Here is a 136492-nt window from a genome sequence, read left to right as displayed (position 1 = left end):
TGGTATGAATATGAAAAGATCCTATCGTGGTCTTCTGAATCTCTAACTTATGGCTTGTTACGAATATGGCATCACATTTTGCACGCATGGGTGTAATGATGTGCAATAGTGTTGTGTTGTTTTATACTCTCATTCACTCATTCCTGCTGTAAAAGATTCTAACCTGTTGTGTTCATAAATATAGGCCTCAGATGTTCTTGGGGAAGTAGCTTGCTTTGTTGATTTTATGAACACTTCTGACCTCTGTATGCCATATGCTGAAATTAAATTTTCTGTGCTCTGTACTGTTTTAAAACTATTTCAGGTGGCAATCTTTTGCGTTATGTGTAGCACATTCCATTCTTCTACATTTTTCTGGCAACAGTATCGAAGTTTTCTTTTGTCCTTGTATAATTCATTAATTCTATTATGCTTGTATACTTCTAACTTATAAACCTAAACTGATGTTCACATTGATTTCAGATGCAAAGTATGATCAAGCACTATTTTGAACTTGAAGAGTAGACTGGATCTTTCACACTGATTTTCTCTTCGCTGTAATGTGAAATAGAAGATCATTGCACTAACCAGTCACATTCGCCTTAAGTTGAATATGGAAAGTAATGTGCAGTAGCAATCTCGTATGTCCATCTATGACTACTCAAATTCTAGTCCCTACTCTGAACTTTCATGTATTAGTATTTACCTGCTAGCTTCAAATTTCTGCAAGCTACTAGCTTTATTATCATCAGTAATCTATCATTCTGGGCAAACCATCATATTTTTTTCTTAGATGTACAAATAATTTCTGCATTATTTTGTATACGGAAATATGTAAGATCAGTATAACCATTGTAAGTGTTTCCATTCTCCAACCATGTTGTTCCCTCTAGACTAATAAAAGGTAGATTTTCAAGAGAGATATGCATATCTCCCTCTCTTGCAATGTTATCTCTTTGTACAGGGAAAAACATATATTATTTGGGAGCAATAGCTAAAATGAAGTTAAAATTTTATTTCCACCTGATACTCTTTGAGTAACATCATCTTGCTGATAGCAAGTCGAATGGTCTGGCATAGTTTACATTCAGTATACTAGGCTGGTCTGTGACTCTGTGTTAACTCTGGTACTACACAGGTGCAGGCTGTAACAAGGGAGCACTGAATGCTCCACTAATAAGTCCCCAGGGACCATTGGAGGTGCTATCTGACCCCATGCTGGAAGTAGCTGGCCCACTATTCAAGACAAGGTATAAAGCCACTTCCCAGTCCAGCACCAAGCCACCAATACTACATAAATGCGCACTGTTCTTTTGCTGTATTTTGTTTGGTTGTTACCTTCTCTTCAGGCCCAATCTAGAGGATGCTAGCGTGGAATATGTGCGCAATGGATCACGGTCGAAAATTATCTTTATATTGCAAACGATCAGGTCTAGCCCAGATCTGAGATAACTTGTTATTTTTTCTAAATGAAAATTACTGATCCGTGGTGGAATTCAATTAGGATCTTGGCCATCTGGTTCAATACAGTTGTGTTGAAATGCTCATGTTGTCATCTGACATAAGATTGTGATTGCCCTCTATCGCGTTGGTGAACTTTGTTTTCTCTTCACTTTATAAATCCCATGTTTTTCAATTGCGGAAAGAAGCCTCCGGTTTGCATTCTACAAGAACCAAGAAGGGTGGTAACTTGTTGAGGTCAAACAGAATATTTAGGATGGTTTGACACATTACGTAGCATTAATTGTCAAAATGCTATTCTATTAACTAAAGGGCTATTGGATGTGGAAAGACTGAGAGTATAGATAAATTGCCTGAAATAGGTAGAATAACTTTATGAAAAAAGTATTGGATGTGGAGACTTGAGAGACTGGTATATCCGTCCACTCATTTTCAAAGATGATCTTTTGGTTTATCAGTCCTCTTATTTTCAAAGATAATTGTTCCATTAGTTATCTCTTCATATCTTAGGAGATATATTTGGTTTGTTCCTGCAATTACTACTGTTTTCCAGCACATAAACCTTAGTTATGTTTAAATGTTTAATAATTGTGATGGAAGGAGAAAGACAACTAATTGCATTGAGAAGGAGGCCTGAAGATCCAAATATAGACAAGCTCTAACAGGTTTGCAGCTTACTCCCAAGTTCAGCTTACTACTTGTAGCTTCACATGTGTGTATAAACTACTTGCATTAAATTGTCATCATGGAAGACTACCACTATTAAACTGGAAAGGTATGATATGCCATTCAGATAAAGCTCCCAATTAATTAGCAGCTTATTCTTTTCCGAGAGCTGAAACAGTATTTGGAGTTATGGATGGGCTGGTTTTTATTAAACACTGGAGTAGAAGGAATATGACAATGATACCTAGAGTATATTTATGACATTAAAACTAATGTTTGCTAGAATTCAAGCATCATGCTGATTTAGCTTTAAAGGATGGCCTAAAAGGGGAACTTCTTCTCTGTTTGCCTGGTTGTGCTTAAGAGAATATGCATGGGCCAAGTGCCCAACCCTTATAAATATTGCCAGGTGAAATTGTTCACCATGCCTGCCTCTTGTTTGCACTCTTTCCTTAAAGACTGTTGTAGTTGGCCACATCAAACATTTAATCACAGATTCAAATCCTATATCATTCCTTGAAGGAACAAATATAACGCGCGCACACACACAAGGCCTTATTAATACCCATACTAATGTGAAAAGGTGCAGTGAAGTGCTTGATTTCCCCAAAAGTCTAGGACTGAGACATGGGGCATAAGCCATAATGTAACGCTGCCAGTACGTCCTCTCTCTAGGGCATACTATAATAACTGCTTGCACTCAGATGTCAATACCACTCTGCTTTAAGGCCTGATGTTTACATAATTAGTACATCATAAAACTTTGGAATCGGCACTTATACTTCAACAAGCACAATAATACAAGGCCGAGTCCCACATGTCAATGTCAATGGGCATTATTAGTATAATTTGTATGACTTGGAAACAGTGCTTGCATTCATTCATCAGGTTGCTTAAATGACAAGCACTTTTAATCAAAGTTCATTTTAAAAACATATGGTGCTAAGCTTACATGATGTTAGTTTTTTTTTTTTGGGTCCTTTTTTCCATGTTTGCTACAATCCTTTTGTGTACAGTTTCATTTTGGCACAAGCAAGCTAGAGGATTCTGTCTATATACAAAGTAAGAGAAACTTGTAAGTAAATATTAAGATTAATACGGTTCCTATTTGTGGGGTCCACAACGGCCATGTTAGGCAGGGAAGGTAGCCACATCTGCTGTAGTCCATCATAACGAAAGAAAGATGTTCACCAATGATATGGAGATACTTGTCATGTGTTATATCCACGGATTCTCCGATGGAAAGGAAGATGCTATGAAGAAAACAAACGCTAGTTTCACTTTCTCGATTAATAATTGTGCTACATCATAGACTACTTCAATTCTTGAAAGAAAGAAACTTATCCAGTGGAGCAAGTTGGTTGCTCCTGAAGATTGGATATCACCATCATTATGGTGTAATTCTGCGGTTGGTTAGAGATTTCTCTTTCTAAAAGTTTGTCATGCCTAGTGTATCACAGACTTAAGCAAATGCTCATCTGGAATTTTCCCTTGATGCTTGGAAAAATAATGGGACCAACTACTTTAAGTTTGCCTGTAATAAACCGGAAAAATAGAGAAAACAAAGTAACATTAGTACATGCCAGCCAATTTAAGGAGATGAAATTGTTTAATTTAGGTTGTTTTAAATTAACATTTCTAAGTTTTAGACAATTGAAGGAGGCAAGATTGTGTATAAATAGGTTGCTTTATATAGTAGACAGTTCTGGACCCTAGGAGTACATAGATTGTGTTCTTTGGTATTCATAGGTAGGTTTGAGAGAATTGAATTCATAGAACACGTTTTCAGCCCTCAATGTGGATATCCATCGAAACCTTGAGAGTGGTCTGTCTAAATTATTCAAATTATTTGAAGTACACTACCGCTAATTATTTCTCTTTTTTCTCTTCGAAAATGTCCTTATCAATCATACATGTACCAGAGCAAAATTTTAACTCGGGAAAAGGAAATTGCTTAACAGAGATAATTATGATATTGAAGTGTGGTTGACAAATATATGAAAAATTGAAAAGAAGAAAGTGATGCATATAGGTATTTTAACCATTAAAACTTTCCTTAAAAGGGGGCACTCACTTTCTTTATCATAAACAGTTGCTTATTTTCCTTGCACTGTACCATGTACGTGAATACGTTCTTTCTCATGTGCATGAGTTACTCTGATTGTTTTTTTTATATATATCAAAGAGTACGCTGATTGTTACATTTGTCAAAAGAAACACTCTGCTTTTTTTTCCTTTGTGTACCTTTTTTATATATTACATGTATGCATGCTGAGTCTGCTGTATGGGCTACAGGTAGCTCAGCTGGTCATGCAAACTACTAGCTGAGTCGATTGTATATCTAGCCAATCCTCTGGATTATTACTGAATACTGATTAATGGGTACTGACGTCAATTAGCTAGTATTTACATTCCTTGCTCGGGTTCTTCCAGGCTCCAGCAGCTCACCCATCAGTTTGCACTTCCGATTTTCTCTGCAGAATGCAATTTTCTGATGCATAGATGCATAGTCAATGATGTTGCTCATGTCCGTTATATTGGCTTGTGTTTTTCGACAGGGATGTTGGAAAGAGTTCTGCATAAATCGAAGGAAAGGAGTGGCCCTTACTGAGCAGGAATAAAGGAAAGGGTACAGTGAAAAACTTATAGCAAAACACCGGCAATCACTTCTCAGCGCATACCTAAACAGGTATGCAAGTCAATTGGTTACCTTTTTTAGATGCCTTGGTAATAGTATTTCTTTGCTTACTATATTTTCTTGGATTTCAGCATCAGTTTCTCCTTAAAGTTGTGGTACTGTTGACAGAAAACACGAGGCCTGGGAGATCTGCTTAACTCCAGTGCAGGTCCAAAGCTCGCCTTCGAATGTATGAGCGTGCCAGTTGATTTGATCCTGTAATCAACAAGAAATAGAAGCAAAGAAACCGCATTTAAATCTATAAATGATAGCCGATTGGCTAGGTGCCGATGACATATCATTTATCTTTGAGCCGATGTCATATATACATTGATCGGCAATCATTAATAAATAAGAAGGGACTAAATCTACTCGATCGGCTGCAGATATTGACAATATATAATCTTTGTATCGATATATACTTAAATCAAGTGATTGGAATAGATCGGTCGCCATGCCGAGACAATATAAATCACTTAAATCGAAATATATATTAATAATGAGACTATATACATTCATAGCATAGCCGATCAAATAGATCTAGCCTGTATTGGCTAATACTCCGATACCACTCTATATTAAGATATTAAAGCAAGTAGAATATACTAGACAAAAGTCTAATATACTTAAATGCAGCAAGATCTTAACGTAAAGGGCAGATTTAACATGTCAATCAAGCATATAGGATAAAAAGTAGTTAAATCAGGTAAGATCGGCTGAAACTTCGACACTACCCTAATCGGCAACCAGAGTACATGCTAGAGATTGATATTCTAAGCACGACTTAAGAGATCAAACTCGGTTGATGCAGCATTAAGTATGAAAAGAAGAACAATATCTAGACAATCAAGCCGCTGGAAGTTTCATAGAGTGGTAGATATCTTATATAATCTAGGTCAACGTCGCTATTTAACCAAATCGGCTGCCTTCTGTTAACAGATGTTAGCCGATTGTAGGTTAGTTGACGATATTGTCGAAGATTATGTAAGATATATAATAACTTGACGAATTACATAGATAAGATTAGAGTATCATAAAGATGGAAGCACTAATCCCGAGAACATAATTCATCATAACAAGTTTTACCTCTTGTTGAAGATCGAAACCGATGCAGCTCAACCCGAAAGCAAGAACTCGTCGAAATAAAATTAAAGCAAAAAGGTGGCGATGCGCCGAGATTGTATTGAGCGTGTGTGTTAAAAGTTACATAGGGCTCGAGTCTATTTATACCCGAAAATTACAAGATATGTCCATAACGGACACGACAACTATCTCTAACAAACTCTAAGATACCATAAGTCTTTGTGGCAGACTTTTGCCCAAGTATATCTCTAAGGAAATTACATAAAACACCCTAATTAATAGACACAATTGCCTTCTCAGGACTCTATCCATGTGCGGTAATCACCTTGAAGCACCTCAATTCAACCCGATGTCATACATCAAGTCGCATTGTCGGAATCGGCTGCATCGGCTTGCCTAGCCCGACTCAGACCCAGCCGATCCTAATCGTAGCCGATCTGGACTCCAACCGATTCCTGCTCTGTTTCCGAACTCGATCTCCGCCTCCGACTTTGCTTCGATCTAATCTTCTTTCCCGATGCCGATATTACCAAATCTGGTTGTTAACAGGTACAGCAAAAGAATTCAGTATAGAAGGTTTCCTGATTCTTGTCAAAGGTAGTCCTATAAGGTTATAGACAGCTCAGCCATATCTGCGCATGTGGCCTCCAGCTTTCATATGGCTTGTTGAGTTTTATCCAAACCGTCGTAATGAGATTTGATGGCTCCTAAGACCTTATTAGTTATTGTATACTTGAAAGTCATCTCACCTAAAATTTCAATTTTTTCCCCTTTTCATTTCAGAAAAGGAGGCGATGGCTCTAGCATTAAAAAAAAAAGGAAATACGCCCATGTTAGGACCTGAACCAAAGTTAGGTAGGTAGGGTGCAGCCATTGTTTTTAGAGAAAAATCCCTGAATTTTCTCTTGTTTTTACTGTGACAAACTGACTGTAACATCCACATCCTTTCACTTCAGCTTGACAATTTGATGGAGTACATACTACTATCCCAATTATGATCACAAGAATGCCAAGAACCACTCCTACTAGACATATGCTGTGTTTAGTTCACGTCAAAATTGGAAGTTTGGTTGAAATTGTAACGATGTGACGGAAAAGTTGAAAGTTTATGTGTGTAGGAAAATTTTGATATGATGAAAAAGTTGGAAGTTTGAAGAAATATTTTGGAACTAAACACGGCGATACCAACCCATCGTAGTTGGGTAGCTAGCAGTTGACTCCTCATAAATGAATATCTGAAATACACACACCAAAGTCACACTCATACTATTTTTTTTTCTCTTCTTCCCATTTTGTTTGTTCTGCAGGGAAGATTAGAAGAAAGCCTAAAACAAAGACCTCCCTCCTCCTCCGGTTCGACGGGCGTGGCGTAGCTGTACCCGGCCCCGCCAATGTAAATGTGCGCTTGTCTTGTTCTTCAGCTTGGGTCAGGAGGACCTCATGGCCATGGGGGCCATTGCTTGCAACGCATGCCCCGAGACTGATGCAATGTTGTGACAGGGAGCGTGGCAGGCAGCGTCCGTCCACGAGATGAGATGATGGGGGATCGAAGCAGAAGCAGAGGAGCAGCATGCAGTAGTTTTTCTGGCTGGCTGATCTTGCAACAAATTGGTAAGCACTTTCGGCTGGGCTGAGGTTCTAGATGGTGTGGTGTACTGGTTCTAGTACCACCACTACCACACCTCTGCTCAACCGCAAAGCTCTTTGGATTGTATTGCCAACAAAATTTGCCACCCAAAAAGCAGCTTTTCTGCAGATGGTACTACTAGCTCGTTGCTGACTTGGAGTGTAGGGTGCTGTGCATGTATGCAGATGCATGTCGTGCTCCATGGGGAAGAAGACGGGGTTGGTTCTTGGTTCTTGTTGCACGGCAGGCAGCGGCAGATTGAGGTGAGCTGGTGAGGTGACCATCGTCGTAAGGGTAAGGCTTCCCAAATGCTAAGCTAAAAGTTCATTTGATACAGTATTCAAGTACTCTGTACCACATGAATTTGCCTTGGTGTCAATTGTGGATGTGCAAATTTGCTAAACAACAAATTGACGTGTTCAGTCTTGTAATAATACCAGTACTCACTTTCTAGTTTCTACTTCAATTCAATTCCTTGCATTTATGATAGTAGTCCAGAAAGTGAGGCATCATTCAGCCATTGATCATGAGAGATGGCCGTTTTGACCTCTTCTAACCAGTTACTCGTATTAATGAATTACAGTTACAGGTCTTACGCACTGGAAGTCTCATTGTTCAACTTCAACCTCCATTTCAGAAGCCAGTCAATGCCCCAGTCTCCTGAATCCTTAACTGCATAGCTATTACTACTACACTTTGAGCGAGTCAGGAGGAGGAGGACGAAATGCACACACATACTCCATATGGGGAATGAATTACTCCACAACACCTCGCAATCAGATCGATCATATTCAACAGATGAAAAACCGAGGAAATTAAATGAGAGTGAATAATGGTCAATGCACTGGCTGCTAGTGAATCGTGATCGATCAATCGATGGACTGACGGAGTCATCAGTTCATCACGTATGCATGCTCCGTGCAGATTGACCTGCATATCTGTTACGAGATTGGCAGGCAAATTAAGGCAGCAGCAGCAGCAACCATATATGGATCAGAACTTGACCATGTCGCCCTATAGCCAGCTACTATAGTAGTACTCTAGTATAGGAACAGTAGACATGTACATGTAATTCTACGTGATCTTCCTATATATCGATCTTTATGTTAATGAACCACTGTCAGGCTTGCTGGTGCACGGAAAGAGAATAGTGCTGTAGCCAAGCCAACGGCGCCGGTGCCGTGGACTCGTGGAGCCTGGGTGACGAAGAGCTTTTTTTTTTGCCGGCTAATTTTTAAGGGCATTTTTTGGTGATTGACAATGGTGACATTAGCGGCGAAGCCTTATCAGGGTTGGGAGTAGTATATGATAAATTACAGGGAACCAGCTCCCAGACTACACGGACTGTCATAGTCCGGGAGCTGTGTCTTAGTCCGGGAGCTGTTCTATCGGGTGTACAATTTGTCGTATACTACTCCCAATCCCAAAATTTTAGTTCTTAAATGCTGCTCTCCACAAGTCGCAAGCACCTCTTGTGCCATGTTTAGTTCCAAATTTATTCTTACTTTCAACTTTTTCATCACATCAAAGGCTGTGTTTAGTTCACACCAAAATTAGAAGTTTGGTTGAAATTAGAACAATATGACGGAAAAGTTGAAAATTTGTGTGTGTAGGAAAGTTTTGATGTGATGGAAAAGTTGGAAGTTTGAAAAATTATTTTGAAACTAAACACGACCTTTCCTACACACACAAACTTCTAACTTTTCTATCACATCGTTCCAATTTCAACCAAACTTCCAATTTTGGTGTGAACTAAACACAGCCTTGCTCCCAATCGCCAAGTTGGCACGCACCTGGAGAGTTTTCACACGGGAGTACAAAAAGAGCGATTTTGTTTGGAAGTTTCATATGTGGTCCACCTTTTTTGAGTTTAAATTAGATTCTCTCTTATAGGTGAAAATATTTTCATCCCTTAAATCCTATTAAAGAAGGGGATTTATTTTTAACCGTCTATCGGTAATGCTCAGATGATGTATTTAGGATCGACGAACGACATGATGGGTCGTCCGCTTGTTTGCTTTACAAGAATATACGTTGAGGTGAAATGAAGTGGAACGACTTGGTTTTATTTAGTCTATTGGTATCATAATTCAGACAATTGTAACCATGGTTTTGTTTGGGCTCTTTAAAAATTATATATATAATCAGTTACCAATAGATGCGAAAAAAAGAGAGTTGATGGGAAGTACGGGCTGTTTTGGATTAAAGCCAAAACATGACCTACTAATAGCTTGTTATCTTGAATACATAGTAGATAAGGTTGTTTTGGTTTAAAGACAAATCATTAGTATCGCCAATATTCAATTTGGTAGTTTCTATATTCTAATAAAAAATTTTGGTTTTTAATTGGTATATCAAACCAAATGCAATTTTATCTTACCAAAAATCTATCGTAACAGAACGTATTTAAGTTTTGACACTACCGATAGTTTGAGAGTTTTGTAAACCTAACAGACCCTACTAGTAGAAGACGTATTTAAATTTTGACATTACCGATAGTTTGAGAGTTTTGTAAACCTAACAGGCCCTACTAGTAGAACACGACGACGGATCTCTTAGAACGAAAACAGTGGCATGAAGGGCGCCGATCGATCCATCCATCGATTCGATATATGAGTATATATTGCCAGGTCGTCGTCACCCCCTGACAGGTGGGCCCCACAGGCGCGTGAGACACATCCGCGGCGCGTGGGGTGGGCCTGCACGGCGGCGGTGGGTGGCGGCATTGGGCCGGCGATGCGAGGGAGGCATGAACGTAGTAAATGCGGCCCCCTCCCTTCTCTCTTCCATCTTCTCTCTCGTCTCTGCTGGAGCTGGAGTGGTGGTGGTGTCCACCTCACGCGGTGTTGCTCAGAGACCATTCAATGGAGAGAGAGAGAGGGACGCCATGGAAAGCGCGGCTGATGAGCTCGATCTCCAGCTCATCTCATGTGTGACGCATGGGCATGGCAATGGCTGGCATGGATGGAGTCGACGTACGTTACGTACGTACTCCCGTCTCCAACCATCCATCCACCGTTCCGTCCATACCATCGACGATCGATGATCGATCCGTTCACTTCTGTCTACTGGAGGAGTACTACTACATGTACTCCCTCCATTTTCATCCTTCTTTTCGCATAGATTCGTCTCATTGTTGGTTCATTAGTCTTAGCTAAAATTTATATTTAAATTGTAATCTTATGTAAACTTTGTATATTTTTCTATGTTAGTAATTTATTTTCTAGCAATTGCTTTTAAGTCACTAATAATATACTTCATCCATCCCAAATATAAAAAATTTTGGTTGGATTGAACACATCCTAATAATACGAATTTGGACAAAGAGCTTGTACAGATTTATAGTACTATGATGTTACCAAAACTTCTTATATTTTAGGACGGAGGAAGTGGATATAAAAGATTTATTTATAAATTATTGGTTGCTAGTTCATGATTTTCATGGTTTATCAGCCGTAGATCATACGATTAGAGTATATTGGTAGCGACAAAAAAAGAGAGGAAAATCGAAGCATCTCTCTGCTGACATGAGATCAGCTCCACGCTCCTCCAACATTTGTGGTATATACGTGTGCTGCGTGCATCACTAACAAAGGAACAACGCGCCCTTTAAACAAAAACAGTAATTTTCAGGTGTCCTTTTAACGAATAAAATGTACTGATTCTATGAAAATCCTGTAAAATCTATATGTTCAAAAGTAAACTTGGGATCGATCAAGTCATCACTAGCCCCCTCATCATCTCGATACCTGGAAGGAAGTAACAGAGAAATATTGGAATTATTATGGTACGCGTGCAGTTTAGGCCAACACTGAATTAACTTAAGACTGTACACATAAACTATTGAACTTTTAACTAGTACTACAGAACAGAGAACAGAGAACACGAATAACCAGTATGTATATGATGGTCGGACTATATGTTAAAGAAACAAGCAGCCGAATTAAGCATTCATCCATGTTTGTTTGTGTTTAGTTCAGCGCAAAGTTTGGATTTTGGTTGAAATTGGAGATGATGTGACTGAAAAGTTACGTGTGTATGACATATTGATGTGATGGAAAAGGACTGAAGTTTGGATCCAAACTTTGGATCTAAACACAGCCTCTGTACAAAAGTTGAGGTTTTTTTTACGCACATGTTTAATTTTGGCTACTACTCCTACGTAAGATGGATCGGAAACCGTATGCAAAAGGAGACAAACGAGTCCAGGTTGGCAACACACCTAAAAGATCATAAGTGACAACACGCTAAAGGGAAAAATATTAATGGTTTGCTGACCTTGGTAGGTGTATATTATTATGTGTTTGATCATGCATTATTATTATGGTTTCTGTTTCATAAATGGTGGCATGTTCGATTGACTTTGCTGGTGTGTTAACTTTGACACTCTCTAAAGTCCAAATATGTTTTCTGGCCGGGGTGCCTGTTGCCTATTTATTTCATTAATATGGGGTCCTGTATAGTACTGAACCACTGATGATGAGCCAGAGACAGCCAGTGCTAAGCTAGCTCAAGAAAAGCAACCTTGTTTTTTTGGGACAGCTAGCACGTACTGTTGGGTTGCAAATTGAAAAAAAAAATGCTTCTGCCATATAATTTACAATGTGAAATTAATTTTAGACAGTTTGTAATTACACAGTTATAACTATATATTAATTTGTTATAAGAAGCTTTATTTTTTGGAGACCCCTGTTATAATTACTTTGACCCTGTTATATGAACAAGATGTGTATACTCCCATGTACCACTTAATATGGAACCATCTCATGTAGTCACGCTATATATATCCAGGAAACAATTGATGGTAATTAATTAATCCTATCTTAAATTTGTAGAAGTCGTATCTCGTCAACATCAAATAATCCGAAAGGCAGGGACAGCTAATTTGGGATCAATATGTGCTATCTTATGCACTACCATGTGTTAACATCTATCTGTGGACTAAATTAATTACATGAACAAATACTGGATCCTAAATTAAGAGGTTAGTTTCTTTTTCTCGTAATAAATATGGTCACCCACTGGAACAGTGATGTTCCTAATTTGAGTCAGAAAATATATAGAACAGCTTCATGTTGACCTAGTTAAATCATATATATATATATATATATATATATATATCTTGAATTAAATTATAATCACACAATGAATAACTTATAAAAAACAACATATTTTTTCTTAATTGCCCATAGAGGCTAACCAGTAATCTAATTAAGCACACCAGTTCTTTAATTTTACACTATGGCCGCTACTCTATGGCGCTCTGATTTCATAGTCTTGTTGGCTTGTTGCCCGAAAAAAAAAAGGATTTTGAATGTTAGTTTTAAGTTAACTTTGAGATTTTTCCTATCTTAACGTTCAGCCTTGCCTATTAAAACGTCAACAATTTTTTCCTATCCTAATTCGCGCGTACGCGCGACTTCTCCAAGTCGCGAGCGTGCCACGTGGCGGGTCCTCCTACGACCGAGCCTGCGCGCTTCTTTTTTCTTTTTTATTTCCTTTTTTTGGGTAGGCACAACTGTCGTGTTTCTTTCTTGTTTTTTCTTCTTCTTTTTTTGCCGTTAACTACCACACACGTCTAAGAGTAGGAGTCAATATTTGAAAAAATTAAAGTCAAGATTTAGAAACTTTTAACTCAGATTTGGAAACTTTTAAGTCAAGATTTAAAAACTTTCAACTCGATTTGAAAACGTTCAACTCGGATTTGAAAACTTTCAACTCGAACTTGAAAACTTTCAACTAAAGATTTGAAACTTTCAGTTCAAATTTAAAAAAATCAAGTCAAGATTTGAAAACTTAACTAAGGTTTGAAAACTTTTAGCTCAAATTTAAAAGCTTTCACCTCAAAATTCAAAATATTTGATAAAATTTGAAAACTTTCATCTCAAAATTCAAAACATTCAACTTAAATTTTAGAAACTTTTCAACTCAAATTCAAAACTCTCAACTGATATTGAAGGTGAAGGATTGAATTTATAAAATATCAAAAAAAAAATCATTCGCGTGTGTGGAAAAGAAAGAAGCGATTAAAAAAATCTGGAAAAAAGAAGCGATTTAAAAAAGGAAACAAAAAAGTGACGTTAAAATAGGAGATCTTAAAAAAAAAGAAACGCGTAGGGATGCAGCTGGTGCGCGTGCCGGCTCCTTTCCCTTGCGCGCACGCGCGCGCTAGCATCCCCCATAAGTTTAACCCATAAATTATATTTGCTTCGTTCGTTTCTCAATGGCTTGTTAGCCATAGGTCAATCAATCAGAGTCTAGAAAAAGAGGTAATTTTTGCTATTGTTGAGAAGATATTAGGAGATACTATTTTTTTAGTGTGAAATTTGATATCTCTAGATACTAGCTATCTCGGTATAAAAATTACTTTAAATGTAAAATTTAGATGCCTCAATATATATACTTTCTTAAGAACCGTAAAATTTCTCATAGAAAAAAGCAATGAAGACAGACATGACTCTCATTAGTAGTGTTTTTTTTTGCCTAATCCACTATATAGTGTACCATTATCCATTAATTTCTTTTATCTTTTACAACTTTGATTTTGAGGGATTTGCATACTGTTTTGAAAGGTTGATTGTGGTTATTTCTCACTTGATTAGATGCATGAGTTTTTAAAATAATTTAATTTCAAGTAGATACAATACTCATGTATAGATGATATAATTGTGTATTATTCCCTCCATCCTACGTATTTTTAGTGTTTAAAATTTGTTAGCATTTCTTGAGTATTATTTTCCTAACCCACCTAATTAACCACTGAAATTATTTCTCACTAGTTTGCATCGCTGGGCATGATATTTCTTATTAAGGATGTGTTTAGTTCACATCAAAATTGGAAGTTTGGTTGAAATTGAAACGATGTGACGGAAAAATTGAAAATTTAGGTGTGTAGGAAAGTTTTGATGTGTTGGAAAAGTTGGAAGTTTGAAGAATTATTTTGGAACTAAACACGGCATAAAGTGAACTCTCAGGAGGCCGGGGCATCGTGAAGTAAAAAAGAAACGTTGGATATCAGAGAAGGGGCTCTCATATTGAAATTTTGTTAAGAGGGGTGAGTTTCGAATCGGGATCGGCGAGCCCATACTTTAAGAGGATATCTTGAAATAATTTCACCATAACCTTAATTTACGCTAAAATCCCTAAACATATTTATATTCGTGGACATGGCGAGTACATGCCACGTTTCTTCTGCTAGTAATTTTTCACATAATTTTTTTTTCTCAGCAAGAAAGGCTGGCTATATACTCCAGTGCAGAAAGAGCGAAAGACTACACCAAACAAGCATGAGGCGTGTGGAGGCATGAAAACAGTACGTACGCAGGGCACAGCAGTGAGAACATCGATCTCTTCACCCTGCATGGTGTCTCCTTAAAATCTGATCGATCGACTCCCAAAAATATAAGTAAAATACTCGAGTCAAAATGCATCAGTTTGCATGCATAGTGAAACAGCAGCAAGCTGGTCTTCCACAGGATACTTTTTGACCCATTCCTCCTATACATATGCATGTAATTAATCACAAAGTTGCAAAAAATACAATACTATGATTGTGTATTTGTGTGTACTATATAACAAATAAATTAACCTAGTAGTAACTGATCAGTATCGATCGAGAGTCAACAAAATATATGTAGACTACGACGATACGTGTGTGCCTTCCTGTTTTCTTTTGTTCTTATCTTTGGGCCGCACTATACGCTGCATCTATACTAAACAGTAGTGAAAAATCTACCTCTCCACCACTCAATTATTACGCCGGTTTATAATAATTCGTTGTATAAATTACGGGGCAACAGTGAATTATTCATGCGCTCTTGCGTGTAGGATTGCCAAACAACTGTTTCATGGTCAGATAAATGAAAAAAAAAAGCGACAAATTGGTAACAATAAGGAATGTTAATTAATTATGACATGTATTACTTTCATTAAAAATATAATAGTTTCTGACTATACATGTATCTCGGAGGTACATAACCAAAAATTCTTAGAGGAAGTATAAAAAAAAATGTTTTCTTGTTATTGGCTACGAGGTCTCCCAAAAATCCAATGTTGTACAAATACTATATTACATGTCAATTTGAAATTGTGTTAATAAGTAAAAAAGGACACTCTAATTTCTCCATATCCTCAATTGAGGAAATATAAGAACAAAATTTGGATAAAAAAATGTTTCTTGGAGGAAGTATAAAAAATGTTTTATTGTTCTTGGCTATGAGGTCTCCCAAAAATCCAGTGTTGTACAAACACTATATTACATGTCAATTTGACATTGTGTTAATAAATAATAAGTCAAAAAAGGACACTCTAATTTCTCCATATCCTCAATTGAGGAAATATAAAAACAAAAATTGGAATTGAAAGTTGAAACCATGCACCACTAGTCTCTCTCTCTCTCTCTCTCTCTCCTTCCATCTCTTTCTCTCCCCTAGCAATTACACTACGCCTTCTCCATAAATGCGATTGCACCCTCTCAACACTCCGCGGCAATAACTCCTTCGCCCCCCTCTCCACATTCTCTTCCACCTGTGTTCCCCTTTTCTTCTCCTCTTCTTCTTCCTCTCCTCCTCCTCCTGATCAAGAAGATCTCACCTTGATCTCTTGCCGTGTGATCTCTAGCTCTCGCTAGCCCTCTGTACCTTGCAGTTTGTTGTTTGCACCCGGTGAAACATCTTCTTTTGTGCAGGTAGGAGAGACAGCAAAGCAGAGATAAGAGTTCTATATTTGCATGTAGTTCTTGTCTTGGATCTCACTGGCTGGCTGTCTCCTCTCTGCAGCAAGGTTCGTTGGGCTAGCTTGTGTGCTAGATCTGTTTCTACTTGCGTTTGCGTTGCTTGGCAAGCAAGATATATATATCTATATCTATCTATCTATCATTCTATCTCCCTACATATTTAGAGCTAGCACTTTGTGTGTTCTTTGGGTTTGGGACACACTCATATACGCGTGTTCATGAGTGGAAATGGAAGGAGCTGCAAGGGCAAGAATTAGGGTTTGAGATATAGGAGTATAATGATGATCCCGGCGAGGCATATGCCGTCGATGATCGGCCGGAACGGCGCAGCGTACGGATCCTCATCGGCACTGTCACTCAGCCAGGTAAAGAATTTCTTTTGTCAGGAATTTGAGCTGAAAAGAAATTAATTTCAAGGGGTGGCCTGCTTTCCTTTTATTTTCTTGAAAAATCCAAAGACTTTTGAGCGTTTTGCTGTGCTAGATTTTTACCTTTTGCGTCTTCTTTCTCTTTCTTGTGTTTGATTAATTTGAGGTGTTACTACTTGAGATGAAAAGCTAGAAGAGGGGAAAAAAAGCAATACATTCAGTTCTGAAGTTTCTGAAGATAATTAGTCACACTTTCTTGGAAAATGAGAAGTTTCAGGGTTGTGGAGAGAGAGAGAAGGGGGCTATATAGAGGGGAGAGAAAGAGGTTATCTCCAGTACTTAGTGGTTGCTGTTCACACATATTAGGTCATAAGATTCAGAGTACATGAGAGCCTCCCTTTCTTTAAGACTGGCCTACTCCTCTCCCTACTCCTATATAAGGGGAGCAGATGAACAGGTCAGCTGATAGATAGATAGATAGGACTATGGAGAGGAGGGAGATTTTCCAAGTAGCTGATCTTGCACACATATTGAGAGGGAAACCTGTAGATCATCTTCAACAGGTTTGTTGTTGCTTGCTTCCTTGTTCTTCCAAGCTTTTTGGGTCTTTGTGTTGTGGCACTCTTGAAGAAGAAACATATCGATCTAGCTACCCTTTCTTTCTTATTCCTCTTTGCAAGCTTGCTTTCACATCTTCTGCATATACCAAAGGGAATCAAAAAAGGAGAAAAGTTTCTTCACTTAGCTTGTCTCCTCATCCCTTCCTGATTTAAAGCAATCTTCCATTTTATCCCCAAATTTTTTTCTGTGTTTTTATGAAGTATGAACACACCAGATTTTTCCTTGCAGAAATGAGAAAGTTATCAATATGGGTTGTTTTTGTTCATGCATACAATTTTTTCTTCTATCTTTTCCACAAAACTTTGAACTTCTCCACTTTGTCTAGTATCTATTTAATGCATATGCCATGTATGAAACGCACGGAATAAATAGGTACTACTACTGTAAAGGCGTAATCTGTGGTACCAAATTGGTAGCTAAGTTTTGCTCTTTATGTAGCACACGCATACTAATCCTCAATTAATTCGATCTGCTCCAAAATTCGCAGCCAAACTTGCTGGATAATCACCAGTTCCAGCAAGCGTTCCAGCATCAGCAGCAGCAGCATCATCTCCTTGACCAGATCCCGGCGACGACGGCGGAGAGCGGCGACAACATGATCCGCAGCCGTGCGTCCGACCCTCTCGGCGGCGACGAGTTCGAGAGCAAGTCCGGCAGCGAGAACGTCGACCGCGTCTCCGTCGACGACCAGGACCCCAACCAGCGGCCGCGCAAGAAGCGCTACCACCGCCACACCCAGCATCAGATCCAGGAGATGGAAGCGTAATAACACTCAACTCCTAGCTATTTACTTAATTAATTATGTGTTCTTGATTCCATATAGTATATACTTTGTTTGATTGTCCTAGAAATGTGACAGATATTTGAGTTCAGTTCAGTTTTGCCCCAGCTAGCTTGTTCTTGGAATGTTATTCATGGGTGTTCTAATTCAGAAAATTACGCATGAAATGCTGTGTTAGTCTACTGAAATTAATGTGAGGAGATGAGTACAAATGGAACAGCTGGTTAATTATACTGTAATTAATTTCCCATGGACTGATGTAAGCTTGCGTAGAAGTCAAATTGATTTCTCTTGCCCGTCCATTTCCCCTGGACGAACTGCATAAAGTTGACTCGTTGATCAAAACCGTTTTTGTTCTTTTGCACTCTCCCCCAAACAAAACGGAAGACGAAGCATTCAAGAACGTAGTACGAATTTTGCGTTCACACGTTCAACCGAACTTCAAAAATTTCCCCTTATAATTTATTTTCCTGGATGCATTAATTCGTACGTACTATTAATTTATTGATGACTCATAAAATTAAATTAATCTCGGTTCATCTGTTCTAAATCTATCTGATCTGATCAGATTCTTCAAGGAATGTCCACACCCAGATGATAAGCAGCGCAAGGAGCTGAGCCGGGAGCTCGGCCTGGAGCCTCTCCAAGTGAAGTTCTGGTTCCAGAACAAGCGCACCCAAATGAAGGTGAAAAAACCTAATTAATCACCCAAATAGTTGTTGATTCTGCTCATCATTTTCACCTTTCTTTCACCTGTGTTCGTAGCAGTACAATTCTTTTTTTTTAGGAAACACATGTACGTGTAATTAATCAGGACGTTGCAACCTGCAAGCGAGTGCAAATGCAACGGATTCTTTGGATTTCTGGTTGAGAAAATTTCGGCCGGAAAGAAGGCGAGCTTGCGAGATAGAGAGAAGAGAGAGAGCGTCGTCTTCTTCTTCCTCCTCGTCGTCGTCACAACCACTTCATTTAAGCCTCTGACCTAGCTCCTGCAGGACGCATTCATGGCGTATTACTATAACTGGACAAGGCTTGCCCACGCACCCCCATGTCCGCTTCTGCATTGCACACTGCCAAATGTGGCAGTTGCAGGCCTACGCCTCCGTCCGTCCTCCATAGTCAAACCCTTCCCCTACCTTGCTGACCTAGCTGCATACGTGTACAGTGATTGGAATTAACAGTTTGCACGAACGAACACACTGTCATAGTGTCATCGTCAATCCGTTGCAAAGATTTTTGAAGTTTTTAGCTTGAAATTTGAGTAAAAATGGTGTGTGATTTGATGTGTTGGGGAGAGTGCAGAACCAGCATGAGAGGCACGAGAACTCGCAGCTGCGGTCGGATAACGAGAAGCTCCGGGCCGAGAACATGCGGTACAAGGAGGCCCTGAGCAGCGCCTCCTGCCCCAACTGCGGCGGCCCCGCCGCCCTCGGCGAGATGTCCTTCGACGAGCACCACCTCCGCATCGAGAACGCCCGCCTCCGCGAAGAGGTAGTTTTCACCATATCTGAACAATCGATCGATCATGGCGACACCGCCATTGCATGGATCGTCGCACGCTGATCGTGTCGTTGTGCTTGTCAGATCGATAGGATATCGGCGATCGCGGCGAAGTACGTGGGGAAGCCGATGGTGCCGTTCCCGGTGCTGTCGAACCCGATGGCGGCGGCGGCGTCGCGGGCGCCGCTGGACCTCCCCGTGGCGCCGTACGGCGTGCCGGGCGACATGTTCGGCGGCGGTGGCGCCGGGGAGCTGCTGCGCGGGGTGCAGTCGGAGGTCGACAAGCCGATGATCGTGGAGCTCGCCGTGGCGGCGATGGAGGAGTTGGTCCGCATGGCGCAGCTGGACGAGCCGCTCTGGAGCGTCGCGCCGCCGCTCGACGCCGCGGCGGCGGCGATGGAGACGCTCAGCGAGGAGGAGTACGCGCGCATGTTCCCCCGAGGGCTCGGCCCCAAGCAGTACGGGCTCAGGTCGGAGGCGTCCCGCGACAGCGCCGTCGTCATCATGACGCACGCCAACCTCGTCGAGATCCTCATGGACGCGGTAAGCTCTTGGTTAATTTTGTGTCAGTCAGTGCGCTATTCTTGTCTGAATGTTTTTTAGTTTGGTGATTTTTATGATCCTATTTGATTGTTGGGGTCTGAATTTCGTTCAAATTTTGAGTGAATTGCGCAGAATCAGTACGCGGCAGTGTTCTCGAACATCGTGTCGAGGGCCGTCACGCTGGAGGTGCTGTCCACCGGCGTCGCGGGGAACTACAACGGTGCATTGCAAGTGGTATGTGTTCATGCTTGTCTTAAAAATTTTGTCTCCTTTCTGAATCTTCTGTCATATTCAGTAGTACCAAAGAATTCGAAGTGTGTACATGTTGGTCACTGAAATGGGACAAAATTGTGTTTGTTTTGGCCGTTTTCTCTGCAGATGTCAGTGGAGTTTCAGGTGCCATCGCCACTGGTGCCAACGAGAGAGAGCTACTTCGTGAGATACTGCAAGCAGAACGCAGACGGGACATGGGCCGTCGTCGACGTCTCGCTGGACAGCCTCCGCCCTAGCCCCGTCCTCAAATGTCGCCGCCGGCCGTCAGGCTGCCTCATCCAAGAAATGCCCAATGGCTACTCCAAGGTGACCATCATCAGCTCATCATCATCATCATCACAAATCAAATCTGAAATTCTGAATTCAAGATATATTGCTGTTCAGAAATCATGGAAAACTGATTAAATTGTTGTATGATCAGGTGACGTGGGTGGAGCATGTGGAGGTGGACGACAGGTCGGTGCACAACATCTACAAGCTGCTGGTGAACTCCGGGCTGGCGTTCGGCGCGCGGCGGTGGGTCGGCACGCTGGACCGCCAGTGCGAGCGCCTAGCTAGCGTCATGGCCAGCAACATCCCCACCAGCGACATCGGCGGTAAGTAATTGATCGAGCATGCAGCGAATTTCACCCTTTAATTTGATCCAAAACGAAATTAAAATTCAGATATGTTCAATCACTAAACCACGCAGTGGATTTAATTGTGTTTGTTGAATGAATGAATATAATTGCAGTGATTACGAGTTCGGAGGGGAGGAAGAGCATGCTGAAGCTGGCGGAGAGGATGGTGGTGAGCTTCTGCGGCGGCGTGACGGCGTCGGTGGCGCACCAGTGGACGACGCTGTCCGGCAGCGGCGCCGAAGACGTCCGCGTCATGACGAGGAAGAGCGTCGACGACCCCGGGAGGCCCCCCGGCATCGTCCTCAACGCCGCCACCTCCTTCTGGCTCCCCGTCCCTCCCAAGCGCGTCTTCGACTTCCTCCGCGACGAATCCTCTCGCAGTGAGGTACTCCCTCTGTTTTATATCATAAGTCGCTTTTACATAAAAAAAATAAGTCGCTTTGTTTTTTATTCTATCTAAGTTAGATGAATTTTGCAAAAATAAAACATAGTAGCCTTTTAATACAAAGCAAACACATTTTATCACAATATATTCAATATTAAATTTAATGAAACTAATTTAATGTTTTATATACTATTAGTTTTTTTAAAATTTTATTTAACTTAATAAAGTTTGACTAGAAAAGAAGTCAATACGACTTATAATATTAAACGGATAGAATACCTATAAATCCATGATAAGGTTAACAAGAATACAATTACAAACTCTTAGTTCGCGAAAAAAATTACAAAATCTTAAACTTTGAAAATAAATTTATTTTCAGTGGGACATCCTCTCCAATGGCGGTATCGTTCAAGAAATGGCCCACATCGCCAATGGCCGGGATCAGGGCAACTGCGTCTCACTTCTTCGCGTCAACGTAAGCAGCAATTCATCCAAGATCAAAACGCAAGATATATACGAGCATGCGATAATGCGCGATGTATTGATCGATCCCGTTTCATGTACAAATATATATTGCAGAGCTCGAACTCGAACCAGAGCAACATGCTGATCCTGCAGGAGAGCTGCACGGACGCGTCGGGGTCGTACGTCATCTACGCGCCGGTGGACGTGGTGGCGATGAACGTCGTGCTCAACGGCGGCGACCCGGACTACGTCGCGCTGCTGCCGTCGGGCTTCGCCATCCTGCCCGATGGGCCGGCGCACGAAGGTGGCGACGGCGGCGTCGGCGTCGGCTCCGGCGGGTCGCTGCTGACGGTGGCGTTCCAGATATTGGTGGACTCCGTCCCGACGGCGAAGCTCTCGCTGGGGTCGGTGGCGACGGTGAACAGCCTCATCGCCTGCACGGTGGAGCGCATCAAGGCGGCCGTCTCCGGCGAGAGCAATCCGCAGTAGCTTCGTCCTTGAATCAAACAAAAGCTTCTTGTGCTTTCAATTTCAGGTACAAATGCACCAAATTACTTAAGAACTCTTGCGAGATTAATTGCATCAGTTAATGAGAGGTATATCTGTAAAATTTCTGATGAGTTTGATCATGTTTATGTGCAGGAGCAGCAAAATTTTGGAGCTTTCATCAGTGGGAAGTCAAGAACGCACCTCAGACTGTCCTTGCCATGTGGTGCCCATATATAGTTTGGATTATTTTTCGCTAGTTTTTCCGCAAATTCGGGAAATTTCAAAAAAATGTGTCACCACTACGCAAGGGCGGTTGGTTCGGGTATTGACTTCCTCTTCATGTTCGCCTCTCGGATGCTGCTACCTTATGAATTTAGGGTTCTTCTGGAGTACAAAAAAAACCCCTTAATTTGATCTGTAATTTCTGTTGTTCAGACTTCCCAGTACCTAGCTAGCTAGTAGGAGTTGCAGAATAGAGATCTGTGTCCTTGTCTTATACTTTTAGTTCTCTTCAGTGTTTGATCAGTGCTGTTTCAATCCAAAATTGTGTGTGCTGTGCTTGTTATTAGTTCTTCCTTGCTGCTTCAATGAAGGCGATGTTAATTTCAGTTTCCAGCAGTTGCAGAGTTGTGTAAGATGACTTGCATTTCATTGCCTTCAACAGTATTCTATCAGAATTGTCGCATATCCCCCAAAAAACAGCACAATCAATTTAATACTCCTTGATAAAATTTATGCTACTCTTATTATTTACATCACAGGTCATGTACAACGGTGTTTATTAGTGGTCTCTCTCTATTACCATGCAAGTAAATTTGGTGATATGGAGGAAAGAGAAAGGAGTATGATTGTTATGCATGACAACGGCTCAGAGTCGACTCTTAGCATTTACTAGAGCAAATTTTGTTGCATGGTGGTGAAAGAAAGGAAATAAAAGTAAGAAAAAATATTTTGATACATTAATGATTAGAGACCATATTGTCTCTAACTGTTGTAGGATGCTAGTCTCTAAATAACGTAGAGCTCATATCCGACTCTACCTTTGTACATGCCCTGATTACAATCCCTACATGGAAATACTCGAGTGCTTCTGCCATAACCTTCACCCCATGAACAAACATTTCAGTTCCCAGAAACTATACGGTCTCATCCAAAGCAACTTAGCTCGCCTTTAGACTGAATAATGAACTGGATAAACTCATAAGAGACGCCACTTGGATCTTCATGATTCATGACATTACCACCAAAAGCCTCGGCAGTCAGCACAGATGGTGTCCGCGAGGGAATCATTGTACGAATCCATTGCACTCATGAAAGTACATCATTCCATGGGGACGAGATCGTCAAACGAAAAATCATGGATCGGTGCACCTGCAAAACAAGTTGAGTTCTGGAGTAACTCGTGTGTTCATTTTACAAAAGGCTTATTAACGGAAACACATTTTAATAGTTTTCTCAGGATGGCATTTTTCAAAACAACTTGATTCTTAAATATATCACTTACATATGGAGTTTGTTCCTAGCAAACATGTTTGTGCGGTAACAAACATGAAAGGATGCTTACTCCACATTTAACAATATAAGTTTGCTAAAAGAGTTTTTTACCTTTTTGTTCAGCTAACAGGTAGAACGGAATGTGAGCTACCATCTTTGTTCCTCCTTCACTCCAGTTGACAATACCAGGACCATTTCCTTGTGCGGTGGATGGTCCCAGTACAGATAAACAAATGGCCGGTTCATTCAATAGACCTAAATAGTCACAAGCACGTTGCCACACTCTCCTGTCCGAGGTTCGGGAACGAGCGACCTGTACGAAAGTAAGTTACAAGCTCAAACGATGAAAATGAGTGGTGACAGTAATATATCAAACCTTAATATTCCTCAAACTGGAAGGATTAGGGCCTACCTTGGCCAATGATACACGTGCTCTTGGAAGCAACTCATTATGGAACGTTGCTAGCTTTGCTATGGCAGTCACCACAAAGCAGAGGAGCCTAGCTTGAGATGATTTTCTAGAAGATGCACCCATAGGATCAAATCCTGTGTCCTGACTTAATCCCAAACGACTTCACATCAAGAGATAAGAGGCCAGTCAAAAGAGATGCCATGCAAGTTTAGAAAAAAAAGACTGGTTTAACAGGGCCCACCTGGTAGCCAGATTTTCATATAACAGCAACTCCAAATTTTCAAACAGTTCACGAGCTACATCTTTGCGATTTTTTCCTCCAGCTCCATGCTCACCAATGGCCCAACACAAATGCAATGCTAATTCAGTCTGTGTAAATAAATCACATTCGATCAGAAAACTCAGTTGATGTGGAGAAGAGTATTAATCATTTAAGATAATCAGAACTAGGATAAGAGAGCAGGTGAAAATTAGCAATTTGGTGAACTTATAAAATCAAAATGTACTTAAAACATATACTTGCCTTTGCAGGATTATCATGAGCCTCCCCAAGTCTGTCTGTAATGGGCTTCTGTAGAATGGTTTGAAATTATAGTGCAAAATTTTTAGTGGAACCAGAAAAAGGAGATATTTACTTTGTTGCTTAAATATGCTACAACATTCACTCTCAGAAAAAGAAATGCTACAAACATGGTATATTGGTTCAGAGAATTGACATGTATATGCATGTCTAGTTATATGTATACCCAGTACCTTTAGCAGTGCAATGATGTCAGGGGAGCGCTGGAATGCAGCCAATATGAAATCTGAAAGTCTTTTCCTCACCTACAGCAATTTTATTGCAAGGAACTTGTTTGAAGGGTGATATAGAATTGTGGAAATAACCAAACATAAATCCCCATACGAACATATACCATCCTTTTGTACTGAAGGTACATATGATGTGAAGAAAAATCGAAAACATGATTTACTTCTTCCATTTTGTTCGTTAGACACTCCAATGTAATGTATATGTTCCACAAATTTCAACTTTTAGGATAGCTTTAGCAATTAACAATTTTACTTCAAAAAAAAACTATATAAGCCGTATATCTAAATAGATGGGTGTATCATCAATTGTTTTCTTGAGGAATTGATTCTTAATTGCTCACTAAAATTTAGTTTCCTATGCAAGTAAGCACTTCGGTTCAATCATCAAGTAAGCACTTCAATGATCTTACCGTAGTACTGTAGTTACTACTCATCAGTATTAGACGCAGTATTAGACGCAATGGGAAAAGGACACCCACTTGCCTACCTCGAAGGAGTATACTTTGTCAGGGAACATTGCTGCATATCTTGACATAACTACAGGAATCAGAGCGCATAGGAGTGCTGAAGCGACAAATAGTAGAGGGTCAAATCAACAATATGTTGGTCATCACTCATCAGCATGTATAGCAATTAACAAAGATAGGCAACATACAGTCGTTAACGTCCCGCAATGCTGTAGCAAAATATAATGTAAGAAAACGAGGTGCCATTTTCAGTGACTGTTTCAATCTGTCCGATTGTGGGCTATTAACTGCTGCCTGTAAGGTTGAAGATATCGTAGGAGATGTCCAATGTTTTGCCTGAGGAAAACATCAGAAAATGAGAAGACTAGATCAAGGCATTCACTGAAGAACAGGGAACACATACTTCAAGGAACTACTTACAGCAATACCATCATTCTCATCTTTTAGAAGATCAAGGAACATCGGGTCAGCAAGGTCTAGAGGACCACTATCATCCGAACCTGCATTGCCAATGGCATCTTCTATAGCAGAACCAGTGTATGCTTCATCCATTAGTGCAAGTAGCATCTGTACGATAGAAAAAGATTAGCAAGCTTATTAGTTTTGATAGGTGACATTTCATTTACAGCTTTTAGGTCAAATCATTACGGAAATCAACCTCAGGAGCAGCACTCTTCTGTATAGTAGCTATACTACTACCGATGAGAGTTCCAGAACTTCTTTCCACCTTTTCCAATGCTACCACTAACACTGTTTTGTTCCATGAGTAAGCAATAGAACAAATGACACCAATTAGTAAAAAAAGTATAATAGTACAGGATAAGCATCCTCAGTAGCAGCATGTTATACACATTACATGCATCTCGCATGTTGGAAGAGATGTGCCCCAGATGTCAGCAGTCAGCACATGCAACAGTTTAATAACACTATCATAATAAACTTGGCTAATTAGCTTCTAAAATCATGAAGTTTACAGCCTTGCACAATCTAAAGAAGCTAGAGGAAAATTCTGGAAGTCTGGAATCAGAAGGCTTACTTGGAAGATCCATAAGGGACAGGAAGAGAGGAAGAAAAGATCCTGCTGACATCATTAACGGAAGCACTTCTGAGAACTTCCTCTCCAATCTAAAACAAAGGAAACCCAAGTTAGATAGGTCAAATCATTGCTGGAAAGAGGTAAAATGAACTTCTTCATATTTACACAGTAAAATATCAGCAAATATGTGAGGAGTTCATGAGCAATTAAGATGGCATACCTCTCACCATTTGATGCAATTAGCTTCAGCAACAATGGAAAAAACTGCACATAGACAGCATCACGAAAGCATTGCCAAATATTAACATCATTAAATAGTAATTTGGAAAGAGAACAAAACAGAAAAGTCAAAAAAGAAAGGAGGAAATTGGATTGAGATCTTTTCAAGAAGTATGCTTGATTCATTGGCCCTTGCCAGTAGAAGCCTAGAGCTACATTTATGCAAAAAAAATTCTAACTGACAATATAAAGAATGGTAGTTGACATAAGATGTAGATATTTTGATAATTCTAGTGCTGTATAACATTATATGGTATGGCACCTGTGGAATTAATGTGGGAAAAGAGCTCAGGATCTTTGTCTTATTTGCTATCAGGAATTCAAGTGTACGTTCTGCGACAATAGGATCAGCGAACTCCCTATCATCAAGAAAGAATAGCCAAGTGATTGAGGGTAAGCAGGAAAATAAAAATAAACAATCGCATACCCAATACATCAAGAAAAATTATTACCTACTTAGGCAAGTGCGGAAGAAGGTCCTCAAGCTACCATCAGCATCATGCAGGACTGCCTCCCCAAAGTCCAGGAAGAACTGCAGAATGGTCTGGGTAGGGAGCAGTAATACAGTATGTATTATTAGACAGGTTTTTCTTCAAATATATGATGACTAAAAATGTGTGTACATTACTAATCAAATCTAAATGATTCTATTCACCAACAATTGTCCAGAGAGAATGATTATATGGGGTCAAATGGGGATCATAAGGTTAACCATTAACATTAGAGCAAGCTCGCCCCTAAAGATGCAAACATTTCACAAAACTACCAAAACATTGCAACGATATCGTCCTCCAACCTAACATGTAAGAACAACAACCATTTGCAGCCAAGATGGGGGAAAAACTTCACATCAGTGAATCGAAGCACAGCTTACGAGTAGCAGCACGCCGCTGGAGGCCACGGATTGGGTCGGCGCGGCGGCGCAGCGCTGGAACAGCTTGCTCATCACAGGGAACGCCCGGGCCACCATCTCGTCGCTGGCCCCCTTGGCCTCCTTGCACATCTCGCACACCCTCCTCACCTTCACGCCGCAAAGCCCACACGAGTCAACAAGCCAAAACGTGAGCACATCCCACCCCCCCTGATTCGAAGACCATGGAAGGGGCCAGGGTTGCAGAGAGATGCGCTTACGGATTCGAGGAGATTGGGGTCGGAGGCGGGGTCGGCGGCCGCGGCGGAGTCCCTGGATGCGGCGGAGAGGGAGCGGAGGTGGAAGTCGTAGCTGCCATCGCCGGCGGCGAGCTCCGGCGAAGCCATGGCCGTCGCCTCCGACGAACGAGTGAGTTTACAGATGGGGACGTATGATGGGCCTCAGCCGAATTAGAGCCCATTAAACTAGGCCCACGTTGCAATCTGGGCCGTTGGATAACATGTACGAAATGTAACTCCTATTTAATCTGAGTCGGTCTCACTGCTGATTTTTCACCTTTTGGTCCTTTAAAAAAACTTATTATTCACGCAGTGAGAGGTGTCTGAATAAGTTTAGAAAAACTTTTGGTCTTTTAGAAAAACTTAAGGCCATTTTGGTTTGAAGCTAAAATATGTGCTATCAAATTGTTTGGTACTTTGAATAGTATATTTTGGGCCTGTTCACTTTGATGCCATTTTCAACCTTACCAAGTTTTGGTAAAGTTGCCAAAAAAATGGCTACATTTAGTTTGCTGCTAAATTTTGGTAACTATATAAGAAATCATGCCAAAATTTTGGCAAGATATTAAAATTTTAGCAACTATACCAAAATTTTAGCATTGCCAAAATTTGGTAAGATTTTTTTTTTTTGGCATCAAAGTGAACAGGCCCTTTGTTAGTGTTTGATTTGCTATCAAAATATACCAATAGCACAAAAAGGTTTTGACACTATCAAAACTTAACTAGATTTTGGTAGTACCAATATTTTTAGTATGGTAGGAAACCAAACATACCCTTATTCTCTTTTTGGTCCTTAAAAAAACTTTTTCATCTTTAAAAAACTTTTTGAGATCTATTTATAAAATATTTTTTCTAAAAGGATCAAAAATGTGAAAAATTCAGCAGGGAGAGGTGTCTCTCCCTCCCACAGTCCCACTCCCACCTCCCCTCATTGCCTCGCCGCCGCTCGCCGTCGTTATCCACCGGACAACGAGCATCCCCTGACGAGCGCAGAACCGAGCTCCGGCGCCGCCGATCTCGGATGCCAACGCGGGCTGCAGGTAGGTGATTTTCTTTTTGTTCCCTAATCAGTTTTTTTTTCGATTTAATTATTTATTCGTTTTCCATGTTGATATTTTTCGCCTTCTTTTTTTTTTTTTCCAGTTTTGCCTCTCCCGATTGCTCCGTTCTCGAGTCGGTTTCCGATTCGAACGCAGGATGCCTGTAATTAACCGCTAATTCCTTCAAATTCTGAACTCGGGGGGCAAAAGAAGAAGAGAATCAAACAGAGTGCCCCTGGATTTTGATTCTCAACACAGGCATTTTTTTTTGTTTTTTTGCCGGTGGAGTATATGAACGGCAAGCGGAAGCGATCGGGTGGAAGCATGGAGACTCGTGCCATCAAGTGCAGGACGATGCAGCTTCTCCATGAACTTCAAACAAGTATGCTTCCCCGTCCTCAAGTCTTTGATCTAATTCCTATGCAGAGATTGTTGATTCCACTGTTTCTAGGGTTCATTTCATATGTCTGAAGAAGAAAAATCTGTTCCTTTTTTTTCCTGGGTGAGACGCCTTTTTAATGGAGGGGCGGCGGTTGAAAAAAAGAACAACTCTTTTTTTTAAATAACCTGGTTGGTTCTTCACCTAAACTACAGTTTTTTTTAAGGTGCTATCTAAACAGAAGGCAATTGTTCACTCTCGTCTGGTCTAAGCTCAAATCTTAGCCTTTATTTTGGTTTGTTCAAATTAGCAGTTCTTGTCTGAATTACATTAACAAATTCAGTCTCTAATAGTTGGTTTTTATCTCCAGACGAATTGGGCGCATCTGCAAAAATAATTGACGCACCACCGCGACGAGGTGATATTTCTACTGGCATAATGCGAGAACTCCCGCTCGATAAACTTCCAGAGGTATGGATTGCTAAGAATGTTTTGATTACTATCGTTGAAACTGCTATGTCTTTGTGTGCTTGGATCGTAGGATTTATTTTTCCTCGAGGTATTGATTGTAGGAATTTGGTGGTGAGCACATATTTAAACAACAAATCAACAATGTTTGGGCAAACTATCTACCACTCAATGATCCAGAATTATCATTGTTACAACCTTTACAGTACTACTAGCAGAACAAACTGCATTTCTTTGCACCACACATCCTTTTATCCGGTTGATTTAAACTAGTCATCGTCTTATCTGAGTTGGGTGAACTATTACTGATCTTCCTGTGCAGCCATGTGGTGTGCTCATGTTGATTCATTAATACTCACTAGGATATCATAATGAAAAGGAGAAAAAAATGTTTATGCCACTACCCAATAGTAGAGATTAGTGAATGCACACTTTTCATATGTACCATAATTTTTGCAACCTCTCATATTTGGCACTAACAAGTGCATGGCTTTTTGGGGCAAATTCACACATGGTAATGGATAAGAGATTGTAAAAGTTAGTTGTGTATGTGAGAAGTGTGTCCAAGTTATTGACATACACAAAAATTATTTGTTTGATTAAATACAATTTCTTTGTCTCGCTTGTTCTTGGCACACTTATGGATTCTCCTTTTGATCATAACAATGCAATTTAAGGAGCACTAGGTGTCCACCTAGCTGGTATGGTTAGGTGCAGTGATTCAAAGGGCCCTAGTTGTAGCATATAGCACAAAATGATCACAATAATGCCCGATGTTGATAGTGGATTCTAGTACTCTTTATATAAAATCACCAGAGTTGGTGTGGCAATTAACCATTTGGTTCGTATTTAGTAGTGGCCACTATCCACTAGTACAGTTTAAATATAGATACTAAGCAGCTGGTTCTTCTGTTTGTTCCAAGTTTGGTTAAATGTCCTGATGAGTGTCGATTTTGTATCTCAAACATGTTTTTTTCCAGGACATCTTGCATCGTGTATATTCTCTTATGCCATTGAAAGATGCTGTTCGTGCTGCTTGTGTGTCACATGGATTTCTACGTTGCTGGAGACGCTATCCAATCCTTATATTAAATAACAAAACAATAGGTTTGATTATGAGAAAACTCAGTTTGGATGACATGGAAAGCTATGCTGTTAGTAAAATCGACCATATTATTAAGAGCCATTCTGGCATTGGGGTGAAAGTGCTTAAACTTCAACTGTTTGCCTGTCCGAACATAAGTGCAGCTGTTCTTGACAAATGGTTTGTAACCGTTATCAAACCTGGGATCGAAGAACTCTCCTTGGAGATGTCTTCATTGAAAAAACGGACAGTATACAACTTCCCATGTTCCGTTCTGTCCAATAAGGCAGGGGGAGGGACAATTCGGTCACTTTTCCTGTCCTCTTGTGCTTTTCATCCTACGGTGACTCTTGGTTGCAACAGAAGCTTGACAAGCTTGCATCTATGTAAAGTCGATATTTGTGGGGAGGAGTTAGGGCAGTTCCTTTCCAATTCATTCTCTTTGGAGCGATTGGTAATTTCTGATTGCAGTGATATAATCAAGTTTAAGGTACCTTGCCTGATGCAACAGCTCAAGTACCTCGAGGTTACAAAATGTCAAATGCTACAAGTGATAGAGATAGATGCTCCAAAACTCTCCACGTTTATCTATGGGGATGTTGGAGTAAAAATCTCTCTTGGAGATCCACTGCAGGTCAAGGACATACGTCTGATGGGTTACAATGAAGCCGACATTGTCTGTTATGCTCGTACCAAGCTTCCATCCATTTTGCCAAATATTGAATCACTTATCGTGTCATCTCCTAATGAGGTATGCATTATTGTTTTCTTTGTGCCATCCAGTTGCTTTATAACTACAATTAATTACATGCTGGTGATATGCATGTCATACGTGCACATGAAACAAACACGATTAATTCCTGAGTGCATGTCATACGTGCACATGAAACAAACACGATTAATTCCTGAGACATCTCTTCTTCTTTTCTTTCAGATGACCAGTATGCCAGTGGTGCCCAGCAAGTTCCTCCACCTCAAGTTCTTGGAGATTTATCTTAAAGAATTATTTGCCTCACTTCCCAGCTATGATTTCTTTTCTCTGGTTTCTTTCTTGGATGCTTCCCCTGCCTTGGAAACTTTCATCTTGCACGTATGTCACTTTCTCAATGTTGCGTACCGCAAATCATAAAAGTTCTGTTAATGCTTGCAGTTTGGGCCTCTGGGGGCTTCCTCTTAGCAAATTTGGCAGGATAATTAATTCGGTATAGTTTGTTGTAGATATTTTTAATATAGTTTCTCACAATATTAGAAATAGTTTAGTACTTAAATACGCACTAGTAAGACAATCAAATAGAGAACATCTGTGGTGCTTCACAAGCCAACAGCAGCAATTCAGTTTGGGCTTTTCTCATGATAAAATATTTTAAGCTTCTATAATCACTATTAGTGGCTGTACTTGATGAGGAGTACGTGACCAAGTTTTAATGAGCAACTACTACTATTCCTATGCAGGTAGAGCAGCGGTTCGAAAGGCATGATTCGATTCTTTATGGAGAACCTACGGATTTGAGGCGAATTCTGCACGACGGACATGCCAACCTCCAGAATGTGACGATCACCGGCTTCAATTCTTCAAAGAGCATGATTGAGCTAACAACTCACGTTCTTGAGAATGCACCATCGCTCAAGTGCATTACGCTGGATACAGCCAACTTCTCTGGCAAGAACCATTTGGCCATGGGCGAATGCTATCCTATGATGAGAGGAGGGATCTTGGAAGCACGAAGAGCTTTCGAGGCAGCCAGAAGACACATCGCGGGGAAAATACCCTCCTTTGTCGAGTATAAGTTTCTGGAACCCTGCAGGCATTGTCATTTTGGGTACTGACACAGTACATCTCAAGAAGTCCAGATAGCGTTTCTTCAGAGGAGAAATTCAAATGTAGAAATCTATATTGACGCTCAATCCTTTTTGCTTGTTCGCAAAAAAGAAAAATCGAATGTAGAAATGTAAAAATGCACAGCAGTACAGCACAACCAAGTAAAGAACAAGTATGGTATTTTGGGGACATTCTTGCATTCAGATGCCAAGAGCAATATTTTTGTGCCAAAATTGTTTTTAGTTTAGTGTCAAAAGCAGTAGCTTTATCTGGTTTTATTAGTATAACATAAAACAAATGAAATTAGTGACTAAAGGTTATACAGATTACAGGGTACCCGCCATGGCTGGTTGCAAGCTTCGGCAAAGCCATGGCCATCGCATCGCTGAGTTCGCCTCTAATTCTAACGAGTGGTTTACTGGGCCGAATAAAGAGCCCATTGAAAAACTAGGCCCACATTGCATTCTGGTTATATCATAGATTTTAAATAGAATTTTTTTGCACAAAACTTATTGTATAACGGTTTAGAAAATGTGCTATTGGAAATTGGAAAAAATGAGAAATTTGTAGTTTGAAAGTAAAGTTTAGAACTCAGCCAATAGTATTCAAAGTTATTTTGGTGTCGATAATCGAAACGCTCTTTCATTTTATTTATCCGACTACTTCCATCCCAAAATATTACAGAGGGAATCCATTATATGTCACTGAGTGTATCACATGTTTATGATTTACCACTGACTTTTTCACGTTTTACAATATGCCATTGACTTTTGGTCTTTTACTTAACTTTTATGATTTACCATCGTCGTCCAATTAGTTCTCGTTAGTACTATACAATTTTGTCCAAATAACCAAAATACCCCTAAGACAAAAGCTTTCAAAATTTCGACAAAAACTTTCAAAATTCAGATTTTAAGTTTTTGGCTAAATTTGGGATCCTGACAATCTTATGTTTATAATATGACATCTCAGATTTTTTTTGTCCAAATTTTAGAAATTTTTGTCTTAGGGATATTTTGGTCATTTGGATAAATTTGTATAGTAATAACGGAGGCTAACCGAATGGCGATGGTAAATCGCAGAAGTTGAAAAAATGTCGATGGCGTATCGTAGAACGTGATATAAAGTCATTGGCAAATCATTGATAAATTGATTCTCTCGATATTATAAGTTTATACTCCTTCTGTCATACTACTTCTGTTTTTTAATAGATGACGCCGTTGACTTTTTCTCACATGTTTGACCATTTGTCTTATTTAAAAAATTTACGGAGGCTAGCATATGTCTAGATTTATAGTAACATACTCCCTCCGTTCTATAAAAAACGAACCTAGCATATGTCTAGATTTATTTATAGTACTAGATATGTCACATCAGATGCTAGTTTGGTTTTTTATAAGATGGAGGGAGCAGAATGAATCACCTCCATCGAACTGTAAACAATCAGAGGAGTCAGGTGTCCCCACCATCTTCCTTCATCATCCCCCTTCCCATCGCCTCCGTTCTCCACTCCACTGCGGCGGACTGCGCCGCATGTAGCGCCGGGGAGCTCCACAGTCCAGGCCGGCCCGCGCCCGCGCCCTCTCGAGTTCCCACACGAGATCCGCCGCCGCCGATCTCGGCTGCCGCCGGCGAGTTTTTTTTTTGGGGGGGTGGGGGGAATTTCTGCGAGTGCGATTCTCGATTGCTCTATCTCGGTGCGCAGGGGAATCCTTCAAATTCTGAACTCGGGAGGCGAAAAAGAAGAAAAAACAGCACGAGCGCCTCCGCGTGGATTTTCATTCTCAGCAATACAAGAGGCGGCTGGATTCGCCGCCGTTTGAGGTAATCTCGCGCGCCGGCGACGGCCGGATCGCCTTTCTTCCTGGCTGGCGTCTGGAGTATATAGACTGCAAGGGGGAATCGGAGCCATGGAGACCCGTGCCACCAAGTGCAGGACGATGCAGCTCCTCCGTGAGCTTCAAACAAGTATATGCTTCCCCCGTCCCCTCAGCTTTCGATCCACCTTTCTATACAGAGATCGTCGTTGGATTCTACCGCTATCGTGTATTGCATACTTTTAGAAGAAAAACTGCTCTTAGGCTCCTTTTTAATAACCTGGTTGGTTCTTCAGCTAGCTTATAATAATGTCCGTTTTCTCAATCTAGAGAAGGGAATTGTTAACTCTTGTCTGGTCTAGTGCTCAAATCTTCACCTTATTTTGGTTTATGCAAATTAGTGGTTCTTGTCTGTAAGCCTTGAATTGCATTAGCAAATTCAGTCTATAATTTGTTGTTTCTATCTCTATCTCTAGACAAATTGGACACATCTTCAAAGATATTTGACGCTCAGCGGCAGCAAGATGATATTTATGCAGGCATAATGCCAGAATTCCCGCTTGATAAACTTCCAGAGGTATGGATTGCTAATAATGTCATAGTCTGTTAACTACTACAGTATAATTGAAACTGCTATGTTTTGGTGTGCTTGGATTGTAAGATTTTTTTTTCTCGAGGGATAGATTGTAGGAATTGGTGTTAAACAACAATGTTTTAGCAAACTATCTCACTGAGGTTTCAGAATGTTGTGCATAAATTGAATTCGAATGTACTGTTACTTTTTAATGTTTGGCTTTCTCTGCACATTGTCTACTACTCCATGCTCCAAAATTATCATTGTTGTGGTCTTTTCAAAACTACTAGGAGAACAATTAATTATTACCAGATTACTTCTGTAGCATTAGCTAATTTGTTATCTCCCGATATGAGCTTTACCTATCATGAAGATGACCTGTGATGCTAATTTTTTTGTGGATTGCTCACATATAAGGACTAAGGTGTACTGTGTGTTATGAAGTTTGGTTAAATGTCCCAATGAGAAAAATGCATATCCACTTATATAAGTCTTTTGGTACCGCATATAGGGAAATTTAAGAAAAAGCACTTGACCTGTTGGCCACTGTCCACTAGTAACAATTTAAGTATATTTTACTAAGCAGCTGGTCCTTCTGTTTGTTCTAAGTGAAGTGTGCAACTGTGCATTGCTAGTACTCTCTGAATGTTGAATTATCCAAACATGTTTTTTTTCCAGGATATCTTGCATCATGTATATTTTCTAATGCCATTGAAAGATGCCGCTCGTGCTGCTTGTGTGTCGCATGGATTTCTACGTTGCTGGAGACGCTATCCAATCCTTGTATTAAATAGCAAAACAATAGGTTTGGCTAAGAGAAAACTTAGTTTGTATGCGGAAGATGTGCCATTGTATGAGCCAGCGCTTAAAGTGGATGACATGGAAAGCTATGCCATCAGTAAAATTGACCATATTATTAATAACCACTCTTGCATTGGGGTCAAAGTGTTTAAACTTCAACTGTTTGCCTGTCCGAACATAGATGCAGCTGTTCTTGACAAATGGTTTGTACATGTTATCAAAGCTGGGATCAAAGAACTCTCCTTGGAGATGTCTTTATGCAAAAAAAGGACAGAATACAACTTCCCATGTTCCATTCTATCAAGTAAGGCAGGCGGAGGGACAATTCAGTCACTTTTCCTCTCCTCTTGTTCTTTTCATCCTACAGTGGCTCTAGGTTGCAACATAAGCTTGACAAGCTTACATTTATATGAAGTTCATATTTCTGGGGAGGAGATAGGGCAGTTCCTTTCCAATTCATTCGCTTTGGAGAGATTGGTAATTTCTGATTGCAATGACATAATCCAGTTTAAGGTACCTTGCCTGATGCAGCAGCTCAAGTACCTCCAGGTGACAAAATGTGAAATGCTAGAGGTGATATCAATAGATGCTCCCAAACTCTCCTCTTTTATCTATGGGGATGTCGGAATACAAATCTCTCTTGGAGATCCACTGCAAGTCAAAGACATACGTCTGATGGGTTACAATCAACCCAACACAGTCTGTTATGCTCGTACTGAGCTTCCATCCATTATGCCAAATGTTGAATCACTTATTGTGTCATCTACTGATGAGGTATGCATTATTGTTTTCTATGCACTATCCAGTTGCTTTGTAACTACAATTAATTACAGGCTGGTCATATGCATGTCATAGGTGCACATGAAACATATGATTAATCCTAAGTCATCTCTTCTTTTCTTTCAGATGATCAGTACACCAATGGTGCCCATCAAGTTCCTCCACCTCAAGTTATTGGAAATTTATCTTGCTGAATTACTGGCTTTTCCTCCCAACTATGATTTCTTTTCTCTGGTTTCTTTCTTGGATGGTTCCCCAGCCTTGGAGACTTTCATCTTGCATGTATGTCACTTTGGCATAAAAATTCAGTTGATGCTTGTAGTTTGGGGACTTCTGCAAATTTGGCAGGATAAATTGGTTTAGTTTGCTGTAGTTATTCTTCATATGGTTTCTCTCAACAGATTATAGATAGTGGCTGAATCAGCAGTTTAGCACTTAAATACGCACTAAGGCAACCAATTAGAAAAGCCGTGGTGCTTCATGGGTATTATTGCACTAGAATCCAACAGCACCAATTCAGTGTGGGCTTATCATGATAAATTGTTTTAAGCTTATATATTCATCACTAGTGATCGCGCTTGCTGAGGAGGATATGACCAAGGTTTAATGAGCAACTATTATCCTTTGCAGGTAAAGCAGCGATGTGAAAGGCGTGATTCGATTCTTGATGGAGAACATACGAATTTGAGGCAAATTCTGCACCCCAGACATGCCAACCTCCAGAATGTGACAATCACTGGCTTTAACTCTACAAAGAGCATGATTGAGCTAACAAGTCACATTCTTGAGAATGCACCATCGCTTAAGTGCATTACGCTGGATACAGCCAACTTCTATGATAAGAACCTTTTGACGATGGGTGAATGCTTGCCTATGAGGAAAGGAGGAATCTTGGAAGCACGGAAAGCTTTTGATGCAGCCAAAAGATACATCGCGGGGAAAGTACCATCACATGTTGAGTATAAGTTTCTGGAACCCTGCAGGAAATGTCATATTGGGTATTGAAACAAAATGGTAGATCTCAAGATACCGTCTTTTTGGGAAGGAGAAACTGTGAGATAAAATTGGTTGTGTAGCAGTATATCGCCGAAATTTAGTGATTTCGCTACTTTCTGTGAAAAGGATGTGTTTTAGTGCCAAGACAAGTAATTTAACTTTATCTAGTTTGTAATTATAAATGTATAATATAACATAAATTTGTGGCCTGAGTTGTATGGAGTATAAATGTTTAATATAACAGAAACCCGCACTTGTTTCAGTTGTTTGGTTCATGTATAAGTTTACCATGTCATTGCTAAACGCTCCATTACTGCCGCCTGCCACAGTTTATTAGCATTGTGTCACAAGCCAGACTTTTACCTACTGTCACTTGAGTGCATTACACTGGATACAGCCAAATTTTATGGTGGGTACCTTCTGAAAATTGGCAAATGTCTGCGTATGAGCAAAGAAGCTCTCATAGAAGCCCATAAAGCTCATGAGGCTGTTAGAAGATGCATTGAGGAAGAGGCCCCCTCATTCGTTAAGTTGAAGGTTCAGGAGCCCTGCAGGGAATGTAATTCTTATTACTGACATTCTTGACTGTGAAAGCTCCAAGTTGAATCAATAGTCCACATATGATTATCATCTTGGCTCTGTTTTCAGCTTTCCTTTTGGTAGGTGTTGTTGCTGTTAGTCAGGTTTTTTCCTTGCTGTACTGGGGATGAAGTATATGTCAAGCTGGTTTCTCCAACGGTTAAGTAGTATGTAAAGACAAAAAAGCAGGGCCATTTGGCCTTTTCTTCTTAAGAAAATGATTATCACGTAGATGCTATCTGTACAAGTGTAGACGGAGGCTGGGAATCTGGGATCGCGATTATTGTTAACAGTCCAAATTTCTAAAGCCTAAATAATGCAAAACTACCTCCAACAATGAAATGAGACTGTTAAGTTATGCTGGAATCAGATCAGATAGTCAATGAGACTGCTAAGTTTTGAAGACAAGGATGATTATTTCAAGAGGTAGTTAATCAACGTTTGGAACCTTTTTATTCATATATGAAGCACAAGCAACTAATAATGTTTAGTTACATTCAAGAGCTGATTCAGATATTACTTTATTACAGAAAAGAATACTTAGACCGGCTGACAGGTAATTTTTCCCATTATCGAAAGAACATAAAGAATACTTGTACATGTTTGAATGCAGTGAAAATGGGTGCTCAACTGAGAAGTCATTATACTCTGTTCTACTTTTCGAGAGAAAAATCTTGGAAAACTATTACAAAAGGAAATGTGAGAAGAAGAATGGCAAGAAGCAAAACAAGAACCCATGGTTCATCTGAGACTGATCACTTCAGTGTACAGGAATCATGCCACGGATTCTTAAGGATAGCTTCGACTTCAGTATGAACTCGACATGAATCTAACTGGCGTTAGAAACTTCCCATGACTTCAAGCCAGATGGGTAGCACTGCTCTCTATTGATGAGAACTTGCTTGCACTTATCCATGTTATGTCTTCTTCTGCCAAAGTGGACAACAAAAATGTAAGTACTTCTCAACAGAGCAAATACTTTGCAGTAGCTACTAAAGTTTGAAAGAACTAGAACAAGCTGTACAACACTCACCATATAAAGGGAAGGAGCTGGCTTTGTTTGGATGTTCATTGCAATAATTCCAGTCATTTGATGTTAATTGAACTAAAACAATCTTATCTGAAGGAGCCTTTTGTTCCCTGCATAAGGGATGAACAGAATGCACATCAAGTCATTGACGATACCACAAGCAAGGGATTTTGGGGTGCAGAGGTTGCAAACAAGACTTTAAGTTCATAGGGAACAGGGAACTCACTACATATTATGCAACATGTGGCCCAAAAATTACATCTGGCATTGGCACATTAGCGCCTGGAACAGATTAAGCTGCATCCCCTGGACAGTACCGATTTCATGTAGTTGGTGTCAATAGCAGAAGATTTACCTGAACCAATACACCTTTTGTCAGCCCATATGAGGATTCCATGTAGTTAGGCAGCATGTAAATATTCAGAAGAGGTGGACATAACAAAAATCTAACCAGTTTATCACGGAAAGCAATAAGAAAAATTACATAACAGCACGACTTGGTATGAAGAATAAAAAAACAATGCCCTTCAAACATTATCGATTTAAATGTTTAGAAAACAGAGATGTTCTGAAGCCTTAAGATCAACAAAGTTGGATAGGGAAAGAAAAATATTTCCCAATGGTAATTTCCAATACTAGATTGAAGGAAAGAACATGGCATACTTAACAAGGTAGTTTCCATGAATAGCACAAAGAAGTGACACATGAGAATCAAATGGTAATCTATTTGTAGCTCAAACACGAAATATAAGTTCTCCTGCAAACTTGTACTGGTGTGCTGTGGAGTGTTCAGGTCAGTTGAATAACTAAGCAGTAACATGGAAGCATTCACATCCTTTAAAGTGCAAATCGTGTTCAGGAGTCAAGACAGAAAAATAGTTTAAAACATTTTGAGATTACAAAAGCTATACCTTCAAGCATATTACTACTGCATTGTTGGTTCCAAAAGCTGGCCATATATTGATACATATCAAGCAATCCAACAATCATAGTTATGAATCTGAAAGTTAAAAAACCATGCATATGTTCATATTACTACTTTTTCGCGAGTAGAACATAAAACAGCTAAAAACGTACCTCTCATACGTGTTCCATATAATATTAACCTGAGATCTGAAGGGACTCCACAATGAACTAATAGGATGTAATGGCTGTTCTTGTCAATGTTCTGTACACCAGTAAATTTCATTAAGCAACAATAACTATAGGGAAGAATGAAGAATGCTGCTACACCTTGTATGTGTCAGAAATATAGCACTGGAGCAAGAAACTGCAAACCTTAATCCAAGTAGCAAAACACTGAACACTCATTGTTTTCCACAGTTGTTATGCCATGACTAGCCAAACAATACTAATTCCTCATGAGTAACAACCTGCCGAACAAACCCCAAAACAATAGTGTGTGATCTCAATGAGAAGTTACTATGAAATGACAATAACTGCAAATCAAATTAGTATTTGCAAATTTTGAGAAAAAAAATGTCAAATAATGATTTAGGATACCTGTTTGGAAGTTCGCTGCAACAATTCCCGGTAATAAAGTGCAAACAGTCTAATCTAAGGCGCATTTGGTTCACTGCATAAATGGATGAACAAAATGAGGAGCAAGTCATTGAGGATACCACAAGGGAAGAGATTTGTAGCTTCCAGAGGCTGCAACCAAGACATCAAGGTCCTAGGATATTCAGAACTGATTTTACAACCTGTGGTCCAAAAATTACGTCTACCATTGACACATTAGCACTTGGAACAGATAAAGTTGCAGCCACCAGAAAGTACCATTTTCATGTCTTTGTCAGTAGAAGATTGCCTGAACCAATCTGATATACAGAACTAAGTGTCATTGTAATATAAAATTTGACATTAATTTCCAACAATATGCGTCTGATTGTAGGGGAAGAAGACTAATAGTAGTGAGGCACTTACAGAGTTACAGTTCTGTCACTAGTTAAGCGAGATTGTAAGTGTGAAGTTGAGCAGCACGTTAAATACTGGGCATCCTGATTTAGTGGGCATAACAAAAATTGAATTACTTTGACATGGAAATCAGTGAGAAGACAATTAAGTAACCACACAACTCAATAAGAAGAAGCCGACAGACCGGAATTACATTAATTCAACTGCACTTCAAGGGTGTGCTAGGCACACCCGTTTTTCCTCTCTTCTTTTGACCTTTGTGTCGTTCTCTTGTCTTGCCATTGTACAGTTCGTTCCCTTGTTTGTAGTATTCATCCAGTGATAAGAGACTGGAATCTTTCAAAAAAAAAAGATAAAAATTACACAATTTTACTTCAAATATCAGTACTTTACATGTTCAGAAAATGGACATGTTCTGAAGCTTTAATATAAAACAGCATGGACTAAAGGAGGAAAGCATTTTCCAGTGGTGTTTACTAAATCGACAATTGAGGAAGCAAAATGGCATACTTAACAATTCCCAGGAATGGTATAAATTAGTGATACAGGTGGATCAAAAGTAGTATATTTATAGCTGGAACATGAAAAATAAATGCTCCTGAGATCTGTTCTGCTGTGCTGGAATGTCTGGTTAGCTAAATACCTACGCAGTAACACAGAAGCATACCCATCTTTTGAAATGCAAATGTTCAGGACTGCATACCATTTGAGAACACTTTGAGATTATGTGAACTAAAACCTTTAAGCATGTACTACCAGTCTGCCACACTGTTGGTTTCCAAAGCTGTGCCGCTGCCGCATCTATCTAGCAATCCAATAATCATAGTTCTGAATCTGAAAGTTTGGAACCATACATCAGTTCATATTACTACTTTTTCACAAGTAGAACATAAAAAACGTTATACAACTACTATTTCATAAGAATATGTTGAGCATAATACTAGCCTAAGTCTAAAGGGACTCCATGATGCACTGATATGATTTGATTGGGAATTCTTGTGAAGCTCCTGTACGCCATTAAATTTGTTGAGAAATGGTAACTAATAAATTAAATGTTGCTAGAACACCTTATTTTAGTAGTAAACATAGCACTGGAGTGAAAACAATATCAGTTGCAAAGCATTGAAATTTACCATTTTCCACAGTTATTATGCCGTGATGATATTTTGATCCATAATATATGCCAGTCCAACTAGCTAAACACCACTGGGTCTTCAGGAGTGATGACCAAAATATACAACCGAAGTATTAAGAATCCTACTGGACTCACATAAAAACACCTGCAAAACAAACACCCAAAATAATGTTGAGTAACCTGATTGCAACATAACTCTAAAATGGCATTAACCATGGATTAAATAAGTATTTGAATCTTATGAGAAAAAATCTTCAAAATGATTTAAGTTACCTGTTCCCATTAATTTCACTACTAAAGAGTAAAAATTGGAAAGTGGTCATCATAGTGCATCTGTCTATAGTTACATCACAAGTGAATTTACATGATTATGCAACTAACCATAAACATTTTTTTCAGATAACAGAAATGGTTTACATCAACTGACCATAACCATTCCCTAAATACACTGCTGGTATTGAAAAACCATGCAACCCTTAAGCATAAGATTAAGATATATTCGTTTTTAATCAAAGACAAATGTACAAAAAGAACAGGTAATTCATGACAGGTAATTCGGCCGACCCGGCAAATTCATGACAGGTAATGATACCTATATGGAATCTCTCTTTCTTCAGTCAGGATTTTAAAAATGTTTGCAGGGCAGGCATGCATATGGTACATTAGGAGTAAAGTTCCATTCAACATTTACTTACATGATCAATGTACAGGTAGAGGAAACCATATGAGATCCACATGCTGGGGACCGGTGCATGGATGGATTGTGGAGTTCTACAAGGCTACAGGAATGCACGACAGATTGCAAAAAAACAAACATTTAATCAGATTGTGTAGTAAGTACTGGAGTACATCAAAACACCAACAGATGATGCGATGGGACTTATTAGGTATGGGCAACAGGGAAGCACATTTGTTACCTTTACCACTCTAGTATGATTTTTGGGATGGTTCCTGTTAGCTTCCTGCACCGCTGTTTGAGCTTCTCGTTGCCGCAGTCTCTGACATCTAGTTCTTGCAGTGACCGGATGGATGGACAGTACTCGATCCCTGCAGGGAGGTACTCGATCTCTGGCATCTAGTTCTTGCAGTGCTCGGATGGATGAACAGCACTCGATCTCTGACATCTAGTACTCGATCCCTAATATCTTGAGGTTGGTAAGTCTATGTAGTCCCGCAGGGAGGCACTGCAGCTTGCTGCATTTCCGAAATTGGAGGTCCTGGAGGGAGGTGAGGAGCTGAAGGGCCTCCTCTTGCTCCTTTGTGAAGCCCTCCACCTCATTGTTCCATCTAAGGACTAGCATGGTGAGGGAGGAAGAGAGGAGCATGCAGATGGGCTTCACGAGGAAAGTCATCCGTTTCAAGCTTCTGCAGCTTGGAGGAACACTGAAGAGGAGGAAGCTGCTGCTCTTGTCTGTCCTGCAGCCCCCCGAGTTTGGGATCCAAACCAGCTGGATTTTTCATAATTTGTTTCTTTTGAAAAACTTATTTCACAAATAGTCTCTCACCAATGGGATGGTGCAGGGAGGATTGGAAAGGGCAGCCTGGGTAATAGATGACATAATTATTTAGATGACATAATTATTTAGAGTCAACAGCGAGCTATGTTATTGTCCATGCTCTAACTCTAAGACCGACAAAGTTCAGACTTTAGCAATTTGCACAAAGATCAGTAAACTCACTCGGGCACGGTAAACAAGGAAAGCATCCAACGACGTAGCCGCAGCAGCGAACGAGTTTGCATTCTTTTCTCCGAGAATACCAAGCCTGGACGGTTTTGCCTCCCACACCGCGTCGCCCTTTCTGAACGGTAATATTGAGGAAAGTCATCATCAATGTTAGCCGTTCATATCAGAACGAACAGTAAACAGTAACCAAATCCTTATCGCTATGACGCTATCGTTGATACCGATCCAAATTTCGGTGGTCTAAACAGACATTACATGATAAATTGAGGTCCCTTGTGCAGAAGTAATTCCAACCGTTGCTCTTCCTAACCAATCTGGACCACCTAAGATTAATCGAACGGCCAGCTGAGCCCGAGGCTTAGTTCTCCGCTCGGCCCACGGCCCACCCGTTGATGGACTGCGTCGCTGACTCGCAGTCGCAGGCCCACTCGTCGCCGTGGGCGCAAAAACTACTGCTTCGACCTCCTAATCCTAAGCATCCGCCGCCGCCGCCGGAGGCGCTCGCCGGAGATTCGCCCTCGTGCTGACCACCCATGACGCTGCTCTTCCATAGGTCGCATAGATGCTAGTACTTCTTTTGTTCCGTCCCTTTGCTTCTTTTTTTTTTTTGTTGGGCTGACGCTGACAACGATCCGATCCTGCAGTGCTTGGCTGCTTTGCTACATGGATGGATTTGGATTGTGTGAAGGGAATGGGGATCCATGGCTACGCGCCTACGCGTTTCAGAGATGACACGAGCAGAGCCAACACTAAAAGTTTCGAGATTTCGAGAGGAGGCAGTAGAAGCTTGATTTCTGTGGATCAAAGTTGACAGCACGCACCTGATTCTGAACACTTGAGGGTTTGCTTCAGAAATCAGAATTTGCAGATGAAGGGGCATTTGCTTCGTAGCGGTGAAGGACGGGAACCTGAAGATAGATCACCGGGAGGGAGGTAGCAAACTAGTAGCAATCAAACGACTAGCGTACAGCCCACAGCCCACTGCAATTCAATTTCTGTCAGGCACAGACAAACAACTAGTGTAGTGTTACTTCCATCCAAGGGCAAGTCCAAAGTCCAAAATACATGAGAATTACAATGAAAGTGCATGGACTGAAAATGGGTGTTAACAATTAACAAGAGTGGTTCTGCTCTGTTGTAACATCATCAGTAGGAAAACTAGCTCTAACGGCGAAGTTATGAAGAGAATCAGTCAATCAGCAGCGTGCATTTTAAGGCACGTATCAGCCCACCTGACATACCATTTAGGCATTTACAACGAGAAAGTGATGCAGTAAATGGCATATCACTTTAGTGTACAGGAAGCATATGCCATGGATTCTTAAGGGTAGCTTCAACTTCAGAATGATTTCGACATGCCATGGAATTGTTGCTTGACTTCAAGCCAGATGTGAGCAGCATTGTTTTGTTCAGGATGAAAATTTTTTTTTGGGAATACGCAAAGAGCGCATTTTTTCCATTAAGAGAAATAAAAGTTATTTACATTTGAAAGAGAAAAACAGCACGGGACTAATACAGGACAATAACAGACAATCCTAGGTCTATCTCTCGCGCTGATTTTGGCGACCAAACTCCCTCCTGAATTGCAGTGCAGGGATCGTCGGGTTTGCTTTACGCCAAAGAGAGGCTTCGTCCACCATCCCTCTGGCCACATCCACCCAAGATCTACACTGCTGATTGAAGATCCGACCGTTCCGTTCCTTCCATATTGTCCATGCTACCAATGTCACCACAGTGTCGAAGCCTCGACTATGTGACTCACTTAGCACCATTCTGCTATCGCACATCCATTGGTGAAAAGAAGCTTCATTCACCGGCAGGCAGTTGGGGTGGCCGATTGCTCTCAAAGTCCACCACCAAAGCTGCCTTGATTCTGGGCAGCCGACTAGGATATGATCAATGCTCTCATCTTGCTGATCACAGAGAATGCAGCGGTCGGGATACGGCAATCCCCGACTCTGCAGTCGGTCGGCTGTCCAGCATCTGTTCAACGCGACCAGCCAGAGGAAGAAACGACAGCGAGGTGGTGCCAACGAGTTCCAGATCGGCGTGGATTCAAAGGCAATTCGCCCAAGGAACAAAGCTTGGTAGGAAGATTTTGAAGTGTATTTGCCTGAGCTTTCCCACTTCCAGGAGAGTGAGTCGGGCTCTGCGGAAGAACAATCAACTGACTGAATTAGCGACCAAAGTTTGAGGTATTCAAGTATTGCCTGAGTCCCAAGCGCACCACTTATGTCCTTGATCCATCTACGGTTAGACAGCGCTTCAGCCACCGTCCGACGCTTCCGAATACGAGTAGAGACATGATCGTAGATGGAGGGTGCAATAGCTCGGATGGTTCCTCCTTGCAACCAATTGTCCTCCCAGAAAAGGATTGTTTGCCCGTTACCTAGCTGACAGACGGTGGAGGCGGTGACAAGGTGAAGTTCTTTCTGTGAGCAGGGGATTTCCAATCCCTGCCAAGGCTTGGCCAGAGAGGTCCTTTGCATCCACGTCCAGCGGGAACGCAGTGCAATGCCCATGAGCTCCAAGTTCGGCACACCAAGACCTCCATAATCCTTAGGGGAGCATACTTTGGTCCAGGCTACCCGGCAGCATCCACCATTCGCTTGCGCCTTACCCGCCCAAAGAAAACCACGCCATACCTTATCAATACCTTTGATCACCCACTTGGGTGCATCAATTGCGACCAATAGATAGATTGGTATGGCGCTCAAGACAGCATTGACCATGGTTACATGACCGATCGACGACATCTGATTAGATTTCCATGTGGGCAGTCGTCGGGCAACCTTGTCAACAAGAGGCTGCAGGTCCTCTTTTTTCAGCTTGAAGATGGATAGGGGCAGACCCAGATATTTGCACGGGAAGGACGCAATAGCACATGGAAGCACCGGTTGTATTAAGGTGATTTGCTCATCTGTGCATTGAATGGGCATGGCTGAGCATTTGGCGAAGTTCGTGAACAACCCAGAGGCATCACCAAAGATGCTCAAGATCTCAGTTGTTGCCGTTATCTCCTCGATCTCAGGTTTGATGAAAACGACCACATCATCGGCATATAAGGAAATTCGATGAGGAATTTCCAACCCATTCAGCAGACCGGCGTCTTCGGCTTGATGAAAGAGCAGTGTCAGGTAGTCCATTGCTAAAATGAAGATCATTGGTGAAATCGGGTCACCCTGCCGGACTCCTCGCCTATGCTGCACCAGCTCTCCCAAAGCCCCATTTATGAGAATGCGAGTTGTTGCGGTGCGGAACAGCAATGCGACCCAAGCTCTCCATCTCTCACCAAAGCCCTTGTGCTCCAGCACTTCCAGGATGAAAGGCCAGGAAATCGAGTTGAATGCTTGCGCAATGTCTAACTTCAGTAGAAGAGACGACCGTTTCTTTTGGTGAAGTTTCTTTGCGTTTCTTCAGGATGAAAATTTGCTTGCGCTTATCCATATTATGTCTGCTGAAAAAGTGGGGTGACAGAAAATGTAAATACTATGTCGCACTCACCATATAAAGGGAATTAGGATTGGCTTGTTTGGATGTTCACTGCAACAAATCCCAGATAAAAATGCCCAAAGAAAAAAACTGTACAATCTGAAAAACAGAAAGAGGAGCAAGTCATTGTGGATACCACAGGGCAAGGGATTTTGAGTGTGCGGAGGCTGCAGCCAAGACATTAAGGTTTTGGAGACTCGCAACAAATTGTGCCACATATGGTCCAAATATTACCTGGCATTGTCTTGGAACGGATAGAGCTGCATCCATGGCCATGAGACAGTAACGTCTTCATGTTGCTGAGTGGCAGAATGCTATCTGAACCAATCACGCCTTTTGGCAGCCTGCATGAGTACTCCAAGCAGATGTTCTACAGAACTAGAGTATCATAGTAATAGATAGTGGAATTAGCTTCCAACAGTATGTATCTAATTGAAGTAGGAAGAAGAATAATAAGGTTTAGTCACTCACAGTTACATCACCACTGGCACGATTACAAGTATGCAGATGGGCAGATGTAAATACTCCATTGAAGTAACACCCTAATTAGCAGCCAGAAGCAGCCAGAACAAAATTGAACTTTGTGATGCAAAACAATGAGAAACAATTAAGTAGCCACAAAACCCGATATAAAGATAAAGAATAATACAATGATACTTGTAACATTAATAAGTAGTCCTCCTAACCGGTACAACGCTGCAGTGGAAAATTATGATCAGTTCAGTAACTAAGCAGTAACATAAAAGCATTCATATCATTTGAAGTGCGAGTAGTGTCCAGGAATACTTGGCACTTGAACACACATTGAGACTGTGGCAGCTATACCTTCAGGCCTGTTATTGCCACGTTACACTTCCAAAGCAGTGCTAGTGTACTACAGCCCACAACTAGCAAGCAATTCAAGAGTCATACTTATGAATTAAAGCTAACAGCAATATCAAAACACTGAAAATTCATTGTAATCAACACACTGAGGTTGCAAGTGGGCAGCATGTTGAATACGGGGCATCCTTATTTAGTGGACAGAACAAAAATCAAATTACTTTTACATGGAAAGCAATGACAAGGCCATTAAGTAACCACATAACTCATGTTCAGAAAATGGAGATGATGAGGAGAAGAACATTTTCCAACGGTTTTTACTAGATTGAGCAAAGAAAATGACATACACAATTTCCAGGAATGGTATAAAATTAGCGACACGGGGGGATCAAATGGTGGTCTATTTATAGTCCAAACATGAAAATAAAAACTCCTGACATATGTTATGCTATGGGAGTTATACCTTCAAGCATGTAACTGCCACATTGCTGGTTTCCAGAGATGTGTCTCTGCCACATCTATCTTGCAATCCAATAGTCATAAATCTAAATCTGAAAGTTTGGAACCGTACATCAGTTCATATTAATCTTCATAGGAACATGTTGAGCAGAATATTAGCCTGAGTCTGAAGGGACTCCATGATGAACTAATGTGATTTGATGCTATTGTTGTGAAGGTATTGTATTTTGATGCTCTTATTGTGATGCCATTATATTTCACTAAGAAATGGTAACTGAGAACTTAAATGTGGCTAGAACACCTTTTATGGTAGCAAATGTAGTGCTGGAGCAAAAATATTTGCAAACCTTAATATCAGTTGCAGAACACTGCTAACTTATCATTTTCCACAGTTATCAAGCCATGATGGTATTTTGATCCATAATGTATGCTGTTATGTGGGGCATTCAGTACCAGCGCCGGAACCGTCGCCAGCAGCCATAGCAGGCGCCATGAGGTTGGATCAAGTTGTTAGGATTAGTTTCAGTTGATTAAGTTTGTTAGGAAGATTAAGTTTGTTAGTTCCTGGTTAGTAGCTGTTTGGTTTCCATTGTAAGGCTATATAGGCCATTCAGTTTAAGTAATGAATCAAGAAAGAAGTAATCCCAGTTTCTGTTAGTTTCCACCACGGCTCCGGGGAGGCGAGGCGTGCGACCTCGCCCTCCCGTCGAGCACAGCTACGCGCTGCGCCACTTAGGGCCGGCGCCTAACATATGCCAATTCAACTAGCTAAACATTGCTAAGTCTTCAGGAGTGACGACCAAAAATATGCACCCAAAGTATTAAGAAGCCTAATGGAACTCACATAAGAACACCTGCGCAACAAACCCCAAAACAATGGTGAGTAATCTGATTGCAACATAACTCTGAAATGCCATTAACTGTGGATTAAATTAGTATTTGCAACTTATAATAAAATCTCAAAAAATGATTTTAAATATCTATTCTTATTACTTCCATTACTACATAAGAAAATTTGGAAACTTCCATTACCAAAGAGGAAAAATTAGAAACAGGTCATCTTAGTGCATCTGTCTAGGAATCAAAATATTTGGAACATCGTACTCCTTAAGTGAATTTACAAGATTATGCAACTATGTAATACCATTTTTTAGATAATGGAAATAGTTTGCATCAACTAACCATAACCATTCCCTAAATGCACAGCACGTATTAAAAAAACTATGCTACCTTGAAGCATAAGATATATTCATGTTCAATCAAAGACAAGCTTGCAACATGCAGCAGCTTGTTCATGACAGGGATCAGACCTATATGGCATCTCTTTCTTCTATATGGGTTTATAAAAGGTTCTCCGGGAATATCTAGGCAAGGATATTCCCAACATCAGGAGTCAAGTTTCATTCAACATTTACTTACATGATTTATGTACACCAGATGAGATCCACATGTTGGGGACCTATGCATAGATGGATTGTGGAGTTCTACAAGGCTACAGGAATGTACAACTTGAAGGCAGTGCCCTGCACGACAGATTGCAAAAAAACAAACATTTAATCAAATTGTGTAGTAAGTACTACATCAAAGCCCCAACAGATGATGCGATGGGACTTAGGTATGGGGAACAAGGAAGCATTTGTTACCTTTATTCGTCTAGTTTGATTTTTGGGATGGTTCCTATTAGCTTCCTGCACCGCTGTTTGAGCTTCTCGTTGCCGCAACCTCTGACATCTAGTTCCTGCAGTGAACTTGGGAGGCCACCCTTGGGCAGCGACCGGATGGATGGACAGTACCAGATCTCTAATCTCTTGAGGTTGGTAAGTCTATGTAGCCCCGCAGGGAGGCACTGCAACTTACTGCATCTCCGAAATTGGAGGTCCTGGAGGGAGGTGAGGAGCTGAAGGGCCTCCTCTTGCTCCTTCGTGAAATGCTCCACCTCGTCGTTCCCACTAAGGACTAGCATGGTGAGGGAGGAAGAGAGGAGCATGCAGATGGGCTTCACAAGGACTCCCGCGAAGTCATCTATCTTGAGCTCCTGCAGCTTGGAGGAACACTGAAGAGGAGGAAGCTGCTGCTCTTGTTCGTCATGCAGGCCCCCGAGTTTGGGATCCAAACCAGCAAAGAATCTGAGGGTTCTAGTAATTTTTAATTTACTGAGCTGACCCTGGGTAAGGAGAGGCCACAGGACCTCACATCTCAAATCCTCCCCACAATCATCGATGTATAGTTGAGTGAGAAGGTTGGGGTTTGGGATGAAATCCAGGGTCAGGACGCCCCCCATACGGCCTGAAATCTGGAGGTATTGCAGGGAGGACGGGAAAGGGCAACTTGGGGCCTCGTAGGCAGAGAGAAACTTGGGGCATCCCCAGATTTCTAGTCTCTGGAGGGAGCGCAGGGATTGGAGCCCCCATCCTCCTGTCTCATCCTCGTGGCTGGTGGGAAGAGCAGGACGAGCAACATCTAGGATAAGACTCCGGCAACTGTTGAGATGCAGTCGCTGTAGAGAGTTGGAGAGGTGGGCTGGGAAGAGCAGCATCCCATCTTCATCTTCTTGATCCATGGCTAGCTGGGGTACCACTTCCTCTTCCTCCACCAAATCCTCTGCTACTTGCTGCTGCTTAATAGATTCGACTGCTTGTGTATCCTTCAGTTCAACAGTTGTTGTTTGCTGCTGTTCTACAGTTACACACATCCGTGTAATCTTGTGGCAGAGCCAAAGATACAAGTGTGAGAGCTTTGGGAGACGAGAGAGCAATTTTGTCAATGCTTTTCCATCGCCAGACCAATTCCAAATATCTAGGCACTCAACTGGAAGCTGCCACTCATCTTCACTACTGCTTTCTGATGGATGGAACACCACACTTGAAGAGAAAATTCTGAGTTTCTTCAGTGAAGTCAGCATTGGAAGGTGACTCTCTTTGCAATTCTTGATCTCCAAATGTTGTAGTTGGGTTAAATTATAGAAAGCAAGAATCTTGTCATCTAAGCCATTTAGATCTGTGTTTCCTGTGATTTCCAAGGTGCATAATGTGCTCGTATAGTGTAATTCTTTCAAGCTTGTCCCCACATCCTTTATGTGAATAGAGCACAGGGTCTGTGTGTAAGGCATAGGAGGCATTCTCATCAGTTGTGGACAATTCTCAATTTCAACCTCTCTTAGCCTAGGAAACAAATTCTTATATCCTTCTGATGGGCAATAAGTACAATATGAAAATGGTAATTCTACTAATTCATTGCATTCCTTCACGATGAGTACTTCCATGCGTGACAACATCGAGACTTCTTTTGCTGTCCATTTTCTCAAGTTAGGCAACCCGACAAGTTCAAGCCTCTTCAAGTTCTGAAAGCTTTGTCCTGTGTTGCAGCTAACAAATTGATCTTCACCAAGTCCGTTTACCAAACACATCTCCCCTATTGGCGGAAAGTTTTTCCATGTTACATTAGAAAGATGAAGAGTCTCCAAGGATTTCACATAGAGTTCTGCACCTAGCCATGATGGACAAGTAGATCCTCCATGTTCAATGATGAATAACTCTTTGAGGTTGTTACATGGTCGAAGGTTCTCAAGTACTTGATCTTCTTTGTCGGGATACCTACTTACTTGGCATTTGTCCCAACTTAATGCCAACTTCTGTAAGTGGTTCTTATCTAAAAGTTTTGCTTCGGTTGTTGCTTCTTTTGTGTGTATGCTACCAAGGTTATAAATACCAAGTCTTCTTAGCTCCATCAAATGACCTAATTGCTTTAGTTCAAATCCTTTTTCCTCTTCATGGACTTCAAATTTTTCCAACTCTTGTAAAAATTGTAGTTTTCCCACATTATAAATAGTAGGGTGAGGATCTACTGTAAGAAAATGTTGTAATCTTGAAAGGTTGCTAAAGTCTCTAGGCAAATCAAGAGAACCTCTCCATTCTTTTAAATCCAGAATCTTCAAATGATAAAATCTAGAAAGAGCACTTGTTAAGTGAAGTTCACTACTAGACATTGTCCCCAACCTTAGGTAGCGTAGATGGAGAAGTGTTGAAACTTGATATAATATGGACTCCACAGGAAAATCCATATTGGGCAAATGAAGAACTCGAAGAGCATGTGCTTCCTTGAACAATTCACGAAAAGTTCCAACAAAGCTTTCATCTAATCCTCCAAATATGATCAGGGTTCGCAAGTTTTCAACCCTTATTCTTGTCTTTAGTTTTAGCAATCCAATCATAAAGCTTTCGTTAGTAACTCCATCACTATCATCTTCATCACCTATAATGATAGACAAGTGACGAATGGAAGGCTGAATTCCCACTGATCTCACATTAGAGCAATGTAAACTGACACACTCCCGAGATGCAACCTTCACTGCTAAATTATGTAGCAGATCATGAATAATATAGCACAGATGCCCGTTGGTTTCATCTTTTTTGAAAAATCCATAGTTGACCAATTCTTCTAAATTGCTCAATGCTACATCTTCAAATGTTTTATTGTGACATTCAGAATGTAAAATATCTAATCCTATCCAAAAACAAATGAGCTCTTTGTAGTCAAACTTGTGGTCTTCAGGAAACAAAGCACAGTACGAAAAACATTGTTGCAGATGATATGGTAGATAATCATAGCTAAGCTTAAGTGCCGGCATAATGTCATGATCACCAGCTTGCAATTCCCATTCTTTGCTCTCTAAGATTCTCGTCCAATGATTTTGTTCAAGGTGGTTCCTCAATAATCTGCCAACAGTTTTTGCTGCAAGAGGGGAGCCTTTTAGTTTCTTCACTATATCTTTTCCAGTCTTAAGTAACTCTGTATAACCATTTCTTGGTTGTTCTTGGTCAAATACATAAACAAGGAATAATTTCCAAAACTCCGTATCAACTAAACCTTCCAATTGAATTGTATTATCTGTTGTCTTAACCATTTCCGCTACTACTGGAAACCTTGTTGTGACTAAAATTATGTCACCCTTTGCTTGTCCTTTTCTGAGTGGTACTAGAAACCTTTTCCAATCATCACTTTCACACTTCCAAATATCATCCAATATCAATAAGAGCCTTTTAGATTTTAATCTTTGTTCAATCAGCTCTTCCGCTCTACCATTTTTAGTTTCATCTTCCATACTTGGAACATATTCTTTAATCTCTTCTATGAGCTTATCTACGTTGAAGTTTTGAGATACACATATCCAAACCTTGATCTGAAAATGGATTTTCACTTCTTGGTTGTTATATATTTCCTGTATGAGTGTTGTCTTCCCTATGCCTCCAGGGCCGACAATTGGCAACACAGTCAAGTCCTTGCCATAGTATGTACCTTGAGTTATATCATCTACAATGCTCTTCGTTATATCATCCCTCCCATACAGTTTAGGCTCTGTATTTGTAGGTGTCGTGATGGAACGACTGCTCGCAGTACTGGAATCAATGCTACGGATAGAATGGTGTAGCTCTAGATTAAGAATGGTGGTGACCTTTGCACACACGTGCTGCAGTTGGTCAACAATATCCTTCATTCTTGTAGACAGACCCACTCTGTCAATCTTCAACTTTGGCGTTTCTTTGATCATTTCCTTTCTCTGCTGTGGTGGCTTGCGCATGCAAGCACCACAACAGATTGAAACGCTAGAATCACCATCATCATGAACAGCTGGAAAAGATGAGCAATGGAGGCGTTTACCGACAGCATGGATGGTGTTGCGAGCACCGGAAACAAGCTTGCGGATGCCGCCGCCGGTGGCCTCCTCCTCCTCCTCCTCCTCCTCCTCACTGTCGTGGTCGTTGTGTGACCAACCACAGCAGAGGCCACGTCCTTGCGCGCCTTGTTCTGATCTTGGATAGGTGTGACCACCATTGTCAGCAGCAGCAGCAGCACAGGAGCATTTAGAGAATCCCAGCCGTTTGCTGGCAGCTTTAGCAGTGTGGTGAGCATTGAGGAAGAGGTTGCGGGCGCAGCCCTTGGCGTGCTCATCGGCGGCGTGGTAGGTGCCGTCGAGCTCGTCCTGGATGCGGAAGTAGTCGAGCTCGTCCAGCACGTCGTCGGCGTCGAACGCCAGGTCTCGCAGCTTCTGGAGGAGCTCCTTGAGCGCAGGGCTGCGTATGTCTTTGCCCTGCGCGTTGTCGAGCACCCCCTGCGCGTAGAGCAGCTCCATCTTGAGGGCGTCCACGTTGGGTCCGAGCTCCCGGCTGGCCGCCCACGCCTCCACCAAGCCGTCCGAGACGGGGCCGAGGGCCTTGCCCACCACCCACCGCGCCGCGCTCACGGCGGAATCCATCGATCCGATGCGCGCGGTTGCGCTTCAGTCCAAGATGCTGCATGCAAAATCGAGAAGACGAACCATTAATTCTCACTCAAATGCAATCGAATGAACAGTAATATGACAGTGGTATTCAGCTATTGTTGATTCGTGGCTGCTGTTAGAGGAGAGTGGATACGTACGTTACGACTTACCCAAGGCCGTACGTGCTTCTGCGGCGTCGGCAGTCGGGGGCACGAAGGTGGAGCGCTCAGATATTGGGGGTGAATGCTTGAGAGAACCGTGCAAAGAGGGTCGAGTTGTGGCGCTTGCTTTGGAGACGGGAGTCCGGAGGGAAGATGCTGGATGGAGGCTGCTAAATTACTCCACTAACCTTGTCTGTTTTTCTTTTTTTCTAAAAAAATATATTTCCTCGGTTTTCACAATGCTAGATGTTTTGCTTTTAAATAAATTTATACATAGACATATGTATATGCTCTATATATGTGTTTAGATTTATATATGAGTTTTTAGTAAATTTAGAAAAGAGATAAAGAAGCCAAAATGTCATTTTGTGGAACGGAAGGAGTAGCTATTTAGATGACAAGCGGAACAAAGGTACATCACATTAACGGGATGAAAAACAACATTGAGCTCGCTTCCTTCGTCGGCGGGTTTGCCCAGCTTGTTTGAAACTTTCACACGGAACACCACCGTTTAATAGCTTGAAAAATGTGCTAACGAAAACCGAGGTAAAAATCTGAATCTTAATAAAAAAAATCTAGGTCCTTTTTTTTCTAATTAAGATGCAGATTTCACCTCGATTTCTGTTACCACATTTTTATAAAGTGCTAAATTTCTGGTAAGAAGTTGCTTTAAAATATCAAATAAAGCTATTTTTTAAATTTATAATAATTAACTTAATTAATTATGCAATAATAACTCAACTACTACATGTCAAGTTAAAAAAAAGGGACAGATAACATGTGAGATTGAGACCGTCTTCACGTGGATACCACACGTCAATTTACTCTCTCCGTCCTAGTTTATGAAAAAAATAAACCTAGTATGGATCCGGAAAGGAGTCATATTCATATTTATAGGTTGCAGCGATCAAACCGAAAAAGTGTTCACCTGCGTGGACGCATTAGTCCAAGCAAAGTGTCCTTGTACGTAGATTTTATAAACGTTACTAGGTTGGAAACAGATTCGACCCACAGAAATGAGCTCTCCGCGCGCTCCTCGCTGGCAGATCTCAAGAAGAGGTCCCGTGCAGAGATACTAACAACAATGCAGTATAGAACTTTTTTAAGGTACACTTGGAAAAAAAAACTCCACACTTCAACAATGCAATATATAATTACTACAAGAGCGTGACTATTGGCACGCTTACAATTTTATAACCTGCACAATATGCTTAATGAGTATGTAGGTTTAATAGACTAACATCATACCATTTAATATATTGATGGTATGAAAATGGAAGGGGTTGGATATTGGCTACCGGAAATTATTTTTCTAGCAGAAAAAAAGCTGCGATATCTAATCCATTTTTTTGGCCGGTGAAGCAGCTAGAAACCCTGCTTCACGATGCCCAACAATTTTTATCAATGGAAAAGTCGATAATAGTTATCCAAGAGTTCTGTGTAAAAGGATTATCATGCAACGGATCAAAGGTACATCATGGATAGCACACTATGACACCACGGAGATAGCCACTTCTGTCAACGACAGCCCCTGAATTCACCCTTCCTTGAGTTGGTTCGATTTGGAGAAGGAGATTATTTTTTTTTAAAAGAAACTACATTTATTTTGAGATGGAGAAGTTAACTCTAATATGCATATGCACTAAAATTAACATTGCATTCACGAGTGCTCGTCGGTTTTAAGTAAGAATAGGTAATTTTTGACACTTTATTTTTTTAAAAAAAACAACTTTAAAGCAAGCACTTCCAATTTCAATTCTAGTGATTCTTAAAAAAAAAGAATACAAACCCAAGAAATAAGTTTGATATGAAAATTGTTGAAAATCGAGTTTTTTTAAAAAAGTTTGTTGAAAATAGAATTATTATTTTTGTTTGAAAATAAAATCTAGAGTAAATTTATTCCCTTTTGAAATAGCCCGGGCTCTATGGGCGCAGAGTAGCTCATGCTTTGTGCAAGGAAAAAGTATACCGAAGGTCCCTCAACTTGTCATCGAGTTAAAAATCATCCTCAAACCGCAAAACCAGATATCCGACGTCCCTTAACTAATCAAAATCGGTTACAATAGGTCCCTCGGTAGTTTTGATCCCGGTTTTGTCCTATGTGGCGCTTTGACCACATGTCAGCGCGTCCACATTAGCCTCCTCTCTCTCTCTTTCCCCTCTTCTCTCCCTTCCTCCTCTCTCTCTCACTCTTCTCTCTTGGGCTCTGGGCAGACCGACCACCAGGTAGGGAGGAGACCGATGGGGCGAGGCGGGAGAGGAGGTCCGGCGGCCGGCGACGACATGGGAGCAGGGGAGCAAGGCATCGGCGGCGGCGGTAGTGGTGCTCCGGCGAGCTCCTCGCCAGCGCGGCTGATCTCGTTGTGTATCCAAAAGAGAAAAGGTATCCTATTCAAATGCAAACCCGACGGTACCCTTCTGCGAGTTGCGTTTTCGGCCTTGAAGAGGATGGCGAAGAGGTTGGCAGCCTTGAAGAGGAGGAGGGCAAACCAGTCGTTGGCGAGGCGGTGGAGGAGACGGCATTGGGCGTGGGTGCAAGGGGCGGCGGAGTCGAAGGCGGAGTCGTCAGAGTCGATGTGGGAGAAGAGGGCGTGGGAGATGGCGATGTGGACGAGGAAGAGGAGGAAGAGCGGGAGGACGAAGGCGGCGGCGATGCGGGCGGTGGGCGCGGAGGATGGACGCCGCCTCCCCGTAGATCCCCACCACACCCAGGAATTGCAACTCCTCCCCTGCTAGTTGCGCCAAGCTCCTCCCCCATCGGCCGCGCCCGCCTCTCGGGCCTCTTCGACGGTGCAACCCCGAGGTCGCACGCGCGATGATGCTCTCCCTTCTCCTGCCACCGCCATGTCGTCGGCAGCCGCCGCGAGCTGCCTCCCTTCTCCAGTGTCGCAACCACCGCCGCGAGCCTCTCCTACCTCACCCTAATGACCTCCTCCCCACCCGCCATTGCCCTGCAGAGAGGAGAGGAGAGAGAGAGGAGAAAGGTAGAGAATTGGGGAAAGAGAAAGGGTGCTAAGGCGGACACCCTGACATGTGGGGCCCACATGCGTCCCACGCTGACTCAGCCGCCACGTCAGACAAAACCGGGGTCAAAACAACCGAAGGACCTAAAGTGAACGATTTTGTAAGTTGAAGGATGTTCTATATCTGTTTTTGCAGTTGGGGGACGATTTTGTAACTCAATGACAAGTTGAGGGACCTTCGGTGTACTTTTTCCCTTTGTGCAAGGCCCTGGCCCAGCTAACGGCCCGCAGGTGATACAGGGAGATTGCCCACGTGGGCGCCTCCCATTGGACGGCACTGGATGCGCTTCTGCCTCTCCCCAGAATCATCGGTCTCCAGCAATTCGGCTCCTCTCTCTCTCTCCCACACCTGCAGACATGGAAAGCCAAAAACCACTCAAGAAGCTGCAACCGCGTAATCTCGAGAAAACGGTTTACTCGGCCTAAGACAGTGGGAGACGACGGCGACGGCGGCGGCGGGAGGAAGCCATGGTTCTCGCTCTGCTGTTGGGCTCCTCCTCTTCTTCTCTTGCGGCGCCACACCCTGCTTGCTCTTCCAGGTAACAAGCGCCAGTGGCAGCAACACGCAGTTGATTTTTCTTGGATCAAAGTTGTATAAGGCTAGATCAGGTGCTGTTCTATTGTATTCACTGTTCGAAGCAGGCATGTATTTTGGGTAACATTCTTGATGTCAAAGTCATATTCCACATTCAGTGATGGCACGTAGGAGGAGTCAGGTTAGTACAGTACCTGGATGAAAATGCTGATAAGTAATCTTCTTATTGGTAGGAGAAAATGCAGACCCGCTGGACGAAATAATTTCAGATGCTCTCTGCATGACAAGGTGCCACTGAATGCTCATGGAGTATTATCCACAAAATTGCTCTCATGCCTTGCTGCTTCGCTTGTTTTCATCTCTCCACCTTGTCAGGTACCTATAAATGTTAACTTATTGTCAGATGTATATACACTAAGGCTGTGTTTAGTTCACACCAAAATTGGAAATTTGGTTGAAATTGGAACAATGTGACGGAAAAGTTGGAAGTTTGTGTGTGTAGGAAAGTTTTGATGTGATGGAAAAGTTGGTAGTTTGAAGAAAAACTTTGGAACTAAACACGGCGTAATTCAAAGAGATAACCTCGGGATCACTAAGCAAGAACAGTTTTTTTTAAGAAAAGATATTTTTACTGTTGAGGATTGAGAGAATTTTACCGCTGCAATTTTGATTGGATACATAAAACTTGTTAATTTCAATTAAGAGAAGAGGGAAAATGGAGTGAGATTACCAGTTCAGGCTTGTAACATGGTATCGATGTACTCTTAATCTCTCATAGTTGACCAGGCTATCCCTGCAGAGACCTTTGTACAGCCAAAATTGTGCCAGGTTGCTGTGGTAGCAGCCATCGACAAGGCTGCGGTTCCTCTGAAATTCGATAGCCCTTCTGATGATGGCGGCACAGGTTTGATGATGAAGGGTATGACTGCCAAGAACTTTGACCCAATTCGCTACTCTGGTAGATGGTTCGAAGTAGCATCGCTGAAACGTGGCTTTGCTGGTCAGGGACAAGAGGACTGTCACTGTACTCAGGTATTGTAGTGCCAGAATCCTCACACACAAATACTAGTAGATCTTAATCTGTATGATGCCCCAGCAATATGTACCTCTGAATCCTGATTCCTGAAAACACCGATATCTGACATCTTTGTATCAAACTGATTTGGAATAGGTTATCACAGGCATGCTATTTTTTCTATGCCATTTGCACCATATAATGTGTAAGAAGATTGTTACAGGAATTTGTTGGTACTGCAGGGGGTGTATTCATTTGATGAGAAATCACGCTCAATCCAGGTGGACACATTCTGTGTTCATGGTGGACCTGATGGTTACATCACCGGTATTCGGGGAAGGGTGCAATGCCTGTCCGAAGAGGACATGGCGAGTGCTGAGACAGATCTTGAAAGGCAGGAGATGATCAAGGGGAAATGCTTTCTCCGTTTCCCCACACTACCATTCATACCCAAGGAACCTTATGATGTGCTTGCAACCGATTATGACAATTACGCCGTTGTGTCTGGTGCTAAAGACACAAGCTTTATCCAGGTCAGAAACTGATCTCTGAACTGCAAATGACCACTATTTCTTAGCCCTCTGCATGCTTATTCTGCATATTGAAAGATCAATCTAGTTACGTAAGCTGTTCCATGAACCAAATATAGTGTCAAATAGAGACAACATAGGGTTAAGCAAGGACTTGAACACTGAGAAATCAAGCCAATATTCCTTACCTTCATATGCCTATTCTGACGCATTTTGTAAACTGAAATATCATAACATTGTGTCGTCTCTCGGCAATGCATCAGATATACTCAAGAACACCTAATCCTGGACCAGAATTCATCGAGAAGTACAAGTCCTACGCTGCCAACTTCGGTTATGATCCGAGCAAGATCAAGGACACCCCACAGGATTGCGAGGTGATGTCCACGGACCAGCTTGGTCTGATGATGTCAATGCCTGGGATGACTGAGGCTTTGACGAATCAGTTCCCAGACCTGAAGCTGAGTGCACCTGTTGCATTCAACCCATTCACAAGTGTGTTTGACACCCTGAAGAAACTTGTAGAACTGTACTTCAAGTAAACTCCATATTGTAAAACTTGTGATCAATGTTCCCTCCACATGAAGATGCAGTTGAATAAAATTCTCACACACAGATGTCTCTAGTGATTTATGTTTTTTCATGCGCCTTATCAGAGGAAGAGTTTAGCAAAAATCATAAAATATAAAATGAACTGTTTAGCATCTGGAAACCTTAGTTCATATCAATATGTACTAACTAAATAGAGATTAGCTTATGAAGAGTCAGCTCTTAAACAGTGACCAAGAACACTGTGGCTGGTAAGCAGAACGCACAATGAGACAGATTCAGGGCATTATGGGACATGTTGTGCTGTTATTCGACTCCATTCTCGTGTGCTCAAGCAGAGAGAGGGAGGTGATGGCAACACTTTTTTCTGTGCGAGTCTCGCGGCATCCAAGCTTGGAAATCCATGTTCCAACAGGACAAAAACATCATACGCTAAGACTCATGAGTTCATCAATGTCTCAATGCCTGCATCAAATCCCAGCAAGAACGCTAAAGAGAAAACCGAGAAGAGAACTCAAAACCAAGAACACATCAACGAAGGAGGAGCTGATTCCCAACGAAAGAACAAGCCAACCAACCTCGCCCGCGTGTCTACCCACACGGCGGCGCCGAGTGGAACCCTAGAAAGCCGCTGATATAGGCGTTTTAGCTGCAGGCCAAGCCCACATGGTGATGGGCCTTATGGGCCCCACCTATCTCGAGGGCCGGGCCCATGTACAAAGCTTGAGTTAGTATACGGCCGAGAAATCCCGACCGTCGAAAGTAAATCAACGGCCGTGATCTGAGTGGAACCCTAGAAAGCCGCTGATATAGGCGTTTAGCTGCAGGCCAAGCCAACATGGAGATGGGCCTTATGGGCCCCACCTATCTCGAGGGCCGGCCCCATGTACAAAGCCTTGATCTGGCATACGGCCGAGAGATCCTGACCGTCGAAAGTAAATCAACGTCCGTGATCTGCGCACGTCACCGGCTTGAGCCTTCACAATCGAAACGGCAAACGATATCCATCGCACTACTCGTCTCGTCTACTCCTCCCCCATCTCTCTCTACCTCGCCGGTGGCACACGGCGAGCCCTTCTCCTCCGCGCGCGCTCTCGCCGCCGGCGAACCGGCCCGGGAGGCACGGTGCGGACTGCCTCGTCCTCTTATCTGAACCCTGCCCTGCTCTTATCCCCCTTGGTGCGGCGCAAGGACGGCGATCAATCGATCATCTCGGTTCGAATCGGATTGCAGGTATTCAATATCATATCCTCCGCGGATCGCTTGATGAGGCGTCGTGGATTAGGTTGGTGAGCTTGTTCGGGCTTTGGATGGATTTATTTGCCTCCGATTGATTTTTTTTTTGTTTCATCCAGTTTTGTCCCGAATTTAGGGGTTAAGTGAATCGATGTGATATGGTGGTAATCGATGGTACAGAAGGGGGGAAATCATTTCGTTTGGATGTTGCTTCAATTCTTTTTGAGGTGTTAGTTTGGTAGGTTGGGTTGGGGGATGGATAAGATTGCTAGGGGTGATGAACTTCACTTCCAAAAGGTCAAAACACGTTTTTACAAGATTGTTTTATCACAGTTACAGTATCTGAGTATCCCCGGGGTTGCAATTTTGGTGCGACATTAAGGATTGTTACAAGTTCTAACCAAGAAGATTGGTGAAATTATTTGGTCCCTCTGGCACTATGAATGAATTCTTTAGTTCATTTATTTGACACATATTTTACAAAGCATGAGTACTGCTCAGGGCATGTGTTACAGACCTACAAGAGCTCAGCGTGCTAATAAGTTGTTTTTCTGCATTAGTAATCCAAGAATGTAACTCAGTTTAATTTATTACTTGTTGGTGCTGGTAATAGTTGCTATAAAACATTTATAGCTAGTAAGGTGTTTATGTTCCTTTTGCCTCGTATGCATATGATAAATTTAGTTTTCATTGCTTCAAGGATATTTACTGCTATTATTTATTACATAAACACTATATATATGACTATGGGTGAAAACAGTCGCGGAAATTCCCACACTGACGCTCAATTCTGGCAATTACCATTTCCGATGGATTCGCTCGCTAGGAATCGGAAATGGTCACTGGTGAATGCACAATTGAAATTTAGGGGGGCGCGAGAGAAATAAAAACACAAGGCTAACGAAGTGAAAGTAATCCATTTTATGGATCCAGATTTATACATGAATTGCATATAAACATATCAAATCATGCAAAAGAACAACTGAAGAAAGTAATTCAGCAATGGAAAGCATAGTCCTACAAACTGATAAATATGCTTAAATATCTATTTAATTACTTTGTAATTGTATAAAAATAAATTAGAAAATTGGAAGCAATGATAGATGAAATATTTAAACTAAGCACAAGTTGCCTTCATCCTCACAACCACACAAGAGGCACCAACGCCTGCGCAACTGAGCTTAAGTAAGCGGCATGCACACCAGAGCCGGCTTGCACACACACGCTGCAACCCTGCCACCTACCTGTATGAATGGTGGACCAGTGGGTTTGGTCGCAGCCATAGTTATTAGGACTGGACTAGACATCGAACCAGTCAAGGCCTCAGTTCATGGTTTGTTTGGTCCAGCCGGTTGAACCACTAGTCCAACCTGGTTCAAATGGAAAAAAGATATGTATCAAATCTCTAGTCTATATATAGCCTAGTGGTAGATGCGCACCTCCTCAACATGGAGGTTAGGGGTTCGAAACCCCCGCCATGCACAGGCCCTGCCTTTTTGGCTTAATTTCTCCTCCCTCTCACTTCCACTCCCACATACCCATCTTGTGCCATTCAAGCTGAGTCAGCGTCGTGCACCGGCCCATTTAGCCGGTTTATTGTCCTGTATTCAACCAGTTTCAATGTAAAAACCGGCAGTTCAACCTGTTTATTCCGGTTCAATTGCACACTCGATCTTTTAGGTGGACCGGCTGAGGCCCTGGTTCCGATTTTTTCCGGTCGGACCACCGATTCGATCCTAATAACTATGGTCGCAGCAGGGAATGCTCAGGAACCCATGCTGTGTCCACCCCTAGAAATGGTAAGAGCCATTCAAAAACGGAGGCAGAAATGGTTTTGCTGTTCTACCGACCGTTTTCTCGGTTTACCATTTTGTTCTGGAAATCATTGTTTTGGGGAAATCAGTAATTACTATATACCACGCCAACTAGAGGCCCATCATGATCCTCTCCAAGTAGAGGGCCACCATAGCAACCAGGACATGGCCCAGCCACCCAGCCCACTTCTTTCACAAAAATAGGCGCCGGTTAGGGAGATTCAAACAGCTAACTGTAGGTTAGAAAAGACATGCTCCAACCACCGTCCTTGTTGCTGATGTTGATGGATAGCCAATTCTGTAAAGTATGTAAACTTTGATATGCACCATATATACAACTATTTTATTATTTGACATATATTTTTAGTTCAATAGTAAATGACTATATGTAAAAACATGTTTGAGTTATATTACGTGTATATGTATGTTGGTCGAGTGTGTGGAAACATACGGTGTCACAGTTTCCAAATGATACCGCATGTTTCCAACATGAATTGCCGATTTTCTTATGATGCAAAGCATGTTTCTGTTTCCGGCTCTACCATTTAAAATTCTATTTCCAGGAAAAGTGTGATTCAGAAAATGGTTGAAGCTGTTTTCAAACCGTTTTCACCCCTAGATATGACCGTGTGGGTACTTTATTTACATTACTGATTGCAAACTGTGTCATGTTTATTTTGAAAATAGTTTCATGAGAGCTTCCTTTTCAATAACATGTTGTGTCAACTTGCTCTATCGTCTTCTAATTTCTTCTGATTACTTGCCACATTTTGTCATCCTTTTAATGTTGAGGTTACTCATTATTTTCACTTTGCATGTTCAGGGGGAGAAAAATTGTGAATACACTTTTGCTGGTATTCTCATCGTTCCTAGGTTCAGCTACAAAAGGTTGAAGCAAAGTACCAAAGATGACATCTGAAGAGAATAAAGCTGTTACACCTAATGAACCCATAGAGGCATCAAGCTCTGGTTCTAAGCGTAAGCGTGGTCGTCCACGGAAGTCTGAGTATGGCATGCATGAAAAACCATATAGTGTACAGCCCATTCAGAGCGTCCCACCTCTTCACAGCACAGAAGATAGCTCAAATATCCAACAGGATGGGATACAGATCAATCATAAATCAGGTGGTAGTGTTGGTCCGTCTGCCAATCTGGTTAAGACTTCTCTCAGCCAAGCCTCCACTTATACTAGTGCTTCCTTGCAAAGTAATTCAGTCAAAGATGGTATTGTTGGCAAGTATTTTGTTGGTAAGATGTCCAACAAAGTTCCTGGGTTTTCTCTCATTAAGGTGAAAGTGAAGGACAATCTGGTCCTCAAAGGTTGGATTCCAGATGAAAGTGACCTCCGCCCAATAACACCAAAGGATGACCTCGCCCCAGATCTTCCCATGCTTCGGCCAAGTCAAGTTCGAAAGAGGCCATCTACTATTTACAAGCAAGCTGCTGGTCCAATTCCAGTCCCCTTGGAGGATGTTACATTTGCAAAGCCTCTACAGATGAGGAAGCCTGTTGAGAAATCTGTCGCTAAGTGAGAGAACCTGAACTTCTGTAGAAATTCTGAAGTCTGGAGAAGTTCAAAGAAGGCAAAGGCTAGTTTAGATTAAGGGAACAGAACCTGCGGTTGTGATTTCTCTGTACTGCTCCATATGGCATTGGACGGTTGGAATTGATTGATGTAATCACTGTTGCTGTAATCTCTTTTCTTAAATACTGAGGTGTCAGCATTTATGTCTGAGGCTTTGACGAATCGGTTGCCGGATCTGATGCTGGATGCACTAGTTGCATTTACAAGTGTGTATGGCACCTTGTAGAAGCTTTGTAGAACTGTACTTAAAGTAAACTCCATATTTTGTGAACTATGATGTTCAGTGTTCGCTCCACATGATTTGTGTTCGCTCCACATGATGTTGCGGTTGAAAAAAATTTCACATGATGTTTGTGTTCGCTCCACATGATGTTGCGGTTGAAGAAAATTTAGTTTAGTGTTCGCTCCACATGATATGTTGCGGTTGAAGAAAATTTAGTTTGATGTTTGTGTTCGCTCCACATAGTTTGATGTTTGTGTTCGCTCCACATGATGTTGCGGTTGAAGAAATTTTAGTTTAGTGTTAGCTCCACATGATATGTTGTGATTGAAGAAAATTTGTGTTCGCTCCACATGATGTTGTGGTTGAAGAAAATTTAGTTTAGTGTTAGCGATATGTTGTAGTTTGTAGTTTCTCTTATTATAAGATGCTCCACGCTTTGCTGCGAATATATGATAGATATGGGAGAAATGATGAAATACTCTCTCCGTTTCAAAATGTTTGACACCGTTGACTTTTTAGCACATGTTTGACCATTCAAATTTAAATAATTATTTATTTTTTTCATATCATTTTATTCATTGTTAAATATACTTTCATGTACACATATAGTTTTATATATTTCATAATTTTTTTTAATAAGACGAACGGTCAAACACGTGCTAAAAAGTCAACGGTGTCAAACATTTTGAAACGGAGGGAGTAATTTGGATTAAAATATTATGAAAATAATTTGAGAATGATGATTTAGCATGTGTATGCTTACTTTTAGAATGAAATAAATTGTAGATATAATTAATATATGTTTGCATGTTGAACTTTGTGTGTTAAATGAGTTGATGTGACATATTTGCATGTAGATTTTAGGAGTGTTAATAAATATTATGTTTGCATGTTGAGTTTTAGATATTTAGTGGGCATTAGTTTTATAGAAAAAATGGATGAACCGTTTAGCATCCAGAAACCCTTACTTTAGATGTACTACTCTTGCGTGTGTTATCAGAGGAAAACTTTACCCAAAATATAAGATTTATTATAATGAACCGTTTAGCATCTAGAAACCTTACTTTAGATGTACTACAAACTGCTTAGGAAGAGAGGATAAAGAGAAAAAATCTCTCAGTTTTTTATTGAGATTGACTTATTCACAACAAACAAGAGAGAAAAATGAGAACTCAAAACGTTTGGAGAGGATAAAGAGAAAAAGTCCCTCAGTTTTTTATGCGCACATTTCCTGAATGGTGTGTATTTTGGAAAAAATCTATAAAAATTATTTTAAAAAATCATATTAATTTCTAATTTAAAATAATTAATATTTAATTAATTATGTGAAAATGGTTCATCTCGTTTTGAGCATCTTTTCAACATTCTCCTTTCCCCTACTCATAAACACGCCAATGATGGGCCTCGTGGACCCATATGTAGCTTATGGGTCGGCCCACACGTTAATGCCAACGCTGGCCCGATGGCTCGGCCCCCTTCGAAACCTCGAGTTGGTAGCCATCCATCATCATCAAAACAGACAACCTCTCAAAGAAAAAAAAAAAGGGAAAAGAAAACCAATACCAACAAATCCAAACCGTCCAAACTAAATCCATCGGCTGGGATCGACGGACGGCACGGCTTCGCCTTCACGATCGAAACGGCAAACGATTTCCATCCACGCCTCGCATCGCCTCCCCCCCTCCCTCTCGCGTTTCCCTCCCCATCTCTCCCCCTCCTCCTCCGTGTCTCCGCCGGTGGTGCCCCGGCGAGCTCTCCTCCGCCACCTCGGCGCGCCACCTCTCCTCTCCTCGCGCCGCGGGGGAGAAGCCGAACGGGCGCCGGAGACACGGCGCGGATTGCCTCACCCCCCCTAGTGGCCGTATCAACTATCACCCTTGGTGCGCGGCCTCCTCGCGCGCGCGGGAACGGCGATCGTATCGGGGTCGGATCGGATTGGAGGTATCCATTTTTTTCTCTCTTGGGCATCTGCGTCATTTCATGAGACGGCGTTGATTGGATTTGTGACCCATTCGGGATTAGATGGATTTTTTTTTTTTTGCCCTCTGATTAGCTCATCCAGTTTTTTTTCCCGGAATTTAGGAGCTCAGTTAATCGATGTTATGTGTTGATGTAATATGGTAATCAATGGTACAGGAGGAGGGAAAATCATTTCATTTGGTTATTGCTTTCAACAAAGCTGTGCCTCGGCCTTTAATTTTACTTAAAAAATGCATTGCTGCATTTTTTTTAGGTTTTAGTGTGGTAGGTTGGGTAGGAATTGGATAAGATTGCTAGTGGTAATGAACTTCACCTCCAACTCATCTTTATACGATTCTTTTTGTTGCTTGAGCCCAGGCTTGCAATTTTGGTGCAACATTTAGGGATTATTACAAGTTCCAACGAACAAGTTTGGTGATATTAGTTGGTCCCTCTAGTTCATCTGTTTGACACATATTTTACAAAGCTTGAGTGTTTGTGCTCAGGGCATGTGTTACAGATCTACAAGAGCTCAACGCCGTAATAAGTTGGTTTCTGCATTTGTAATCCAAGAATATAACCCAGTTTAATTTATTACATGTTGATGCTAGTAATAGTTGCTATAGAACATTTATAGCCAGGAAGGTATTTATGTTCCTTTTGCCTCGTATGCATCTGACAAATTTCATTTTCATTGCTTCATGGATATTTACTGTTATTTATTATATAAATATTAGATATGACTAGGGCTTCATGGAAATTCCTCCTCCAATGCTCGTTTTTGGCAATTACTGTTTCCAATGGATTTGGTCACTAGGAATGGTAACCGACGCACACAGGATTAAAATGTAGGGGTTGCCAGTGAAATAAAAAACACATTAGTAACGACTGAAGTGAAAGGAATCATTTTTTTGGATCCAAATTTATACATGAACCGCATGTAAACAAACCAATCGTGCAAAAGAAAATTGAAGATAGTAATTCGGCAATGCACAGCGAAGTCCTGAGAACTGATAAATGTGCTTAAAGATCTATTTGTGTACTAATATCATCATAATTAATGGTGATTTTGAAGTGCTACTTCATAATTTTATAAATGTAAATTTGGAAACTGAACACAAATTGCCTTCATTTATCACAGCCACAGCCCACAGCAGAGGCACCAACACCTGAGCAGCTGAACTCAACTAAGCGGCATGCACACCAGAGTCGGCTTGCACTCACACGCTACAACCCTGCCACTTGTACGAATGGAAGAATGGTTGGACCGCAGCAGGGGATGCTCGGGCCTCCCTGTTGTGTCTGCCCCTTGAAACGGTAACGGAAACGGTAAGAGCCATTCGAAACGGTGGCAGAAATGGTTTTGCTGTTCAATCGACCATTTTCTTGGTTTATCATATTGTTCCAGAAATTATCATTTTGGGGAAATTGGTAATTAGCATATACAGCTCCAACTAGAGGCTGACTATAGCAACGCGTAGAGGCCCATGATCCACGCCAAGTAGAGGACCACTTCAGGCCACATCACTGTGTAGAGAGCCACTACGTCAATCAGGACTTGACCAAGCTACCCTGCCCACTTCTTTCACAAAAATGGTTCCAGCTAGGGGATTCAAACAGCTGACCTATAAGTTAGAAAAGACATGCACCAACCACCATATTAAATATTTAAACTTCATTATGCACCTCGTATACAACTATTTTATTAGTTCATAAATGTTTTTAGTACAATTGTCAATGGCTATATGTAAACATGCCATCATATTAAATAAATTGAGTTATATTACGTGTATATGTGTGTTGGTCAAGTGTGTGAAAACATATGTTGTTACTATTTGATGTTTCCGACATGAATTGTTGGTTTCCTAATGATTCCAACACATTTCCGCCCGGATTATTCCCTTTTTGATTTTCCAATATCATTTCCATTTCCATTTCCGGCTCTACTGCTTTCAATTATATTTTCGAGAAAAGTACGGTTACAGAAATGGTTGAAGCTGTTTTCCGACCGTTTTCTCCCCTAGATATGACCCTGTGGGTACTTTATTTATTGCAAACTGTGCTATGTCTCTTTTGAAAATAATTCCATGAGAGCTTCCTTTTTAGTTACGTTCTTAGCAGACTTAATTAATTTCATTCTTAGCGGATATGGAAAGTAGGCTTCTATCTTCCTGATTGTCGACTTGCTCTATCATCTTCTAATCTTCTTGTGATTACTTGCCATATTTTGCCATCCTTTCGCTATTGAGGTTGCTCATTGCGCTCACTTTGCATGTTCAAGGGGAGAAAAACTCATCAAGTAATTGAAGGTGGTGAATAAACTTTTACGGGGCATTATCATCGTTCCTAGGTTCAGCTGCAAAAAGTTAAAGCAAATTGCCAAAGATGACATCTGAAGAGAATAAAGCTGTTGCACATAATGAACCACTACCCATGGAGCAGACATTAAGCTCTGGTGCTAAGCGTAAGCGTGGTCGTCCACGGAAGTATGAGTACGGCATGCATGAATTACCATATAGTGTGCAGCACATTCAGAGCGTCCCACCTCTTCACAGCACACAAGATAGCTCAAACATCCGACAGGATGGGATACAGATCAACCATACATCAGGTGGTAGCTTTGGCCCTAATATAGGCACAATTCAGGCTTTGCCTACAAAACAAGGCCCAGCTAATAGATCCAGTGGACCTAGAGATTCTGTCAATCTGGTTAAGACTTCTCTCAGCCAAGCCTCCATTTATACTAGTGCTCCTTTGCAAGGTAATTCAGTCAAAGATGATATTGTTGGCAAGTATTTTGTTGGTAAGATGTCGAAGAAATTTCCTGGGTTTTCTCTGATTACGGTGAAAGTGAAGGACAATCAGGTTCTCAAAGGTTGGATTCCAGATGAAAATAACCTCCGCCCAATAACACCAAAAGATGATCTTGCCCCAGATCTCCCTATGCTTCGACCAAGTCAAGTTCGAAAGAGGCCATCTACTGTTTACAGACAAGCTGCTGGTCCTATTCCAGTCCCCTTGGAGGATGTTACATTTGCAAAGCCTCTACAGATGAGGAGGCCTGCAGAGAAATCCTTCACTAAGCACACGGTCCCTTCCGTTCCAAGACCTCACATGGGTTCTGGGGTTGTTGCAGCAGTACCTATCTCAGTTTCACCCAGTAATGCTGAATCAAGGATTTTCTCCGAGCAGGGTACTGAACATATGAATCCACAACTGTTATCTGCTGTGGTACCTATTAAATCAGGTCAACCTGTATTGGCATCATGCAAGGAAGTCGCTGGAGGGAAAACTGTCAATGAGATTCAAACAGTCTCTGAATCTTCAAAGCACACTGAAGAGTCATCAGGTATGTTCGTTGGAGGAATGCAATTTGATCTACTTTGAATAATATATTACCTCTGGATAGAAATAAAGCTTAAATAATAGATCACATTTTTTGTGTCATTATAGGGGAAAGGCATCTGCTTAATGTTCCAGTAATGGATGCTATAAAGGAATCTTTGGGTAAGATTTAGATGTTGTATGCTCGATTCATGTGTGTCACACACAAGTAGATTCAGTTATTTTATTTTGGGGCATGACAAATTCAGCACGCTCGTTGTCAAGATAGCATCTGTACAACACTATATATGCCCCTTCTGCCCTCGATGACTTATTTTCTATCAAGAACAATCACTAAATGGATTTGTATCTTTAGGTCCCAAAGAGCAGCCTAATGCTACAAATAGCAAGCAACAAACTTTTATGGAACCACCGGGTAATACATAATTCCATTATTTGACATGCTTAGTATTAACCCTTTAGTTAATGCTGTTGATATGAATATTTAGAAAGCACAGAACAAGCTGTGCAGCTGGACACAGAGAGAGACATTTCCAAAGGAGCTGATGGCTCAAAGTCAGAAGCCTCAGGAGGTAAAACTGTGATACCCTCTACTTTTAATGTTTTTATTGGCACCTAGAGTAACGTTAAAAGCTTTGATTCTATGGGCATATGTTCTGAGCAAATATGTTTGTTTATTGGCTCAAAGATAATCCTTTGCCTGCACAAGCTTTTTTTTCCTTGTGTGTAACCATTGATTTGCTGTTAGTACTTTGTTGTGTGCCATACATAAGCTAGATTGTGTTGCTAACATAAATCCTTTTTCTCGTGTGTAACCATTGATTTGCTGCTAGTACTATGTTGTGTTCCCCATACATAAGCTAGATTGTGTTGCTAACATAAATCCTTCTCCTTAGTCGTGTGTAACCATTGATTTTCTGCTAGTTCTTTGTTGTGTGCCTTACATAAGCAGTGATGCTAACAATAACCATTTTCCTTGGATTGTGTTCTAAACATAAACCCCTCTTTTATTTCAGGAACTGCACCTCCGGTAGAGGCTTCAACCGCAGTACATAATCCCCAAGGTAACCTTCTACACCTCTTGGGAACATTTTATTATTATCTATTGTTTACTGCAAGAACTAACAAACTTGCTGTTACATTGAAAATCAAAATTCCAGATGACAGTCATGAAATGAAGGTTGACAACAAATGAAAGCAGCGCTTGAGAAAGACAAAATGATTCTTAATGTTAGGTGAAAGCTTCAAATCCAGATTGTTTCTGCCAAGTCTTACTATAAATGGCTGGATGCCAAAGGCGTAGACTCGTACTCTAGGATATATACTTGAGCTGTCTTTCGCTTTTATTTGTCTTCCTTATAAGGATACTTGAGCTATCTTTCATTTTCATGCGTCTTCCATTTAAGGATACTTGAAGCTTTTAATAATGATGTAAAGCCATACAAAAAAGTTACTTCATACTTGGAACAAAAAGAAATGAGAAAAAACTTGAAGGACTAGGCCCCATATAGGAAAATGGCATATCTGAATCGAAAGCATTTGTACCATGGCCCTTGTGATAATTAAGTAACAGAAGGCAAGCTGTTATTGTCAAAATCTATTACAGTATCTCAGAAACCGGAAGATGTATCTTTCGACTTTGCTTTTTCATTACTGACATGTGCATCCGGTATTGTTGTCCTTGCGGAATCTGGCAGAAGTTAATATTAAATCAATTGAATTCTACTCAGGGCTGGAGTTATTTTGGGACAGATGAAGTAGTTTTTTTTTTTAAAAAAAAAAGTCAATTGAAGTCTATCATGGTGCAGTCTGAGAATACTTGGATGGTATTCACACTTTGCCACAAAATCTTCAGCAAATGCGGTATGCCACGTGAAAGCATCTAGCCCCTCTGTGGTTGTTTTGGTGGTTGATGACAATATGATCATCGGAACTAATTACTTTTGCTAAGTTTGAAAAAAAAAAGGATTTTGATGATACAAACAATGCTACACCGTTTTGTCCATTTGGAGATAGCTTACGGTCAACAAGAGATCGGAAGTTGGCTACAACCCTCTTCAAGGTAAAAACACGTTCAAGGAGTTAGGGACTTGGGGTGAACGTGCTTACAAATAGGTTGTTTTTACATTCAAAGACCGTACTATATATAGCTAGCGGGATGAAACTTGTAGTTTGAGGTATTAAGGTACTAATCATCTCGGTGTGATGCACATTAGATGGTGTAACATCTAAATCGCTAAAGTGCTCAGTGGATACATGTGGAGCCAACAAGGGTTATTCGTTTTTGTGATTCAAAGTTTGCCTTGGGAGTTGGCCTAGCCGGACAATCAGATGGTAAGCTGATTAGGGAAGCACCAGCGGTATGTTGGTGAAGTTATATATGGGTGATGACTCCATCCACCAATATTTAAATCTTGGTGTCCACAAATATTACGCACACGTAGGTTTCAATAGGAATTTAGTGACATCAGGAGGTGCCGCTGGTTTCCATCGTTTAGAGCATGTGTTATGTGGACGCATTCGTGGGGATGTGGAGTGTGGTGTTGCCAATCGTATTATTTTGCCCTTTTATAGCTCAACGGCTATAGTATCAGTTACCATTGCAAAAAAAAGAAAAAAAAAAGGACAGACTATTCACGAAAAGGGCCTTGAGTATTGTTGATGTCGCCTAGAGGGTAGAATAGATGTTTCCTGAAATTTCAAGAAACTTTTAGCAGAATTAGAACTAACCGGACAGTCCAACTATGGTCTTATTTAGTTCACACCAAACTTCTCCCAAACTCCCAACTTTCCATCACATCACATCACATCCAAAACTTTCCTACTCATATAAACTCTAAATTTTTTTTCCAAACTACCAACTTTCCCTAAACTTCTCCCCAATTTCAGAAACTAAACACAGCCTATACTGGAGTTGGATTATCTTATAGCTATAGGACAGTCTGGTCAATGCAACAACGGTAGAAAACAACTATAGAACCGGACAATCCGATTATCGTAGGGCATTCCAGTCGACAGTATGAAAATAACATACTCCCTCCGGTTTTATTTTAATTGACGTTTTAGACAATGACACGGTCTACAAGATGTATATCTTTGACCTTATTTTTCTATCATAATATATATAATAAATAAATGCATGTTTACTTTTATTATAGTACTTTAAAAGACAAATCTATATATGTTGTTCTAGTTTCTTTAAACTAAATATTTTTAAAGTTATTGATAGTCTAAATCATAAAAGTTTGATCTCAATCTTGCCCAAAACGTCAATTAATATGGAACCGGAGGGAGTATGCAATATAAAATATGCAAACTAGAAGAGCTACTTTAGGCACTCTTTCTAAGAACTAGCTTCTTATTACTCGTGGACATTGGCGTGCCTGGCCAGTCTGAGAGGCAAATCCAGTGATTTCTCAAGTAGCTTGTGAAAGACCTGGTGTGAAGATTTCGGGCTTGAAATTTTTGTAGCCGATTGAAGATCGCGGGTGCTACTGTCCAATAACGGGATTCAAAAAATAAACAGTAAATTTAGATTATGTAGTAACACTAACATCTAGTTTCACTTGCAATTTAGAAGTATAGACTTAATTACTCATACATTTCAAACTCATACATTTCAAGGTATAAAAACTACAAAGCAACATAAATAAATGAGAGAAAGAAAGCACACGACGTTAACTCATATCCTATTCATACACAGAGAACATCGTGTATTCGTGTTTAAGCGTAATAGCAGGCCAACAAAGCCTATTGTAATATCGGTCGCCAAGTTCCATTTCCAATACACTATGTTGGATCCACTATCTTATAGCAGTAGCGGACAGAAGAAATCTGTAACCTCCAAAAAGAACACTGGATCAATAGAACAAACGCTACTTGGCGCAAATAGAACACTGGATCAATCGTCAGCACATGCTCCAAAAAGGTAAAACTAATTCATAGCGGGATTGTCCGTCATTATATGAGAACAGTTCACAAGATCAATGTACATTAGCCCTGTGAAAACAATCAATTTACTATCTAACTCTTTTACAGTGTCTCATTGTACATAGTACATGCTACTCTTCAAAAAGGGAAAAGGTATTTGACATGACAAAAAAAATGCTTCAATATTCTCTATTTCATTTAACTGCTCTCATGGAACACCCCCACCACCCCCACCCCAATGATCCAAAAAGAAAAAAAAAGAAAAAAGGAAAATCGTGACGATGCAAAAGCATTAAGAATGGTAAAAGTTGCAAGTCCTTCCAACAAAAAGACGGACACAGACCAGCAACTAGCAAGAGAATTAACAGATTAGGCAAAACTGCGAGTCCTCTTAGATGTAAACCCCAACGGCCAAAGGGGTAAAACCAAGATTCTTCCAACAAAAACTGATATCACACTGCTATGACAAGTTTACATGTATTTGCCTGGAACCATGCTGCTTGCAGCAGGTACCATGATGGGACGAACGGCCTGGAATGGCTGCACAAGCGGTGCAGGGCTTGGTACCACCAATGGCAGGTTCCCAGTTGCCATGATAGGTGGGGCTACATATACAGGGGCTGTGCCTGGAGAGTTTCGAAGTAAAATGTTTTGATTAGTGTAATGAATAAATAAAATAAACATTTTAATACCTTCCATTAAAATAAAGGAAGCAGTCGACAATGAGTACGATTTTTACCTTGGAACTTCTGGAGGCTAGCTTGATGTGAGTTCAATGGTGCAGGAAGAGACCATCCTTGGGGCATAACAGGTGCTCCATGCATTACATCCTTCAGCAGAAAGCAAATAGTAGATCAGCTAAAAGCAGTTAGGGCAATTTGTATTTGCAGTAAATATAACTAGGATGAGTTTTTTAGAGGGATGATAATGTCAAATATTAATCATTACGGTTAACAGGAGAGCTTCATATGCCTAAATGACTACGCAATGTATAGGGTTGCCAACAAAGATGGATGCCACGAAATGAAGCTTCACATTATCTAATGTGTGAAATGTAGCTGAGTAGTTTTTATTTTTTAAAACAGACGAATATCCAAGTTCAATTTGGATAACAGTGCCTCACTTGCACTATCTACTGGTTGAGCGATACAAAAGACAACCATGATATCTCCAATGAATCAGCACTATTTAATCAGTTAAAGTATTGTATGAAACAACACAAATTGTACTTGCATCATTAATTCATCATCTTACTCTCACAGAGTTCCACTTGAGCTATTAATAGAAATAACACTGTTGCATTACTCACCTGAGAAAATGGGTGTACATAAACAACATGATTAAATTTCCCACCAGTAACCTATGATGTCATAACGTAAAAATAAATTAGATCAGTACAGGAGCAAATGATAGTATATCATGTAACCAATAGGTACAAATGAACAGCATTTTGAAATTAATATCAGTATATATATATATATATATATATATATATATTTTATATATATACAACTGATTAGAACTTACAGGCTGAGGACTAGGGCTAATGTAAGCAGGTCCAACTTGCATGGGATGATAAGGTGTGCCAATTCTAGCAGGATCCAGCCTGCTCACATTATGCCCCATGGTCTGTCATTCAAAAAAACATGTATAAGGATTCAGGAGGCAGGATCATATCCGAACAAAATGTACATGCCAGAGTTATGCAGCAATAAGATCAAAGTGAAGTAGAATCTGAAAATTCAATGCACAGAATATAACATAACGATAAACGATAGCCAGTGGCGGAGCCAGAAAATTTCCACGCCTAAGGCTGAGCTAATGGGATCTCAAATATTTTCATAAATTACATAGCATTTTTCAAGATTATAATGGGGATTATGGAGCTAGGCATGGGGCTCAAGCCCTAGCTGCCCCATGCCTGATTCCGCCCCTGACGATAGCTATTAGTAGTTCAATAGTTAATCTCAAGATAAATGGAAAATTACACCAGAGTAAAGATAATAGTTAAAATATGTAGAGATAGTAGTAGTGGTCACATAAAGCAAATTATCAGCTTAAAGGAATGTCGGTGCTGAATAGGAGTTGGCACCATATTGCAATATTTTCCTTGTTTATCACTTCATGACTATATGACAGCAATCTGAAGAAAGTGATGAACTATTGAAGCAACAATGATATTATAAAAGAATTAATCAAAGAACTTACTGACTGAGTATATTGAGGTGAAATAGCATAGTTTGCAGCAGCCAGGTTATTATAATGAACAGCCTTGCTGGACAGGGATGAACCGCCTGGCACTGAGTTAGTTTCAAATACAGGTAACCCGGTTGGAACTCCAGCTACAGAGTTTGAGATGTAGATTGGGTTAACAGAGGGTGCAGCTGCAAGTACTGGTCTGGAACTTGCAAACGAAGGAGAGAAGACCCTAGCACAAGGGTTGAGTTTGGATTCCTGCAATAGTGAATGGACTGATGACAATGATGAAGCACAGGAAGGTTACAAAGGTAGAACATCTAGGACAGCAGTAAACATAAAAACAGAATTGGCACGGCTTCATTCCCTCAGGATGCATAGAAATCCATGACATAGGAAGGAAAGAGAACTGTGCTTGATAATACAAAATAAGAAAATAACACACTGATAACATTGATAACATAGTTGGCAAGCCTTGTACAGATTGTTATGTACATGGATGAAATAACTGATAATGCTTTCCAAATAGTACTGGGCTCCTTAAAAGGTAAAATATATTAGCAAAACATTTTTCTAGATCTCTAATTCTCTAGACACAGTTTTCCCTATGCTTACGTATCAAGGGTCCGAGAGAGCTCACCTTAGCAATGGTTTTGCTCGGCGTGGCAGTTTTAGCAACTGTGGCTGGAGGAGAGATTTTCACATCTGAAGACATTGTGGGTGTAGTCAAAACTGCACTCTTAGTATTTCCATCTTTTGATCCAACAACCGCAGAACTCATTATCTCGTTACAGGAGAGGCGTGGCCCTACATATCCAGTTGGAGAGGCTAGCATAACAGTTGGACGGGTTTAAGTACAAGGAAGAAAAGTGGAAAAAGAATTATCGGAGTAAAATAGTAAAGAGGTTAGACATAATACCAGGAGAACTTCTCCCAATGGAGATATTAGTCTCCTCACCTGGCGTGCTGCACTTCTTAACCTCTCTGTTAAAGAAATAGCATGAATTAACCTCAAGAATGAATAGACATTGAAATATATATACAGAATAGATTGCTAGAAATCTACATTATTAACCAGCATCATTAAAGAAACAATTGAAAGAGTTTTATCCTATTATTGGTGAATCAAGAATATACTTTAGTGGAAACACATTCACATGTGAAGTTTGAGGCTTCACATATGCACTGGCTGCGACGGTATCACAAACAGGAGTTCTGCACACATCTTTTGCATGGAGTGAAAAATCCTGAAAAGTAGAAGCGTCCACGAGAAGGCAATCTGTTAGTATACCTTTTCTTTTGGCGGGAAAATTTGTTAGCATGTTTAAGCACATCAAAGCTACCTTTGCAATGACTTGAACGAGATCATCTGGGTGAATAACAAGACTATCTACAAAAGCTCCCAGAGGAATATTGGCATTATCATTCCCGTTAGCGATCTTTCGCGCTTTCTTTAGCACAACACCTGTTCAACATAAATACATCAGTATCATTTTTTCTCCACACAGAAAAAGAAAACTAAATTGATTGTTGAAACCAGAAAGAACAACATTATAAACATGATCTGGCAAGAAAAAAAATGCATCCCTAGGATATTACAAATCCAAAAGGAGTACGAATCAAACCCAAAAATGTGACTGCTGCCAGAATGCTAGAATGCACTAAATGAATCATAAATTTCTTCATGGCAAATTGGCATCTCAATTCTAGAGAAGAAAAACAACATTTATTTGCAATCAACCAGGCAGTTGGTTTATAGCATAACCATGATACCCGATTACATTATAGAGACCAGGATCATTGCCTATGATCCTGGAACCCAGTGCGAGATCCTCTCTAGACCACGAACCCATGAACGATTTACGGGACTCTCATCCAAATCCCCACCGCAATCACGACGATCAAAGACCAAACAGCCAAGATCTTAACCGCAAACACAAAAGTACATCTACAGCCATGCCACAAATGGGGGAAACTCATCCAGCGATCTCTAACCAGCAACCACCCCCAAATCCATCCCACCATGGCACTATCCAAAAAACAAACAACGCAAGCGTCCAGCGTCCACCGCCACCCAACCCAACCAACAAGCGGATCACGAACCAGTTAACTTCGAAACGAAAAAAAAAAAAAGCCGGAGCACCAACCCTATTAAAAATCGCCACCCACTACGCACACACGCGCACACAGCTGGATCACGCTCACAACCACATCCCCGCGATCTCCGAACCCTAAGCGAGCCACCCAACCACAGAAACAACGACGGGGAGGAGGAGGAGGAGGAGAGAGGGAGGAGCACCCACCGTATCCGCCTTCGACGGAGGCGGTGTGGAGGACGCCCGCGTACGCGGATCCGTCGCGGACCTGCACCTCCACGGGGAGGCCGACCATGCACACCGTCGCGAGCAGCAGCGCCTCGGGGAGGGACGGCGACGGCGACGACGACGAAGACGACGGCCGCTGCGCCGCCGCCGCCGCCTCCGCCTCCGCCTTGCGCGACGGCGGCGGCGGCTTCGTCCTCTTGGGGCGGGCCATGGGAGGGAGGAAGGGAGGGAAAAGAGAGAGAGGGTGGTGGGAGGCGAGGCGAGGCGACGAGGCGAGACGAGACGAAAGCGGAAGGGGAAAAGGCCACCGATGCGGCCGTGCAAACGGGAAGGTTAAGTTCGGAGCTCTCTCGATTTCAAGGGCGGCCGATTCGATCGCGCGCTAATCTTAAAGCACATTAGCTAGGATAAGATGGTGGAACCAGATTAATTAACTTTAACTGGGTTAATAAGCGAATAATACAACTAGATTTACGGGTGCTTTTACGCTGTCGGTGTCAGTGTAGCACTAGATTAATGGGTGCTTTTACGTTGTCTGTGTCAAATTTACCATGGCATTTAACAGATCTTTCCTGAAGTCTTTCTAGTTTCTACTTTCTAACCTCGTAAATAGCCCGAGTGAAAACGATTATCATTTCGTCTTCCATGGCACACGATCAGATAGATATACACATTTTAACAGCCATTCACGGTGAAAACAAGTAGAGAAATTTTAACAGCCATTTTCACGGTGAAAAAAAACACGAGCAAAGATTTTAACCGGGGTAAAGTGTCGAAGCAAAAGTTGGCGAGATTCCATTGTGCAGAGCATACACTGATGCCCTGATGCAATGTCCGCCCACGTGGCCAATCAGGCAACCAGAAAACTCACTTGTCCTTCACGAAAAAGGAGAATCCAACACACGCAAAAACCAACGGGAAACAAACGGTACATAGCAATAATAATAATCGATGATAAGGGTGAGATGGAAACAGAGGATATGTTTTCAAAATACATGACTCAATATAGGAACCACGATATGGCAGCATCCGTTGTTCATAATCATAATACAGTTCATACATTAAAACCTCAATCGAAATCTGGAGTCTTCAGAAACCGTCTCTCTATTGAGAATAGCAATAACATAGCTAAAGCTGTAGCTTGAAATGGGTTGTGTGCCTCACAGCCCAAAGACGCGATCGATCAAACAGGGCTCACTGGAAGAAAGAAAAAATAATGCTTCAAATTAATCGCTAGAGGATATAGCTATGCAAACGCTGATTGACATGGCAGAATTCATGATAACTTTCAAGAAAGTTACAATATTTGTAAAGTGTGTAAATTTCCAATGTTAGATGACATCGGAAACAAGAAGGGGGAGTCTCACCTGCTGCGGCGGCTGCTGCTGTGCTACTTGTTGCTGTTGGTAATTGGGATAACCAGCATAGGCTCCATAACCATACATGTTAGGATCCTGAGGTTGTGCATACCCACCATAAGCCTCATAACCTTGTCCATAGCCACCATAGTAACCACCAGCACCAGCACCAGCACCCCACTGATTCGAGTCGTGCTGAGGCTGAAGACATTCAAAAACCACAATGTTATCAACTTTAGCTCCATTATACAGCTTTATAGGTAAGAAAATTACTATGTTGCGTTTGATCTGGACCTGTTTGTTTGAAAGGCTTCGACCCCACGAAAGTCTAACATTCTGCCCACCAATCAAGGTCCCTTGTAGCACTGCCAGTGCTTGCTCAGCAGAAGGCCTGAATATGCAATGACAAGAGTAATTTGCAAGTACCTCATCAAAAAAAAAAAATACAAGGCAGTAAGACATCTGTGGAAATAGAACAAACGAACAAAGAGTCAACCTGTTAACATATTGAACAAAACCACATCTTTTCCCAACAGGAATCTTAACATGGACAACTTCTCCATAAGGAGCGAAAACTTGTTTCAAGACATCTTCAGTGACGTTGGGGTCAAGACCACCAACGAATATCTGAGCTCAACAACAAACATAGTCACTAAATGAACTGAAAAGAAATTACTGTTGTACAGGAAAAATAGAACTAAGAACGCACGGTGGTATTGTTAGGATCATTCTCAGACTGAGCTCCTTGAGCATTTGGTACTGTAAATGAAAGCAAAAAAGTGAAGAAAATACAATGTAAGATTTGTCAAATGCTGGTAAACATGAATGCTTATCATGCAAATGTCTCGTTCACTGATGTTCTTATAGTAGTAAATAGATTATTACAACCATAAGCAGTGATATTCATATAGATCCAGCCATGTCAAGCCATATGCATTAAGCAGAATATCAAGCATCACTGAAGACAATTTAGAATAGAGTAACTAGGATAGCTCAGCAATTCAGGAACATGTTCATCAGAACCATGCTAAAGTTTGATAAGATTATGGAGGTGAAACCACCAAGCTAATAGTACACATGTAGACAAAGATTTCACTTAACAGACTTATAATGGAGTTAAGTGGCCAAAAATGCTAATAAGACTACCCAATCAAGGAAAAGGGCAAGCAGAACACTGTTTTTTAAGTATTGTATACATAGAATCTCAAACAAGCTGAATACACAACACAATACAGAATGAAATACAGCCCCAACAATCGATTCCATGTCAAGTTAGAGGCAGATAAAATGAGAGATACATTGCAAGCCTATCATAATGTATGTTGAGAAAAGAAGCAGAATATTCTCCAGATGTTTAAAAGAACAGATAAACAGTGTGGCAACTCGAAGTGTAAAATATCACAAAAACAAAAACTAGAAGGCATGAAAAAGACAAGAATTTATTCACAGAAGGTACTAACATTTTGTCATTCAAAAATCTATTTTTCAAAAAGAAGGAAATAGAAAATGTTAAAAATATCAAGCCTCAATACATGAAGCACGGATATGACCCTCAATAGTCAAGCCTAGCAAATAAAAGCAAGCTCGAGCCAACATGCTAATTTAACTATGTGCATATCACATCAAGCATGAGTCATAAAACTTTTTAAACAAAGAAAATGTATAGTAAACGTATGCGTGCACAAATGAAGTAGAATCTGAAATAGCAAGAAGAATAAATGACTGAAGTATTCGGAGGGCAGAAATCGAAAGAAACAGACTTCAAATTTAGAACATAAATGTTTTACACTGACCTAAATGAGGCCATGCATTACACAAGAAATGCATCACAGCTCAAATCAGTTCCAAGGCTCCAATACGGAGAGAGCCTGTTGACCTCCTGCTTCCAGATAACACGAGTTTCATGAGTCTACTATTTTTCTAGTTCTAGTGCATGAAATGATCCAAATTCACAGGGAATGTTGTACTAAGGAATAATGACTTCTTGAAGAAAAAGGGTCACACAAGCTTTGGTTTATTCCGTAAAAGTAAGTAAAACCGGAAAAGGTAAAAGCGGAACATCAAAAGGAAAAGGTATCATCAAGCAGAGTAACCAGCCATACATATAGATAGAAATAAAGATAACTGCCCATAATAATAGCTAATAAGTAAAAGGTGTCAATGGGAAATACGATCAGCAGCATTTACCTCTCTCCTGAACCCCTGTTGTTTTCTTATTTGCCGCTGGACCAATACGCATCGGTCTGGAAGAGCAAAGCATTCCATTCATTTCAGTCATTGCACGAGCTTGCTCTGTAGGATCACCAAATTTCACAAACCCATAACCCTTTGAACGCATTGTCATTTTGTCAGTTACAACTTTTGCACCCTTAACCGAAGGGTAATGGACCCTGAATGTCTCTTGCAGTAGGTAGTCTGTAACATCTGCAGCCAAATCCCCGACAAAAATGGTGTAGTCAGGGGTATCATCACGCTTCTCGCCAGCACTGGCCCAATTCAATCGGAAGACCATCTCAACATTCGGCATCATCTGTCCATTATAAGTCTGAAGAATTCGATCAGCAGCTGCACGACTTGTAAACTCAACAAAGCCATAACCCTGAAGCTGTCCACTTTGTTTGTCCCGGATAAGCTTCACAGATTGAACCTGCAAGTAAATGCAAAACGTTAGATACGGTAGGTAAATCATGAATGGGCGGACACAATCTGGGTATATTAGATGTTGCATTTCATCCATTATCATCTGAGCAATGGCTTATGTATATTGATAGCAAAACCGAATCACATAAATAGCATTTAGAATGTACGCAAATGTTATATAGTCTGCAAACTTAGCATCCATGTGAAAACAGTAAGTAAAAAACCAAACAAAACCTTCCGAAATCGATTCACTAAAGAAAGTAGCATGTTCATAAAATCTCAATAAACCAAAAAGATACATTCAACAATCACTGATAAATCAGCCGAAGCATGAAATTTTGTTTTTATTGTAGACCCACAACTCATAGCCTAGAGCTTTTGAGAAGTCAGAACTAAGTCAGTCGCAAGTCACAACATACAGCATCAGGAACTAAATTAGTCGCAATACACCACAATACAACTCCATCAGCAACAAGCCACACAAACAAAAAATTACGGGCAACCAAATCTCACAGCAGATCAGGACCCGTACCTCCCCGGTGGCCGCGAAGCAGTTGTAGATGTAGCTCTCGTCCATCCAGGGCTGCAGGTCGCCGATCCAGAGCGTCTTCACCTCGTCCGCGGCCGCGGGGGCGGGCATCGCCTGCGGCGGTGGCGCGGCGTAGTACGGCTGGGGCGGGGGCACCTGCCCGTAGTGCGCCTGCGGCGGGGGCTGGCCCCACATCGCCGGCGGCTGCTGGGGCGGCGGCGCGCCGTACTGGTGCGGCGGCATCGGCGGCGGGATCGCGCCCCACTGCGGCGGCTGCCCCGCCGCGCCCTGCGGCGGCGGAGGCGGGCCGCCCATGCCGGGCTGCGGCTGCGACGGCGGCTGCTGCATCATGGCGACGAGATGCCCTAGCTAGCACGCACGAACGGGAGAGAGAGAGAGACTGCGAGAGGGGGAGGAGACGTGGGGGGATGCAGGGTTCAGATATGGCCGAGACCGAGAGAGACCACTTCCCGTGGGCCGTGGGAAGAGCCCGTGATTTGCTCGTTGCCCGAAAATTCCTTCTTTTTTTTTTTGTCAGCTTGGGGAAAAATGCTCCTTTGCTGCTTGATTGGCTTTTTTTTATTGTTTTCTGCTTGATTGGCTTTTTTTGTTTTGTTTTCACCAGAAAATTGAGTGTAAGTATAAGTGTGTCGTATATTTTATTTGTTTTCAAATATAAGTAATTATATTTTTAAAATTTATATACAGTATAAGCAATTTAAGGACATTGATCCCTGTACTTAGGAATCTATGCATTTTCAAGTAATCAAGTGTTTACAAGAGGAATCTAAGTAGTTTAGGTTACTTTCGAATAGATGTTTGGGTTTAGCTTATTGCAACACGTAAAATGAGATAAGTTATTAAGTATTAATTGTTATAAGCTTATAATTGATTTATTTATTTATTTTGAAAAAATAAACTTGTTATAGAAAACTTATGCACGAAACTACCGTGTACTTCCTCCGTCCTTGAAAAGGCTTTGACACTAACTAGGATAATGAATCACCTAGATTGTTTTTTTTTTAAGAAGTAGTTTGAAAAGTGTACCCTCGATAATCTTTGCTGGGGAAACTAAAAATACTAACGAATAGAGTAGTTCAGTGGTATTCAATATAATTGCCATTTTTCTCACTTTCTTTTGCTTGAATTATTTCTGTTACCAGGACCGCTCCACGATTCGGACACCTTGTACAAAATCTCCTTGGTCACCGAAGCGCCGGTCGCCATGATGAGATCCTCGAAGCCGCTCGACGCCAGGACGGGACCCAGCGTGCTCGGCGAGGCAATGAACGCGACGCAGGCGTCTCTGAGCTGCGAGCAATGGTGGAGCTCCGCCATGGCGAGGACGTCGGCGGCGTTGTCCACGTCGATGCCCTCGTGCAGCTTCTCCTCGCACATCAGCCGCAGCCTCTCCAGCCCGTACCTGTCCGCCGCGGAGAGCAGGCGCACCGTCGCCGCGACGTCGACGCCGGCGAGCGGCCAGCTGTCCGTGTAGACGAAGCGGAGGAGCGCCTCGAAGGCGGCGGGCTCGACGCCGTGGATCTCGATGCACGGCGCGGTGGTCTCCATCATCGGGCCCAGGAGCTCCGCGTCGAACACCGGCGACCGCGCGGCGAGCACGCACCGGTGCGCGCGGAGCACCCTGCCGCCCACGCGGAACGCCACGTCCGAGCCCCGCCCGTCGCGCAGCATCCGCGCCAGGTGCTCGTGGAGGCTCGGCGGCGGCACCGTGACGCGGGGGCCCCTCTCCTTGGCCGGCGCAACGCTCTCCACGCGCGGGCCGGTGACCACGCACCGTATGGTCAGGGTGTCGTCGTCGAGGCACGAGTACGACGACGACGACGGCGACGACGACAGCTTGGATTTCTCGACGAACTTGAGGACGTCGGCGCTGCGGCTCGTCGGCGTGAAGTAGTGCGACCGCAGCGTGTCGCCGGCGAGCGGCGACGCCCTGCCGTCCCTGGCCACCAAGCTCAGGCTGTACTTGGCTCTCACGAGCCTCTCCTTGCCGCGGTAGGCGAGGCAGGCCGACGCGTAGCCGGCGGAATCCTGGTCGAGGCCATCGGGGTAGAACGCGACATACCAGTCATGGCCGGCGACGCTGAAGTCGCCGGAGCAGACGTGCCTTCCGGCGCCGAAGCCGTCCATCAACGAGTAGCCGACCACCTCGAAGTCGTGCGTCCCGGTGATGCCCTCCCACACGCTCCGTGAGGACGTACGGGCAGCCGATGAAGTCAACATGTCTGCCACTGCAGGAATTGACAAAAAGAGGATGCAATTGTGCTATTTTGTTTGTCAAATCTAATCTAGCAACAAAGACACTTCTTTTATTGGATGAAACAAGCGCATGTTTAAATCAAATCGATTATGTTAGAATAGGTGTATATGGTTATAGTTGGACTTAGAGTTATAATAGATAGTAAGGGTAGAGTTGGAGTCGGACTCTGGCTCTGTAACCGGCAACTCTCTTAAATAGAGAGGGGTACCATAATGTAATTATGAGGACTACAATATAATGTAGATATACAAGGAGAGGATGGCGGCGAGGCCATGAACTCGTAGCGGCTAGGTGCTATATTGGTTGTGGAGGATCGCCCATAATCAGAGCCCTAGATATGTAGACTTTAGCTAAAGTTTGTTAACAAATATTGTGTGTTCCTATGTCGTCACCTAGCATGTCTTGTGTGGTCAATGACTGAAGCGATCGGGAAGGTTAGTCATCGTTCCGCTATATCGACTAATTTTTATAACAAATTCAATTAAGAGCAACGAGAGTTTGAAATACCGCATACCAGACGATGCAGCCACCGGTACCCTGCCGAAGAGAGATCCTCGTCGATAGACTGCAAGATGCTTTTATGGTATTGGATACCACGCGTTTGCCGTTTAATCTCTCTCGACGAGTTGATCCAAGAAGAGATAATTTATGGTATTGGATACCACGCGTTTGCCGTTCAACCTCCAAATCACAACTCGGGAGTCAAAAGAAGTCCTGATCATGCGAACGAGACGATACTCCAACTGATCATGGCGCCACTCTTGTGTCGCAGGCTGCCCAGAGACACGAGCTCCGGTGCTGCACTGCTGCTCCGCGAACGCTATGGTGGTGACCATGAGTCCATGTCGATGCCTTTCATACAGCCTAGCCTGCTCAGTTGTACAGGGTACGAACAGAGGCAGTCTGAATGTTCAGAGAAAAAATGGGGTGTGGTTCAGGTTGCATCCTCTGAAGTTTTGAACAGCATGGGACGCTATTTATTGCCATCTGGTTGCACCATCGAGAAAAAAGGGGACATAAAAGGTGTACATCTTGTTCGGAAGAAAAAAAACAATATTTAGTCTCCGTTCGGAAGAGTTGACGGTCTGTTTGGCAATTTAAGAGAAAAGATTGGAGGGTTAGATGAGAGAATTCTGTTTGGCAATTTAAGAGAAAGGATTGGAGGTTTAGATGAGAGAATTGATGATGAGATTAACATAAGAATTTGATTTTTTTTACTCTCAATCTCTTGATTGGTAGAGGTGGTGGGAATTGATAGGAAGTTTGATGGGAGATTATATCTTAAATGAAAAGAGATGGTTGAGATTTACGTTGATTGGTAGAGGTAGTGGGAATTGATAGGAAATTTAATTGGAGATTAGATCTTAAATGAAGACAGATGGTTGGGATTTACGTAGGCAAAGTAAAGCCACCCTACCCAGGTATTACAAAAGAGGGAGTTCCTTCCTCCCTCACATCTCATCATTATATTTAATGATGAATCAAATGATAGGAAAAGAATTAATAATTACTTAAATTTTTTTAATAAGATGGACGGTCAAACATGTTTAAGAAAGTCATCTGCGTCAAATATTTAGGGACGGAGGGAGTAGCTATTACAAATTTTAAAAATAGATTTATTTATTTATTTATTTAAGAAAGTTATATATAAAAAACATTTGAAAAAAAGAACATTTTGATAGCGTGTGCTCACGAAGTACAAGGAAGTAGCTAAGCCAACTAGGAGCAGTCTAGAACGGCCCTGACTGCCAATATCTGTTCAGGTTAAGTTTCAGGGCTGAGAGCATGCCCAACAGATTACTTATTCTATTCCCTATCCTTAAATTAAAGAAATTTTAACCAAAATTCTCATCCAACAGATTCCCTAACCAACATCCCAATAATCCATGTTCCCATATCCGTATATGTCGTTACTCATTTGCAGGGAACCATTTTTTCTTCCCAATCGCGGTCGTCGCTGCCTCGCGCGCGTAGGGGGAAAATTGTTCCCGCGCTCCTTTTCTCGCCCTCCTCGCCAGTCGCCAGCAACAAAATTCCTCTTCCTCCCAGGCGTCGACAGCGGCTTTCCAGGCGGCGAAGCAACAGCCAACCCCTTCCTCGCAGGCGTCGTCGACTGAGTTCCACGCGGAGATGCAGCGGTCGTCCCCTTCCTCTTGGTCACAGGGGTCGGCGTCGGTGTTGCTCCAAGCAGCGATGCAGCGGCCATGCCCTTCCTCTCAGGCGCAGGCGCCGGCGTTGCTCCAAGCGGCGATGCAGCCGCCGTCCTCTTCCTCGCAGGCGTCGGCGGCGGCGTTGTTCCAGGGGGCGCCCGCACGTCGACCACCGCCTCCTCGATTTAGGGCCGACGGCCCTCTGCACCCCGCACCGTCGCCTCGCCGTCGTCTCGGTCTGCCTCATCCTCAACCTCCCTACTCCGGTGTGTAGGCGACAGAGTCCATGGAGGGACATGCTCCATGGGAGACACTGAATCCCCTCTCACATGAAGCTCCTGGCATCGATTTCTCCACAGCTTATTCTGTGAATGATGAAAAATTCCTCCATAGGAGCAATTTCAGTAAGGCTGTCCCTGATTCGTTCGATGTTTAGATTAATTTTCAAAGTGTTGCAGCCTGATCTGATGTCCATTCTGTGACTGACTTCCCCGGCTAGAAATTCAGGAATTCAGGATTCAGAACACTTAGAGGAAAATGTCAGAAAGTCTGAAATTTGTACTGTATTGGATGAAAGTCTGAAATATGCAGGATATGCTCTAAATTTGAAAGTCTGAACACTTAGAGAAAATCAGGTTTCAGAACATTTAGTAATGAAGGATATGCTCTAAATGTGTGGTATGCTCTGAAAGTCTAAAATATGTTGTATCAAATATTTTTGCTATGTCAAATGTACTCCCAAAGTCTGAAATATGCTCTGAAAGTCTGAAATATTTTTCTCTCATCACAGCATCTTTGAAATATGCTCTGAATTTTTGCATTAAGATAATGTTGTTAGATAATTTGACAGATAATGCAACAAGATGCAATCCATAGTCTATTTTTCAAGATAAAAGAACCACCTGCTTTTGCCAATCAGACTTTCAGTTTCATGAAAGCTGCAACTGCAGAATTCTAAGTACAACAGCATAGGTTCAGTAGGATTATAATAACTTGTACAGTTCTTAGCTCTAAGTACAACAACTGCTTAATTGAAGTGATCATCTGCATTTAGTATGCCTCACTTTTTAGATTAGCAGATGAACAACCACATGCTTGTGCCAAAGATTGAAAATAGTGTCTAAAAGATTCAATTTCAGTATGTATGTGCCACTGACATACATACTAACAAGGTTCACTGTCACTGATTAATTACTGCATGACCTATAACAGATTCACCATGCTTTGGAACTTCATCATCGTCGAACTCTTCGTGCACTATATCAACCGCCGAAGAAATAAATTCTTCGTCACCATCCGATGAAAACTCATCCAATAGCATTTGAAGGAGGGTGCTTCAACGACTCATCTCCTCTTTTTGTTTGCCACGGGGTTGGAGCGTTTACCACAGGGATGAAGTGCAATGGAGGGAACTGATGGCAGGAATAGAACAATAATCAATCTGCAAAATTAATTATCAGATCAAACTTAATATTTTCCAACAATATATATCCACATATCAAAATACAGACATAGAGATTGACTACGGCACAAGAGATCAATGGGATTTGCTAACGATTACCTCCTTGATGACACGATTGCTACGGCATCTCCTTGGTGTTCCGTTTTTTAACAAATCGCAGCAGTCAGGACACTGGTTGACTGGCTGGTGATGATGGCGCTAGGTCACGGCGGCGCAGGTCCGGGGAGGAAGAAGTTGATCGGCGCTGGTGCGGGAGGGAGAAGACGTGCACAAGTACCGAACTGGGCCCCACCTTGCTTACGTGGCAAACTAACAAATGATAGGGAATTGATTTTTGGGCATCTCTTGGAGGAGGGGGTCATTGTTGGGCCCAATTTTTATTTTGGTATTCCTAATTCAGATTTTTTGGGAATCAAATATTGGGGGATTGTTGGGCATGCTCTGATGTATGGGTTGGACCAAAGAATGTGAGATGTTCAGAGTTGAAATGATGATTTATATCACCAAGACAGAGTTGAATTAATGATTATTAGTCCGTATATATTCCACTCAAAAAACTAGTCATTATACATTCAGGAAAGCATGTGAGTATAGAGTAAATCCAACATTTCAAAAAAGATGAAAAGGGGAAGAATGCCCAAACTTACACCATGGTGCTAAGGAGTCATCCATATACATAAGATTTCTACTGTTCATACATATTAGGCGTTGGAAGGATCACACAACTTAAAAAGATCAAAGTCGCATATAGAGATGTAGATAACTGATCATGACTTTCATAACTACTAAGATGTACTACTACAAAAGTGATAGCTTAATAAACTTCTCAGCAAGACTTGTCAATCCAAATATGTGAAACCTTACTCAAGATCTCCTTCATAATCAACGGGCAGCTTTCTACCAGATGCTTAAATCCATCGCTTTCTATGACTGGCCCAAGCATGTTTGGAGATGCCACAAACCCAATGCAAGCCTGTCTCAGCTGCGAGCAGTGATGTTGTTCTGCTAAAACAAGAGTGGTTGCCACTGTTTCCACATCAATGGTTTCGCTGAGCCGCCTCTCACAAATCAGCCTCAGCCTGTCCACTCCGTACCGATCCGCGGCAACTAGCAAGTGCTGCATTGCTGCAGCCTTGCCATCTCTGCAGCTATCTGGCAGCCTATCTGTGTAAATGAAGTGAAGAAGAGCCTCAAAAACCTCAGGCTCCATGTCGTCGATCTTGATACATTGCGTGCCATTTTCTTTCATCGGACCGAAAAGCTCGGCCTTGAACACCGGGGACCGGAAGGCAAGAACACATCTATGAGCACGGAACTCTTGGCCACCCACGGTGAATGTCACATCTGAACCTTCACCATCCTGGAGCATGTTCTCAAAATCGGTATGCAGGTTGGACGGTGGGACAACAACAGAATTGACCTCAACATCCTTGGTGTGGGAATCCCTGACGACGGTCAGCAAGCACCTGATGGTCAGGCAGTCGTTGTGGAGGAACGGCGAGCTCTGCAGCTTCGATTTCTCGGCGAATTTGATGAATCCCCAATTGTCACTCGCCGGGGAGAAGGTGTGCTTCATGTAGGAATTGGTCACCTGCGACAATTTGCCGTCCTTGCCGAGCAGATTCAGGGTGAACCTGGTCCTGACCTCCTTCTCCCTGCCGCAGTAGTAGAGGAACGCCGACGCGTTCCCGAGGCAGGTGACGGTGGAGCCGTCGGGGTAGAACCTGACGGCCCAGTCGACGCCGCCGACGGTGAAGGTGGATGAGCTGACGTACCTGCCGATGCCCAGCCCCTCGATCAGCGAGTAACTCGTCACCTTGAAATCGTGCACCGCGGTGACGGACTCCGTGACGCTCACCGACGACGTCTTGGGCAGCCGGCAGCCGCCCGCCGCCGCGGGGAAAGCCGGGTCGCGGTGATCACCCATGGCGGCAGCGGAGGCGGCGTGATAGAGGGACGGCGGCGCGATCAGCTGGATGCTATGCGGCCCGATATCCATGACCTCATCACAATCCAAGGCCTCAGAAATCGATCGATTCCGACAAGCGGGATAGCCCACCCGCCGCGGCGGCGGAGGGGGGATCAGCGAAGCCGGGCGGAATCGGGGGAGATCATCCAGATTCGGGGAGGATCGGAGGGGAGCGCGGCTCTGGTAGGGAGAGGGATCACCTGAATTCCTCTCGCGAATGGCGGAGGCGGACGCCGACGAGGCTCCCCACTGACGGCCGCCGCGGTTGGAGGAGGCGCAAGAAACGGAAACGAAACCCTCCCTGAGTCTCTCTCTCTCTCTCTCTCTCTCTCCTCGACTCGACTCGATTCGATTGACCTGGCTCCCTGCCGACCTGTACTCCACAGTGCGCACGACCGAAACCCCCGCCACGAGGCCTGTGATCCACGGGTGCGCACGGACGAATCACGTGCCACGTGGCCGTTCATGCGTCTGACTAGGCGGCCCAAAACTGGTGATTCCGGCCCAAAACTGCAGAATCTGAACATGCCCGCCACAGGCCTGACCAACTAGATTAGCCCATTTTTGGTCAGGGCTGAGAGAGCCTGTGCCACTAACGAATCTGAACTTCTTTTTTTTTTTTTGGTTTCTGACGAATCTGAACCTGCTCCGCCACAGGCTCACAAGTTACAACCGGGAACAAAGTTAAAGAATTTGCTCATCTCGAGTTAAACTCGACCAAAATGTGTAACAGAAACAAAAACTTAGATAATAATGGCGCCAAACAGAACAATAATCACACCTGGAAATAGAACAGCAACACACAGGGGACACCAAAGAAGAACAGAGTGACTGCTTCAGAGTTCAGAGGAATGCAATTTGAGTACCGAAACAACAATGTGACTCTAATCTTCAGTTCTTTTTCGATATGTTTCCAGGCAAGCATGAAACCAACAAAAAATAGAACTACTGTGATACTGCAAATCATGTCGCGTCGCAAACTCAGTCTCGAACTTTATTACTACTACAGTACTACTTTGTTAGTCACTAATAAAAGTTACTCATAAGATCAGAAAGACTAGACTATGAATCTATTATTACTTGCTCATGACGCTGGCAACCTTGTCTAAAATGTCCACCATAATCGACGGGCAGGTCGTGAGCAGATGCTTAAACCCATCAGTCCTAGCGACAGCGCCAAGAACACCCCGAGAGACTATGAAACCAAGGCAAGCATCCTTGAGCGCTACACGCTGATGCTGCTCTGCCAAAGCCAGCGTCGTCGCCACCGTCTGCACGTCAATGCCGCGGCACAGCTTCTCCTCGCAGATCAGCACGAGCCTGTCCAGGCCATACCGATCGGCTGCCACCATCAAATGCTGCATCGCCATGCAATCTTGATCATCGCCAGGTGTGTCCGGGTTTTCTGGCAAGGAATCCGTGTAGATGAAGTGGAGGAATGCCGAGAAGATGGAGGGCTCCATGTCGTCGACGACGACGCAGCTCGTCCGCCTCTCCCTCATGTGGCCGCCGCCGAAGAGCTCCGCCCTGAACACCGGCGACCGCGCGGCGAGCACGCAGCGGTGGGCGCGGAACGGCTGGTCGCGCACCAGCACCACCACGTCCGCGCCGTCGCCGCCCCTCAGCATGTTCGCCATGTGCCGGCGCATGTCCGACGGCGGCACGGCGACGGCGGCCACGCCCTCGGTGCGAGGCTCCCTGATGACGGTCAGGGAGCACCTGAGCTTGACGCAGTCGTCGCCGCCGCCGGGGCCGCGGCGAAGCAGCCATTGCCGCAGCCTGGGCCTCTCCATGAACCTGGGGAATCCCCAGAAGGCGCCCACCGTGTCGAACCGATGCGTCAAGCTCCGTTGTACGGACTCGCCGCCGTTCTCCGAAAGGCTCAGCGTGTACTTCGCCCTGACGCCGGTTGCTCCGCCGCAGAGGCACAGGAAGACCGACACGTAGCCGGCGTTCATCTCCTGCTTCCACCCGTCGGGGTAGACCTGGATGTTCCAGTCGTGGCCGTCGACGGAGAAGGTGCCCGAGGTGACGAACTCGCCGGCGCCCACCCCGGCGAGCAGCGAGTACCGTGTCACCTCGAAATTGTGCGCAGCGGCGACGCTCGCCGTCACGCACCTCGACAGTGTTTCCGGCAGCCGTGGGGATCGACCATCTGAAGGAGAAGTGCTGCTCGCCATGGAGAACAAGCTGTTGCCCATGGCGAAGATCGAAGGAGAACAACGAAGCTTGAACAACAACAAAAAACAACAACATGTAAATACAGAGTTTGTCTTGTCGATCAAGATGCTCCAAGCTGAAGTTCGCAACAAATCAGGGTGTTTCCAAACACATACGTATCTGTGTGCATCTCTTTGATTATATATAGTTGTTGTGTATACGTGACCGGCGCCAAAGTATATGAGTTCAGAATCCAGAGAAAAACAAAAGCGGTATCCGTGCGAGCGACAGAATAGATGGCCCAATTTGGGCAGCGATTGGGCCGTGCTGGAGTTGTCTCGACAGGCCCAATAGCATGGCGATTCGCCGGCGACGATCACTGGACGTGCGACACTTCTTGCTTATCTTGCTTATATCCTTCGAAAAGAAAAAAAAATGGAGTAGATATATGTACAGAGGTATACAGCCAAACAAAGCAACGAGAAAAAGAAATAAAATGAGAGCCATATATATAGTACTCCCACCGTTCTAAAATATAGTAATTTGAGAATAGATAGGACATATCTTAATCCAAAGATCTTGGCCTGTCCAGATCGTTGGTCTAAGATATATCTCATATTGTAATAGATTGTTATATTTTGGGATAAAGGTAGTAATAGATTGTCTATTACATTTTTGATATTGAGGGTATAGGTGATGATGGTACATGATAGAATCTTCACTCATTCGGGGGTTGCACTTTATCGTTGCTTCCCCTCGATGCACATAAACTGATAACTCACGCACATGTAAGGGATTCGATATCATTACCTTTGTTTTCACATAATTAGCATGTCACCTAGAGATTTTTGAAAGTACACTATAATTACATCATAATTGTATTAATCACGTGGGTTCTGTCGCTCTTCAGAAAAAAGATATAGTAAGGATCAATGTGTTATGTGCCATACGCCCATACGGCGCAAAGCTGCTATATCAGGAGCTATTCAACATTGGGATCTGCCTTAGATTTGATATGGAAGTCTGCTAGAACTCCACATCTACTCTCGATCTCACCATGTATATATATCCTTGTTGTCCCTTGGAGATTCTGCTATGGGCATGTAGTGATGTAGCCACATGACTTCTCGTCCGGTTGGACGATGGCATAGCTAGGAGGGGTGAATCTGAAGTCAGCTGAAACCTTTCTTTTGCTATATATTTGGGTGAAAATTAACTCAATTCCCATCACCTGCCTTTGATGTCCTGTGACCAACCGATGGCATATCTAGGATGGGGTGAATCAGAGGTCGAATGAAACCTTTTGAACCATGCCATTATAATTTTGTAAAGTTTGAGATATGTCATCGGTATCTCAATGACATATAGGACCCACATGAGTGATACGTGGGTCAGGATGGCATATCTCAAATTTTGCAAAATTATAATGGCATGGTTTCAATTTTCCCTTTGCTATAAGTTCGATGTTTCACCTTGGCACTGTACTATATATGCCCATTTGGATGATAACTTATTTCCAAATGGTGAACCATCCTGACCCACGTATCACTCATTTTCAACTTATGGTTCACGATTTACGCATCATGGTTCATAACTTGAGCTGGCTGCCTGGCTGCAAAGACTCGTGTACGTTACTACTAGGGTTTACCAAACCGATGTGGTTATTGTCATCGTACGGTTACCGTAAGACATATCGTGATTTTAAAAATTGAGAAGGTTATTACACGTGATAACCACGAGAACGGTACAGTTTGTAAACCTGGTTACCACGGCATGATATCGGCTATTAAAGTTCATCAGAAACCTCGTGAGATTTTGCGTTGCAGAATCGAGATGCCCAGTAGTACAGAGGTGTAGGTACACGGCCTAAACATCTTGACACTGATGGGTTGCTTGCCTGTTGGATCTGTGACCTTTCGATCTCTAAACGGCAGCATGAAACTAACTCATTTGCATTTCTTGAGGTCATCACATCCGAACACACAAATAGACAAGTAACTAGAAAGATCGAGAAACACAGATAATCTCTTTACTCATCGTCGATTTATTTGCTTTGAAATGATCCAGCTACAACATACATAAGGATACTGAGAAACAAATCCATCTCTCCATGAATCATGAACACGAAAATCACCAAAACCAAACCAGCTCTACCTGAAGAAGCAAACAAGAACCAGAAGTGAAGAATGGGGGAACTCCATCTGACGCAACCGCTCCTACAGGCTACAGCTTGAAGAAGAACAGTTCTTGATGCATCTTGGCTTTAGGAATGTTCCTTCTCCAAAGCTACTTATACTGCAAATATCTCTCCCCTCCTCCTAAAGCTGGAACCTAGCCTGCTATTTGGACATGCTTTGAAAGTGGTCAGCTGGTGGGTCTGAAAGATTGTCCTTGCAATGCCAAGGGTCGCATACATTGAACCTGGACGCCTTCTTCACCTTTTTTTTCTTTCCCCTTTTTGAGCATATGGTTTTGGGGTTTGGGAATATGACTCATCGATTATCAGGTGGCTGAGAAAATGCTGCCATCCCACTGTTTGTGTGTGTCCAACTTTTTTTCATACTCACTTTATTTTCAAATATAAGAGATTTTGGATAGACGAGACACTTACTAGTACTCCCTTTTCAGATCCGTAACACTAAGAAGTGTCACATCCGTCCAAAATATTTTATATTTCTCCGTCTCAAAATATAAGAATCTAGAACCGGATGAGATACCATGTCTAGATTCGTAGTACTAAAAAATATTTAATCTGATTCTAGATTCTTAGTCCCTCGGTCTCATAAAAAATCAACCTAGTACCGGATGATATACATATGTCCAGATTCATAGTACTAGAATATGTCATATTCAATTCTAGATTCGTATTTTATGGGACAGAGGGAGTATATATGATGGAGTAGTTTAATACTTCATCCGTTTTATAATATAAGACTTTCTTACATTACACATATTTATATATACTGGTCGCCGACATGCAAGTAGTTTAATACTTGCTCACAAATATATGTCTATATTAACATCTATATAAATATGATCAATGCTAGAAAGTCGTCTTTCATTATGGAACGGAGGGAGTAGCAGTAAGAAAAGGTGCCAGATTAGGTGGCTTGTTTTTCCATTGTTTATCTGTATGATTGCTGTCCTCTATGACTGGGGAACCTGTGACACCCACTGGTCGCCGACATGCAAAAGACAACTGAATATATACTTTAATATGTGCTCTCATACATGATGATCTGACGTTCGTAGGGTAATTTCATCATCACTAGATTCTCAACTCATTAACTAGTTTAAGAGAATGGTACTCCCTCCGTCCCAAAATATAATAATTTATTCTTCAGATTTATTAGACTAGAATGTGTCTCATCCAATTCTAAATTATTATATTTTGGGATGGTAATAGAATTCAGTAGGAGCACTTCACTACTGCAGTAGTAAGCACTACCGGTAAATGGGCATATTGCAAACCGATCACATCAGAAAAGACCAGGAACAACGCAACGCAACGACGAACGCAGTGACGTGCTACGAAGCCTAGTACAAACTAAGCAAATTACTCGTGATCCAATCTTACATACACATGTTTCCTCCCGGGGCTTGCAATTTGCACGCATTTGCAGCAAGTCAATGGTCAGGACGATTTCTCTCCATCTTTGTTGAGGTGAAAGAAATGTGCGTGGACAGAAACCGGGCGACGACACAGTGCTCTGCTGGTGATAAGGAATTTGCAGGGCTGGGCACTTTTTTGCTCCACATATGCATGCTTTCTACGATTCGGAGATCAGTGCAGCCCAAAGATCACATTGGATTCTCCTCACTACACTCCATCTTCTAACCTAGTCTGCATCACGGCTAGGTGCATCCGTTGCCAAGTTCATCCAATATATGCCAACCGCATTGCAAGGACGACCATATGCACACACACACCACAGTCCACAGGAGACAGATAGCTAGCTAGCTTACTCTTTAGTCATACATACACTTATAAATAGCCACCGGCTCTGTGCTCATCAGCAAGGCAGATTAAACAAGTGAAGTGGTCCACATCAAAAATGAAGTAATCAGGTCTAGGGAGTCAAAATTTGGTTGGTTGTCCACTGGAGTTCTCCTCAATCTACTTCAGTAGATAGCTATGGCTACGCCTCATTGCATTGCACTGTTACATAACTGTGATCATGGGGCCAAAAGCTAGCTATGTATAGTGAAGTGCTTGGGGGAACTCCAGTTGACGCTCAGCATTTTCAAGTTAGGTATGTAAGTGCTTGTACTTTATGAATTTGTAAGTGACAGAGAATGATTAGGTTTGGAGTCCCTAGGAGTTCCTTTCAAGCACTTTACGACACACTGCATTAAGAGTTGTCGTGAAGTGTTTGGGGGAACTCTTAGTGTCGCCAAGCATTTAAGTAGATAGTGTTTAAACTACAAGAAATGAGAGAAACGTTTGGTATTATCAAGAGTTCTCTTTAAGCACTTCATACGACACCATTATTTATAGGGTTGTTGTGAAGTGTTTGGAGGAACTCTCGGTGTCATCAAACAATTAGTAGATAGTGTTTAAACTACAAGATTGAGAGCCACGTTTGGTATTGTCGTGAGTTCCCTTCAAACACTTCACGTGGCACTATCTCAATGCCTACTATGTGAAGTGTTTGGGGGAACTCTCGGTATCACCAAACATTCAACAGAGTGTTTAAACCACGAGATTGAGATGGGAGCCACTTTTGGTATTATCGAGAGTTCCCTTCAACCACTTCACGTGGCACTGTTTCAAGGCCTATTGTGTGAAGTGTTTGGGGGAACTCTCGATATCACCAAACATTTAATGTAGTGCTTAAACCACAAGAATGAGATGAGAGCCACGTTTGGTATTATCGCGGGTTCCCTTCAATCACTTCACATGGTACTATTTCAAGGCCTACTATGTGAAGTGTTTGGGGGAACTCTCGATGTCACCAAGCACTTATTACGTGACATTTTAAACTACAAAGAGGTGGAGCCTAGTTTGGTATCACCGTGAGTTCCCTTCGAACACTTCACGTGGCACTATTTCAATGCCTATTGTGAAGTGTTTGGGGGAACTCTCGATGTCATCAAGCATTTAACATGTGATATTTCAAACTACGAGACACATTTGGTATTTCCATGAGTTCTCTTCAAGCTCTTCATAGGAACGGTTCAAGTGATGTTGCCAAGTGTTTGGAGGAGCTCTTGGTGTAGCAAACATTTACTAGATGATGCTAATGAATAATGCAGGTCAAATGAGCATGAGAAGGATCAATGGAAGCTGTTCAGTACTCTAGTTTTTTTAGAACAAGTTTTACTCTAGTCTATTATCTATTAAAAAAGTTAAAGATATTTCCGCGGTCCGTCATCCGTGTTTGAGTCGGTTATAAAAATTAAAGATGTTTCCGTGGTTCGTCATCCGTGTTTGAGTCAGCTTTAATTTTATGTTTTGGTTTTAATCTATATCTCTATGTCATCCGTATATGAGTCGATTTTTAAGTTCGTTTGCTTTTGAAAATACATATCCGTATTTGAGTTAGTTTTAAGATCGTTCACTTTTGGTAATACATAAGGAATCATGTAAGAGATCTATTTTAAAAAAAAACTCCCATGCTAACTTGAGATGATCGAACTCCTAACTGCAGCTCATGATTTTCTAAAAAAATATATATCCAAGCGAACTCCCACAACGAATTTCATTTTAACTAAACCATATAACAATAATAAGATTAAAATAAACTTCACCCATTGCAACGCACGGACATTTTTTCTAGTACACATAAAAATAAAACAAAAAAATACATTATCAAAATATATTCAACGCTAGATTTAATGAAGCTAATTTGATATTTTAGATGTGTCTAAAATTTTATATAAACTTGATCAAATTTAACAAAGTTTAACTAGAAAAAAATCAAATGACTTATATTATGAAACAGAGGGAGAACTAATTTTTTCTATAAACTTGGTCAAACCTAAAAAACTTTGACTAAGAATAAAGTTAAATGATTTATAATATAAAACAAAGGAGTATACTCTTAGAATGAGTCCTTATACTCATCGGACAAATATATAGAAACTTAGGTAGGCGCTTAGATCACTCTCGTTAAGTTTTGATGGGAAGCATTGGACAAGTTCAGAGTTCAGAATAATACTATCACAATACTAGCATATACTCCATATAGTCATTATCTAAAAACTATACTCCATGTAGTCATTATCTAAAAAATATGCTCCATATAGTACTAATAATGCGGCACTACATGGGATATGCAGTAACTGCTCACTGACATGTGGATCTCATATCATCGGGCCTACATGTCAATAAGCTTATTAGCTGGATCAATAAGCAGGATATGGATTGTAACCGAACATAGATAAACTTCAGTGCACAGTGTCGTTGATCTTACTGAAATCAAGCATGTCAGCAAGGCCAAGTACTCATCCCAGGACTCCCAATCCTCTCCAAAGAAAAATCCACAACTTTTCAGAATCTAGGCACCTTGTCTAAAATCTCCTTCAAGACCCAAGGGCAGCCCTCCACGAGACGCTTGAATCCATCGGTTTTCCTGACGACACCAAGAACGTTAGGTGAAGCCATGAATCCAAGGCAAGCATCCTTGAGCTGCGCGCAGTGGTGCTTCTCTGCGAATTCCAGGGAATCCACGACCGTCCCAACGCTAACGCTCTCGTACAGCTTGGCCTCGCACATCGCCCTCAGCCTGTCCACCCCGTAGCGATCGGCAGCCACCAGCAGATGCCGCTGCATTGCCGCGTCTTTGCCGAATCCGGAGTCGTTCGGCAGGTGATCCGTGTAGATGAAGTGAAGAAGCGCCATGAATGTCGCGGGCTCCATGTCGTCGTCGTCGTCGATCTTGATGCTCCGTGCAGCAGCTGGTCCGAGGAGCTCCGCCCTGAACACCGGCGACCGCGCCGCCAGCACGCACGCGTGGGCGCGGAACGGCTCGCCGCCGACGCTGAACTCCACATCCGCGATCTCGACGCCGTGCAACATGCCGGCGAGGTGCTGGTGCAGGTTCGACGGCGGGACTGGGATCGTGCTCACGTCTTCAGCGCGAGACTCGCTTATGACGGTCAGCGAACACTCGATCTTGAAGCTGTCGTTGCCAGTGAACCGAATCCGGCGAATTGCATGTTCCTGCAGGTCAGATTTCTTGACGAACCTGGCGATCCTGCAGTCGCTGCCGGCTCGCTCGAAGTTATGCGTCAAACCTAGGATTGCAAGTGGGACGGGTCGTGGGCCGTCCCGCCCCGCCCCACAACGGCCGCAAACTCTCTGTGCATGCAAACGGCAACACGCCCCGCACGGCTCGCGGGATTGTTCAGCCCGACGGGCGCCGCGGGACAGCCCGCAATGTGCAGATATTCGTTTAATTAGGTTCATCAACCAGCAACAAGACTGGATTATTTCACGTGAAAACAGTTATACAAGCACATAAGCACTCCATGTCCCAAATCAAGCTAGGATTAATCCTAGCAAGAGAAGGAAGAAAGCTATAAAATTGCAGATTAAACCTATCAAGAGAGGGAAGAAAATACAAAATTGCAAAAAACAAGAGGGTAGTGAACAGGAAACAGTTTTAAAGCTACTAGCTCAAGAACATGCAAGAGAACTCACAGATTTAGCAGAGCCACAAGCACTAATATTAATAATTGACATGTAAAGTGATTAACAACATCAAACAGCTACAGTCCTAACACAGATCGACATTGCTCAACTTTGTGTAATATCTTGATTAGAAAATCCTCAATCTCACTCTTCGTAGTATGGTTTAAATTCGATTCCCTGCGCTGAAGTATAAATTGATCAGTCAATACATAACACATTTGATTACTTTGCTTGCACACATCAAACAAATCACAGGAAGTGGCACATCAAACAAATCTTGAACAAGAACCGAAGAAGAAGAAGGAAAAAGAACTGACCGGCCGTCGTCGCTGCCGCACAAGGTGTGCCAGCCAATTGGAACTGCAACTCCCTGCTCCCTTGCCGATGGAGCCCGTAGTAGGTAGAGAGCTGGAGGCGGCAACACGGGCAGCGTTGCAGCGATGGGGGGAGGTGGATTGTTGGAGGAGCGATGGAGAGCGTTCGCTGCTGGATGGATGGGCGACGAGGAAGTCGGCGTCGGCGACGAGAGTAGCGGCGGCTGCGGCGCTGTCTCGCCACCGCCGAATCCAGCGGCATCTCCCCTTCTGGCTTCTCGTGCAATCGTGCCCTAATGCCGTGGCGCCCAGCGGGCTGTGCGGGATGGGCCAAACAATTTTGCAAGGTCCACGCGGGATGGCCCGCCCGCAAATTTGCGGGCTTTTTTGTGGGGCGGGACTGCGGACCGAAAAAAAAGCCCACCCCACTTGCACCCCTAGTCAAACCCGTATCCGTTCAGTAGGGATAAGTGGAATCTCACCCTAATTGGCATGGCACCCGTCGTGGTGCCAACGAGATGCAGAGAGGCGGATACGTAGCCTTCCTTTCTGTCGTTGTCCGTGATGCCGTCGGGGTAGAAGCGGAGGTTCCAGTCGTAGCCGGCGATGGAGAAGGTGGTCGAGCTCACGAACTTGCCGACCCCCATGCCTTCGAGCAGCGAGTAGCTCGTCACCTCCAAGTTGTGCGTCCCGGTGACGCTCGCCGTCAGGCATCTCGACGATGTCGAACTGCTAGCCATGGGTGGCATCGAAAGGAAAGGAACGGGCGGGTGGGTCATATCATATCGAACGCTTCCGGTGCGGGTATTTATGGACTATTCGCATTCTCGCACTACGTATTAATTCGAGAATTCTTTACGTCATTTAACCCGCCCATATTCCAAGCTAGTAGTACGCGAAACAAAAATGAAAGCTCCGTGCGTCGATCCAAGTCATCCAACTACCGCGCATGCCGCTACGCGTGACGCAAAGCCAAGAGGAAATAACTCCTCTATAAATCCTTTAACTAGCTTTCTAATCTGATTCATATCTCACGTTGGATAAACACTAGGTCAACACTACATAGGTATCACATCAGCGAGACCGTCCTCTAAACCGTCAAGTGAGTCAAATTGCAGCGGCTTTAATAGTTGAGTGTTCAAAATATCCGGTAGTTTTTTAGGCATACTACTTGTTAAGAGAGTAAAAGTGAACTTATTCTAAGCCACGAAACGCATGATGGTGGGCCAAACCTGGTCTGGTGTTCACATATCTCAGCCTTTCAGCCCATTAAAATAGAAGCCCACGTAGATTGAGCCCATGTAAATAGAAGCCCACGTGGATAGAGCCCAAGCCCATGTAAACGGAAGTGAAACCCTGGTCTGTCTTTCATCTGCTTTCCCCCCTCCCATCCCGGCCGCCGACTTCTTCTCCACGGCGGCGAACGCGCGCGACTCGCGCCGCTGCCCGCTGCTCCGGCGACCGGACGCGACTCCCCTTCTTCCACGAGCAGCCACTTCACCGGCCGTCCTCGCCTCCTCCGACGACAGCGGCGGCTCGCCGGGTCCTCTCCTCCTCCGCCGCGGGGGGTCTCATCCCGTTGCAGCTCTATACCCTCCCTTAAACCCTACCCTTCGATTCGCTTAAACCCTACCAGCTCGATTCCGCATTGTGCTCGCAATCGCTCGCCGGGAGACAAACTCCGATGGACTCCACCGCCGACGTTGGAGGTGAAGACGAGCATGAAATCGTCCAAGAGGATTTATATCTCGGTGAGCACCTCTAGCTACCAAAATACTTCCCGGTTTTTGGTGAAATTTGGTGTAAATTCGGTTCGATTTGGTGCGGATTTCTCGATGGAACACTAACATGCTCACTGTTTTTTTTAATGAATCCTAGATGACGACGACGAGCAGTTCGATGTTGATCTCAATGAAGACGATGAGATGGAGGAAGCGGAACCCAAACGGGAGCAAAATTTGGTTAAGGTGGGGATGGAGGCCTGGAACCAGTCATTCGGAGCAACCTGTAAGGTCAGGCTAATCCATATCCTTAAAAACCTCCACACCGCCGAGATCAAAATCTACTCCGACGCGTCGAGGGAGTTCATTGAGCTATTGGATGGTGACCCTGAGGGTGAGGTGCTGCGGGAGTATGTGCAGCAGTCGCCACGGCTCGTGGAGCTGGCTGAGGCATGGCGATTGCATAGGGAGAAGCCAGGGATGGCTTACATACTTTCGCTCTTTGCTACTGTCTTAGGACACCCTGGCGGTAAGTTGCGGCGGCATGGTTTGGTTAAGAAGAGCCTGGATGGAGTTGCTAGGATGATACTGGAGGATAAGGAGAAGATGGGCGACATGTATCTGGAGCTGAACAGTGGTGAGTTCCGGAGGCAGAATGCTGCGCTTGATTTGCTGGCTGCAATTGTTAGGCGTGGTGGAGGGTTGGCGTCGGAGATTGCTAAGAGCTTTGATTTCAAGATGGCTGTTTTGCCGCAGCTCTCGGGGGTGCGGAAGAAGAGAGGTGGCAGAGATGGGGGGAATCAGAAGAAGGGAACTGATTTCGGATCCACAAGGCAATCGTTTGTTGGGTTTGCCATGTCATTCTTGGAGGTTGGGAACCCGAGGATGCTAAGATGGATCCTTCAACAAAGGGAGCTCTATTCAGGGGTTCTTCGTGGGATCGGAGACGATGATACTGATACCATTGTCTATATCCTCTCAACGTTGCGGAATAATGTCTTGGTAGATGAGTCACTTGTCCCACCAGGGCTCCGGAGTGTCCTTTTTGGTAGTGCCACACTGGAACAACTGAGCTTGATATCTGGGAATTTGGATGCGGGGGAGGCAGCTGACATTGCTCATGAGGTGTTAATCATGGTGTGTACTGATCCAAAAAATGGACTGATGCCAAGCTCAAACCTGAGAGGTAACCAGAAACGTCTGCTGGATCTCATGAAGAAGTTGAAAGCTACTGAGGTCGTTCACCACAAGAATTTGTTGCTGGCTATTGTGAGTAAGAGTTTGTCTCTTTGTTCAGCGTACATGAATGAATTCCCTTACAGCATTGAACCACGCCCATCCTCCTCATGGTTAGTTCTTTGAGCTGAGCATCTCTGTAATTTTTATTGGCGTGCAGTATACTCTTTCCTATCTAATTACTGTTTCTCAGGTTTTCTGCCATATCCCTAGCAGCGGACATGATATCTTCAGTAAACTGTAATGGCATCTTTCAAAATCTTTTGTCCACTTCACATGATCTGGTATCTGTTGATGATGAGCAAGTGCAAGTACTGTTGAAGTGCATTGTGCCCAATATGTGCACTCGAGCAGTGATAAACAGGGGGCTTCTGCATTCTGATGATCTTGTAAAGCACGGTGCTCTGAGACTTGTTTTTGAATCAGTCAACCTTCTGTGCGATGTAATTGAAGTAATCAATGACATAGTATCAAATGCTAGGGTAAAGTCAGAACATGATAATTCAACAAAAGTGACAGTCAAAATAGACGGTTTTCCAGGATTAAGCTGTTGTACTTCAGCAGATGCATCCATTGTACATGAGGTTCTACATGGAGACAAAATGCACGTCGATAGGTGGATAACTCTGAGAGAATATATTCAAGATGTAGTTCGTGGAGCTATACCTGATCCGCAGGTTCTTCTCAAGCTACTCTCTTCTGCTAGTCAGAAGCATCAAAATTATTCTCAGAGTAAACAAAAGAAACATGCACAGCTTGAGCCTCCTCGAAAGAAAAGGAGACGTGGAGCCACAGATGAGGATGCTGATATTATTATTGGCGGGATTGATGTTGAGTTGTCTAGGGATGAGCCTGAAGAGCAAGAGATGGACTTGGCAAATGATCATACTACTATTCTGTGTGAGATATGGGGTCTAAATAAGCAAGATCCAAAGATCAAAGATGCAAAAGTGGTTGGAGATGTTTTCCACTCAAAGTTGCTTGATGTTCTCAGGTTCTATCTGGTAGGTACAGTTAAATTTCCTTCCACTTCATCTATATTTGCTTATTTCATTGCTCGAATTAATTAATTCCTCCATTCCTGCTCTGTCTCCTTTTGTTTTCTGTGACTAGCAAAAGGAAATCGATAATGTTCCTTCACAATTTATGATTTTAATGTTTTGATATTCAAATGCATATATTAAGTTTCGTTCACAATCTACTCTTTTGGTATTCTAACTTTTAACTTCAATTTCTTTTCAGAGGGTAATGCCTAGCTCTTTTGATGGATCATTTGACTTCTTCAAGGTTATGCCGCCTAATCCTTTGGATCTGTCCATGGATGAACAGCAGTCCCTTTTATCTCTTTTAGTTGAGTATTCAGGTCAATCTGATGGATATTGGTGCCCAGAAAAAGTTCCAGAATCTATGTACAAGTATTTGCAACCTCTGATTGACATTATGTTGCATTCGCAAGTTAAGAGCATCTGTGATAAAGCATATATTTTAGTTAAAGCTGCTCTGGCGAGTTCTGGCGCTTTTGATCAGAACATTGCAGAGATTGATGCATGGTTGGCTTTCTTGCCGTGTTACAAGGCCAAAGTTTGTGAAAGAGAGGGCTTAGGAGTTGAAGCATCTAATAGACTGTCACACATTGTGACCCCTTTCCTTTGTGATGCCATTTCAGTAGTTGGGAACAATCTGTACAAATACCAAGAGCATATCCGTAAGCTTATCTCTAAATTTAACCAGTTTGAAGGTATGGTTGTCTTTGTATGAAAATCAAGGAGTACAATTCCTGTTTTCTTTAATACGAATGCTATTGGAAATGTTGGTGCCAAACAGAAATACAATATGAGCTACATATATCACCTAAAATACAATGTGAGCTATCATAGTTTGTACTCCCTCCGTTTCATATTATAAATCGCTTTGACTTTCTTCCTAGTCAAACTTAAATTTATAGAAAAATATAGTAGCATTTTCAATACAAAACAAACATATGATCTAAATATATTCAATGCTAGACTTAATGAAACTAATTCGATGTTTTAGATGTTGCTAAATTTTTGTATAAGTTTAGTCAAACTTAAGAAAGTTTGACTAGGAAAAAAGTCAAAATGACTTATAATATGAAATGGAAGGATTAACATTTGAGGGGTTAAAGTCCTCCGACAATCTTTCATATGATCATGATATTGTTAACTTCATTGGAATACAGGTTTATTTATCTTTCTATTGTTTGTCTGTATTATGTAGTTGCCATGCACATGGATATCTAATTGAACCACACTCCTTTTGTTCAGTCGGAGACTTGGAGTTCTACACTTTGTTCTAAACTTCTGGTCTCCTTATAACTTCTTTATTATAAATGTGGTACTTTGTTGCATCTATTATTTTACTTTAATACACTGAGTCTTCTGGCAGGTTCTTATCCATGTATGCCACGCTTTTGAATTATTACCTAATGAGAACCAACTTATTCCTATGCTCAAACTTTTCTTGTGATTTGTAGGCTATTCTCCATCTTTCAGTCCTTTGATTGTTTGTGTTCTCCAGAAATGTCTTAGGCTACTAGACTCGGAGTCTGCAAGTGTGAAATTACATGAGAAGTCTATAATTTCATTATATGTGTGCAACACAGTCTACCTTATTATGCAGTCACAGGTATTGCATTTATGTCCTCTCTCGCCTATTTGCCTGTCTTGCATGGTCTTCTACTCTTCTTTCACTGATCCAATGATCATAAACAGGTAGATGTGCTTTTATTGCCTGATCTTGTAGGCACCATCCTAAATGAGAGACTCGGTAAATTTTCATCAGAGGAAATAAATTCTAGGATTTGTTTTGCTGAATGGAGGCCACTGATGTATTTGTTGCATATCTTGAGGAGTATTTCTGACCAAAAGAGTTCTAGTTTGTTCAGCACCCTTGAGCATTCGTCTGAAGTTTATGCAAATTCTTTGTGTTCTGTAACTAGAACAATTGAGGAAATGTCAAATCAGCAACCCACCAATTTACCAGATGATATAGCAACATCATTCTTATATTCAGTCATATGTGCACCACCAGATGATGTTATCAGTAGCTTTCCGAAGCTTCTTCATGTTCTGAAGACACATTTTCCTTCTAATCTGCCGTTCTTGTCATCAGTTCTTTTTCTGCAACATGATTATCTAGCTAAGGTTGCTAGTTATTGCCCAGACATGTTCTTCAGCAGTCTCAGGCAGATCAAGGGAAATCTTGATGTTGATAGTGTCAATATTGTTGAGGACAAATGGGGAAAGCACTCAACTTGTTCAGAATCAGCTGTGATAAGTACTTTTCTAAATGTGACTCCATTTTGTGCACTCTTACCATCAGTATTAAGCCTCGCATTTTCAGCACCAGATGAAATCACAAAGGCACATCCATTACTTCAAGATGAGCTTGTACATCTTCTTCAAGCTAAGATTTCTGAAAGCCCATTAAGTGAGTTGACAATTTTCTTGAGAGTCGTCTTATTTTGGAGCCATCACTTGCTGTCATCATACACTGTGAAGTGTTCAGATATTCTTGCACAGTTGTGTGGTGTTTGCTTCTCTCTTATTGACAGCATCTTCGAGCGCATTCGAGTTTTGACTGCTGATACTGCTAACTCAAAATCTTCAGTGGCATTCTATCCAGTTGAATGTCTTAATGGCATTGTTGAGTCTGTTGTCCAGCATCCTATAATTGGCCTGTCTTTGTCATGCTCTTTATCCAATTTTCAAGACTTAGCAGATGGGAGTGTGGAATATGTGAAAGAAGATTTTGCTAGTTTTTCTAAGGAAAAGCTACACCTTGCTGATAGTTTTGTTTTAAATCTTCTGAGTAATCTATATGGCCTTGTATTATTAGCTGGTAGTTTTGGAGCTAACTACTCTAATAATGATGATCAATCCCTTGAGTCACTGTTTGGCCCTCCGAAGCTACTGCTTGAGAGAATACTACTGTTGTTCAAGGAGAAGTTTGAACTCTGCATGGAGAAAAGGAACTTTGGACTGTTTTTGCCAAATTTTTACATGTTCCGTACACTGGCAAAATTTGTATCTCCTGTCAGACTCCTGGAACTTGCAAACTGGATGTTCTCAACGTTTGAAGGTTTCAGTTCCAGTTCACCTGCATATGCTCCCGCTGCATTTTGTTGTCTATACACTGCCGATATTGCCTTCGAAATGCTATATGACTATTTACAACAAATTGATCAGAGATCAGGACCCTGTCGATTATGGGGCTTGGAGATTCATAATTGTGATATTGCCACCATTCAGCAAGTTTATAATATCATTCTTCATTTTGCTACTAAATTGAATCTTGAATTTGCTGATCTTTGCTTGCTGAAGATGTTAATTCGTATCCACCATACAGAAATATCTGCAGTTAGGAACACTGATTATATTGCATTACACATGATGTTATCAACAATGGTGGCCAACACTCCCATTGACATTCTTCATCACTGCATGTTTCCCACATCTAAGGTTAAAGCTAAAGCTATACAGTTGCTTTTGGGAGCAAATCCTATGCACATGCGCCTTTTTGGAAAATTGCTCACGGATATTCTGAAAAAAGACACTTCTGTTATGCAAGTCGTGGGTTCCGATTCTAATGCTTCATGGACTCATGAGGATAGTTTTATACTTTTGTTGCCTGCTGCCTTATCATTCATAGAGCATCATAGTGGTGGCAATAGACAGTGTGTTGACTTCCTTGAGCCAGTTCCAGTCTTCTATCGTGAAATTCTTTTGAGTGATAATGGCTTCCCATGTTGGAAAAGTTTTGTTACTAGAAGTATTTTTGAGGAAGATTTTAGTGACTTTAGACACACATCAGTTGAAGATATAATGAATTATTTCGGTGACACTCTCTTGGGGAAGTCAATAACTATGCTACGGTATTATTTCTATTCGAAAGAGATACCTCGGAAGCAACGATTAAAGATAATTGCTTCAATTTGCCCACAATCATCTGAGCTCTTAGATTCTGACATCAGTTTTGTTACTCCTGTTTCATGCAACGGTATTATGAAGCTTACTAGTGAGTTATTTGCAAAGATATCACTGATTAGGATGTTGTTATCTCCTCCTAGAGGATCGTTGAACAATGAAATAGCCCCAGAGAAGGAGTCCAAGCGAGTCAACAATGCAAAGCTGAGTTTTATAAGCATATTGGTCAGAACGTTGGATAAAATATTCAGGAATTTCCCTCATAGTGATGGCATCTTACTTTCCTCTCCTGAGGAACAAAATGTCGTCAGTTGTTTGGAGTATGCAATCCTCAAGAACATTGTTGAGTTGTCTTCGGAGATTCAGTCACATCTGAACCAGTTGAAGCCAATACCTTTCCTCAACCAATTGATCAGATCATCCCTCTTACATAGATTCAGTGATCCTGTTGTAATAAAAGCAATCCGATGCATACTTGTTGTATTATCTGAAGGGAAGTTTCCTGCTGACGAAATTCTTGAACTCATACTGGGTCACTCCCATTTTGTGTCGACAATAACCTGCAGTGGAGTTTCCGAGTGCCCATCTGCTTGTAATCCCACTGGGGGCCTGCTTCAGCCAGCACCAAGTATTTTAAAATCAGTTGATTCTGCTTTTGCAAAAGAAAACAAGTTCCAAGACTGCATTCCAGAAAGGAGGAAAGTAGAAATCATCAGGTTACTCAGGGTACTGTATGATATTAAGAGTAGGCAACATAACAGTAGCCTATTGGATGAATCAAGGGAGCTTGGTTTCTTGCTTTTATCTGTTTATGGTGCAACTCTTAGTGAAACAGATCTAGAGATACTTCACCTTATGAATGAGATAGAGTCATCTGAGTGCAAAGCCATTACTGATGTGGATCATCTTTGGGGAAAGGCAGCTGTGAAATTTAGAGAAGAACTGAAGCTAGAATTTTCAGCATCTGATACGCACAAAATGGAAAATGCGGAAATTAGTGATAGGCGAAGGTCGCTATTCCGCGAGAACATACCCATTGATTCTAAGCTCTGTGTCATGACTGCCTTACAATTTTGCTATAGAAGATCTTCAAGAGCTTCTATTTTTTCACTGGAACAGCTTCAGCAAGATAATTTTGGCGATATTTTCAAGGTAATTTGTGTCAATTGAAGTTTTGACTTCATTTTTGTTCTAGATTTTTTTTTCTTTCAGAATAACACTCCTTTATCTTCCTGGTATATTTGTCTCCCTTGTGTTCTTAAACCACACTTGTATTGGTTGACAGGCAACATCTCAAAGCATGGATGCGGTTCGGATTTATGATCCTGTGTTTATCTTGCGCTTCTCAATCCATACTCTTCTGATGGGCTATATTGAACCTGTTGAATTTTCCCGACTAGGGCTACTTGCAATAACATTAGTTAGCATATCATCTCCCGATGAAGACTTAAGGAAGCTGGGTTATGAATCTCTAGGAACATTCAAAAAATCATTGGAGGTACTGAACAGCTGCTATTTATTGAATATTGATATGATATTTTGTCATACTGGTTTATTGAATTCAAATGCCACTGGTTATTGCCTACTCTGGCAGTGGCAGCCCTACTTTGATTTCTTGTTGTTGTGTTATATTGCTACACTGCCAGCTAAACATGTCTTTGTAATGCTAACACATTGAATGTTCTCTTAACTTTCTAGGCACATATGTAATGTCATGGGCTCATGGTTTTGATATTTATTTGTCTCAAACCACTGTGAAAAGATAATTTGTATTGACATTCTGGGAGCAGTTTGATTTCTGGTAGATGTGGGACTAAAATTCTGTAGAAATAGACTGATAATGATGGTTTGAAGGAAAAACTGGAGGGTGGTGAGTAGAGTCGAGAGGAACCAGACTAGAGAGAGGAACTTGAGGGGCTAATTCATTTCTTCCTTAACTCAAAAGAGATGAGGAGTTGAGGACCCTCCTTAACTGATCCAACTAATACATATGATAATCCTGACAAATAACTTAACAAGCCTGAAAAGGGATAACAAGGAAATCTGGGTTAACTCTTTAGTCATATCCCATGCAGAATGAATAAAGAATGGTTTCATTACAGTAGATCTGAGTACAGAGTGGTTATCTTCTATAGTAGTCACTAGGTGTAAGTGTGTAAAGCTTGTATGAATAAAGAATGTTTTCATTACAATAATCTGTAATTTTCTTGAAGAATCACTGCTTCTATATAATACAGGCTTCTCAGAAAAGCAAGGAAACATGGCAGCTCCAGCTTCTTTTGACATATCTACAGAATGGGATATCTGAACAATGGCAGAGGATACCTTCTGTTATTGCTATTTTTGCCGCAGAAGCATCTTTGACACTACTTGATAGCTCTCATACTCAGTTTGCTACAATTAGTAAGTTTTTGATGCATTCTGCCTCTGTCAACCTTCAGGTGCGTTATGTTTATTTACACCTATTAACTAGCTTTGAATAATGAACACAGCGTCATACTTATATATACTATTTTGTTGTGACTGCAGAGCATTCCATTATTTCCAGCATTGTTAAGGAGTAATGCTGTGCATTTCAAATCTGACCGCTTGTGGATGCTTCAGTTGTTATATGCTGGATCAAACCTAGCAGATGATGCTAAGATATACAAAAGAGGAGGTGTTTTAGAGCTTGCTCTTTCCTATGGTTCTTCGGCTGTTTCAGATTCTGAAACAAAGCTTTTAACCCTCCAGGTAACTCTGTAATTTTCTCGTTATAAACCGATTTCAAGATGGTGCACTATAGTAGTTATTATTATTACTATTACTATGCACATTAGTAGTTAGCCTGCTGCCATTTATATCTAGTAAATCTTTCATGCTTAGTATCTTGTTTGCTGCATGCAGTCTAAAACACAAAACAACATAAGAGCATAACAAATTAGCAATATATGATACTTTGAGTTTGACATGTCGCTTGACATTAATTTACCTGCTACACCACACTGGAAGCCATGGACTATGCAGCACTTGATGTGTATTTTTTACTGTAATTTGCTTCACTTATCCATTTTGGCTTTGTATACTTTATTTTGCCTTCCAAGAATCCAGTAACTACTTCGAATTTTCAAATATTTTGTTTTTATTTATAATATCCCTTGTAACTTAGGTGCTAAAGAAGTGTGTAAAACTTCCCGTTCTGGCTCATCATTTAACAAAAGACTCTGGCCTTCTGTTGTGGTTATCCTCTGTAATCTCATCTCATGTCGAAGGGCTGGACAGTGTAAAAAACTCCTATTCTTCTACAGTAATTGGGTCAGCGTTGGAGGTAAACACTGTTTTACATTACTTTCTATAACACTTTTATAGATGAGATTCTTGACTGTACGAGTTGGTTATTGTATTTTCTGCATGTATCACTGCAGTCAAACATATGCCTTGAGATTGGTGTAAAATCTTCAAAATTCAAACCAAACCACCCATGTTCCCTATCCATTCATTCCATCGTGTTACCTTTGCACAGATATTGAAGCACTATAGCTGGGCAGGACAGTGCATGTACCCACATATATACACTTGGAGAACCATTTCTCTAGGATTTGTCATATTTTTTCATGAATCTTGATTGTAGGTTGTAGCCCATCATTTCTTTCATGGGATTTCTGCTGGTGACCATGAGGATCATTTCAACTAACTACTTTGTGGGACTGATTCTTGCCGTTGCTTGATATTACTAGAACTGACTGATTTATTAATGTTGATTTTGTTCCTTAAGTCAAATTCACTCTGCAGTGATATTTGCTGTTTCCTTGTGTCAATACTTTAAAAGTATATATAATTATTGCAGCTGTCCTAGTTTAGTTTATAACATTAATTGGTGCATGCAGTTCTAAATATATGTTTCTCACTCATTAGTAATGCTGTTTCTTTAGACAAGTTAAGTAGGTTGCAACTCACACTCCTGATAATGCCAGTCAGTTGTTTCTGTCAAGCAACTACTACTGAAACATGAGTCACTAAATCATATCTTTAGAAAACAGTCAATGAACCCATAGGATTGATACAAACACACTATTTTAGCCGTTTGTCACCTGCATACCATTAACCATCACAGATTATAACATTTGTTTTTCTATGAGAACGACATTGTTCAATGGTCTAGTATTATTTTATGATTTGGAGAGTTTTTTTAGCAATGTTTTGCACATCATTTTCTTTACGATAGTATTGTGAATCTGCTTTTTAATCTATACATATGATTTTATGTCCTCTCTCCAGGTAGTGAATGATTTGACATCATCAAGATTAATTGCAGAATGGCTCCAAGAAACCGCCCTTGAGCAACTCTCAAGAATATCTAAATACCTTTATGTCCTTGTTGAAGATATGAAATTGTTGAAAGGAAATGTTCCATTGCTAACTTCAGTGCTAAATGTGATTGCATCAACGATGAGGTTGTCTATGAAAAGGAAGATTTACCAACCACATTTCTCTTTATCCCTCCATGGCATACATAAATTGTGCCGAACTATTGGTAGCATCTCAAGAAGCATAGAAGTTAAGCTTGCAATGCAACTTGGCATTGATGTCATTCTTATGAATGGTCCTCTGCCAGTTTTGTCTGAAATGGTACTTCATTTGTGCCTTGCCTTGTTGTTCTCTATCTGTCCCTATTCTTGCATACTCTTGATTCATGTGGAATTTATAAGATTTTACTGTATATATTTTTGTGCCTAACCATGTGGTACTGTTAATAACTGAGAATGTGCAGTGCCATGAACAATGTGGACCTCATAATTAATATAATTTGCAGTAACATGTTTCTTTTTTGTCTTCATATGCATTTTGTGTAATGGGATTTATAAATTATATTTTTTGTGACAATGGCAGGATAAGTCGATGACAGCAACTGTTGTTTCATGGGCAACTTCTAACATCTTCTGGTTGTATGATGAACAAAGATCTGTACTGAAAATGCCACATGAAGAGCCACTAAAAAACGAGTGCCTACTTTCTAAGATGCTGCGCTGGTTAGTGGCTTCCATAATTCTTGGGAAAATCTCCTGCATCTCTCATGAAAAGTGTGGAGACCTTACAAGGGATGCCAACAATTTTGGATCTCTTGAATCTTTCTTGAACTATACATATGATGAAAAGGTTGAAACTGTTGGCAGTCACAGTGCAGATGAGGCACTAGCTATAATTATACTGTACCTGCAAAAACATCTGAAAATGAACCGAGATTTTTTGCCATCTGTGGTGGCTGCTCTTTGCTTGTTGCTTCTTGACAGATCCAATAAACAAGGTATGTTTACCGTGATTTGAATTTTTAATCTATCAATTCTAGGTCTTACATGCGCCCGTCTTGCTAATGCTTTGCACTCGTATTTTTTTTAACCTTCTTAAAGCAGCTATCAGAAACTTCATTGGCGGTTATGGACAAATCGAAATGCGGTGCTCACAGATACAATGTCCAGCTGAAGCTAATCCTGCATGGAGATGGTATGGCCTCTAGTGTGTAAAACCACATCATTTACATTTGTCTATGCTTCTCTTATGATTAGATATTTTTGTACTGCAGGATCTAACCATGTTTATTCTCCCAGGCATTATTATCAACCTTGGAAGGATCCTGCTATGCATCGCAATGAGGCAGAGCACCTAGAAGAAGAGCAGGCCTGCCAAAGCCTCCTGGTTATGTTTTCTAACAGCTTCAGTGCTGGGCTTTCAGGTTTTCCTGTGTTGTCACTTGGTGATGTTGAGAAGTCTGGCCTATTTCAGTGGGAAAGAGATTCCATACTTAAATAGACGTAAACTTCAGTTTGCTGAAGTTGAAACGGTTCTTTAATTTCCCAGAGCCCAATGGCAATCAACTGACCAACTGACTGAACGGTTACGCTAGGAGGACTTGGTGTGTTTGCGTAACTCAAAACAGAAATTGGGATAATGATTTATTTCATCAGTCATCACTACAGGACTCTATATGATGATGTGGTAATATATCACTATAATCCATCATTTCTATTATGCGTTGATATTTATTTTGCAGTTATGAATTAATGCGACATTTCTTCTTTTGCTGCTAGGTTCAGGGAATCCAGGTCGATAAATGCCTGGAAAGATTTCCAACTCTCAGTTTTGAAGCAAGCATCTGCCAATACGAACCTAACATTGGCATTTGCTGCATAACTGACATGTGTATACATATATAATCAAAAGAACGCCTGGTCCTCAATTGTATACATATATAATCAAAAGGACATCCATTATTATTGCTCACTATCTTTTGCATTAGTCATTTTCACTGGGTAAACTTTATTGATCTTGGAGCATTTGGTAATGGGAATGCTTAGTGTATTAAGTGCTAAATCGTATTTTAGTTGATAATATTAAAAAAAAATCTGCATACAATTTCAAGAAACGAAGGCTGCAGCTTGGGATAATCAAATTACATAAAGGGAATCCAGGCACGGAGAAAATGAGTACAACATTGTATCGGTCTTTAGCTCTGTTTTCTTTAGATAGTGTTTCGCTTGGAGAGCGAGCAAACAAAAGAACGAAAATATGATCCGCAGAAGGGCTGAAGACAGCATTGGCACCCAAATACAAGCTCAATGCTTCATGTGCTCACAAAATCAATAACCTTTTTTTTACCTTCTGTTGCATCTACAAATCCCCAAATCAAGCATGTATATCACGCACACACCAATCTATACAACAATCAGCACAGCGCGTATGCACAAAACTTCACCCGTTGTCACCGTGTGTGCGTTAACTAACCGTGAACTTAGCTCATCTTCTTCTTCCCGGTGTTCACAGGCTCGAGCGGCTTCTGCGAGTCCGGGAGGCTGTCGGCGTACAGCGAGTGCACCATCTCCACGTACTCGTCGATCCTCTCCTCCACCCACCCGTCCGTCTCGATCGGCGGCAGCACCTTCACGGTGAGCGGCGCCGGCCTGACCCGCAGGCTGTTCTTCCTCCACGCCAGGTGCGTGCCGGTCACCACCATCGGCACGATCGGCAGCCTCGTCTGCAGGGCCGTGTGCACGAACCCCTGCGTGCCACGCATCGAGATTCATCGGTGAGTTTTTCAGCTGATATTACGATGATGATGAGGAGTTGCTGAATCTGTATTGGTATTGTAGTACCTTCTTGAAGGGGAGTAGCCTTCCGGTTTTGGACCGTGTGCCCTCTGGGAACAGGATCAGTGATAGGTTGTTCTTGGTAACTGCACGAGCAACCTGGGAACAGCAGGGCAGAAGAAATATGAGCATGCTACGAAACAGCACAAATGCACAAGCACAATGATGCATCGACATGAACAGGAGTGTGTAAACATCACTGTACTTAATTATACCTCTTTCATTGACTCGATTGCAGCGGCAGGGTTAGAGCGGTCGATACGGAGGTGATTGGCCAACACGTAAAGCTGCCCGAACAGTGGGTACCAGATGATCTGCAAAAATTGCAATTGCAGCCACGTTTGTTACAATCTAGACATGATTTGTCACTCTCTTGCACGCTAGCACAACTGTGTATATACAGTTCTATCTACCTCCTTTTTGGCGATTCCGACAGTGCCGGTCGGAGCCAGCCACATGACGAGGAAGATGTCGAGCGGCGAAGCGTGGTTGCAGATGAAGATTCCCCTCGTGTTCAGGTTCTCCATCCCTTCCAGCTTGATCGGATTCCCCAGAATCCACATCTTCAAGCAAAAAAAAAAAAGTTTATTCAGCTTCGCTGAATTCGTATAGTCCAAGAAACATCGGTTGGCTTCTCGCAGCGTTGGTTACCAGCATGCGGCCGGTGACGTGGCCGTAGAGGTTGCCCTGCCGGATGCGCGCGCAGGGCCACGGCAGCAGCAGCAGCATCACCACCGCCCACGCCGCCGTCGTCGCCATCATGGACACGAAGCACACCACGATCCGCACCGCCGACGCCGCGCACGCCGCCCACCCGTCGTCGCCTCCCCCGGCCGCCGCCAGGTACGCCGCCGCCTGCCGCCGCGCCCACGGCAGCCACCGTCTCGATCCCGTCGTCGCGGCCGCCACGACGGTGTCCATAGCTATTAGCTTGGGCCCAGCCAGCCAGCCGCAGCGCGCGCGCGAACGCTAAAGCAGCAGAGAGGCGAGAGAGCGTCGTGGCGCGAAGCTTTGAGTGGTTGTGGAGAGCTAATAGAGAAGGTTCTGGCAGCAATTTTGATAAATTGACCCATTAAGAAAATTTATTTTAAGATTAGACCTTGCCAGAAACTTAGTGAGGTTCTGGAGTTGAACAGCGTGTTGGTTGGTTTTGATTGTTGATGGGCACGTATTTAAGGTGGTGCTTATTTAATCCAGGGAGTTTGTATTTGTGAAGTGGAGCCCACTGTCAGTGGCTCCAAGGGCTTTGTTTGACTATAGGGAGATCATACTAGAAATGTTTTGCTTTGCTAGGTGGCTGCTAGTATGTTAGGACATTGACTAGTCACATGCCATAAACATGGAAAATTCTTTGTTGTGCATCTGTGTAGGACTGCAGTGTACTACAGTTTTTCTGAAGCTGGCGCCGTAATATCGTAGAATTCCAACTAAGGTGTTTAAGGCCTGTCTAGAATGAAACAACCTTTTTTTCACCCACTCGCACAAGACAATACGAAATACGAAGTTAATAGGGAATAAAAAAATTTACAAGACTACAGTGAACGTAACCAGAAAAAAAAAATAATAACCACCCACGCGTCAACATCGTTAACACTTAAACTCGTGAGAAAGCTAACATTGGACCGATCGTTGCTAAACGTGACCAATCGTCGCTTGGCCAACAAAGAAACTACAGTGAGATTGTCCAAAACTCAACCCTAACAACCGACACCGGACTTCACTCTGTCCACATTTTTAGAGTCATTTTGGTTTGAAGCCAAAATGTGCCCTACCAAATTGTTCAGCACTTTGATTAGTATTTTAATAGTGTTTGGTTTGCTACCAATAACACACAAAAAAAGTTACCAAAATCTTGACACTACCAAAACTTGCCTAGGTTTTGGTAGTACCAATATTTTGGCATGGTAGCAAACCAAGCACACCCTTAGTATTAAGGGAGAGAGAATGAGAGAGAAGAATGAAACCACTCTCCCCTTAGATCCTCCGACATGGTCAACTTGTATAACCCGGAGCGCCGACACTGTCAATCAGATAATAAATATGCGAAAACAAAGTATCGGCTGTTCAGTGTTTAATGGCGTATCCATCAATCCATGCATGCATGCCGTTGTTAGGGGATTAATTCAGCCCGTCAGGACCACACACTGACACACGTACATCACCTGCCGAGAAGAAGAAAATCTGGAAAGTTCGAAGAGAGACTGATACCACAACTCCGCAAGCTAATAACAGGTCAGGTCCACCGCAATTGTGGTGAAGGGGAACAAGTTCTTCAGTAGCATTTGGATTCGAAAACGATGGAAACCTGTCGATGGTCCATCTGCCCCTTCTATGGACGCCATTTGGAGCCCCCTGATGGGCTGCCTCGATCCGGATCACGTGTATCTAAGCAGTGCCCGTTTAGCTACAAACACCTGGTCTAGCTAACTTTAAACTTGTGGCACCGTCGCGTCAGGTAACACGTCGTGTCTCGGTTTGCTCGGCTGACCCGGGTCCCTTTCCATCGAAACCCCCTCGCGAAATTTAGAGCGAGAGGGGCAGAGGGCCACTGAAGGAGCCATTCCGATCCAACTTGGTTAGAGCGGTGTAGACGTACGTACGGGCGGCGGCCTTGTGCAAAAGAACGAGCGCGCCCGGTCGGCTGGTTGCTCACTTTCTCGTTCGGCCACTGGCCGGCACGCAGTGGCGCACCGATCGATCGATGGAATCGCACGCATGAGAGGGTGGCACCGCACAACGCCGGGAGACGAAGCTGGCGGATCAGACGAGCGAGCGAGGGGCCTCCCGCGGGAGGCACGGTGGAAGTAGCAGCGTCGCGTCGCGTATGCAACGTTTTCACCGGGCACTGGCCACGCGACTGCACGAGGGGAAGCGGGGTGGGAATTGGGATGGGGTGTGGCAGAAACGGCCGGGGGACGGGCGCGCGGCCTGTGGCCAGAGGAAGCTAGCGCACAGCGGGGAGGAGCACGAATGCACGATCGGTTGGGCAGCACGCACCGTGACGCCCGCGCGGATCGGTAGATGTCGCGCGCGCGGTCAGCGTCCCGCGGACGAGGGGCGGACCGTGCGCTGCGCCGTGCGCGGCTCGGGCCCCGGCCACTTTGATGGTGGTGGCGGCTGGGAGAGCAGGTTGCCCTGCTTGTCACGCTCTCGGTCCCTCGGGGTGGGATGGGCAAAGCAGATGGACGGGCGAGCGGCCGCTGGAGAGGAGGCAGTTTGGATTTCTCATGTTGCTGCAACCACGTCACTGCCGAGTACCGACTGAACTCGGGTACACCAGAACAAATTAATCAAGGTCCCGAGCGCGCGATCAAGCAAGGTCCAACGCAATAATGGCGAGTGAACATATAATGTAGTGCTACTACTGTAGCATTTGGAAGATGATGCTGTTAAGGGTTTCGTATTAACAGTTATACGTAATTCGTACAGATTCTGTAATCTGTAGATACGATCCTTGGGATCAAATCCTGATTAGTTACTTGCTTATTTCCGAGAGTACTGCTACACGTACTAAAATTTTCTTATAAAACTTTTACTAACAAATTTCTCAACCGTTTGATTTAACTAGATAAAAGTTACAAGAAATCTAGATTTACTCACAGCTTGACACATCAGAGTTTGTAAACATTTTGTAAGAAAAATTTAGTACGTATAGACTTTTTCTATTTCCGATAGCTTAACTTTCACAGCATGTCTGATCCCGATCATAGATAACATGCCTTCTATATAATACTAGTATATACTAATAGATTTCTCTTTACACCAAATACATCGGTTGAAACCGGTAATCCTGCCCGTTTAGCCAGAAACTGACAAACTCCTGCTCTAACATGTGGCAGCGTTGTATCGGGTAACATGATCGTCTCTGTTTTATCGACCGGTTCCCATCCGCCAAAACTTCCTCGCAAAATTTAACGCTCAGGCCATTGATGGAGAGCCGTTTCAATCCAGCTTTGGTGAGCATCACATTCCAAAAAAAATATTTTTGGTTTTCTAAACTGAAAATAGAAAGTGAAAGACTCCTCCCTCCAGCCGCCTAAATTCAACCGTCTAAAACTTAAAAATGGGCCCTTCTGTCAAACTACTAATAGAATATTCTATTTTTTTCTTTCACACACATAAAGATCGCTATCTCCCACGCGGTAACTGGAGAGAGAGGCGGAGTGCAAGATTGGGAGTGAGTTTCACGCCCGCATATAAATAGAGTGAGGAATCAGGAGAAGGGAACTCAAAATTCAGGTAGGAGAGTAGGTATATATTGGAACTGTTTTTTTAACTAAAATCTCGAAAAATTAGTTTTGGAATAAGATAAGTAGATTGTTGGTGATGCTCGATATCGATATGGACATGCACCCGCCCGCACAGTGCACGGTGCACGCAAGCATCGGCGCGTCATACGGGACACCGGCCGATGAGACGAGCGGGTGGGCGGCGGATGTTGGCTCGCGCGTGGTCACTGGTTACCGACACCGTCGAAAGATGACGCGCGCGCAGGGTGGTGTGCCATGTGCGGGGGCCGGGGCTCGCGAGTCGCGACTCGGGCCATGTACGGTCGTGGACCCGTGGTGCCATGCTACGGTTAAGTTCCGTGAAAAAAAATACCTGTAATTGGCCAGTTGTTGTGGACAAAAGTTTGAATATAATAACATTTTGAATTGAAAAACTGGTTTCCACGGATAACCAGCCGATCACTGCCGATAAACCCAGGTTAAAAAATAATCCGCCTTCCTGACTTCAAAACTTAATATTCAAACTTTTGGTGTTAAACTATATATAAACATAAATTATATGCTAAAATAAAAGAGGAAAAAAAATAGGAGCTAAGATATGAGGGCTACTACTAAAGTTGATGGCATATTTAAGGTATTAAAGAATTGGAGGCAGCCCCCATTTGATTTTTAAGGCACCCACAATGGTTATCTATAGGCTCTCTACAAGAGATCCATGTCAGCATATTTTCCTACTTGGAAGAGATTAAATGAAGAGAGAGAGCAAAGCTATCTACTAACCTGGAGATAGTCTATAGAGAAAATCGAGGTAATGCATTAGAGAGCTATAGATACCCATGTAGACATATTATTGAGGTGGTTTACTATTAATCTAGTCTATTGCTGAGATGTATATGTTTTATAGAGAGCACCTTACTTTACCATTGCGGATGCTCTTAGGGACTCTAAAGTAGAGGATACTACTAGAGAGTAGAGATGCTGTAATGCATAACATTTTTTTCTATAGATCCACCTCAACATATATGTTGCACGGAATCTGTAGATCATGCAATTTAAAATTAAAATATGGACTTGAATTGTTCCGGCCGGTCTACCAATAATCGGTCGGCAGCTCAGTGCAGGCAAGGTAACCGAACCCTGCGCGAGATTAGTTAGGACTCTGGATTTCGTTGGCGGTTGGAGGCGTTAGCCGTTGGACGCGCGGCGCGGGAACGATGCAGCTGCACGTCCCGTCATTGCGCTCATCTTGATCATAGCAAAGGCAAAGGCCACTCGGCCACTGGAAGCAAGCGCACGGCGTGGAAGCACTCGGCCACTGGGCAGGCCAGCACACGAGCCGCGCCTCCAGGCATTTCCCTTCCGCGGGTGGACTGTCAAAACGGAGAGATTATGGTTATGGAGTGGAAAGAGTGGCCGACGAAACTCCAGCACACCGCACGCACAAGCACAAGTGCACAACATAAACAAATCGAAGGCCTGACGCGTGCACGCGTGAGAATTGCTCTGGCAGAAGGGTTGGAGAACGCGTGAGAACGTTGGGGAGTGCTGAACTGCTGATGGTCATGTTCCGCAACCATGTTTGCAGTCTGCATTAGCTCTGTACTAACTTACGATTCGGCTGGCGAACAGCTCGATACCGTGGGTTCCCTAACAATTGACCGAGGGTAAAAACAATAGACATGGAGTGCAGCAACAGGAGAGAACCACGGGCACGACACGACACGACAAACAACTAATCAAGGGTAAGTAAACAATGGAGTGTGGCAACAGGAGAGAACCACGCGTACGACGTCGTCCTAAAAAAAAAAAAAGATAAACTCTAGGTTTCCGTGTCCAACTTTGACTGTCCGTCTTATATAAAATTTTTTTATAATTTGTATTTTCATTATTGTTAGATGATAAAACATAATTAATATTTTATGCGTGACTTGTCTTTTTAATTTTTTTTCATAATTTTTTTAAATGAGACGGACGGTCAAACGTTGGACACGAAACCAGGGTTTGTTTTTTTTTTTTTGGACGGAGGGAGTAAAAGTTAATCGTCACCCAAATCACCTTATCCAAGGAGAGCTGCAGTTGAAGCTTTTCTTGTGAAATAAATGTTAAGGCCCATTTAGGCCTACTAGTTTGGCTGCTACGTATCCTAGCGAATTCAGCTCATCTAGTGAAGAAACAACACCTTAAGCGCGAAACAGGGAGGCCAACACCAGTGCGCCGCAGCTATCAGCCATATCAGCCACGGTCACGAATGCCCAGGCTGCGCAGCCGCTATTGTCTGACCGTTTTCTTCTCTCCATGACTCCATGGAGACCTCGTTTGCCAATCAAGGTTCACCCAGCAGTGAACAGCTTCAAAGCCCCAAGGCCTTGTGTTCCTGCATTAGTGCTATGAGAGAACCACGAGCACGACGTGTAAAACAGTAGCAAAGCCTGATCAAGTTAACAAATAACTAGTCACCCAAATTACCTTATCAAAGAAGAACAGTTGGAGCTTTGTTATGTGATTATATTCTCCGACATAAACCATGTCATTCTACTCTGCTCTATGTTTTTAACAACTCCTTATGAAATGGATTGAACAAATAATGACTATGATTTCTCATTGACTAATTACATTGGCACCACCTCGTCTGTGAATACGAGGCCAGCACGTCTTGAATTCAGCGCTTTCTTTTTGCTCTAGTTTTCTCTTGTTTCGCCTTAGTAGTGGCTTTCTTTGCTCTAGTTCCAGCCGAACTTTTCTTCTTCGACTGGCGAAATCCCTTGCCACTTTCCTGTTCCGCACAGATTTGTTAAATTAGATGGCATGCCACCATGCAGTAAAAATAACATCCTCATGCCAGGTTCACTATGAATTCCAAACTAAATATATTTGTGCAACTCTAGGCATATGTAACCACTATATGCTTAGATTGAAAATAAATCAAAATATGCTAATATTGTGTATGAAACTAGTGTGGTGCAAACAAGGATAATGCTTTGAAATTAATCATAAAGGAATGAGCATATCACCCTTTGGTATTGTCGGTAAGCAACCCTTCCAGTTAACTCCTGGCCATCTTTGGAGATATAGACCTGCAGCCCAAATACAATGGAGCACAACGATGAATACGTAACCAAAATACAGGGGGAAACAGGTCGGCCTCCATAATGAAAAACAGTGCATATGCGACAGAGCCTTTTTTCCATCAAGAAATCAACTAGAGTGTTGAAAACAAACATGCAGGTTTACCTTCTTCCCATCGTCTCCAGTCAACCAATGGCCAGAGCCAGACATTCCAGCAGGATTTACTCTTCTTCTGCCAACTTGAGTTGCAACAGGCATCCTCTTGTTCGGAGTCACCCACCGATCATTTTCAGCAGCACACCGGCCGGTCTGACTCCTGTAGAAGGATGATGAAACAGAGTAACCAAGATCAGCGAAGACATTGCACAGAGGACTGCAGGATATGATTGTGAATTTGTTGATGTGTGAACCGCAATTACCTGTACTGGAGATTTTGTGTTCCATCTTGCTCATTTCCTCTGCTGTCTACTCCAACAGGAACAAAATGCTTGAGTCTTTGACGGACCAGGTCACGAACCAACTGGTCATGGTGGAAAAAATAATGCATTGCAGGAGGATGACTATCTGTCTGATTGTCCTCTAGTACAGCCCCACTTGGAGTGGATTGATGTGGAAAATGTCCTCCAGTTTCACTAACAGAGTAGTTAGAACGTATGACTTTGGGGCCACAAAAACTGTTGCCTTCTTTCTGCTGAGATGGTCTCGAGTCTTCCACGGATTTGAAATACTCATTGCAGAACTCATCAAGAGCAGGTGTCACCCAACTGTCATTCATCTCAGCCTTGCCCTTATGTTGAACAGTGCTCACTTTGGATTTGCAGTTTTGCTGCAAACCAGGCATTTCCTTGTTATCATCCGAGTCACTATCTGAATCAAGCAAATGAATTTTCCTCATTGGGCTCAATGCTGTCTTAGGGAGCAGTTTCTTGGTGCTGCTTTCTTCCATAGATTTTGAAGCAGAATAATTAGGTGTTTGTGCAAATTTCTTTGATTTACTTGTTGATTGGCTCATCAGGACACCATGGTTCATCAGCGAGAACTTTGAATTGCTGGCATGAGAGAACCTTGAGCTGCTAGAAGTGATGCAGCTACCAACAGATGGCGGTACGTCTGCAAGCAGAGAAGTTGTTACATGTTCCACAATCCACACAAGGAAATGAAGAAAGTTCCGTAAAATATAGAGATTAGCCAGCTGCAGACAAATATACCACATACATGATGAATGAATAATCACAATAGAAATTGTGTGGATAATTGGGTGCTGCTGGCCACATTTTCTTTGTTTCAGCGCTCTATGGCAAATTTGCAGTGTTCCTAACTCTATTTCTGAATTTTCCAAAGAACAGATGAGACATGGGAAGCTAAAAAGTTAGCCAAAAAAACTATTATGTTATATGGGCTGCTAGCTCTTTGTTGGGCTCTTTGGCTGACAACAAACAGGATGGTATTGGAAGGGGCATAAGTTTCTCATCCAGCAGATGTACACAGCACATGTTGGAATGTCTAGTCAAGGGGCGATACCGGAAAAATATATTAATAGGATTTCAAGCAATCAAGCAACAAATACAACAAATCTGAAGGCATAATTGGTGTGAAATGGCAGCAAGCCTGGTTGAGGATATCCCAGCTAATTTCTTGTCTGAAGTTAGTTCTGAAGATTGAGGAAGTACTACGGGTTGTTCAGTCTTCAGTGTAATCTGACCAGTGTTATTTTGGAGATCTACTAAGTGTGTGGTTTTATGGTTGACTACTGGATTACTCTTATGTTACATGAACAGGCATGTGACTCCAAATCGCTAGAAATCACTCTCTCTATTTTTCAGACTGCAAGTTTTGGTGGATGTCTAGTGTGTGCTGTGCTGGTTCCAGTAATTTGGCTAACCTTCAGCTTTTTGAAGAAGCCAAATTACAAATTCATTGACCAGGAGTGTGTACGTGTGTATTACTAGATTCAGAATAAGAAACGGAAATGCCTAGAAAGATAAGTAAGCACAAAAATTCAAGAAAGTAGGGTCAGTGGTTCCCTCACCTCGCATGAATCTCTCCTCGTCGGTGAAATCCTCGATCTCATCCTCAAAGCTCCCAATATCCCCCAAGACGGCCTTCGAGCTCACCACCGGAGAAGCCTCCATCGTAGCCGGCGCTGGTGTCCTATGAGGAGGTGGTGTTGGCGCTTGAGATGGCGGCGCGGGGCCTCTCCGCAGCCGCTTGAATCGATTCATCTCTGGCGGCGGCGGCGCCGGGTCGGGGACAACAGTTTCGTGCCGCCGTTGCTGTTGCTGTTGGCCGTCGGCGAGGACGAAGTCGTCGTCCTCCTCCTCGACAGTCCCGAGCTCGTGACGGCTGCCGCCGATGAGAACATCGTCTTCGTCGTCATCGAACCCGAGGGAGAAGGAGGGTGCATCGGGCGCCTCGTAGCGCGGAGCTTGGCGGCTTGCGTTGGGGAGGCGGGGCTCGTCGTCGCCGTCGCCGAAGTCGATGCCGAGGGAGAAAGAGGGCGCGTCGGGCGCCTCGTAACGCCGCTGCTGCTCCTCCCGGTGGCCTCCGTTGGTGAGGTGGGGCTCGTCGCCGCCGTCGCCATCGGAGTCGATACCGAGGGAGAAGGAGGGCGCGTCGGGAGCCTCGTAACTTCGCCGTTGCTCCTCCCGGCGGCGCTCCTCACCGCCGTCGCTGTCGGAATCGATGCCGACAGAGAAGGATGGCGCATCGGGAGCCTCATAACGCTTCTGCTCCTCCCCTCCATTGCCGGCATCGGTGAGGTGGGACTCGTCGCCGTCGCCCTCGAAATCGATTCCGAGAGAGAAGGACGGGGCATCGGGCGCCGTATACCCTACCGCCTCCTCTGGCTCGTCGAACTCGGAGCCGAGGGAGAAGGAAGGGGCAGTGAAGTCCATCCGCCGGCGACGGCGAGGGAGGGATTTGGTGGATAGCTTGGATCCGCGGGGGAGGGGGGAGCCGTCGAGCCGGAGGCGGCGGCGGCGGCGGCGAGGCTAGGGTTGCGGCAGGGAGATTTGAGAGAGGAAGCAGGAGGGGATCGGCATGGGATTGGGATTGAGCCGCGGCTGCAGGATGAAGATCCGGTGGGGAAAATTTGGCCGGGGGATTCACGCTTTGGCGGGAGAACTGTTTTTGGGGCAAATTTCGTGGAGGGAATCGAACGAATTCGAAGAGTCTCGATCGCCACTGCTCTTTTTTTCGCAGTTTTTATCGAACCAGCAAAAATGTCTGCGTTTTAACCAGTGAGATAATTTATACGATTGATAAAAATCGAAAATAGACAAATAAAACAACAGCAAATAAAGTTAGAAACCATGTATAGCATTGCGGGTTACACGTGCTTCATGCATCATGGAACGAACAATCCCTTATGTACACTTTTCTATAATCTCATAAATCAATCGAGTGTCTATTACATAAGTTGACGCATTTTACTATACCTCGTCAATCAAATGTTGAAATTTTGTTTATTCATTAGTAAACATTCTTTTACTCGAGATGGAAAGTATTTGCAATGTAACAAACTTACTACATTTCACATTTTAAATAATGATAAATTCAAAAGAAAAATATTTATGAGAAAAGGAATTTCGAAGAGAAAAAAAAAAAGAAAAGAGATGAGATTGGAAGTAGAGGGAGAGGATCAGGATTAGCGAGAGAAAAAGACCGCCGGTCGGAGAAGGTGCACGTGGCGTTGATTGGAGACGCGTGGGATGGTATGGGTCGGTCGAGTTAGGGTGGGAGAGAGAAAGGTTGAGCTAGTTGAGTTGGGTTGTTTTACTCAACAACCGTTGGATTTGAACGCTATACCAGAATCAACTGATGATTTCGTTTTTTTCAATTAACTGTAGAATAGGTGGTCCCTAAAAGTATATACTAGTTATTTTAGACATTCAAATTAAGTATGGATTTATAACTAACTTAAATACGGATGACGTACTAAAATTGTGGTAGAAACATTTTTAACTTTGACAGAGATAGAGATACATTCAGTTCGTTTTCCGTGGGACCCAAAAACCTTGAATCCTGTATGGGCCAAAGCCAGTTAAATTTGTTTGGGCTAAGTTGGGCCAACGTTCTCAGCCACATCAAGGCAGGCCGAATTCTAGATTTTTGTACTCCTTCAGGAAGTTTCAAGCTTTGCTTCTCCGCAATAATAATACAGGATAAACATAAAATACTTAAGGGGAATCCTAAGCCCAAAGAACAAGCAGCGTCGAGAGCAACACAATACAGGATAGGAGAACATAAATAGGGGGAATCCAAAGAATACGCAACAACCGAGCTACTAATGCGTACTACACCAGTTGAAAAAGCATTCCTGTACCTGCAAGAAAAAATCGCTCCCCTTTACACACCATGTAATTGCTTTGTCTCCTCTGCAAGCCCAACTACCATTTCCGAATCATGATCTAACCACCGTGCCCCCAAGATTAACAAGGCATCGCCAACCACCAGCATGTTACTTCTACAGTAGACTATACGAGTAGTCCATACTGTACGCGGTACGCCTTGACCGATCGATCTGCAGCCATAATTACGGAGCAAAACGCCGCTCCAACACTAATCATGCGACCTGACCTGAACTACACCTACCTGATCTTCGTCGGAACTCAGAAGTCGGCACCGAGCCGACCAGCGAGGCAAATCTATATGCCTGTTCACTTTGATGATATTTTCAACCATATCAAATTTTAGTTAAGTTATAAAAAAAGTGGCTACATTTAGTTTGCTATCAAATTTTGGTAACTATATAAGAAATCCTGCTAAAAATTTGGCAACTTTACCAAAAAAGTTTTTTTTTTAGCATCAAAGTGAACAGGCCCCTATACTAATCTCTCCGTTCCAAAATAAACCAACATAATATTAGATATAACATATTTTTATACGATGAATTTGAACGATGTATCATATCCGATACGGTCTTGGTTTATTTTGATACAAAGGGAATTATTCTACTACTAGCCTAGACCCCCGTAGAGCATTCGACTACGCCACATTACTCCACGCAGCACGAGCACGAGAGGATCTGCAGTTAAAAATGCTCATCTTCATGTGTGTGTCGGGTCAAGCATGTTGCACGCTGCTGCTAGTGCTACATCGTATTCTTTCTTCCCCCTTGATGAGAAAGCTCGGATGCTGCTACTACTGCTGCGGCATAGTATTCTCTCCTGCTAGATCCTTATCACAGACACGGCGTTATTGTTTACGAACGAGCTGTCTCCACGCTTGATGGGTGATGAATCGGATCCATCCACATGAACCAGGGAAAGAATCTGAAGAGAAGAGCTCCGAACACAGAGAAAAAAAGTTGAAGAATTCACAGATCACAATGGGGTTTTGCCGGTTTGCGTTTTTTACCTTTGCGGCAAGGTTTAAATTTTGAATTCACCCTCCACTGTTACGCTCGCAGAAGAATCACAGGCGCTGCTGTCAAAAAAAAAAAAAAGAGAAAAAGTCATAGCGCTGCGTGCGTTGCGTCGACACGGGCGCACGGCCTCGTCGTCGTCTTCCTCCCGGCGAGACCCATTTTTTTTTTTTACTGCTCCCCGCGGCCGCGATGGATGGAGAAGGACGAGATGCTGACGCGGGCGGCAGGTGGGGCCCACCACCGCGTGCAGCCACGTCGTCCTCTCTGACGGGTGGGGCCCTGGGCCCGTCCGGTCCGACGTGGCGGGGGGTCTCCCCGTACCCTCGTGCTCCTGACCTCGGATGCCTTTTTCCCGCGCGGCTCTCGGCCGGTGCTCGCGTCCGGAGTCCGGACACCGGACAGCGCGGCGCTCGTGCAGGATGCCGCCACGTGGAGGGGTGTCGAACGTGTGGTGTGTGTTCGGATCTGTGGTCATCTGGAGAGGTTAGCGAAGCAGTTGGATTTGGGATTTTGTTGATCATTTGATGATGGGTTCTTCAATCTTCAACGGCGACGTGCGGGGTGTGAGGGCTGTTCCGTTATTGCCCTCCGTTTTGGAGGGACCTGCGGCGGTGAGCCGGTGACGGCGATATGTCATGTGACGTGCTGTTGCGCTTTCTAGAGATATAGGAGGCGTCATCTGAGATTGGACCTTGTCCCCTAAGTTAATTGATGTTCTTTTCTGTGATTAATTTGCTTTTGTTTTGTTAACTTCGTATACTTTTTCTCACACAATAAATACTAGAGGACGTAACGTGTTTTTAAGTTTGTAAGCATACCGTACCAACACATAAAAGTTCTCTGAATTTCCACCACGAAAGATGTACTGTACCAACACATAGGCTGTGTGTAGATCTAAACTTCCAACTTTTTCCATCACATCAACTTGCCGTACACACGTAACTTTTCAGTCACCTCGTACCAATTTCAACCCAAATTTACAACTTTAGAAGGAACTAAATACAGCCATAGTTCCTTTCCTTCACATTCTGATGGAGAAGTAGTAACTCGTCGTGCTCGTAATAAGATAAGTACTACATTTTATAAAGGAGTGGTTATTGAGATATTTTTGTCTAAACGTGTAAAGATGTAGAGAAACGTTAACGTAGAAATACGAATCAAGATCCTCTGCATTACATGTTGTAATGGAGAGGATTTACAATATCTGGTATTAGGGGGAATGGAGACCGTCCAAATCGTGCGTGCTACAGTAAATCTACCGCAATACTCAATAGTGCTATACAATGTGTTTCGTTATTGTTACTACAATGAATCGACATTGTTCACTGCATTGCATTACTGTACTCCTCACATAAACAGTGCGCCTATGCATTACTATAGAGGATCTGATCCGTAAAAACACATATATACTATTTTGAGACCATGCTTAAATATTGATCAATTTTGACATGAGAACAATGGATTATTTTTAAGAAAAACTCACATGACAGCCTCTTGGTGAGCCTATAGTGTACTGCAGTAGATCACACACCCAAAAATCGTAGACAGTTTTTTTTTTTTGCAACACCAAGAGAGTTGAAAACCAGCCCACACCACAACAAGACAACAAAACAAAGCCGTGCGTGCATCCAAAATCCCCCCATCCATTTAGGCTATGTTTAGATTCTAAGTTTTTTCGTCACATCAAACTTTAATACACACATAAACTTCTAACTTTTTATCACATTATTTTAATTTCTTCCAACTTCCAATTTTATTTTAATGAGAAACCAAACACAGCCTTACCCACGTTAAACCGCGGCCAGGCCCAGATCCGTCCTTCCACTATCTCCACACACTCCCCAAAAACTCCACACCTCCCCTCTCTAGTTTACTTCTCCCCACCACCACCCCCCCTCTCTCTCTAGTTTACCTCCCGTTTCCCAACGCCTCCTCACTAGCCAAGTAGCCAGCCACCCCCAACGTCTCTCTCCCGTCCCTGCTTCTCCGCTCTCCTCTGCTGTTCAGCTCCACTGCGTGCGCGTCTCTCTCCCTGTCTTGTCTCCGAGCCGATGCCGCCGGAGCGCGCTCTCCACCCGAGCCGCACCCTCCGTCGCAGATGAGCTCCAAGCACCGCTCCGCCGCCGCCGCCGCTGCTCCCGCGGCGGCGCCGCCGTCTGCTGTCCGGACGCCTCGAAGGCTGCGGAGGCGCCCGCTGAAGACGGCGTCGGGGTCCGGTGGCGGTGGCGGTGGCGGCGGGGGGCGGCGGAGCGGGCCCGCCACGCCGCTGCTCAAGTGGGATGTGGGGAATGGCGCGGAGAAGGGGGGTGGCGGCGGCGAGAAGGCAGGTGGCCCGTCGGAGAAGGCGGCTGCGGCGCGGGATGTGTCGGTGAGGAGGCTCGCGGCTGGAGTGTGGCGGCTGCGGCCGCCGGAGGCGGTGGCCGGGGGCGCCGCCGCGGGGAGCGGGGAGAGGAGGAGGGTTCACGTCGGCCTCGAGGTACGTGCACGGAGGCTTAAACCCTTTCCCCTTTTTCGTTTTTGATTTTTTCCCCCAACAAATATGCGTTGCAGTGCTGGTGAGCTCACTAGAAGCTCGTGCTTCGTCTGCTTTTTCGCTGAGCTGATTTGCTGTATCGTTCGTCAATCTCCTAGTCAATTCCAGCTAAGAAAGCGCGCATTTTCAATGCTTTTTGATGGATTTGTTCCGGTCTCATGCTATTTCAGCTTGAATCAAAGAAAAAACAAACAAAAACTTTGGCTAGGGTCATGTTTATCCTTTTTTTGACTAATCCATTACTACCAAAATGCTAAGATTCCAGGTCAAAACGCACTCATTTGTTGCAGAGATGTTCAGATCTCACGCAAAACATTTCGGAGTTCGCCTTCTGGGCGATTTCTTCATTACACCATGCAGGAGCATGTACCATCTGCCTGCTAGCTTCATCTGCTTATTTCTGCCTTAAACTCGCCTGCCGACTGCCGTAGTCAAATCCATTAATCCATTCTCCTCATTGAAGTGCTTAGCAGTACTAGTGTCAGTCGCTCAGCATCGACGCATTCAGTGGTCGTCGTAAGCGCAGGATGCGTCGCTCAGAAGCATGGACATTTATGGAGAGCTGCCGTGCTGAGCCCATTGGGCGATGGCCGTGATCCTTGTCGCATAAATTTACTGATCCAAAAAGGGCAGTTGCATTTCCTGCTCCCGGATCCCCTCATGTGAACCTGGTCGGGCCCCAGTCATTGGATTCTCCATGCTCGTGCAACTAGTACAATCGAATTGCCCGTATGGCTACAAATGAATTGTCCGTATGGCTTAGGCCATTTCGTTGGTGAAAACGGTAGTAGCTTATCTCCGATTTACGGAAATGAATGGTGCATTGGAAGTGTGTGATTTGGAATTTGGATCTTGGTTGGGTTGATTGGTTTAAGAGGGATCCGATGAGCCAAATGATTGAACTCTTATCCCGTGCAGCAACAAACATATGCAAGCTGGGTTCAGCTATGTGGTCCCTTGTGAGCCACTAGCTGACCATACAGCTTCTTGTCTCATCCAATTGGAGTCTATCCTAGCTACATCAAATGGTTTTTGAACTTTGAACCTTAGGTCTGATGGGGAATCCTAGCCAACAAATGAGATCGATGTTACCAACGCTACAAGTGTGGTCATGTAGGTTGGACTTTAGGTTCAGTGCATATGTTTCTGTTTTAGAGGGGTCTATCTGTCATGATAGTTTGGGCCCCTCTGGATTCTCTGTGTTTCGGATGACGTCCCATGACAATTCACTGTTTTGTTATATATGGAATAGCCCCAGTGGTAAACAGTAACATGAATTTATACATATCTAGGGGGGAGGGGCCTGCTTTCTGGAATTCTGGATGGATTTGCTGTAAAATCTGGTGGATCTATTTTTCTTGTAACTTATTTGTGCATGTGCCTTTGTGACAGCATATCCCAAGACATCTACAAGTCCAGCTTATTAAACAGAATAATTTGGTTCATCACCAGACCCTTAAGAATGAGATTTCAAGCCCAATTTCTGTTTTGGAACGAAAGAGTGGAGAGCTCCATAAGGTGAGGCACTGAGGTTAAAACCCCTGTATACTTTTCGCTGCACCAGCATGTAAGATCACTGATCTATTTAATTCTGCAGGTACCGCTTCATGCTGCTACAGCTGTGCTACCAGTCACCGCTATGGAGAAGGCAACAAAATGGGAGCCAGAGAGCTTGGAGGGAATGGAAGCACATGATGCCTATCTGATAGCTAGTCAACTAAATCTTCTCAACGAGCAGCAAGATGCAACTTATGTTGCTAACCTCCAGATGGAGCTCCAGCAAGCACGTGATCGGGTAAGTGAACTGGAAACTGAGCGACGTGCGGCTAAGAAGAAGCTGGATCACTTGTTCAAGAAACTCGCAGAGGAAAAGGCAGCTTGGCGGAGTAGAGAGCATGAGAAAGTGCGCGCAATTCTTGAAGATATGAAGGCAGATCTTGACCATGAGAAGAAAAACAGGAGACGCCTGGAGATGATTAACTTGAAGCTTGTCAATGAGTTGAAGGAAGCCAAGATGTCAGCAAAGCAGCTACTGCAAGAATATGATAATGAGAGGAAAGCACGCGAGCTCACTGAGGAGGTGTGCAATGAACTGGCAAGGGAGGTGGAGGAAGACAAAGCCGAGATTGAAGCCTTGAAACATGATTCCCTCAAGCTGCGAGAGGAGGTTGATGAGGAGCGCAAGATGCTACAGATGGCTGAGGTTTGGCGTGAAGAACGGGTGCAGATGAAGCTTGTTGATGCAAAACTTACTCTTGATGCCAAATACACACAATTGAGCAAACTGCAACAGGATGTTGAGGCTTTTATTGCTGCATGCAGTTGTGCTAGAGGAGACATTATGGTTGTGGAAGAAGCAGAGAACATAATACAGGCGATCAAATCTGTTAGAGCACAAGATATTGAATTCAGATATGAGCCACCGGCACAATCAGAAGACATATTTTCCATTTTTGAAGAGCTGCGTCCAAGTGAAGAGCCTGTCATAAAGGAGATTGAGCCATGCTACAAGAACAACTCTGCTATGTGCGAATCAGAAATCCAAGAGGCTAGCCCAATGACTGATATATTCCTGGAAAAGCCAACCAAGGTGTACTCAAGTAAAAGCCCTCAGAATGAGAGTGACACTGAAGATGGCAGCAGCTGGGAGACAATAAGCCATGAAGATATGCAGGCTTCAAGTGGTTCACCGGATGGAAGTGAACCGTCAGTTAACAAGATCTGTGATGGAAGCATCTCTTGGACGAGCCGAAACGATTTTGAGTACAAGGAAGCTGAGAAACTGAAGGATGATTCGACTGATATATACCTGACAAACATGAACCAACCCAAGAAGAAAGAATCAGCCTTATCAAAGCTCTGGAAGTCGTCCCGTCCAAAGAACAATGACGTCTGCAAGAAAGATGCTGTGGAGATGATCAATGGAAGATCATCGAATGTCCGGCTATCCGTAGGGACCCATTCTACCATTGACAGTGGCATTCAAGAAATAGGCCTCAGCTCACCGAGCATAGGGCAATGGAGCTCACCGGATTCAATGAGCATGCAATTCAATCGGGGCTTCAAGGGCTGCATGGAGTACCCACGGACATCCCAGAAGCACAGCCTGAAATCCAAGCTCATGGAGGCACGGATGGAGAGCCAGAAGGTCCAGCTCCGGCAAGTGCTCAAGCAGAAGATCTAGAGCTGCCACGACCACCGAATAGGGAAAACATTGTAAGACTAGAATTTAATCCAAGGAATAATCCCAAGAGTATTTCCATGCTTCATTTCTCTTGTTTTAGGGTAACTTGTAATGTATGCACTACAGTACTGAAGAAAAAGATCAGGTTGGCCTTTGTGGGCCAGCTGGAGCATTGCTGCTTCTGTATCTCACTGTAGTCCTGGGGATATTGATTCCATTTGATAGGCTACTGTGAGATCCATTATGATGTATAATATAGACATAAAGAAGCAGCAGTGTTCAGTCAAATTACTGTTTTAGCCTTTCATGGTTATCTTCCTTCTCCCCATGCTGCAATGCTGCTGCAGTACTCAATGGCCATTGTTTGTCTGCATGTTTTTGTTTGTGTTAAAAGATGTTCCTGCATATTACTGCATGGTGCTATAATCAAGAAACGATCTGCAACATATCTTGATTCTTGGCCTTCGTAAGTCGTTACGGCTATTGATTCGTCTCCAGAAAAGGAACCATGTGCAACAAGTAGGGGTGACAATGGAGATGCACGCGAGCAGAAGAAAGAGGAAAAACTGGATGCGTTGCAATCATCTGCTCAAGATGGACAACTGGATAGGAGAATTTGTGTACAGGGCCAAATTTAGGTTGGCACTAGAAAATGTTGTATAAATGTATAATTTTATCAGATTATTATGTTAGTTGGGGTTGGGAACCTATCATCTCCGCACGGAAAACGGAGCGGTCCATTAGCGCGTGATTAATTGAGTATTAGCTATATTTTTAAAAAATGGATTAATTTGATTTTTTAAGCAACTTTCATATATAAACTTTTTTTGCAAAAAAAACATACCGTTTAACAGTTTGAAAATCGTGCGCGTGAAAAACGAGAGAGATGGGTTGGGAACCAGCGGTAAAGAACACAGCCTAGAGATGGAATAAAAATGAGTCTCTATGAGATGGTATAAGTGTATATATGAGATGGAATAAAAATGAATCAGTTGATGGTAATTGTAGAGGTATTTGTGATATTTCTATTTTGAGATATCTAAGAATGTTTAAGTCCTGACCAAATATATATCACTAAGATCAACATAATCTTGGCTAAAAAAAATCTACAT

General features: G+C 42.6%; 18 protein-coding genes, 1 long non-coding RNA gene, 1 other non-coding gene and 1 pseudogene across 38 annotated transcripts in view; 9 read left to right on the top strand and 12 right to left on the bottom strand.

Annotated features, from left to right (window-relative positions):
* The window catches only part of LOC127772177 (ABC transporter I family member 1), a 6997-nt gene extending 1625 nt beyond the window's left edge, over positions 1 to 5372 (top strand). Inside the window, exons 2-5 of one of the 7 annotated variants that reach the window (XR_008017305.1) lie at positions 1 to 620; positions 1118 to 2105; positions 4665 to 4795; positions 4876 to 5370. The exon at positions 1 to 620 is cut by the window's left edge and continues 603 nt beyond it. The gene's annotated coding sequence lies outside the window, so the exon portion shown is untranslated. Of the gene's footprint in view, positions 2994 to 4664; positions 4796 to 4875 lie in introns of those variants that run through there. The other 6 variants (XR_008017307.1, XR_008017308.1, XR_008017304.1 and 3 more) reach the window with 6 other exon arrangements.
* Positions 5373 to 15972: 10600 nt separating this feature from the next.
* On the top strand, positions 15973 to 22885 carry LOC127770186 (homeobox-leucine zipper protein ROC2). Of its 3 annotated transcripts, XM_052295850.1 has the most exons (13): positions 15973 to 16179; positions 16271 to 16592; positions 17704 to 17978; positions 18566 to 18683; positions 19300 to 19488; positions 19582 to 20040; positions 20173 to 20274; positions 20419 to 20619; positions 20735 to 20909; positions 21047 to 21318; positions 21698 to 21793; positions 21898 to 22318; positions 22426 to 22885. In XM_052295850.1, the coding sequence occupies exons 2-12, from the start codon at positions 16506 to 16508 to the stop codon at positions 22270 to 22272; spliced, it is 2349 nt and encodes a 782-aa protein (XP_052151810.1). In that variant the 5' UTR covers positions 15973 to 16179; positions 16271 to 16505; the 3' UTR covers positions 22273 to 22318; positions 22426 to 22885. The 3 variants fall into 3 exon arrangements, with proteins under 3 accessions (XP_052151810.1, XP_052151809.1, XP_052151811.1); XM_052295849.1 differs by having other exon boundaries at positions 15973 to 16592; XM_052295851.1 differs by lacking the exons at positions 15973 to 16179; positions 16271 to 16592 and adding an exon at positions 16661 to 17158.
* A 298-nt stretch (positions 22886 to 23183) lies between these two features.
* LOC127770187 (uncharacterized) lies at positions 23184 to 28087 on the bottom strand. The gene is made up of 16 exons (XM_052295852.1): positions 27902 to 28087; positions 27645 to 27791; positions 27223 to 27314; positions 27033 to 27129; positions 26712 to 26755; positions 26492 to 26580; positions 26114 to 26205; positions 25876 to 26022; positions 25644 to 25791; positions 25476 to 25552; positions 24932 to 25003; positions 24702 to 24749; positions 24420 to 24547; positions 24179 to 24338; positions 23878 to 24079; positions 23184 to 23643 (listed from the first exon to the last, which is right to left on the bottom strand). Exons 1-16 carry the CDS (start codon positions 28025 to 28027, stop codon positions 23594 to 23596), a joined length of 1719 nt encoding a protein of 572 aa, XP_052151812.1. The 5' UTR covers positions 28028 to 28087; the 3' UTR covers positions 23184 to 23593.
* A 703-nt stretch (positions 28088 to 28790) lies between these two features.
* LOC127771012 (uncharacterized) lies at positions 28791 to 32900 on the top strand. Its single transcript, XM_052296806.1, has 6 exons — positions 28791 to 28959; positions 29063 to 29341; positions 29709 to 29809; positions 30787 to 31641; positions 31825 to 31980; positions 32343 to 32900. The coding sequence occupies exons 2-6, from the start codon at positions 29251 to 29253 to the stop codon at positions 32715 to 32717; spliced, it is 1578 nt and encodes a 525-aa protein (XP_052152766.1). The 5' UTR covers positions 28791 to 28959; positions 29063 to 29250; the 3' UTR covers positions 32718 to 32900.
* A 1241-nt stretch (positions 32901 to 34141) lies between these two features.
* On the top strand, positions 34142 to 37939 carry LOC127771011 (uncharacterized). Of its 3 annotated transcripts, none has more exons than XM_052296803.1 (5): positions 34142 to 34677; positions 35003 to 35103; positions 35779 to 36675; positions 36808 to 36963; positions 37312 to 37939. In XM_052296803.1, exons 1-5 carry the CDS (start codon positions 34620 to 34622, stop codon positions 37684 to 37686), a joined length of 1587 nt encoding a protein of 528 aa, XP_052152763.1. In that variant the 5' UTR covers positions 34142 to 34619; the 3' UTR covers positions 37687 to 37939. The 3 variants fall into 3 exon arrangements, with proteins under 3 accessions (XP_052152763.1, XP_052152765.1, XP_052152764.1); XM_052296805.1 differs by having other exon boundaries at positions 34145 to 34677; positions 36433 to 36675; XM_052296804.1 differs by having other exon boundaries at positions 34145 to 34677; positions 36409 to 36675.
* A 900-nt stretch (positions 37940 to 38839) lies between these two features.
* On the bottom strand, positions 38840 to 55258 carry LOC127770941 (disease resistance protein RGA2-like; annotated as a pseudogene).
* Positions 55259 to 58631: 3373 nt separating this feature from the next.
* Positions 58632 to 60948, top strand: LOC127769500 (chloroplastic lipocalin). Of its 3 annotated transcripts, XM_052295086.1 has the most exons (5): positions 58632 to 58778; positions 59008 to 59149; positions 59561 to 59806; positions 60032 to 60322; positions 60583 to 60948. In XM_052295086.1, exons 1-5 carry the CDS (start codon positions 58708 to 58710, stop codon positions 60859 to 60861), a joined length of 1029 nt encoding a protein of 342 aa, XP_052151046.1. In that variant the 5' UTR covers positions 58632 to 58707; the 3' UTR covers positions 60862 to 60948. The 3 variants fall into 3 exon arrangements, with proteins under 3 accessions (XP_052151046.1, XP_052151048.1, XP_052151047.1); XM_052295088.1 differs by lacking the exon at positions 58632 to 58778 and having other exon boundaries at positions 59009 to 59149; positions 59574 to 59806; XM_052295087.1 differs by lacking the exon at positions 58632 to 58778 and having other exon boundaries at positions 59038 to 59149; positions 59553 to 59806.
* On the bottom strand, positions 58773 to 59638 carry LOC127769502 (uncharacterized). Its single transcript, XR_008016793.1, has 3 exons — positions 59505 to 59638; positions 58969 to 59153; positions 58773 to 58868 (listed from the first exon to the last, which is right to left on the bottom strand). It is a non-coding gene; the product is annotated as an uncharacterized LOC127769502 (long non-coding RNA).
* Positions 60949 to 61161: 213 nt separating the features above from the next.
* LOC127772375 (small nucleolar RNA snoR97) lies at positions 61162 to 61273 on the bottom strand. Its single transcript, XR_008017366.1, has one exon. It is a non-coding gene; the product is annotated as a small nucleolar RNA snoR97 (small nucleolar RNA).
* Positions 61274 to 61889: 616 nt separating this feature from the next.
* LOC127769371 (uncharacterized) lies at positions 61890 to 65774 on the top strand. Of its 2 annotated transcripts, none has more exons than XM_052294921.1 (2): positions 61890 to 62101; positions 64742 to 65774. In XM_052294921.1, the coding sequence occupies exon 2, from the start codon at positions 64827 to 64829 to the stop codon at positions 65448 to 65450; it is 624 nt and encodes a 207-aa protein (XP_052150881.1). In that variant the 5' UTR covers positions 61890 to 62101; positions 64742 to 64826; the 3' UTR covers positions 65451 to 65774. The 2 variants fall into 2 exon arrangements, with proteins under 2 accessions (XP_052150881.1, XP_052150883.1); XM_052294923.1 differs by having other exon boundaries at positions 61890 to 62153.
* A 1619-nt stretch (positions 65775 to 67393) lies between these two features.
* On the top strand, positions 67394 to 72565 carry LOC127772303 (uncharacterized). Of its 3 annotated transcripts, none has more exons than XM_052298333.1 (8): positions 67394 to 67667; positions 68827 to 69014; positions 69967 to 71034; positions 71139 to 71192; positions 71386 to 71445; positions 71528 to 71602; positions 72047 to 72094; positions 72191 to 72565. In XM_052298333.1, exons 3-8 carry the CDS (start codon positions 70071 to 70073, stop codon positions 72223 to 72225), a joined length of 1236 nt encoding a protein of 411 aa, XP_052154293.1. In that variant the 5' UTR covers positions 67394 to 67667; positions 68827 to 69014; positions 69967 to 70070; the 3' UTR covers positions 72226 to 72565. The 3 variants fall into 3 exon arrangements, with proteins under 3 accessions (XP_052154293.1, XP_052154291.1, XP_052154292.1); XM_052298331.1 differs by having other exon boundaries at positions 71519 to 71602; XM_052298332.1 differs by lacking the exon at positions 68827 to 69014 and having other exon boundaries at positions 71519 to 71602.
* A 2142-nt stretch (positions 72566 to 74707) lies between these two features.
* On the bottom strand, positions 74708 to 79792 carry LOC127770286 (uncharacterized). Of its 2 annotated transcripts, none has more exons than XM_052295947.1 (10): positions 79460 to 79792; positions 78500 to 78621; positions 78294 to 78403; positions 78076 to 78140; positions 77797 to 77963; positions 77169 to 77414; positions 76488 to 76589; positions 76270 to 76320; positions 75700 to 75790; positions 74708 to 75586 (listed from the first exon to the last, which is right to left on the bottom strand). In XM_052295947.1, exons 1-10 carry the CDS (start codon positions 79689 to 79691, stop codon positions 75432 to 75434), a joined length of 1341 nt encoding a protein of 446 aa, XP_052151907.1. In that variant the 5' UTR covers positions 79692 to 79792; the 3' UTR covers positions 74708 to 75431. The 2 variants fall into 2 exon arrangements, with proteins under 2 accessions (XP_052151907.1, XP_052151906.1); XM_052295946.1 differs by having other exon boundaries at positions 74713 to 75586; positions 77797 to 77984; positions 79460 to 79789.
* Positions 79793 to 80397: 605 nt separating this feature from the next.
* On the bottom strand, positions 80398 to 84420 carry LOC127770287 (RNA-binding protein L). The gene is made up of 7 exons (XM_052295948.1): positions 84011 to 84420; positions 83026 to 83485; positions 81548 to 81597; positions 81335 to 81465; positions 81133 to 81229; positions 80848 to 81039; positions 80398 to 80677 (listed from the first exon to the last, which is right to left on the bottom strand). Exons 1-7 carry the CDS (start codon positions 84356 to 84358, stop codon positions 80675 to 80677), a joined length of 1281 nt encoding a protein of 426 aa, XP_052151908.1. The 5' UTR covers positions 84359 to 84420; the 3' UTR covers positions 80398 to 80674.
* A 715-nt stretch (positions 84421 to 85135) lies between these two features.
* LOC127772340 (BTB/POZ and MATH domain-containing protein 2-like) lies at positions 85136 to 86402 on the bottom strand. Its single transcript, XM_052298371.1, has one exon. It carries the CDS (start codon positions 86246 to 86248, stop codon positions 85136 to 85138), a length of 1113 nt encoding a protein of 370 aa, XP_052154331.1. The 5' UTR covers positions 86249 to 86402.
* Positions 86403 to 90488: 4086 nt separating this feature from the next.
* Positions 90489 to 92196, bottom strand: LOC127769508 (BTB/POZ and MATH domain-containing protein 2-like). The gene has a single exon (XM_052295093.1). The coding sequence runs from the start codon at positions 91894 to 91896 to the stop codon at positions 90724 to 90726; it is 1173 nt and encodes a 390-aa protein (XP_052151053.1). The 5' UTR covers positions 91897 to 92196; the 3' UTR covers positions 90489 to 90723.
* A 746-nt stretch (positions 92197 to 92942) lies between these two features.
* Positions 92943 to 94067, bottom strand: LOC127772365 (BTB/POZ and MATH domain-containing protein 1-like). The gene has a single exon (XM_052298400.1). It carries the CDS (start codon positions 94065 to 94067, stop codon positions 92943 to 92945), a length of 1125 nt encoding a protein of 374 aa, XP_052154360.1.
* Positions 94068 to 100519: 6452 nt separating this feature from the next.
* On the bottom strand, positions 100520 to 102716 carry LOC127772282 (BTB/POZ and MATH domain-containing protein 1-like). Its single transcript, XM_052298306.1, has 2 exons — positions 102499 to 102716; positions 100520 to 101225 (listed from the first exon to the last, which is right to left on the bottom strand). Exons 1-2 carry the CDS (start codon positions 102714 to 102716, stop codon positions 100520 to 100522), a joined length of 924 nt encoding a protein of 307 aa, XP_052154266.1.
* A 638-nt stretch (positions 102717 to 103354) lies between these two features.
* Positions 103355 to 116137, top strand: LOC127772130 (uncharacterized). Of its 3 annotated transcripts, none has more exons than XM_052298121.1 (15): positions 103355 to 103727; positions 103855 to 105046; positions 105127 to 105937; positions 106176 to 106671; positions 107428 to 107579; positions 107666 to 111031; positions 111165 to 111377; positions 112117 to 112320; positions 112409 to 112612; positions 113028 to 113186; positions 114137 to 114487; positions 114749 to 115163; positions 115270 to 115360; positions 115465 to 115852; positions 115945 to 116137. In XM_052298121.1, the coding sequence occupies exons 1-14, from the start codon at positions 103661 to 103663 to the stop codon at positions 115664 to 115666; spliced, it is 7923 nt and encodes a 2640-aa protein (XP_052154081.1). In that variant the 5' UTR covers positions 103355 to 103660; the 3' UTR covers positions 115667 to 115852; positions 115945 to 116137. The 3 variants fall into 3 exon arrangements, with proteins under 3 accessions (XP_052154081.1, XP_052154080.1, XP_052154079.1); XM_052298120.1 differs by having other exon boundaries at positions 115267 to 115360; positions 115951 to 116137; XM_052298119.1 differs by having other exon boundaries at positions 115267 to 115360.
* Positions 116138 to 116246: 109 nt separating this feature from the next.
* Positions 116247 to 118020, bottom strand: LOC127772132 (1-acyl-sn-glycerol-3-phosphate acyltransferase-like). Its single transcript, XM_052298122.1, has 5 exons — positions 117652 to 118020; positions 117414 to 117563; positions 117216 to 117314; positions 117007 to 117099; positions 116247 to 116912 (listed from the first exon to the last, which is right to left on the bottom strand). The coding sequence occupies exons 1-5, from the start codon at positions 117919 to 117921 to the stop codon at positions 116646 to 116648; spliced, it is 879 nt and encodes a 292-aa protein (XP_052154082.1). The 5' UTR covers positions 117922 to 118020; the 3' UTR covers positions 116247 to 116645.
* Positions 118021 to 123521: 5501 nt separating this feature from the next.
* On the bottom strand, positions 123522 to 127413 carry LOC127769737 (uncharacterized). Its single transcript, XM_052295368.1, has 5 exons — positions 126325 to 127413; positions 124715 to 125405; positions 124461 to 124611; positions 124241 to 124303; positions 123522 to 124002 (listed from the first exon to the last, which is right to left on the bottom strand). Exons 1-5 carry the CDS (start codon positions 127187 to 127189, stop codon positions 123889 to 123891), a joined length of 1884 nt encoding a protein of 627 aa, XP_052151328.1. The 5' UTR covers positions 127190 to 127413; the 3' UTR covers positions 123522 to 123888.
* A 4123-nt stretch (positions 127414 to 131536) lies between these two features.
* Positions 131537 to 135668, top strand: LOC127770085 (autophagy-related protein 23-like). Its single transcript, XM_052295759.1, has 3 exons — positions 131537 to 132139; positions 133589 to 133714; positions 133794 to 135668. Exons 1-3 carry the CDS (start codon positions 131762 to 131764, stop codon positions 135378 to 135380), a joined length of 2091 nt encoding a protein of 696 aa, XP_052151719.1. The 5' UTR covers positions 131537 to 131761; the 3' UTR covers positions 135381 to 135668.
* Positions 135669 to 136492: the final 824 nt, after the last annotated feature.

The sequence above is a fragment of the Oryza glaberrima genome, chromosome 4 (assembly GCF_000147395.1).
Source record: "Oryza glaberrima chromosome 4, OglaRS2, whole genome shotgun sequence".
NCBI classification, from domain to species: Eukaryota; Viridiplantae; Streptophyta; class Magnoliopsida; order Poales; family Poaceae; genus Oryza; species Oryza glaberrima.
The sequence above is the reverse complement of the archived record's forward strand: the minus strand, read 5'-3'. Positions and strand labels throughout refer to the sequence as shown.

What these genes read in the sequence shown, in the direction of transcription:
- LOC127770286 (XM_052295946.1), bottom strand. Translation starts at nt 79,691, where the DNA reads ATGGCCCGCCCCAAGAGGACGAAGCCGCCGCCGCCGTCGCGCAAGGCG. An exon ending in CACCTCAATATACTCAGTCA is followed by an intron (nt 76,590 to 77,168) that starts GTAAGTTCTTTG and finishes TTTGAATGACAG; the next exon opens with ACCATGGGGCATAATGTGAG. An exon ending in TTAGCCCTAGTCCTCAGCCT is followed by an intron (nt 76,321 to 76,487) that starts GTAAGTTCTAAT and finishes ATGACATCATAG; the next exon opens with GTTACTGGTGGGAAATTTAA.
- LOC127772282 (XM_052298306.1), bottom strand. Translation starts at nt 102,716, where the DNA reads ATGGCTAGCAGTTCGACATCGTCGAGATGCCTGACGGCGAGCGTCACC. An exon ending in GGCTACGTATCCGCCTCTCT is followed by an intron (nt 101,226 to 102,498) that starts GCATCTCGTTGG and finishes CAGCGACTGCAG; the next exon opens with GATCGCCAGGTTCGTCAAGA.
- LOC127772303 (XM_052298332.1), top strand. Translation starts at nt 70,071, where the DNA reads ATGACATCTGAAGAGAATAAAGCTGTTGCACATAATGAACCACTACCC. An exon ending in GCACACTGAAGAGTCATCAG is followed by an intron (nt 71,035 to 71,138) that starts GTATGTTCGTTG and finishes GTGTCATTATAG; the next exon opens with GGGAAAGGCATCTGCTTAAT. An exon ending in AAAGTCAGAAGCCTCAGGAG is followed by an intron (nt 71,603 to 72,046) that starts GTAAAACTGTGA and finishes CTTTTATTTCAG; the next exon opens with GAACTGCACCTCCGGTAGAG.
- LOC127770287 (XM_052295948.1), bottom strand. Translation starts at nt 84,358, where the DNA reads ATGATGCAGCAGCCGCCGTCGCAGCCGCAGCCCGGCATGGGCGGCCCG. An exon ending in GCTTCGCGGCCACCGGGGAG is followed by an intron (nt 83,486 to 84,010) that starts GTACGGGTCCTG and finishes ATTTACTTGCAG; the next exon opens with GTTCAATCTGTGAAGCTTAT. An exon ending in ATGATCCTAACAATACCACC is followed by an intron (nt 81,466 to 81,547) that starts GTGCGTTCTTAG and finishes TGTTGAGCTCAG; the next exon opens with ATATTCGTTGGTGGTCTTGA.
- LOC127771012 (XM_052296806.1), top strand. Translation starts at nt 29,251, where the DNA reads ATGAACGGCAAGCGGAAGCGATCGGGTGGAAGCATGGAGACTCGTGCC. An exon ending in TCTCCATGAACTTCAAACAA is followed by an intron (nt 29,342 to 29,708) that starts GTATGCTTCCCC and finishes TTTTATCTCCAG; the next exon opens with ACGAATTGGGCGCATCTGCA. An exon ending in CGCTCGATAAACTTCCAGAG is followed by an intron (nt 29,810 to 30,786) that starts GTATGGATTGCT and finishes GTTTTTTTCCAG; the next exon opens with GACATCTTGCATCGTGTATA.
- LOC127769371 (XM_052294921.1), top strand. Translation starts at nt 64,827, where the DNA reads ATGACATCTGAAGAGAATAAAGCTGTTACACCTAATGAACCCATAGAG.
- LOC127770186 (XM_052295850.1), top strand. Translation starts at nt 16,506, where the DNA reads ATGATGATCCCGGCGAGGCATATGCCGTCGATGATCGGCCGGAACGGC. An exon ending in CAGATCCAGGAGATGGAAGC is followed by an intron (nt 17,979 to 18,565) that starts GTAATAACACTC and finishes TGATCTGATCAG; the next exon opens with ATTCTTCAAGGAATGTCCAC. An exon ending in ACGAATCCTCTCGCAGTGAG is followed by an intron (nt 21,319 to 21,697) that starts GTACTCCCTCTG and finishes ATTTATTTTCAG; the next exon opens with TGGGACATCCTCTCCAATGG.
- LOC127769500 (XM_052295086.1), top strand. Translation starts at nt 58,708, where the DNA reads ATGGTTCTCGCTCTGCTGTTGGGCTCCTCCTCTTCTTCTCTTGCGGCG. An exon ending in CACCCTGCTTGCTCTTCCAG is followed by an intron (nt 58,779 to 59,007) that starts GTAACAAGCGCC and finishes TCTTATTGGTAG; the next exon opens with GAGAAAATGCAGACCCGCTG. An exon ending in TCATCTCTCCACCTTGTCAG is followed by an intron (nt 59,150 to 59,560) that starts GTACCTATAAAT and finishes ATAGTTGACCAG; the next exon opens with GCTATCCCTGCAGAGACCTT.
- LOC127771011 (XM_052296803.1), top strand. Translation starts at nt 34,620, where the DNA reads ATGGAGACCCGTGCCACCAAGTGCAGGACGATGCAGCTCCTCCGTGAG. An exon ending in TTGTGTCATCTACTGATGAG is followed by an intron (nt 36,676 to 36,807) that starts GTATGCATTATT and finishes CTTTTCTTTCAG; the next exon opens with ATGATCAGTACACCAATGGT. An exon ending in TGGAGACTTTCATCTTGCAT is followed by an intron (nt 36,964 to 37,311) that starts GTATGTCACTTT and finishes TATCCTTTGCAG; the next exon opens with GTAAAGCAGCGATGTGAAAG.
- LOC127772365 (XM_052298400.1), bottom strand. Translation starts at nt 94,067, where the DNA reads ATGGGCAACAGCTTGTTCTCCATGGCGAGCAGCACTTCTCCTTCAGAT.
- LOC127770085 (XM_052295759.1), top strand. Translation starts at nt 131,762, where the DNA reads ATGAGCTCCAAGCACCGCTCCGCCGCCGCCGCCGCTGCTCCCGCGGCG. An exon ending in GGGTTCACGTCGGCCTCGAG is followed by an intron (nt 132,140 to 133,588) that starts GTACGTGCACGG and finishes CCTTTGTGACAG; the next exon opens with CATATCCCAAGACATCTACA. An exon ending in AGAGTGGAGAGCTCCATAAG is followed by an intron (nt 133,715 to 133,793) that starts GTGAGGCACTGA and finishes TTAATTCTGCAG; the next exon opens with GTACCGCTTCATGCTGCTAC.
- LOC127772130 (XM_052298120.1), top strand. Translation starts at nt 103,661, where the DNA reads ATGGACTCCACCGCCGACGTTGGAGGTGAAGACGAGCATGAAATCGTC. An exon ending in CCACGCCCATCCTCCTCATG is followed by an intron (nt 105,047 to 105,126) that starts GTTAGTTCTTTG and finishes ACTGTTTCTCAG; the next exon opens with GTTTTCTGCCATATCCCTAG. An exon ending in TAAATTTAACCAGTTTGAAG is followed by an intron (nt 106,672 to 107,427) that starts GTATGGTTGTCT and finishes TGTGATTTGTAG; the next exon opens with GCTATTCTCCATCTTTCAGT.
- LOC127769737 (XM_052295368.1), bottom strand. Translation starts at nt 127,189, where the DNA reads ATGGACTTCACTGCCCCTTCCTTCTCCCTCGGCTCCGAGTTCGACGAG. An exon ending in CGAGGAGAGATTCATGCGAG is followed by an intron (nt 125,406 to 126,324) that starts GTGAGGGAACCA and finishes CTCTGCTTGCAG; the next exon opens with ACGTACCGCCATCTGTTGGT. An exon ending in ACACAAAATCTCCAGTACAG is followed by an intron (nt 124,612 to 124,714) that starts GTAATTGCGGTT and finishes ATCCTTCTACAG; the next exon opens with GAGTCAGACCGGCCGGTGTG.
- LOC127770187 (XM_052295852.1), bottom strand. Translation starts at nt 28,027, where the DNA reads ATGGCTTCGCCGGAGCTCGCCGCCGGCGATGGCAGCTACGACTTCCAC. An exon ending in ATTGCATCAAATGGTGAGAG is followed by an intron (nt 26,581 to 26,711) that starts GTATGCCATCTT and finishes CCTTTGTTTTAG; the next exon opens with ATTGGAGAGGAAGTTCTCAG. An exon ending in CTCATGATAATCCTGCAAAG is followed by an intron (nt 24,548 to 24,701) that starts GCAAGTATATGT and finishes TTATTTACACAG; the next exon opens with ACTGAATTAGCATTGCATTT.
- LOC127772340 (XM_052298371.1), bottom strand. Translation starts at nt 86,248, where the DNA reads ATGTTGACTTCATCGGCTGCCCGTACGTCCTCACGGAGCGTGTGGGAG.
- LOC127769508 (XM_052295093.1), bottom strand. Translation starts at nt 91,896, where the DNA reads ATGGATATCGGGCCGCATAGCATCCAGCTGATCGCGCCGCCGTCCCTC.
- LOC127772132 (XM_052298122.1), bottom strand. Translation starts at nt 117,921, where the DNA reads ATGGACACCGTCGTGGCGGCCGCGACGACGGGATCGAGACGGTGGCTG. An exon ending in ACGTCACCGGCCGCATGCTG is followed by an intron (nt 117,564 to 117,651) that starts GTAACCAACGCT and finishes TTTTGCTTGAAG; the next exon opens with ATGTGGATTCTGGGGAATCC. An exon ending in TCGGAATCGCCAAAAAGGAG is followed by an intron (nt 117,315 to 117,413) that starts GTAGATAGAACT and finishes CAATTTTTGCAG; the next exon opens with ATCATCTGGTACCCACTGTT.